At 42.7% G+C, this 115000-nt stretch overlaps 2 protein-coding genes across 2 annotated transcripts in view; one reads left to right on the top strand and one right to left on the bottom strand.

The window, feature by feature from the left end:
- Positions 1-12116, top strand: part of LOC145409542 (cell adhesion molecule Dscam2-like) — a 75695-nt gene extending 63579 nt beyond the window's left edge. Inside the window, exons 32-33 of the mRNA XM_080279933.1 lie at positions 7016-7196; positions 11798-12116. Of these exons, the coding sequence (XP_080136059.1) occupies positions 7016-7196; positions 11798-12116 (500 nt within the window). The remainder of the gene's footprint in view (positions 1-7015; positions 7197-11797) is intronic.
- A 14952-nt stretch (positions 12117-27068) lies between these two features.
- LOC145409524 (sulfotransferase 1C4-like) lies at positions 27069-112090 on the bottom strand. The gene is made up of 10 exons (XM_080279916.1): positions 111914-112090; positions 110492-110643; positions 109613-109814; positions 98982-99108; positions 42426-42592; positions 35188-35296; positions 34985-35096; positions 27801-28053; positions 27353-27519; positions 27069-27246 (listed from the first exon to the last, which is right to left on the bottom strand). Exons 1-10 carry the CDS (start codon positions 112088-112090, stop codon positions 27069-27071), a joined length of 1644 nt encoding a protein of 547 aa, XP_080136042.1.
- Between the last annotated feature and the right edge of the window lie 2910 nt (positions 112091-115000).

Below are 115000 nucleotides of genomic sequence, written 5' to 3'. Positions count from 1 at the left end.
TCCACAGGTATACCCACTAATGTTTAATAATATTCAGCTTAATCCTGCATCATCCTTGAACATGCTTGGGGTTTCATTTACTCGGGACTTAGCTTGGAAAGATCATATTACATCTCTTGTAAAATCTGCTTCCAAGAGATTGGGTGTGCTAAGCCGACTCCGCTCTTTCTTTACCCCTGCACAATTGTTGACTCTATACAGGGGTTTTATCCGCCCCTGTGTGGAGTACAACTCTCATGTGTGGGGAGGCTCCCCATATACAGCTCTTCTCAATAGGGAGGAGTCAAAGGCTTTTCGTCTCATTAACTCTCCTCCTCTTACTGACTCCCTTCAACCTCTGTCTCTTTGCCGCACTGTTGCATCTTTATCTCTTTTCTATCGCTACTTTAATGGTCACTGCTCCTCTGAACTGTCTGCTTGCATTCCTCCACCTCTACGACGGGCGTGTAGCACCCGTCTGGCAGCAAACTCTCATCCTTTTTCTGTCCAACTCTCTAATGCAAGAGTTAACCGTTACTCCCAGTCTTTCATTTATGCAACAGGTCAGCTCTGGAACTGTCTCCCTCTGTCTGTATTTCCTGCTGCCTATGATCTCCAGTCTTTCAAACACAGTGTATCCAGGCATCTCAAAATGATCGGATCTTGAATTTGGCTCTATATTGTATTTTGTTTTTCTCTTTGAGGGAACTGTTACTGCGGGCTCATGGCCTTTGGTTCCTTCTTCCTCGCATAAAAAAAATATATATATATATATATATATATTTATATATATATTATAACATTACATATATATATATATGTATATATATATGTATATATATATATATATATATATATATATATAGCCAATACCCTCTTCAGGAACAAAATGATCCACAGGTATACATAGGGAGTGATGAGAAGGGTGGGTGGTGAACTGAATGAAAGGAAAGCAATGATTGATTATGTGTGTGTGGATGAAAGGATGCGAAGATGTGTTATGGATGCAAGAGCTTATAGAGGTTGGGGAAGTGGACTTTCTGACCACTACTTGGTGGTGGCCAGAATCAAGATGCAATTAAGATGGAGAAATAGAAGAAGAGAAGGACGGGAAGAAGGAGTATTTGTAAGGAGAGTGGAAAGGTTACAAGAGGATGAGAAAAAGGCAGAGTATAAGAGAGAAGTGGAGGAACGATTGGGGAAATATGAGTTGGAGCAGATGGGGGACGTGGAAGGTGTGTGTAGGATATTTACAGAAGAAATATGTGCAGCATGTGATGTGGTGTGTGGGATGAAGAGAAGACGGAGGGGGGTGCAAGGAACTTCGTGGTGGAATGAAGAGGTGAGACAGGCTGTGGCACAAAAGAAGAAAGCATACAATGAATGGATGAGAAATAGGGGTGTAGAAGAAGTTGAGAGACGGAAGAGAGTTATATGTAGAAAGAAAGAGAGAGGTGAAGAGATTAGTAAGAGAGAGTGAGAAGAGGGCAGATGAGAAATTTGGAAGGAATTTGAGTGTAAAGTGGAGGGACTGTAAGAAAATGTTGTGGAAAGAGGTGAAAAGAGTAAGACGGGGTAGAAGTGAAGTTAGCAGGGGAGTGAAAGATAAATATGGTAGATTACTAGTGGAGAAGGGAGAAAAAGTGAGCAGATGGAGAGAACACTTTAAGGAATTGTTGAACATAGAGGATGGAAGTAATGCGAGTATAAGTGGCTGGGGAATGGCTGGGAGAAGGAGGGAGGTGAGAAGACAGGAAGAAATCAGTAGGATAGAGATTGTGGAAGCAATGAAGAAAGTTAAAATGGGGAAAGCCCCAGGAATTGATGGAGTGTGTGGCGAAATGCTGAAGCATGTGAGAGAGATAGTAATAGAATGGATGTGGAAAATTTGCAGATTGGCCTGGGAGGAAGGTAGAGTCCCGGAGGATTGGAAGTCAGGTATAATTATTCCCTTGTACAAAGGAAAAGGGGAAAAAGAAGTGTGTGGTAATCATAGGGGCATTTGTCTTCTTAGTATAATAGGAAAAGTGTATGGTAGGATACTCATTGACAGAGTTAGGGAAAGAACAGAGGAATTAGTTGGAGAAGAATAGGGAGGCTTTAGGAAGGAAAGAGGTTTTGTAGATCAGATAATCATTCTTAGATCTTTAGTTGAAAAGTTTCTAGAGAAGGGAAAGAAGTTGTATGCAGCTTTCATGGATTTGGAGAAAGCATATGACAGGGTGGATAGACAAGGATTGTGGAAAGTATTAAGAATAAATGGAGTAGATGGGAAGTTGTTGAATGCTGTGAAGAGTATGTATGATGATGCTAAGGCTCCAGTGCGTGTGGATGGTGAACTGAGTGAATTTTTCTCTTTGAAGGTTGGGTTGAAACAGTGATGTCATGTCTCCATGGTTGTTCAATCTGTACATGGATGGGGTAATAAAAGAGGTACAAGGTAGGGTAGTGGATGTTGGAGAGGCCCTGGTGAGAGAGGGTAGTGTTTGGAAACTCCCTGTACTGTTGTTTGCAGATGATACTGTGTTGTTGAGTGAAGACCAAGGAGAGCTGCAAGGCTTGGTGGATGAGTTTGGGAGAGTGTGTAAGAAACGGAATCTAAAGGTGAATGTAGGGAAGAGTAAAGTGATGGTCTTTGAGAGAGGTGAAGTCAGTGAATGTACAGCGAGGTTGGATGGTGAGGAATTGGAAAATGTGAGTACGTTTAAGTACTTGGGTAGTGTGATGATTAAGGATGGAGGTTTGGAGGGCGAAGTCCTTGAAAGGGTGCAGAAGGGAAGAAAGGTTGCTGATTCCTTGAAAGCAGTGATAAGAAGCAGGGAAGTGAGCATGGAAGTGAAAAGGTTACTACATGACAGTGTTGCGATACCAACTCTAACGTATGGAAGTGAAGCTTGGACGTTGCTGGAAGGACACAAGTCAAGAGTGAGAGCAGTGGAAATGAGTTATTTAAGAGGAGCCTGTGGAGTCACATGGAGAGACAGGCTGACGAATGAGGATATAAAGGAGCGTTGTGGTGTGGATGTGGATGTGATAGGAAGCGTCAGGAGGAAGACACTGAGGTGGTTTGGCCATGTGGAGAGGATGGAGGGTGAAGGACTGACGAAGAGAGTGCATGTGAGTGAGGTGGAGGAGGGAAAAGGGAGGGAGAGGCAGAGGATGAGATGGAGGGATGGGGTGGAGAGGTATATGAGAGAGAGGGGTGTGAGTTGGGAGCTGGGCAGTAAAATGGCTGGGGACAGGGCGACGTGGAGGCGATTTATTTGTTGCCACCCCGAGGGGGATTGAGGCTTCTAGCAATATATATATATATATATATATATATATATATATATATATATATATATATATATATATATATATATATATATATATATAAATATAAATATATATATATATATTGTGCCAGAGCAACAGCCCAAAAGTCATTAGCATATAACTCTTACTTAAAATCAAAAACATCTGAATCACTCTCCCAATTTAAAATTGCTAGAAATCATGCAAAAGCTGTATTAAATCTATCTAAATCAAACTTTCTTCAAAAGCAAGCATGAAAACTACTTAATAACCCTAATGACAATAGAATATTCTGGTCAACTCTTAATTCTTTCAATAATAACTTTAACAAGTCATCTTCCATTCCTCCACTAAAATCTTCAGATGGCAATGTTACAAATGACCCACGTGGGAAAGCAGATGTCTTTGGTAGTACCTTTGCAAGAAACTCTACCATAGATGATACCAGCCTGAATGTCTCAGTACTGGAACTTGATTCTCCCGAAATTGCCCCACTTAAAATACAGACAAGATACGTGAAATCCATCCTAGACAATTTACCTACCAACAAAGCTCCAGGCCCAGATGGAATTCCGCCAATTGTTTTGAAAAAGTGTTCCCCTGAACTTGCCTCTGTCCTAGCTAAATTATTCAGACTATGCATACGTACTTCTTTATTCCCAAATTCATGGAAAGAAGCCAATATCCACCCAGTTCCGAAGAAAGGAAGTTCGTCTGACCCCTCCAATTACAGACCAATAGCTGTCACATCTTCTCTTGGTAAGGTATTTGAAACTTTAATTAATAAGCATATTGTTAAACATCTTGAATCCAACAACTTAATTAGTGATAGACAATACGGTTTTCGCCACGAAAGATCCACCATTGACATACTCAATCTCTTAACTCATACCATCCATCAATCAATTGATCTTTTTGGAGAAACTCATGCAGTAGCTCTTGATATCTCTAAAGCTTTCGACAGAGTATGGCACCGTTCCCTGCTGTCCAAACTCCCTTGCTATGGACTAACGTCTTTTGTTCCTTTGATTTCTTCTTATCTTAGTGACAGGAAAATAAGAGTAAAAGTAGATGATGTATATTCGAATTTCCACTCAATTAACGCCGGCGTGCCGCAGGGATCAGTTCTGGCGCCAACCCTATTTCTGGTTCATATTAATGATCTCTTATCTGTCACTCACAATCCCATTCACTCATATGCAGATGACTCAACACTACATAGTTCATTCACACTCAGATATCCATTTACAAAGTCTAATATCTCTACCTCTCAACTCAGTACAGCCATCTCCATAAATCAAGATCTATCTACAATCAGTGCATGGGGACAAAACAACCTTGTCTCTTTTAATGCTAGTAAAACTAAGTATAAACAGTTTACTAATAGACAGATATTGCCAGATTCGTCCGTTACCTTCAGTGCAACTAATATTCCCATCTCCAAAAGTATTGAAATTCTTGGTGTCTCACTTAATAGTGCCCTCAGCTGGACCTCTCATGTCAGATCACTTGCTAAAACCGCCTCAAAGAAACTTGGATTATTGTACAGAGTCCGTAACTTCTTCGCCGATGAGCAGTTAGCTATAATTTATAAGAGTCATGTGCGCTCTCAGCTTGAATATTGCTCACCCTTGTGGAATGGTTGTGGAGAGGTTGCATTAAGACAACTAGACAAAATTCAGAATAAAGCTGTTAGAATCATTAACAACCCTGCCATTACATATAAACTACCTCCCCTGCAAGTAAGAAGGAATGTTGCCTCCCTTGCATTATTTTACAGATATTTTTTTGGCAAATGCTCAGACGAAGTTGCGTCCATGGTGCCACCTCTCCATGCCTTCCCTCGTGCTACACGGGCATCTGGTAGCGCTCATGACTGGAATGTCACTCAGCCATATTGCAGAACTTCTTCCTATCAGAATTCTTTCATTCCCCGAACTGCATCTCTCTGGAACTCGCTTCCCCAGAGTTGTTTTCCTCCAAATTTCAACCCACAACTGTTCAAGTCTAACTGTTACAGATATTTTATGAACAGAGGACACCAGTAATCTGGTGAATGGATTATTTTTTTTTACCCATTTGTTTTTCCTTCCTCTGTTCTGTTATTTAAAAAAAAAAATATATATATATATATATATATATATATATATATATATATATATATATATATATATATATATATATATATATATATATATATATATATATATATATATATAATACAATCAAACCCCTGTCGTATTTATGATTTGCATCTGGAGGATGAACAAGAGCAATGAATGGATTTTGTACTTTCATTTCCATGTCCCTTCTGCTAAAACAGCTGTACTGAAATCTAGTTTAATTTTCCTGACGTCTGTAACATTTGTTTCTGCAGGAAAAACAAGAGACATAGCGACATATTGTGCTCCTTCTCCTTCATGCGAAAGGAAATCCCAGTCATGGTGTCATAAAAGACTTTGTGGTTCCTTTGTGGTTGAGTTATATATATATTAGACTTGTGGACGAGCGGTTATTATACTGGAGTAGCTTGTAGTAGATAATCTTCTTTCCCAATTGTCATGTAGTGACAGGAGAGGTAAAGAATAGTATGAGACTATTTTTATTTGTCTTGGAAATATTAACAGGTCTCTCACACAGAGCGAAGTATAGAGTCCAGTCCCGCTAGCTATCTCTCTGTCTCGCTCTCTCTGTCTCTCTCTCAAGTTACCAAGCCCTTCTCCCTGCGACCTGTCTCTTCTAAGGCCTCTCTCCTTCTGACCTCTCTTTCCTAAATTCAGGTGTAGCAGGGGTTGTATCACGTGTGTTCCTTGTGAGTGGAAAGTTCTAGAAGCCTGTGTGTGAGTATGTGTGTATGTGTGTGTATGGTCACCAGGGCTTTGTTCACGGGTGGATTGCTGACAACTAACTGCATCATCTCCTTACTGGCCACTGTCGTCAGCTTTCCTCATTGTAATTTGCAAGCTCATTTCCTATTCCCAGGCTCGCATAGAGCTGTCTATCTATCTATTTATCTATCTATCTATTATGATTTGTAATTATAATATGGAGTTCTGATATCTGCTCGGTCACGCGAAAATGGCGTACCATCGACAGTTAATAGTCCTAACATATTAATACATATTATATACACATTATAATGAACTTATAAGCTAATTAAGTGAAATATATAATATTGTAAAAGTAACATAATTGTATGAATATTGTATACATATAATATTCATAGTAAATAGTGATTATTCAGTAATATTACATTTTAAACAAGTTGTATACATATTTGAATAAATGCATTAAAGTAAATTATTTAACTGTAATACAGTATGTACTTGGGTTATTGTAGTGAAATGCATACATGCAAGAAAAAATAAATAGTTTAAAATTAAGATTATGGTAAGAGTTATTAATATTTCATTTAAAGATAATGGTACTGGTCTGCCATACATGGGTCATTCTTCTTTGTATTTATTTTATTTTTTTATTTATATAATTAGTACTATATACAAAATATATACACTTCATTCAGGGTGGTTAACTTTGATGTTAACTCTCCCCCCACTAAATAATGACTCCAAATTAGCAATTCTTGCATGCATTCTGTGCATTGCGAACAGGAGTACTGCAACTACAATGCAGACGATTATAAAGACAGTAGGTGCTGGGCTATACACATAATATGGGTTGAACATACTCAAACTCAAAATTTGTTTGTGATTCTGGATCCAAGCTTTCTTTGTTGCAGCGGACACTCCTGGAGGAGGGCAAGACTCCAGCACAGATAGTAACGACGCCACCTCCCCCCTGCAGCAGCCTCGCCACTACCATCAGCACCAACATCAACAACAAACAGTAGCGGTAGCAGCAGCAGCAGCAGCAGGAGGGCGTGTGGCGCCTCATCCACTGCCGCCTGTCCACCATGCCAGGTAGTCTCAGGTAGTGGAGGCTGAGTTATGTAGGTGGAGCCTGGCTGCCGCAGCACACCACTTCCTGCCACACACACCTTCCTATTAACCCTCTCCCCTTCCCACGCCCCCATCCACTCCCTCAGTATCACCCCAGTTGCCTTTCCTCTTCTATTTATCATTTTTTTCCACCTTTGGGTCGCGTCCATTCGAGAAGCGAGAGGGTGTGAATGGGCAGGGACCAGACAAGGCTGGCACTAATAACTTTTTTGGTCCAGTCATCATCCGCTGTATTATAATGGATATTCGTCATTATGCTCGGAATTTGATGCATCCTGCACAGAGGGTATGGTCGAAATGCCATTGGCTGCACCATTCAAAGTGAGAATAATTACCTGTCAGCTCTTATAATTTGCCCTCAAGTGGGCTTGTGTTCCCGTCCACACGCACTCACTGTCAGTGTGGCCTTTTTATGAGTTACAGTGATGCAAAACCTCCCACACGTACCTGCCCACACCTACACACTCACTTTGTGTTCATGGCCTTAAAGCAACCCTTAAGGAGTTCAGGCCTTCCTTAAGTTCCATCCCCAAGAGGTAACTGGGGGTCCTTCATTCATGTAACATTAACAGAGGAAGTAGACTGGGTTCATGTACTTCAACGGGGATTATACGGGACTGGGTATTAGTTTAATTTTATATGTTTGTGTGAAGCTACAGAATGTGGTTAAAGTTTTTTTGGCGTACCAGATAGAGCCAAGACCGTGTAGGCTTGAATGATGAGTGAATGGAAGCGCGGCCCATTGGGTTGGGCAAACTTGGGCTGTCTGGACGTTGCTACTCCTCACCCGGCCCTTGGGTGGGAAAGAAGGTCAAGGTGATGATGATTATGATGAAAATATTAGTAGTGGCCCTTTCCCCCAAGCTTGTTTATTTATTAGCTTTACAAGATGTCTTTATTTCTACAGTGACATTATTAGGTTTTATCATTTTTTAACTCAATGAAATCCAAACAGTAACAAAGAAACACCTTTTGCCCTGTAGTACATGTCTTTCACCCTCAGCACTTCTCTTTAGTAATGGTAAATATTGTTAGATGGAAACTTACAAGATTTTCCTGATTATAAAATTGAATCTAGACTTAATGGAAGGGAGATGATTAAGACTATCTTCAGCACTCACCACAGTTATAAAGCCATTAAGATATATTCCACTTTAACATACTTGGGTTTTCATTATCTCGGGACTTATCTTGGAAAGATCATATTACCTCTCATGTAAAATCTGCTTCCAAGAGATTAGGTGTGCTAAGCCGATTCTGTGCCTTCTTTTCCCCTCCAAAAATGTTGACCTTATTTAGGGGTTTAGTTCCACCCTTCCGCCCCTGTGTACTCGTAGAATACAGCTTTTCGTCTCATTAACTCTCCTCCTCTTACTGACTCCCTTCAACCTCTGTCTCTTCACCACACTGTTGCATCTTTATTTCTTTTCTGTCGCTACGTCAATGGTCACTGCTCTTCTGAACTGTCTCCTTGCATTCCTCCACCTCTACGACGGGCGCGTAGCACCCGTCTAGCAGCAAACTCTCATCCCATCTCTGTCCAACTCTCTAATGCAGGAATTAACTGTTTTACTCTCAGTACTTCATATATGCAACAGGTCAACTCTGGAACTGTCTCCCTCTGTCTGTATTTCCTACTGCCCATGACTTCCAGTCTTTTAAACGTAGTGCGTCCAGGCATCTCGAAATAAGCGGACCATGAATTTGGCTGTCTGTTATTTTGTTTATGTCTTTTCTTGGAGGGAACAGTCTCGCGGGTTCCTGGCCTTTGGTTCCTTCTTTCTTGCAAAAAAAAAAGCATCACCAATAGTATATACAGCTGTTTAACACCCATCTAGCATTCATCACAGTATACCCAACTATCTGAGGTAAGACACAGCAGCTTTAACTCCACACAGCTACGGTATCCAGCTAAAACACTAAATAAGGCTCTGTGTCACTCGAGGGGTGCTTCTTCCGCCTGGCAATGTCCATAACATAGTGTCCCTGTATCATTATCATTCATCCTTGACCCTTTCAGACCGGTGACTTATCCTCAGTTAATGTCCGGTGCTGATAGGCAATTATTGTTAATTTTAGAGAGGCTACTCGTGCTGAAGGGGTCATTGAAGGATTCAACTAACTCCTGTATGAAGAGTCCCCAGCGATAAGAGTTTGCAGGTAAAAGTAATGAAAATAATACAGATAATAACAATAATAAGAATGAAAATAATAATGATAATAATAATAATAATAATAATAATAATAATAATAATAAAATATGACATAATGAAAACTATAAACATGATAATAATAATAACGACAATAATGACGAAAAATAATAATGAAATAATGAAAATGATGAAAATAATAACGAAGATAATAGCAATAATAATAATAAGAATAATAATAAGAATAATAGTAATAATAGTAATAGTAATAATAATAATAATAACAATGATGATAATAATAATAATAATAATAATAATAATAATAATGAAAATAATGATAAAAATGATAATAATAATAATGATAATAATAATAATAATAATAATAATAATAAATAAAACAATAATAATAATGAAATAATGAAGATAATAAAAATAATAATGATAATAATAATAATAATAATAATAATAATAATAATAATAATTATGAAAAATAAATCACAGCAACACTATAATCACATTGCATATATCGGTAGTCCTTGGTTCGTATTCTCGCCGACTGAGGAAGTTCCCCAACACCTTCTTCCTTGTAGCCCAACACTGGCAGGTGGTTAGTGGCGTGGTAACACTGGCAGGTGTTAGTGGCGTGGTAACACTGGCAGGTGGTTAGTGGCGTGGTAACACTGGCAGGTGTTAGTGGCGTGGTAACACTGACAGGTGGTTAGTGGCGTGGTAACACTGACAGGTGGTTAGTGGCGTGGTAACACTGGCAGGTGGTTAGTGGCGTGGTAACACTGGCAGGTGGTTAGTGGCGTGGTAACACTGGCAGGTGGTTAGTGGCGTGGTAACACTGGCAGGTGGTTAGTGGCGTGGTAACACTGGCAGGTGGTTAGTGGCGTGGTAACACTGGCAGGTGGTTAGTGGCGTGGTAACACTGGCAGGTGGTTAGTGGCGTGGTAACACTGGCAGGTGGTTAGTGGCGTGGTAACACTGGCAGGTGGTTAGTGGCGTGGTAACACTGGCAGGTGGTTAGTGGCGTGGTAACACTGGCAGGTGGTTAGTGGCGTGGTAACACTGGCAGGTGGTTAGTGGCGTGGTAACACTGGCAGGTGGTTAGTGGCGTGGTAACACTGGCAGGTGGTTAGTGGCGTGGTAACACTGGCAGGTGGTTAGTGGCGTGGTAACACTGGCAGGTGGTTAGTGGCGTGGTAACACTGGCAGGTGTTAGTGGCGTGGTAACACTGGCAGGTGGTTAGTGGCGTGGTAACACTGGCAGGTGGTTAGTGGCGTGGTAACACTGGCAGGTGTTAGTGGCGTGGTAACACTGGCAGGTGGTTAGTGGCGTGGTAACACTGGCAGGTGGTTAGTGGCGTGGTAACACTGGCAGGTGTTAGTGGCGTGGTAACACTGACAGGTGGTTAGAAAGAGTATGAGAAAGGAGGAGGGTAAAAGAAAGTTGGAAAAAAGTAACAAAAAGGAGGAGGATTTAAAAGAGCATTAAAATGAGAAGAATAAAAAAGAGCATAAGAAAAGAGGAGAAGAAAAAAAAGTATTATAAAAGAGGAGACTTTAGCCATCATCCACTTCTGCCTTCCTTCCACCACACTACTTAGGTAACCTGTCACGCCTCTTGCTGGCCTCACAGAATTACATTTCTTTTCTTTTTTTAATAGAATTTCCATCTTGGACCTAAGAACCTTACAGAAAAAAATATAACTATGCCCCGTCGAGACGAGCGGCAATCCCCTGGCGGGCACTGCCAGCTGAGCGTATATCCCTCGCTTCTTTAGCAGTGTTACCAGATCCATCAGTTCCCGGCGAGCTGTGGCCACTACCGGGCACACCTGCTTTGTTGTCCACACGGCGGACCGGGCAGTGGTTGGGCAGTCGAAGTACGTCAAGAAATTATAATCTCTGTCTGTTAACCTGAAGCATTATTTAATCTTAATATCGAGGGGAAATATTAAATAATAATTAATAATAATAATAAATAATAATAATAATAATAAAATAATGATAACGATAATAATAATAATAATAATAATAATAATAATAATAATAAAAATAATAATAATAATAATAATAATAATAATAATTATAATAATAATAATAATTTCCCAGTCAGTGCCTTTTCTCCATAACTAGACCTAAAAATCTCATCCCTTGATTGTAAGTATTGGACTGTAACAAGAGATTAACACTAACTTGTAATCTAGTCACGAAGAAGTGCTAAGGAAAGTATGTGTAGCCGTAGCATTGTCCTTTTCACCCACTTAACTACGTGAAATAAGTTGCAAAAGAACGAAAAACTGGGCCAAGTTAGGGTGAAAGGAGCATAGCAGATGAAATATGGTGTTAAGTATTTAGGTGTGGTGGTGTTAAGGTGTGTTAAGGCAGGTATCTATCCATCCACAGAGCCCAGAGTGAGTCTTCCTCGAGTGATACTTCAACTCTCACTCCTCGACCCATCCACCTCCACCTAGCCTCGACCTTCCCAGATTCGCGGGAACTGAGTGAGGCAGAGTGCGACCGTGAGATGTTCAAGGGGGAGGACGGAAGGGCTCGAGGTCCTACTTCCTCGAGTAGTGGGGACGTGGAGGAGAGCATCAAGGCGGAGTTGGAGAAACTGCTTCACAGGTACGAGCACCAGCAGCAGCGGGGGGAGCTGAAGAAGCAGCAGCAGGAGGAGAAGCGACGACCCGCAGAGAAGAATCCTTACACTATCAACGTATAGCAATGATGAGAACACACGATATACTCTGTTCACTTTCACTTGGACTAAAATCGCCGTTTCTGTAGCTTGAGTGATGAGGTGCGACAGTAAAATAACACTATGTGTGCTAATCACGAAGAAGTGGTGTAGAACGAATGTACTGCATATGCACAACACTGTCATTTTCTGCCACTGGGCTCCGCCAAATGCGCTGCAAAAAAGATGAAAATCTGGGCCAAGTTTAGGTGAAGAAACTATGGTTCTCTTGATGCTCCCAGCCACTGCCAACACACACACACACACACACACACACACACACACACACACACACACACACACACACACACACACACCATATAAAACCATTGGACAGGATCGCTTTTGCCTCTTGCATCCGCTGGCGTGTTTATATGTTCCGTTCCTGACACCAACAGACAACGTTATCAAAGCCAGGAAGAAATTTTGATGGCGAAAGGGTTAATGAAGGCTACGCCAAATTTCTCTAATTGGAAAAGAAAGAAAGAAAACAGAACAATGAGAGAAGAAAAGGAAGAGGAGAAAAAGGAATAAGAAGAAAAGATGGTGAAGGAAAGAGAATAAGAGAGGCAAAAGAAAGTCGTGGGAATAAATGGCTCAAGAGTAACGCAGTGATTGGCTAGAGACGCTCACAGAATGGCAGACCCAGAGACATAAAATTAACCTTCTATTTCAGTGCGTCTGCGTCACACTTAGGGCATGTCCGTCACTGCCCTCCATCCCTGGCAAAGTAGCTAAGAGTAGCGTCCTAGGCCAGAGATACCGAGCCTCTCTCAGCTTAGAAATATTAGCTAGGAGAGGAAAGCGAGGTGAAGAGGTGAAATACTAGATGATTTGGTCCTTGAATGCATATAGGACTCACTGATGCCTCCAACAAGCTACTCAACATCCTTAACAACTCTGAATAAGCGACTCTTTTTTTTTTTATACACAATTCTATCTTCCACTCTTACACGATGCTTCTCTCGATATATTTCAAGGCTGTATTACCGACGTCATTTTTGTCACCGAAAACGAAAATACACAAGAACATTCGTTGTGACGTGTGACGTAAGTATGTGTATGTTTATACGAGTATGTCGTCATGGTTACTCAGTCAATGGATCTTGTTAAAAATTATATACGGTACATTGCACAATTTCAATAAATATTCCACCCATTTCAGACAATAAAGAGATTTCTGTTTTACCTCTATATACAATACTATCACGATCACTATATCCTTTCTACTCTAACTTGGCCAAAAATTACCATCTCCACCTTGAATGCTGAGTTGTAATAATAGCAGTAGAATATGATGCTAGTCAAGAAGAAGTGCTGTGGTAAGCATGTAGAGCTGTAGTGCTATCCTTTTCAGTCACCGTGCAATGTGAAGCTAATTGCTAAAAGATGACAAATTTGGGCCAAGTTAGAGTAAAAGTAGTGTACGTTCTTCACCCGCCTTGAGAAAAGGGAAGTGGAGGACAAGATTGGAGCTAGACCAGGGGAGGAGACATTGGTGACACACACACACACACACACACACACACACTACTGAACCACCACCATCCATTACCTTGCCCATACACCAACCCTATCTTCCACCTTCCTCTCGATAGCGGCGTAAAGAAATTGGTTATCATGATAGTACATATAAATCACAATATCTTGATGACAACAGTAAAGTTGGCTGGTGTTGAGAATATTATTGGTACTGTATTTTGGTTTATCATATAGAAGTGGTACACCAAGTTAAAATATTACCTGATGGTCCTTTGGTATATGGAAAGGTATATCTGTGAGGTGAGGTCAGGATTCCAGGGGCTTGAATGGTGAGTGAATGAGTGTGTGGCCCATTTCACCGGTTGAGCTGCTGTTTACATCTCCCATTATCATATTCCTTTCCTTTTCCTACTGTCTGGACCCTGCCTCACCCCACCTGCAAGTGGAAAAGAGGTTTGATGATAGTGATGATGGTGATGATGATGATGAGGAGGAGGATGAGGAGGAGGAGGAGGAGGAGGAGGAGAAAGAAGAGGACGAGGACGAGGAGAAGGCGAATCATTACAACGATGATGATGATGGTGATAATGCTAACTTGCTACAAACCAGGATCAAGCAGCACAAACACACTTACGAACCATTTCCTGTCGTAAGTAGGATTGTGAATTGCAGAAAGGGCAATGAGACTGTCCAATCTGCCTCTGTCTCCTGTACTAAAATATATCTGCCTCTGTCTCCTGTCCTAAAATATATCTGCCTCTGTCTCCTGTCCTAAAATATATCTGCCTCTGTCTCCTGTCCTAAAATATATCTTAGTTACGAAGCGACAATTACAATGGTTATCATTATTTCCTACAGGACGATCAGGGAAAGCAGTGAAAAAAAAATGTCTTCCCTTGTCTAGTTCTTCCTGTATAAAAAGATATCTTAGTTACGACAGGAATTCTATCGTAAGTATGTTTGAGAACCCCTGGTGAGGCTGCGATAACTCACTGGTAGCTGAGAGAGAGAGAGAGAGAGAGAGAGAGAGAGAGAGAGAGAGAGAGAGAGAGAGAGAGAAACAGAGACAGAGACAGAGACAGAGACAGACAGACAGACAGAAAAACAGAGAGAGAGAGAGAGAGAGAGAGAGGGAGAGACAGACAGACAGACAGACAGACAGAAAAACAGAGAGAGAGAGAGAGAGACAGACAGACAGACTGACAGACAGAGACAGAGACAGACTAACAGAGAGTGAGAGAGAGAGAGAGAGAGAGAGAGAGAGAGAGACGCAAGATTCTTAGAGATACAGTACTTACGAAAGCCTGTACATGTTCTAGTAAGGAAGCTCCGTAACACCTTTTCCTCAACGACTTATTCTTTCTCTCTTGCGTAAAAACTACCTCATGATTAAGAGAGCAAAATTGCCGTAGCTGTTACCTTAAGACATAATGTGGAGACGGAGATTGAGAGACTGACTAGGAGAGTGTATGTGAGTGAGGTGGAGGAAGGGAAGAAGAGGGGGAGGGGGAGACCAAGAATGAGATGGAAGAATGGGGTGGAAAGGTATTTGGTAGGGGAAGGAGGGGGTGAGTTGGAGAGAAGGCAGCCAGACAGCAGTGCCCAGTGTGACATGAAGGCCATTTGTTTGTGGCCAGCCCTTACGTGGTTAAGGCGTCTGGCGATAGATAGATAGATAGATAGATACACAGATAGATAGACACAACCTCATACCCACAGTAATCTTTCGTTCCTCTTTTGAGCGTAGGGTCCCGTGGTTAGCCTTCTTAATCCAGTGACCAGTCGTTCATCCCTGAGTGGCAATACTTGAAGATATTACCCCAGCAAACATTCAGTAAGAGCGCCTTAACCCGCTAGACCACAGGACGTTTTTGTAAGTGAAAAAAAATGGTTTAGTTAGTAATATATATCTTTCGTTTTCTACTAGTGCAGCAACAAAGAAAACGGGCGCAAGGGATGCCTAAATCATATTTCATTAAAACAGAGAGAGAGAGAGAGAGAGAGAGTTTCGGTATTATTGGGGACATTTAAGTGGAATGGGCAGAATAAATCGCAAGAGCAAAAGTGTTAAGAAATCTCAGAGCTACTTGAATGATAACCCTAAGGCTCCCAGTTTTCTTCTCTTCCGGGTCTCCAATCCTTCCCTCTCCTCCCCCTCCTTCCTCCTCTCTCTTTCTTCCTCCATTTCTCCTCCCCACCCCCCTGTCTACTCCCTTCTTCCTCGTCTACCTCTACCCTCTCTTCTCCTCCCTACCTTTCCTCCAGCCTCCCTACCTCCTTCATTTCTCTCCCTTCCTTCCCCCTCCCTCGTACCTGCACTCTCTCATCTCCCTCCTGTCCCTCTTCATTGCCCCCCTCCCTCCCCTCCTTCTTCCTCCCTCTTCTTCCTCCCTCTCCCTCCCTTCCATCTTACCTTCCTTCCTCTCGTCTTCCCCTCCTCCTCCCTTCATCACTGATCAGAACGGAAGCAACGTCTTGCAGTGAGCCAAATATTGCAAATCTCTCTCTCTCTCTCTCTCTCTCTCTCTCTCTCTCTCTCTCTCTCTCTTTCCCCATCACTATCTCTATTTCCTCCCGCCACACCTCTGTTCCTCCTCTCTCCTCCCCCCTCCTCCCTCCCCTGCAGTCTTTCTCCCCCCTCCACCACCCGTCACCACAGCAACACCACCATGCAGTCTTGCCAGCGTTGCACAGCTGCATGTAGGTTGCAGATTGTTGCATGGGTTAGGTATCAGTGGTGGCAACAAGAATCAATGCACAGGACCAGGGTTGTGATAGTGTGTGTGTGTGTGTGTGTGTGTGTGTGTGTGTGTAAAAGTGAGAGAGAGAGAGGGACTTCGAGACAGAAATGTGATTATAGTGCCAACTCCAGGTCGGATCCACCTCCATGCTCTCTCTCTCTCTCTCTCTCTCTCTCTCTCGGATGTACACACAGCAAAAAAACTATCGTTACAGGGGGTCCGATGTGTTTCATACTGAACAACCTGGCTGTCTCGCTAGGGTTGGTAAGCCTGACAGTGGGTGAGTTGCCAAATAGGACGAGGTAGAAATATGCATGGGAGAAGCAATGGATATAGCTTATAATAAATATGCATTCTGTAATAATGGACCCAAGCCCTACGTTGCCTTACCATTAGGGCAATAGTTTGACATGGTCTTACCGAGTTTACCTATGTTTTACGTAACCTCCTATGCTCGGTGGAGGCATCTGAGGCGTATCATTCCATTATTCAGTGGAATTGGCTCAGATGTCCGAATCCTGAGTTACTGATCATTTCAGAGCCTTTGAGTGTTTCGTGATTCTATAGGAGTTGAAATGGACACAACACCTGGCGTGGTAGTCTCATACACCATGGAAACCTCTCAGCCTACCCGTGGAGCTATTCTTGCCATGCACAGGGAGGGCATCAGTATCGCTGATATAGCTCGGCGGACAGGCGTTTCAAGACCGAGTGTGTATCGGTGGATTCGGCGAAATGATGAGACTGGCACTTTAGACGACATGCCACGAAGCGGTCGCCCACGCTGCACGACTGTCGAGGAGGACATGGTGATGGAGTTATCCTACTGTTATAGGGTGATGTTTGCTGAACTTACTACTGTGTAATATATGTAAATCACAATAATTATGCAATATGACATACGTTTCCAATCTCTTAACCAGAGCATTGCAGCTGCCGTTGCTAACGACCCCTTCAAACCTGCAGTCAGCATTCGCAGTGACCTTAATCTACAGTACAGTGCACTTCACAAACTATTCGCAATAGGCATGACTCCAATGCACTGCGTGCTCGTAAACCAGCAACAAAGCCAGAGCTAACTGACTTGCATAAGGAGGCGAGAATGGAGTATGTACTGACGTATGCTGACAAACCAGACAGTTTTTGGGACCGTGTAGTCTTCTGTGACGAGAAGACATTTTGCAGTGACGGGCCAGCATACTCAAAACTCCTTTGGCGAGAGATAAATACGAGGTTAGTCTCTCTCTCTCTCTCTCTCTCTTACTGTGTGTGTGTGCGTGGGCCTGTGCGCGTGCGTGCGTGCGTGCGTGCGTGTGCGTGCGCGTGCGTGTGTGTGTGTGTGTGTGTGTGTGTGTGTGTGTGTGTGTGTCCACAAGCCCTTTGCACTCAATCAACTGTCATCATTGTGTTTTTAGATACGACGAGGATCACGTGATTGCTAGCAGAAGGAGCGGCAGTCAGTGTGGGCTTATTCGGGTGGATGCATGCAGGTGGTGTTGGGGAGCTGGCTGCTGTTGGTCCAGGACGGTTTACCGGGCTCAAGTATGTGGAATTACTGGAGGAGGTTCTGCTTCCTTCAGTAAGGAGTCTGCTATTCCCAGAGCCAGAACACTTTTACCTAGTTCAAGACAACAGTCCGATCCACACATGTAGAGCAGTCCAAGAGTGGTTTAGGCAGCATCCAGAGATTACTCTGCTCCCACACCCACCCAGATCCCCTGACTTAAACCCAGTTGAACACCTGTGGGTTGCTATGACATCACGCATGGCAGAAATGGACCTTCCTCGATGCAGTGCAGCTGTTACTACAGCTGCATTGCAAACCTGGGAACAGTTGCGAAGCTCCGCAGGAAGCAACCTGACGTCTTCGCTGATGGCAAGCATGCCTCGTCGTCTGAATGAGGTTATAGCTGCAGGGGGTGGTTATACCAGATACTGATATAATAAAAAAGGCATGCATTTGTTGTTTTTCTAACCACGTGTAATAGTATATTATGCAAACATATATGTCTAATAATAACGCAAGAAGTCTTTCATGTTCTATGTGGACGATGTGCACTATTCACCTAGCCCAGAGGTTCTTCTGTTATCAGTTAGCGGTAACTGATAGTGTGATTATATAATGTTTAGTATTATGATAAACATTCACAAAGGTTGAGTGAAAACAATGCGTCGAACAGTATCACTAAGCACTTATGTCTGTATACAGGGGTGTTATTTACTCAATGGTGAAACACAAAACCTGTATGTGAGAAGCAAAAGCATTATTTCATCAACCATAACACGGTAATATTAGAGCGTTAAAATACTTATCTAATTACTTGTTCGACTAGGATTCCACCTATGTCCGATAGAGAGTTCCTGTGGGCAGGTCAACTCCTACTGCCTCATTTCAGAGTGTTGATCACTTGATTCGAGCAGATGCAACAAACACACGCAGGGATACCAATGGAGGAGCCTGTTATCAAGAACCTTCATTCGTAGTGTCATTTCATATCGCGCAGAAGGTGTAACGATAGTTTTTTTGTTGTGTGTACAATTTTCAGTATGGCCATAGTGAATAAGTATTCAGTGAATTAAGTATGTATGTACTATGTATGTATGTATGTACTTATCTATGTAGTGTAGCGGCCGGTTTGTACACGCCTGTCATGGGCGGGCAATTTGTATAGAGAGAGAGAGAGAGAGAGAGAATAGGCGAGTGTGGGTGGGAGTGCGACTTTGACATAACGTGTGTGTATGTGTGTGTGTGTGTGTGTGCGTGTGCGTTTTAACCCGAAGAAGGAATCAAAGGCTAAAGGTGGCGTTACTAATCATCCATTTCTCTTCACATATCACCTGTTTTTAATTTTACATCATACCTCACACACACAGGCTTCCATCACAACACACTAAGTCACATATGCACTTCACACATCCTCCTTCACCGCTGAAACATAATTTCATGATAGAACATAGAGCACAGCAAAGAGGAATTGAAGACTCTATTACCAGGGAGAAAAGGAGATATAAACCATTCTTCCATATTTCTAAAAGTATATGTAACAAAAGTCAAAGAATCGAGCTATATTCCCAGTTATGTCTGAAGAAACTTGACAACTGGTGAAATACAGTGAGAACCCCACCTCTTCTTGTGGGCGTTTTCAGATGGTTAGACTTTTCCGCTGTGTGTTCGTTCATCTTTGTGAAGATGCTTATGTGTGTGTATAATTGCCCTGACGATAAATTACGATATGGTAACACGTGTGGCTGGTGGTTGTAAAGGCGAAGAGATCATAGACAGATCTGGGAGAGAGAGAGAGAGAGAGAGAGAGAGAGAGAGGGGGGGGGGGAAGAGAGAGATTTGCCCTCACCTTTACCTGCCCTTCATGGGATAACATCACAATTATAAGAAGGAATCCACCTGTAGATTTCAGAATACCAACCCAGGTGAGTTGAATTCTAAGTGGCATAGCAGGCTTCGTAGCACCTCTTCCTTGGCGATTTATTTTTGCCTACATCTTCATGTTTCTTTCCATATTTTTTCCGTGGTTTTAATTTGGTAAATATAAGGTTTGCATCAGTAATATACAGAAGGATACTGACGTGTGATGTACAGAATAATTCGGTAAGGAGGATGTGTTACGAAAGTAATCCTTAGCTGAAAGAAGGTCCAGGTTACTCCTTATTGAATTACGGCGTCTGGGGATAGATAGAGAGGTAGAATGATGGACAGGTAGATATAGATAGCGTCACGATCGCTACACCTGCCTAGCAACATTACAAGATAATCCACACAGCGGGCGTGATAAGTTAAGTATGGACACCAAACGGAGTACTCAAATTGTTCCTATTATGCCTGCCGAAAGAGGTATCCATAATAAAGGGGAAAGAAACATCAGCAAGAAAATGGGAAGGAAACACCAAACAATCAGGTTCATTACAGGACTTTTGTGCAAAGTGAACAATCCAATAATAGTTAAATGATAACCAATTACTCAGTATATACTAATGCAAGATACACAGTTAATTAAGAAATAAGCGTAAATAACAATAAATTACATTTAAACCTTAATCATCCCTCATCCCATCATAAGATGCAGATATATATACTTTTACCACACTCCAACACTTCTACACAATATTTGTTACATTATATTACACTATATAGGCACGCACTACTAGGTCGAGTCCCTTAGGTTGTTGTAGTAAATATAAATGTACTCAGCCCATAGAAAGAAACGACAGGGAACCGGTAGTCAGAGGATGTCTAAAAGTACCCCACACAAACTCTTGTCCTTCCTCTTCCAGCTGGAATTCAACACTGACAAACACAAATAACCCTCATATCACTTCCCACAGCCAAGCACAAACACTCCACACCACACGTTGGGTCGATCAGCTGCAGGCAGGGCCATGACGCCAGAGAAGGAGAAAATGGGTGAGAAATCTTGTTTAACTGTAGTAGTTGGGCCGATAGTTTGCCTGGTTGAGAGGCAGAGGCAGGTCGACTATGGAAGCAGTGAGACAGACCACGAACGGACCCATGAGTCTACTCGACACCAACAGGTAGGCTCGGTCGACATCGCTGGTGATAGCATTACAATAGATAGTTAATCATAGACAGATAGACAGATAATGACCCTCCTCCACCCCAGGGTAAGGATATAAACAGAAACTACTGATCACATTCTAAGTGGCATTGGAGATTTCGTATCCCTTTTTCCCAAGCGATTCATTCTGTATACTACACGTGAGTACCCTCTTGTATGTTACGTATGCAAACCACGTAGATATTAGTACGATATTAATATATTACAAAAGAATAGTAAGGTGTAGTATGCAAAACAAATCGCTAAAGAAAAAGTGCTACCAAGCCTCCTGTGCCACCGCGTATACGGCCCCTAGATGGAAATTTTTAACATCTGTCTTATATACAGTAAAGTGAAGTGTGTGTGTGTGTGTGTGTGTGTGTGTGTGTGTGTGTGTGTGTGTGTGTGTGTGTGCGTGCTCAGTATTATGTCATAGTTTTTTTTTTTTAACAGAGAAAAACAAAATTTTGGCCAAAGGTAAACCTTCACCCCGATTAGGTTTTAGGCAGGATAGAACCACGGAGACTGACGTTTCCTATTTACACCTTGACGGGGTGGAGGGTGGGGTGGGGCTACACCCTCCTCTCCCGGAATCGAAACTTAATATTAAATGGCAGGGGTTACTAGAGTGGCTGGTGTAAGTGGGTGGGTGGTGTAGGTGTGTGGAGGGTGTATGTGGGTGGGTGGTGAAGGTGTGTGGGTGATGTAGGTCTGTTGGGTGGTGTAAGTGGGTGGGTGGTGTAGGTGGGTGGAGGGTGTAGGTGGGTGGGTGGTGAAGGTGTTTGGGTTTGGTATAGGATGGTTGGGTGGTGTAGGTGGGTGGAGGGTGTATGTGGGTGGGTGGTAGAAGTGGGTTGGTGGTGTGTGTTGGTGGCTGGTGTAGGTGAGTGAGTGGTGCAGGTGGGTGGGTGGTGTAAGTGAGTGGGTGGTGTATGTGGGTGGATGGTGTATGTGGGAGGGTGATGTAGGTGGGAGAATGGTGTAGGAAGGTGGGTGGTGTAGGTGGGAGGGTGATGTAGGTGGAAGGGTGATATACAGGAGGTGGGAGGGTGATGTAAGTGGGAGAGTCATGTAGGTGGGTGGGTGGTGTAAGTGGGAGGGTGGTGTAGGTGGGTGGGTGGTGTAGGTGGGTGGTGTGAGTGGGAGGGTGGTGTAGGTGGGTGGGTGGTGTAGGTGGGTGGTGTATGTGGGAGGGTGGTGTAGGTGGGTGGGTGATATAGGTGGCTGGGTGGTGTATGTGGGAGGGTGGTGTAGGTGAGTGGGTGATATAGGCGGGTGGGTGGTGTAGGTGGGTGGGTGATATAGGTGGGTGGGTGGTGTAGGTGGGAGGGTGGTGTAGGTGGGTGGGTGATGTAGGTGGGGGTGGTGTAGGTGGATGGATGATGTAGGTGGGTGGGTGGTGTAGGGTGTTGTAGGTGGGTGGGTGCTGTAGGTGGGTGGGTGGTGTTGGTGGGTGGATGGTGTAGCCTGGTGGGTGGTGTGAATGGGAGGGTGATGTAGGTGGGTGGGTGATGTAGGTGGGTGGGTGGTGTTGGTGGGTGGATGGTGTAGCCTGGTGGGTGGTGTGAATGGGAGGGTGATGTAGGTGGGTGGGTGATGTAGGTGGGTGGGTTGTGTAGGTGGGTGGGTGGGTGGTATGTGTGGGTGGGTGATGTAGGTGGGTGGATGGTGTAAGTTGGGGGGTGGTGTAGGTGGGTGGATGGCATGAGTGGGTGGGTAATGTAGGTGGGTGGATGGTGTAGGTTGGTGGGTGGTGTAGGTGGGTGGTGTGGTGTGGGTGGGAGGGTGGTGTACAGGAGGTGGGAGGGCGGTGTAGAGGAGGTGGGTGGGAGGTGTGTCTCATTTCAGCCGAAGTGAATGAAAGGGACATTATAAGAGAACTGATAAGAAATGATAAGAAGTTAATAGAAAAAGGAAGGAAAGACAAGGAATGTAGTGTTGATGAAGGTGGTGGTGGTGATAGTGGCAATGATGATAGTGGGAGAAGATGAGGGATGCAGTGATGATAGTGGCAGTGATAATAATAGTAGTGGTGATAGTGGTTGTGATGATACTGAGGAAGATGAATGTAGTGATGACAGTGGTAGTGATGATAGCAGTAGTGGTGATAGTAGTACTGGTGATAGTGTGGAGAGGATGAGCAGTATGGGGATGATGATAGTGATAATGGTAGTGATAATAGTAGTAGTGCTGATAGTGGTAGTTATGATAGTGTGGAGAAGTGAGGACTGTAGTGATTATAGTGGTAGTGGTAATAATAGTTGTGGTGATAGTGGTAGTGATAGTGATAATAGTGGGGAATGTAGTGACGATATTAATCTGTCAAGAAGGGGCAAACATGTCTTGGAGCATAACCTCACTCACCCTCCGACTCCACCCACGTGGGTCCCTCAGTGCGACCCTCCAGGCAGCGACTCTTCCCCCTTTACGTATCTTCCGACAGGAGTGATAGACCTGCTCCAGCCATGAGTTATGTGGCCTTCCCCTTGTCCTCCTCCACCCTGGGTTAAATCGTTCAGAGATCACCCTGTGAGTAAGATCAGCCTCAGGGCCACATGCCCATACAGCTGGAGTTGAAGATGATGTATTATGTGGGTAATAGGCCTCGATTCAATCTCACAGAGTAGTTGCTTGTTACTCACCTTGGTTGAACCAGGGATATCCCATGATCCTGTGACACATTTAGTATCAAAGGAGTCAATTTGCTGCTTCAAGTCACTGTTTAGTGTCCATGTCTCACAGCCATAAAGTATGACAGAGAGCACAAGCGCCCTGAAGATGTGAACTTTTGTCCTTCTACACAAATAGCAACAGTACCAAATACCCAAATTGAGTAAATCCATAACCCCGTAAGCCAGACCAATGCGACGAGAGATCTCACTGTCTGATCTACCATTGGTGCGGACCACACTACCAAGATAAGTGAATCTTTCCAAGACTTCTATATCCTCACCACATGCTTGAACAGACTGAACTGCTTCAACCAGCAAGCCACCAAATGCCTGGACCTTGGTCTTGGCCCAGAAAACCTCTAATCCCAGTGGCTTCACATTCTCATGAAATTCCTCGAGGGCACTCAGTTGTATCTCCAGTGACTCCGCTAGGATAACTGCACCATCAACAAAGTCAAGGTCAGTAACCCTGAAATTGCCAATTGATACCCCACAGCGACTTCAACTCACAGCCCGGTCCAGTACCCAATCCATACATGTGTTGAAAAGTGTGGGGACAAGGACACATCCCTGTCTTACACCAGAACTTACTGGGAAGAAGTCGGATGTTCCCCTTCCACACTTGGCAGCACTCTCAGTGTTTGAGTACGAGCCAGCAATCAGTCAGATTATCCCTGTGGGGATACCATGAAGTCACAAAAGTTCCCATGTAATGCAGGAAAATTTAGTCACCAGTGTAATGCAAGAAATTTTAGTCATCAATAAATGACCCCAGCGTAATAAAGGAGATAATAGAAAACCATCAGTGCAATGCTGGGAAATTTTAGAGATTATGGAAAATGGGTAGTGTGATCTTATTAGAGGGTTTATGGGAAATGTGGTAGTGTGAAACTTTTGGAGAGTTTATGGGGAATGTGGTAGCATGATCTTATCTGAGAGGGCGTGAATAGTTAGATATTAGCACACCTTGCGGGCCACTCATTATTACCACTCCTTAAGGATAGCAAAACTCGAACGCGAAATTACCTAATCTAAGATTTACTAAGCATTAAGAACTGAGACACATTACTCTTCACTGTGAATAAACCCAAACGAGATAATAATAAGGATCTACATCACTGGAGATTTTAATCTTTACAAGCTAATATTGAAAGACTACAGATACACATATTAATCCCGTGGCCACAGTTGGACTCGCGGGAAGAATCGAAGAATACTAAGACACTCTCTTAAGATTAAACTCGTATAACTTCAGAATTATATACAGTAAAGTCACGAATATTATAGGAACAGTGATCAAATAAACTGTAATCAAAATGGACTGTAAACAAAATGGACCAGCCGATATATTTGTTATTTAGGCTCCATGAACTAGTTAAAAAAGGGGAGGGGGTGTGAGTGTGTGAGGTGTTTTGGCAGTAGCTTGAAACGGACGATCTGCAATGACGGAGAGAAGCGCCGGTCTCATTTAATCAGTACAAGAGGGATCAGGGGAAAATATGACTTATTTAACTTTCGAATATGAAGACTCATTACACGAGGGAGAAAAAAGGAGAGGGGGAGGATGAGAGTTCGACACTAACCTGCAATGATGGAGAGAAGCACCGGTCTCATTGCTTGGCGCCGTTCGTTCGTTCGTTCAAAGATTCCCTGAACCTATAGTGCAGGCCGGGCCATATATTAGCCCGGTCAGTGGGCTATGGGCTGGTTAAAAAACAGTAAGAGGGGAGGACAGGACCTGGGGATTGCCCAGCACACACGTCCTGTCTCCTGGCTGGCTTTGTTGTGTGTGTGTGCTTGGCGCCTTTTGTTTGTTTGTAGATATTCGCCCCGCACTTGTTGGGGCACGGGCAAACAGAGAGCCCGTCAGGGAAAAAGCAGGAACAAGCTCTCCAATTAGAGCATAGCGGGGACAGCAAACTGGCGAACGAGGGAAAGGCAGCAGAGGCAGGGGAAGGTGCGATGGTTGGTGGTGAGATCGGCTGCCCGATGATCGACGAGTATGGGCGGGGCTTAGCGGTGGATGGTGAGGCCGGTGTAGCGATCACCCGGCAGTACGATGGTCTAAACGAGGGCAGGGCGGGAATAGAGCCGGGTAGACAGCGCGGCGCCAATGGAGGAGGCGCCGACGAGCTCAGGTGGAAAAGCGCTGTTCGTTCGTTCGTTCAAAGATTCCCTGCACCTATAGTGCAGGCCGGGCCATACATTAGCCCGGGCAGTGGTGTATGGGCTAGTTAAAAAATAGTAAGTGGGGAGGACAGGACCTGGGGATTGCCCAGCACACAGGTCTTGTCTCCTGACTCCCTCGCCTTTTATAAGCATTACAGACAGTATTCGGAAATCGGCTAAAACTTTAACTGATTATACTATTATTGACTCTCTAGGATCTTCAACGAATACAAAAGATAAGTTTGCAATTAACATATGTAGATTAATGACTTACGATGTTTAAAATGTTTGTAATAAGCGTACAGATCTTTAATCATAATGAAGCCAAATCAATTAGGAATCAGAACAGTTTTTTTACCCGTGCGAGCTTCCTATGCCTACGTGGCTGTAAACACGACTCAATAACATGAATTTCGTGCTTCGCTAATGATTACCTTCAACAGTTTTACTTCAGACACTCTCAATTCACCACTGCATAGTTCAAAAGGGGGCTATTATTAACTTCAGCATATAAATCTCTAGATTTGAATACAAAGAAAGACATTTGCTATTTTTAATTTCTACTAAACTTTCGCGGTTATACTTCTTTGTTAATAATGGTTGGTTCACTATGTATAAACAATTAATCATATTCATACCAATGCTTAATTTAGTACTATCAATATCAGAATAATGTCACATTATGAATATCAGTTAAAACTAGACTTAAATACAGAACTTAACGGTTAAATTATGAATTGTACAGACTATGTTTATAATAATTTATTACCTAAGATTACACTTACAATACTAGCTTATTCTAACATTTAAAATTATGGCACTGCACCCATAGTACTTTCCAATCTACAGAGTCAAACGCCTTCTTGAGATCCAAACATGCTGCTTGCAGACCTTGTCGTAAATCAAGACAGCATTCCACAAGCACTCGAAGAGCTAGGATATGGTCAACAGTATTGTAGACTCTTGAACGTGAATCCAGATTGCTCAGGCTCTGGAACTTTAGCAGATGGTCCCAGATATGCATCACGAGAATGTGAGCAAGAATTTTACCTGGCACACTGAGCATTGTAGTATCCCGGTAGTTATTACAGCCATGCTGGTCTCCTTTTCCTTTCCAGGTAGGGGTGACCAAACCCTTTGTCCAGTCAGAAGGAATGATATCAGTCAGCCAAATGGCTTCCATGACTGCATGTAACCCCTTGATCATGGCTTCACCCCTAGCTTTGATCAATTCTGCTGGGATGTCACAAACACCTGATGCTCTACCACATTTCAACCTAGCCACGGCCTTCTTGATTTCATCTAGAGAAGGTACAGCTTCGTCAGTTGGTGGGACAGCATCAGTAGTTGTACATCAGCCAACAGAAGCTCTCCACTGAGACGTTCGGCCATGTACACCTGCTCAAAGTACTCAGCCCAACGAGCCCTATACTCGTTTGTCCTCGACATGAGCCATCCCTCTGCTGTCTGAACAGTTAGTCTGAGAGGTGGGTCATGAGTGGAGCTTCTTCAGGGCTCTGTAGGCGGATCGAAGGTTATTTACATGAAATCAGCTTTCCACCTCCTCAGTGATTTTCTTGACATACCTCTCCTTGTCCCTTTTCAGTAAAACTCGTGCCCATTGAGACAGAAGTCTGCTGTTCCTGATCCTCAGCCAGTCTGGCAGCACGATGCTCCTCAGTTGTGGCCAGCATGCCCCATGAGATGAATCCCCTCCTTGATCTTGGGCAGTCTCCAGTACACTCATTAGCTGCTGCCAGGGTAGCACAGTTAAAGGTATCCCATCATTTAACAGGATGCTCAACAGCGCTGAACACTTCAAATCGATTTGAGACTGCCACTGCATACTCATATGCACACTCCTCATCACTGGTTTTCTCAAGATGGAACCTTTTTAGGTGGCATCTTGAGAATCTCTGTTTTTTATTTGCAGCCTTAAAGTACTGTAGCAGCAACAAGTCTGTGATCACTAGCAAAGAACTCTGCACTCCTGATAACCCTGCAATTCTGAAGGATCCTCCTCCAAGTACTAACAAGAATGGGATCAATCTCCTCAGCAACCCCTCCAGTATTGGGATAACAAATCCAGTGGTAAAGATTTGGCCGCTGGAACCAGGATCCAGCAAATCTTAACTTATGGGATTTTGCAACATCCAGAAGGTAAGTACTATTGGAGTTTCTGATTTCTGGGCCATGGGGACCTACATAATCCCCGAAGCCCTCCCTGTCAGTGCCAGTAACTGCATTAAACCCGCCCAGGACCAGGAGTGTATCTCTTGCGGGGGCACTGTTCCACAACAGAGTCAAGTTTGGTGTAGAATAGCTCTTTCTCTTCAAGGTCACTCATCTCAGTGAGCATACACTGCAATAAGAGAGATGAAGCCCAAGGAGTGCTTCAGTTTCACCAACATTATATGCTCATCAATAGGAGTAACCCTGTTGACACAAGAGACAAAGTGAGCTGCAGCTGCCACAGCAACACCCCTAAGATGGGTACCATCATCACAGCCTGACCAGTAGTATGTGTAACCATCACTATTGATCTCACCATGCCTGGTTTGCCTCACTTCAGAGAGTGCAGCTATGCCGACCCCCCCAGTCGCCCCAATTCTCATGGCAACAAAGACAGTCGATCATCCTTTGAAAGGCTTAGAACGTTCCAAGCCCCCCCCCGCAGTACCTTCCGAAGATTAAACTCGTGCTTGGAGCCTAGGGCTTGTGCGTCCTTTGTACCACCATGACGCGAATCAAAAGGAGGGTTGGGGCTACGGGGTTCCCCCCCATCATTCGGTCACTGGGGTCTGTAGGCTTCACCCAGCAACCATCATGATGGGCGCCAGCATGACAGGACCCAAAAAATCCTACCAGGCCGGCGCCCGAGGGAGGACCTCCCAGCAAAACTGGGTCAGGGTCGGGCAATAAGCACTGACCCCTGTCCCTCTTCATTTTCTTATTTCGCACGGGGTTGTTTTTTGCAGGGAGGGCATTCAAACCCTACCCAACCTCCCAAGTCAGGAGAGGGCTCACCACTAGCCTATGGACAGGGGTGTGGAATCCCTGACTATGGCTATCCAGGTTTTACCTCAGAGTTTTCGTTCTCCCAGGTGGATTGCCAACCAAGGCTAACCAGCTCCACCCACCCTACTAGATGGTCGTTGGCATAAATTGGTCATCCGCCTTTTGACATGTCTTGTTTTTCATCCTGTAGGGTGTCTAGTCACCCTCCCCACTGGTCTAGACCAGTGGGGGTGCCTGTCTAGTAGCCGACGATCCGACCATGGAACAGGTAGTACTGGATTACATGGTACACCCGGCAACAGTTCCGCCTGGGCCCCCCAGTAGCGAAATATAGTAGATGTGGCAGAAGTGTGTGTGTTTGTTCGTCTGTACATGCTCGAAAAATGTTCGGATCGTCAACTCTCTCACTCCATTGTGAACGTGATTCGGCCTTTGAGTTCACTCCACAGATGGCGGTGTGTGGTTATAGGGGAGAGACGGGAGGTCAGGACGGTAGGTGGGTCGGAGTTGGGGGGGACGAACAGCTAGGTTGTTTGTATTGGACATGATAATAGTTTTCCCAGTCATTATTGTGGATCGTTTCAGGTTACTGACACTTTGTATTCCTAACAACAATAAAAAAAATGAAATATTGTTGCATTGCTACCCGTTACAATATATTCCACGATGATTGGATATCCTCCATAACTTATTCCCCCCCCTCCTCTCTCTCTCTCTCTCTCTCTCTCTCTCTCTCTCTCTCTCAGGTCATTAAGCTTATCAGCACAGATTAAAGAGGATTTGTCTTTTAATTAAAACTGCTGACAAAGGCCGATTCACGTTCACAATGGAGTGAGAGAGTTGACGATCCGAACATTTTTCGAACATGTACAAACGAACAAACACACACATTGGTGCCACATCTACTATATCTCGCTACTGGGGGGCCCAGGCGGAACTGTTGCCGGGTGTACCAGTAGCAAAACAGTGTCTGACCTGACAATAGTGATGACAGTGGTGGTGATAATAGTAGTAGTGGTGACAGTGGCAGTGATAATAGTGGGGGAAAATGAGGAATGTAGTGATGATAGTTGTAGTGATAATAGTAGCAGTGGTGACAGTGGGAGTGATAATAGTGAGGGAAGATGAGAAATGTAGTGATGACACTGTAAGTGATAATAGTATTACCGGTGTGGTAGTGGTGATAGTGGGGAATGGTGAATGTAGTGATGATAGTCGTTGTGGCAATAGTATTAGTGGTGATAGTGATAATGATGACAGTGAGGGGATAATGAGGAACGTAGTGATGATAGTGGTAGTGATGATAGTAGTAGTGATGATAGTTGTAATGATAATAGTAGTACCGGTAGTGGTGATAGTGGTAGTGATGAAAGTGGGGGGAAGATGAGGAATGTAGTGATAATACTGGTAGCAATAATGGTAGTAGTGTTGATAGTGGTAGTGATGATAGTGAGGGGATGATGAGGAATGTAGTGGTGACAGTGGTAGTGATAATAGCAGTACCAGTAGTGGTGATACTGGTAGTGATGATAGTGGGAGGAAGATGAGGAATGTAATGATGATAGTGGGGGGGAAGATGAGGAATGCAGTGACGATAGTGGTAGCTATAATAGTGGATGTGATGATAGTGGTAGGAATTATGTTGGCCGTGATGATAGTGGTGGTATGATAGATTTTTAGCAAGGAAAACAACACTGCAAAGTGGTATAACTCCGCCTGAATCAGGTTTTAGGCAGGGCATGACCCCCGTGGGCTGCCCATGCAAAGGGGGTGTACTCTGCGGGTCTGGGGGTCCGTTGGTATGCATAACTATATACCTGGGCAACGCCGGGTACCCCTGCTAGTGCCAGAATTAAAGCATCGGTATAATGGTAATGATAATAATAAAACTTCAGTGTTGAGACTATACTGGTATTTGTATTTACATGTTACACAGTATAGTGATCTATATACAGAGTGCATTGTGCATCAGATGAACATTACAGTATTTACATGTTACACAGTATAGTGATCTATATTGATCTATATACAGAGTGCATTGTGCATCAGATGAACAGTACAGTGCCACAGTGTGTGACATCCGTATATAATATAGTCATAGCTTAAATGTCTGCATGCTATAGTTGGTCTGTGTTCACCTGATGGGCCAGGTGTAATCAGATTGGAGGATAAATTTGACTAGTAACCAAGGAGGCTTATTCCCGCCTCATAACTAAAGCTCATCTGATATCTCATAACCATGATTTAATATTCAAGCTGTGGAAGTGGCCGTTTGTGTCAGATGAAAACATACAGACGGTATTAGGCCGACGTTGTTGTTATTGTTGTGGCCCAGGACTCAGCTGGACGTGAACCCTGTGGACTGCAGGCTGAAATTATTCTCTGCACTCCATCATCCTTCTTTCAGGGGATAGAGAAGGAGCTGAGGAACTTTTACATAACCGGCCAGTGGAGCCACTTGATTAAACCAGTGCCACCACGTGAAGGCTTCCCCTCCAGAGACTTTTGGTTGATATGACTTCGGGATAGCAATCAGTATATCTAAAGTTCTTTGTCTTTTAACTTACACCATAACACTGCTTACAAATTTGGCAGCCATGGCCAATATAGGGATAATGTCGAAGCAAAGCAGTCCAGAATTATATAAGAAAAAAAAAAGGAGTAAAGCCTAGCTTAATGCATACATTGTTATCATAGAACTACAACTAAATCATCATCATTATCATCAAGACTTTTTTTTTCCCCACGTAGGAGGTGAAGCGAAGCAGTGTGTAGTGAGAAAAAAAACGTTGGACATGTTGTTGGCTGGCACCTAACTCGTTCTCTCTCTCGTTCGTTTTTAAAGGCTCCAACATGCTTGCATGTGTCGGCCTTGGTCACCTAATGGCGGCTCTCCACGCTGCACGATCCATTGCAGCCTCCCTGTTCAGTCCCTTAACCCTGAGGTCACACTTAATGACCTCGTCCCATGTCTTTCTCGTTCTACCTCTCATAACCCCACCCCCAATATTAACACTTCTCAACTTCCTCACCCAATTATCATCCCCCATCCTCTCCACATGTCCAAACCACCTCAATCTACCTCTCCTCATCACAACACCAATACACTCCAGTCCCATCCTACCTCTCAACTCTTCCATTGTAAACCCAGATCCTCCAGGCCTTGGACGCAGGGATGCACTGCACATCCACCTAATCATTGTCATTTCTGTACGTCTGAGCCGGCGAATATCTTCCTCTTTCACTGCCCAGGTCTCACTGCCATACAGCATTACACTCCTAACACATGCTGCATACAAAGACCCCTTAGCACGTAGGGAGAGCCCTCTCAATGTCAGGAGAGGCAAGAGCTCCCTGAACTTCTTCCAACCACTTCTCACCCTAGCCACAGAGCTAGCTCCAGCCCCACCTCCACCACACAACATGTCTCCCAAATAACAAAACTCTTCCACACACTCAAGAGATTCACCAACTAGAGAGGAGAAGGAAAAAACTCTACAAGGATATCAGCGCGTGTGGTTTGGCATCTTAAGTCTTCACCAACCCCTCATCAATTTATTCTTGCCAGCTTCAGACAATTTCATTAGGCCTAGAAGAGTGTACAAGTTGTATCCATATTTTTGCATTCATATATAATTATTAACTATATTTTTCATTACCTGTTATTTTATCTACCTGCAGTGTATATGTATATATATCATAACTTACGTCAGACTTACTTTTAGCATATCTCAAGATTCACATAGCAACATAGCATCACATAACTTGCCTCACAGGCATCAGCATCGAACATTCGATACACTGTCACCTTTTTTCCCACGCCCCACTGTGAGCTTAGAGCCGGCAGTAATAGCCAGGGAGTGGGGATAGTAAGACGTACTCATATAGCACTCAGACTTAATACTGTGTAACCCTTTGTACCTAACTGTATAATAGTGTTTGAATAGTTAAAGATTATTTTGTTAAACCAGACTTTATTTAACCTCCAAGCTATTCATTGATACACAGTTTGTGAAGGTATACCAATATACAAGTGTGCTGTGAGTGATTAAGGGAGGAGAGGGAAATGAGGGAAATACCAGCAAGCGACACAGAATGATCATCGTCAAGCCAGCTACCCCAAACATCGAGAGGACGCACATCGCAGTTATCTCCTACAAATGTGCCAGGCCTGACCTTTGGAAGTGGAGGGGTTGGATACAGCTTCATTAACCTCCTCACTGCTACGGTGCTCTCCTAGCTGAATAAAATCGTCTTTTTTTTTTTTTTTTAATGCGAGGAAGAAGGAACCAAAGGCCATGAGCCCGCAGTAACAGTTCCCTCCAAGAGAAAAACAAAATACAATATAGAGCCAAATTCAAGATCCGATCATTTTGAGATGCCTGGACACACTGCGTTTGAAAGACTGGAGATCATAGGCAGCAGGAAATACAGACTGAGGGAGACAGTTCCAGAGCTGACCTGTTGCATAAATGAAAGACTGGGAGTAACGGTTAACTCTTGCATTAGAGAGTTGGACAGAAAAAGGATGAGAGTTTGCTGCCAGACGGGTGCTACGCGCCCGTCGTAGAGGTGGAGGAATGCAAGCAGACAGTTCAGAGGAGCAGTGACCATTAAAGTAGCGATAGAAAAGAGATAAAGATGCAACAGTGCGGCGAAGAGACAGAGGTTGAAGGGAGTCAGTAAGAGGAGGAGAGTTAATGAGACGAAAAGCCTTTGACTCCACCCTATTGAGAAGAGCTGTATGTGGGGAGCCTCCCCACGCATGAGAGTTGTACTCCACACAGGGGCGGATAAAACCCCTGTATAGAGTCAACAATTGTGCAGGGGTAAAGAAAGAGCGGAGTCGGCTTAGCACACCCAATCTCTTGGAAGCAGATTTTACAAGAGATGTAATATGATCTTTCCAAGATAAGTCCTGAGTAAATGAAACCCCAAGCATGTTCAAGGATGATGCAGGATTAAGCTGAATATTATTAAACATTAGTGGGTATACCTGTGGAAGATTTTGTCGGGTTGATAGGTGTAAGACCTGAGTCTTAGATGCATTAAAGACAACCATATTATTTTTACCCCAGTCAGAGATACAAGCCAAATCAGACATTAGGTGTGCCACAGCCTCATCCCTTGCTTGTTGAAGTAACTGTTGAGATGGGCGTTGCGGGAACCGAATGGAAAGGTGAAGGGTGGAGTCGTCAGCGTATGAGTGGATAGGGTTAGATGTACAGCTTAGAAGATCATTGATGAATAAAAGGAAGAGAGTTGGTGATAGGACAGAGCCCTGAGGAACACCACTGTTGATAAATCTAGGAGAAGAACGATGGCCGTCTACAACAGCGGCTATAGAACGACCAGAAAGGAAGCTAGCGATGAAGGCACAGATAGAAGGATAGAAACCGAAGGAGGGCAGTTTGGAAATTAAAGATTTATGCCAGACTCGATCGAAAGCCTTTGAGATGTCAAGTGCAATGGCAAAGCTTTCGCCAAAGTCCCGAAAGGAGGATGACCAGGAGTCTGAAAGGTAGGTGAGAAGATCGCCAGTGGAGCGTCCCTGACGGAACCCATACTGACGATCGGAAAGAAGGTTGTGATAGGAAAGATGCCTTAAAATTTTTCTATTAAGAATTGACTCGAAAACTTTTGAAATACAGGACGTTAAAGCAATTGGACGATAGTTGGAGGGTTGGGAATGGTCACCCTTCTTTGGGACTGGCTGAATGAGAGCAAACTTCCAGCAAGAAGGAAAGGTACAAGTTGACAGACAAAGGCGAAAGAGTTTGCCTAGGCAGGGTGTAAGCACAGAAGCACAGTTCTTGAGAACAACAGGAGGGACCCCATCAGGCCCATATGCCTTGTTAGTACTGAGGCCAGTGATGGCAGAAAATACATCACCTGAAGAAATTTTAATGTCAGCCATGAGGAAGTCAGAGGTAGTAAGATTACACTAAAACTTGTATCTTAGTGAGGCCCATATCTTATGTGGCAAAGGAGGCTTGGTAGCACCTCTTCCTTAGCGATGTATTTTGCATATCAAACCTTATATTGCCTTGTTTGTTATTTATTTCACCTTAATATTGACAAAGTTTGCATCAGTTATACAGAGGAGGACAATGAATTAAACTGTGCAGACTAAACAGGTAAGGAATGGGTGTTACCAAAGCTCAGTAGTCACTTAATACACCTCTATGCAATTAGCTCACTAATCTCCAAACTTGAAATTAAGGCCAGTGTCCTTCACGTTGTCCCTGATCCATTGGTCCATCTCTTGGTTCAGTTCTGGAGAGAAGTGGTTCTTCCAGTCGCCCTTTATCCCTAGAATAAAGAAAAAAAGTGTTCATACTTCTCTCTCTCTCTCTCTCTCTCTCTCTCTCTCTCTCTCTCTCTCTCTCTCTCTCTCTCTCACCTTTCCTAAACATGCCACCCTGCTTCTTCCACACATCCTCGTTGTAGAACGCTTTGTCAATCGGTTCCCCTCGGGTTTCCATAGACGAGAAGCTGGTGAACTCGGCAATCTGCAGAATGCAGAAGGAAGTCAATAATAATAATAATAATAATAATAATAATAATAATAATAATAATAATAATAAAAGTAATAAGCAGAAGAATGGTAATATTAACGATAATGTTAAAAATAATAATAATAATAATAATAATAATAATCTATCTATCTACCTATCTATAGCCCGACGCCCTAATCCCGCAAAGGGTGGCCACAGACAAAACTCCTCCAAGTCGCTCTGTCATCCACCATTTGACTACCTTCCCCCCTACTCACTCCCCCCCTCCCTCATATACCTCTCAACTCCATCCCTCCACCTCATCCTCGGTCTTCCCCTCCCTCTCCCTCCCTCCATCTCACCTAAATACACCCTCTTAGTCAGTCTTTCATTCTCCATTCTCTCCACATGTCCAAACCACCTCAGTGTATTTCTCTTTATCTTCTCAACCACATCCACATCCACCCCACAGCGTTCCTTCACTTCTTCATTCGTCAACCTGTCCCTCCACGTCACTCCACATGTTCCTCTCAAGTAACTCATTTCCACTGCTCTCACTCTTCACTTGTTCCCTTCTTGCAAGGTCCACGCCTCGCTTCCATACGTCAGGGTAGGGATCACAATACTATCATGCAGTGACTTTAACTTCCATACTCACCTCCCTATTTCTCATCACTGCTTTCAGTGAACCAACAACCTTCCTTCCCTGCTGTACCCTTTCATGCACTTCATCCTCCAAAGTTCCATCCCTACTCATCACACTACCCAAGTACTCGAATGCACTCACATTCTCCATATTCTCGCCATCAAACCACACCGTGCATTCTGTGACTTCATTCCTCTCAAACACCATAACATTACTTTTGTTTACATTAACTTTCAGATTCCTCCTCCTGCACACTGTCCCAAATTCATTCACCAAACCTTGCAACTCCCATTCATCTTCACTCAACAATACTGTATCATCAACAAACAACAGCACCAGAATCTTCCAAATCTCACCCTCATTCAGTAGAGCCAGCCCCACATCCACTGCCCTACCTTGCACCTTCTTTACAACCCCATCCACGTATACATTAAACAGCCATGGAGACATCATACAACCCTGTTTCAGTCCCACACTGAGATCAAAGAACTCACTCAGCACACCATCCACTTGCACCGTAGTCCTAGTTCCTTCGTACATACTCTTCACAGCACTCAACAATTTCCCCTCCACTCCATATATTCTTAATACCTTCCACATACCTTGTCTATCTATTCTGTCATAAGCTTTCTCCAAGTCCATGAAGGCAGCATACACTTTCTTTCCCTTCTCTAGATACTTCTCCACTAAACATCTTATAACAAATATCTGATCTACACACCCTTTTCCCTTCCTAAATCCCCCTTGTTCTTCTCCAACTAGCTCCTCTGTCATATGCCTAACCCTATCAATGAGTATTCTACCATATATTTTACCAGTCACACTAAGAAGGCAAATACCCCTATGGTTACCACATACTTCTCTCTCCCCTTTTCCTTTGTATAAAGGAATAATTATACCTGATTTCCAGTCCTCTGGAACCCTTCCCTCTTCCCAAGCCAATCTACACAACTTCCATATCCACTCCACTACAATCTCACCCCCATACCTAAGCATTTCACCACACACTCCATCAATTCCTGGGACCTTTCCCATCTTGATCTTCTTCATTGCTTCCACTATTTCCGTCCTACTAATCTCTTCCTCTTCTCATCTCTCCTTCTCCCAGCCATTCCCCAACCACTTCTACTCTCACTGCTCTCACTCTCTACATTCAACAAATCCTCAAAGTGCTCCTTCCATCTCCTCAATTTCACTCTCTTCTTCACCAACAATCTATTATTCCTATCTTTCACTCCCCTACTATTTCCCCTTTCACACTGCCTTACTTTCTTTACCTCCTTCCAAAACAATATCTTACTCTCCCTCCATTTCACACTTAGATTCCTTCCAAACTCCTCATCCACTTTCTTCATACTCTCCTTCACCAATCTCTTCACATCCCTTCTCCTGCTCACATATACCTCTCTCTTCTTTCTCTCATCTTCTCCCCTACCTCTACTCGCTAACCATTCACTATATGCCTTCTTCTTTTGTTCCACAGCTCGTTCCACCTCATCATTCCACCATGCTGTCCATTGCACACCCCTGCATCTCCTCCTCACTCCACAAACTACCTCACACGCTGCGCCTATCTCTTCCGTGAATATCTTACATACGTCTTCCACCCCTTCCATCTGCTGTAACTCATACCTTCCCAATCTTTCTTCCACTATGCTCTTATACTCTGCCATTTTCTCACTGTCTTGCAATTTCTCCACTATTCTCACAGGAGCTGTTTCCTCCTGTCTTCCCCTTCGTCTCCTCAACCATGACCTGTGGATCATCTTATGCTGCAAGTAGGTGTTGGCTATTGCTAACCCCTTACCAGCACAGATGTCCACCAAAGCACTACCATTCCCATCTACGTCAGCTGGCACACCCCACTGACCAACCACTCCATCCACTCGTACATTCCCAACTTTGCCATTCATGTCTCGAATCAAAAACACTCTCTCACTCCTCTCAGACTTGTCCATACATGCTTCTACACTCGCCCAAAACTCATCTTTCACTCTTGCCACTCGGTCCTCTGTCAGCTCATATACACACACAAACGCCCATGCTTGTATACCTACTTTCATCCTCACCCATACAATCCTTGCACCTTCTGTTCCATACTCTCTTATATTCTCCTTCAACTTCTTACTTACCATCAGACATACTCCCTCTCTTGCCCTCTCCTGCACATATTCCTAAACCATATTCCCATTCTTTGACCCTTTCACCTTTCCATTTAGTTTCAGTCAATCCACATATATCCACTCTTGCATCCTCAAGCACCTGCACAATCTCTCTCACACTTCGTCATTCACTCCTCTTACATTCCATGTCCCCACCCTCAGAATGTCCTTTGTCCATTCTTTAGTCGTCAATGTATGGTCCGTCCGGGTCCGAGGCACTTTATTCGCTTGTTTTGTTAGTTATTTTTATGGAGTGGGGCACTAACCCACCACCAGCCCTTTTAGTCGCCTCATACGACAAGCAGGGATACTGGGGGAGTATTCTTGAAACCCCCCTACCCACCCAAGGGCAGGGTGAGGAGTAGCAATGTCCAGACAGCCCAAATTTGCCCAATCTAATGGGCCACGCTTCCATTCACTCATCATTCAAGCCCCCGGAATCCTGGCTCTATCAAATACGCCAAAAACATTCATTACATTCTGTAGCTTCACATAAACATATCCGATTGAGTCAATCCGGACACCACCACGTTAAAAAGGGGTGCCAAAAATCCCTGATCATGCACTTCCCCTCACAACATTCATCCAGCTAGTTCGATCTCTTGTCAGTTCCCTAGCCTCACCGACTTCCAAACCTCTCTTCCTCACACACTCATCCACTGTATCTCTCCACCTTCTCCTTGGCCTGCCTTGCCTCCTCTCTCCTTCAAATTCGCTTAGATATACCTTTTTCACCACTCTATTATTATCCATTCTCTCCACATGACCATACCATCTCAGTACACTCTCTTCGATTCTGGTGTCCACAGACTTCCTCACTCCACACCTTTCACGAATCACATTATTTCATATCCTATCCACCCTCTGTACTCCACATACATTCCTCAGCAGTCCCATCTCCACTGCTCTTACTCTTGACTTTTCATTTTCATGCCACACCATAGTCTCACACCCACATGTTAAAGTTGACACTAACACCCTTATGTAAGCCTTGTGCAGCTGCAACACTCAGGCCTCTGTTTCTTATCAAGGCCTTCATTGCACCTGCTACCTTTCTTCCTTGTGTCACTCTACTTTCAACTTCTTTTGCTCATTTTCCTTTTTTCTATCACTGTACCCGGGTATTTGAACTCTCTCACCAATTCCAGTCTCTCTCCATTCACTGTAACATGCCATTGGGAGTCACCTTCTCTCTCAGTAACCATTACTTTATCCTTCCCTACATTTACTCTCAAGGCACGACGCTCACAGACATCAGTAAAACACTGCACTTGCCTGCCAAGTTCTTGTCCGGTACTTGTCAACATTACTACATAATCAGCATACAACAAATTTGACATATTCAATTCATCACCATTCATTACCAACGCCATCCCTCTCTCCATTACTCGTGTTATTACTTCTCTCATCACCCCATCCATATATATATTGAACAACAACAATGGGGACATCACACAACCTTGTCGCACACCCATACTGATCATGAACCATTCTCTTAGATGTCCATTAACCCTTACATATGCTTCGCTACCATCATAAAAACTCTTGACAGCACTTAGCAGCTTACCATTTACACCATACATGCGCAAAACTTTCCACAATCCCTCTGTCTACTTTGTCGTATGCTTTTTCCAGATCTATGTTTGTCATAAACATCTTATGGTCCTTCTCACAAGCCTTCTCTGCTATCTGTCTCAATCCAAATACTTGATCCACACATTCTCTGCCACTCCTAAAGCCACCCTGTTCATCACTCACTAGGACTTCTGATATCGCTCTTACTTTATAAAAATTCTTCCATATGCCTTCCCTACCACACTCAATAAACTTATGCCATGATAATTCTTGCGTTCACTTCGCTCACCTTTATTTTTGTACAGGGGTACAATCACAACTTTTTTTCACTCTGCAGGCACAGTTTCACTTATCCATGCCTTCTTACGTATCTCCAACAAGCACTTCATTCCACTCTCTCCACTTCACTTATACACCTCATCAACCCCAACTGCTCTCCCATTTTGCAGCTGCCTCACAGCACTCTTCACCTGTGGGAGTGTCACGTCTCCTGGCACTCCATTCCTTCTCCGCACCCCCCCCCCCCCAACCAATCATATTTATAGCCGCTCTGCTCTCTCTATTCCCATTCTTCAGGCTTTCAAAATATTCTGTCCATCTGGTCCTTACTTCATCTCCATGGGTTAATAATCTACCACCTGCATCCTTCACACCACCACATTTCTTTCCGCTTTCACTTCTACATTTCCGCACCTCGTTCCAGAATAACTTCCTCTTTTCAGAGTAATTTGCATTCATTTTTCTTCCCAGATCATCATTTACCTCCTTTTTCCTCTTCACTAGTCTCTTTACGTGCTTCTTGCTCTCAATATACTCAGTTCTTATTTCAACTGAACCCCTATCCTGTAACCACTTTAGCCACTTCTTCTTTTCCTCCACTGCTCTCTTAACCTCCTCATCCCACCATGCTGTACCTTTCTTCTTTGTTGTTACTCTTGCCACACCACACACCACTTTAGGATTCCTAACCAAGCAATCCCTACGTGCATTCCACCAGCTGTCCAGATTCATTTCATTCCACTGATTTTAACTCCTCCTCTACTTTGGTCCATTAATCATCTGCCATTTCTTTGATCCTCGGCTTCTCAACTTTCAGTCTTTCTCCCTGACTGCTCCTCTCCCTCCTGATCCACATCACTCCTCTCAGCTTGATCTTGCATACCACAATCATATGATCTGACAGACCTCCACATCGTCCTCTCACAGCCCTCGTATCAGCAACCATTCCCATCATCGACCTCTCTACGAGCACGTAATCAATTAGGCTTCTTTCAACACGATCCCTGTTTCCTCTATACCATGTATATTTATGTGCATCTTTGTGTTTGAAATACGAGTTACAAATGCACAACCTCCTCTCCTGACACATATCCTTTAGTCACTTCCTATTATCGTTTCCTCCTGGTACTCCATAACAAACCATTATGTCATCCTCAGGACCATTCATATCCCCCATTATGATCACCTTGTAGCTCCTGGGCATTTCTCTCACTGCTTCATCCAGCTCATCCCATAATCTTTCTCTCTCTCACTCCTGTCCTCACACGGTGCATATGCTACAATCATATAATAATAATAATAATAATAATAATAATGACTTTAAACATAACGATGATGATGGTGATGATATCATCATCATGGTCATCATCATCATCACCAATACCATCATCACCCCTATCCTCCTCCTCTTCCTCATCATCATCACCATATATCATTATCATAGTCTTCATTTTTTTTTTCCCCGGTCCAGTGATCGGTTGAGTCAGGATCCAGAGACATTGAGAAAGAAATTACGTAGATGGGAGAAGTATCAAGGTTCGTAGCACTTATTCCTCAGCTATTTATCTGGACGATTATGGTTTAAGATTCTTGTGTATGTTTTCCGTATCTGTTAATATCGTTGACATCAGTAGGTTGTAAGATGATGTTGAGGTGTTGTGTTCTGAATACATCTCGAAGGAAGGTGTGTTACCAAGTGTACAGAACCAGTTACAACGCCATCCAGAATGATTCCGTTGACTCTCATGTGAAGAGAGAGAGAGAGAGAGAGAGAGAGAGAGAGAGAGAGAGAGAGAGAGAGAGAGAGAGAGAGAGAGAGAATGTCCATCCATCCATCCATTGCCAGACGCCATGTATCCCAAATGGGGTGGCCAATGGCTTAGAGTTAATTGTTTTTACAGGGAGGGGCACTAATCCTCCACCAACCCCACTTGACGTAGGGATGCCAACGGCATCTGGTGTTCCCAGGCGGTCACCCATCCAAGTACTAACCAGACCCAACGTTACTGGTAAATCTTTGAGATTTACGTATCCTTGCTGACTGCACTGTATAATGTGGGATGCAGGCTAATCCCACCTAACAACTACACGTGTTCCATCAGTGACCGTCAGTCATAAGTGGCTTCCTTACACCTTGGCGGACTCAGTTTTTAGTAACAGGGGTCGGTATTCTCGTCAGGTAAGGAGGCGTCTTGCCACCTCTTCCTTAACGATTTATTTTTTAAACTATCCATTCATACCCTCTTTTTTTGCTTCTTGTATCATTTTAACGTCGACCTAGATTACATGAATAATACACAAGAATATAGTAAAGGAGCAGACTCAGGAATAAACTTGTAAGGAAGAGGTGTTGAGTAAGCTTCCTAACCATACGAGTTTCTCCTATTCACCTAGAATACAGTAACGGAGCAGACTCAAGAATAAACCGGTAAGGAAGTGATGTTGAGGTAGCCTCCTAGCCGCACGAGTGTCTCCTACTCACCTTCTTGAGTTGTTCCTCCGACAAGTTTTTGCCGAGGAATTTGTTAATGTTCCGCAGCTGCCCCATGATGTCGTCCTTCATGTCCTCGTAGGTGGTGAAGTAAAGGTTGGGGTTGTCTCTCTGCCTCCAGGCTTGTAGCACGTGCGGCCAGTACGGGCAGAATAGGACTAGTACCACCAGGACAGAAAATAAAGGAACAGGAAAGTTAATATTATAAGTAGATGCATAAATACACACATACAAACGTGCAGTCTCCAGCAAAAGTCAAGTGACCGGCTCGACGAGCAGGTTGGTATATGTGGCACCGCCGCACCCCCAGTTTCACCCCCCCCCCCGACCCTTTCTCGTTCCCATTCATTCATCTGCCCTCCACCCTCCCCACATTCAAGGGCAACAGAGTAACGCCTGCTTGCGTTGTCTCAACCACTCTTCCGTCATTCATTTGTCTTGGGAAATAATGGTTTTGTTATGATAACGAATAAAAACACATTACATAGTGTTTTACTCCATAGTAATTTATACAGCACGATCTGAACGCAGGGTGATATGAAATAGTCGTATGATAGTGAGCTCTGTAATCATACAATTTATCATTTTGACGGTTGTATCCAGTCAGTGTGTAACATTAAACAGTCGGAAGCTATAAGCAGATGTTTGTAGTGGTCGGTGGTGTGTTCCTTCCCTTACTCGATGTATGTAATCATTGTTACTTTACAAACTGTATTATGGTCATTACCATTAATTACTACGAATACCCCATGTGTGATAATAGCAAAGTGTTGCTGATATGTAAAACACATGATCAGTAATATGTTGGTTACTGATGTCTTAATACATGATATCGGATAACGTTGGGCAACAGGGACTGGATGACAGTTCGTCTGGTGGTTAAACCGCCTAAGCTGGTCAAGCCGAGGCCATGACATTGTTGCTGGCATTACCAAAGGTTAGTCAATATTTAGACGCCATTCATTGCTGCTGACAGTATTGTAAGTATGAAGGTCAATTTCATACACAGGACAGCCAACAGTACAGTGAGCCGCCTGGTGTGCTGACCCCGGGCGCACCATACAACCAGGGCCGGATTACCAGGTATAGGCAAATTGGGCAACTGCCTACCAGGCCACGGCCTGTCACAGGCCATCCAGACTTCCAGAGCGGAATAAATATACGCTTTGGGCGTCCAAATAACGGCCATCACCCATCAGGCCATAAAAAAAGGCCATTATAGGTCATGCCAACAGTTCACCAGAGATAACGGAAAAAATAGATCTATATGTTGCAGGCCAACCGTCTGCGTTGCCTACCAGGGCACAGCATGGTTAATCCGGCGCTGCATACAACCAACCCCCTCCACCCCTTGCCTCAGCCACTTATCGCCACTCACTCCAGCAAGAGACCCGCCACCACCTGATAACAATATCAGGAATATAACCTTGCCTTATATAGTTATAATTGCAATAGGGTGTAATTTGCGATTCACACGTTTATAACACGACAAATTTTTCGAAAAAGGTAACCAATAACTAAACTGGCCAAATGGATGAACTGCATAGTAACCAAACAAACTTGTATCGATTGCAGCTTACGCTAATCAACATTATCGTGCCATACAACAGATAATTCAGTTTATTCGTTTTCAGCGAGAACGTTTTCAACAAAGGTTTGACGGGTCACAGTTGACACTGGTCAGTGTTACTTATAGCAACGTAACAGACGTAGCGGTCAGGTTAACCTTATGATTATTTGCTCTTCAACTTGTGTCCCATGTCTGTTACTACTTTCCTCTATCTCTGTGTGGCCATGGTTTTTCCCATTAACTGTCGTCAGCCGAAACGTCAATTGCCACAGAGAGGGAAGGATGTTAAAATGGACAAACGGTTTTGGTTACGCAAATATTTAATAAGGAAGACTAACTGACTACCGGTATATTTAAGAACGCATTTTAAAACGATATGAAACAATGGGGTCAGACATTGGCTTTATATGATACTGGAATGTTGTGGGTAACTGAGGGAGTGATAAGGTAACCCTGTCAACACCGAGTAGGGCCACCCACCATCTTTGCTATCGCCCTGTTCCAGTTGCCCTACAATAACTTGTGGTATGGTGACAACAGTGAATGTTTTACTAGAGACCTGGTGTTTTAGCCTGACATACCCTGCAGAGTTAAAGGCTACATTCAAACTAATGTATTATAATCCACTATTGCACTGCATATCTGACTGACTAACATGTAGAAAATAAGGTCTTACTGTGTACTGATCATTAAATGGTTATTTGCCATATTATTACACTATAAATATCACTATTATATGGCGCAGTGGACAATATTGTAATGCACACTTCATGGTGATAATAAAGACGTGTTTATGAGCACTGGTGGAAAACACACACACACACACACACACACACACACACACACACACACACACATTCACACACTATCCACCCCGGGCAGAGCCGTCGACCCAAGGCCCATTTCCCTCTCCCCATGACCCATTTCCCTCTCCCCATGACCCATTTCCCTCTCCCCATGGCCCATTTCCCTCTCCCCATGCCCCCATCACAACGTGTGACGGTCAGCTACCCCCGCACACACCATCGACCACTACACACATCTACTTATAGCTTCCGGCTGTTTCATGTTACACATTGGGTGGATACAACCATCAGAATTATAAATTGTATGATTACAGACCTCACTGTCATACGAATATATTACTATTTCATCCTGCGTTCAGATCGTGGTGTATAAATATGCAATGGAACACTGTGTAATGTGTTTTTATTCGTTATCATAACAAAACCATTATCTCCCAAGACAAATGGATGACGGAAGAGTGGTTGAGACAATGCGACAAGGCCTTACTCTCTTGCCCTTCAATGTGGAGAGGGTGGAGGGTAGACGAATGAATGGGAACGAGGGATGGGGGGGGGGAACTGGGGGTACGGCGGTGTCACATAATACCAACCAGCTCGTCGAGCCGGTCGCTCGACTTTTGCTGGAGACTGTACATGCATACAAACATGTACTCGTACATATCCATACAGTAAATTAATACGAACAGTATAACACCAGTTCCACGAAGACAGAAAATAAATGAAAGCATACCCCATGATCTAAGTAGGGGAGATCAGCCAGACAGCGGGGAATCCCCGCCTGCATGACGTCACACGCACCCCACTGCCTTCCCAATCCTTGCTCTCAAGGCTGGCTGGCTGGCGTCGGCATGGACGCGCTATCTGAGATTCGACCACACTGCTTCATTCATAGCTTCATCTCTCCTACAGTATGTTTTGTCTTTATAACCATTTACCATAACCATAGTTAATACGCCAATAATTTACATTATCGTCCGCCTGTAACATTCCACAGCAGGACTTAATTTATGCTTCTCCTATCTGTCTATCTATATTTTTTGTTTTATACTTAATCGCACCTTCCCACCACGGTGGGGTACCGATACGACTAAGGAACAAAAATAACAAAATAATAAAAACCTCCACACACATATACACATTCCATCACTTTCACACTCATCTATCTATCTATCAACCTATATTATATATATATATATATATATATATATATATATATATATATATATATATATATATATATATATAATGCGAGCAACGTTTATGATGGCTCTTAGATGTATAAATGAATAGATCAATGTAATTTCCATCATTGATTAGTGTGAAAAAATACAGCCATCATTATTGGTGTATATAATATTCATTCTCTCTCTCTCTCTCTCTCTCTCAGGGCTTGGTGCTGTGGTGTAGATCATGGTGTCCCCATTCATTCGTTCATGCACGGAATGGGACAAGCTGAACCCGCTCGCCAGAGGGCTGATGTACCGTCACGCGGGCTTACGCGGCACACTGTCTGGCTGACCTCCCTTACTTGGATCATGGCATACCCGGTACATACATTCGTACCCATACATACAAACAAACTCATACATACATACATACATACATACATACATGAAATAAATGCAAATACATTATTGGTGAAACCATGGTCATAATTTTTTAAACATCACGAAAATCGTCTTTGATATTAAAAGTCCAAACCCTCCGTGATATACAACCATGACCAAGAGTTCGCCGACACTGCTCTGCTTGATGTGTCAGTGGAGGCTGATAAATGAAGTATTATGACTGGACCGTAATAAGATGCACGTAATGAATGCGTATGAAGAGAAGGGATACTGTCTGCCGTTTGGGGAGGAAGAAGAAATATGGAAGGCAAGACAGAATATTCTTGACGAACTTTTTTCTCACGGCTGTACCGAGATCGTCACACCAGGGGAGGGATAGGGGAGGGGGAGGGAGGAGAGAAGGGGGGAGGGAGGAAGGAGGGTGGCCAAGTTCTATTCTGGGGAGGGCGGTGTTCAGTGTTTAAAATTTGTGTTGACTCTAAGCTGTATGTCACAACTGTACTAAAAGCTCTGTGTACTCTTAACCCTATTCGATGCATCCTTTGGCAATTAACTACACTCATGACCCTAGTGTGGTAAAAAAAAAAAATAATTTTGAGTAATGTTGCTGGTATGACAAAGTCAGACGAACGCATTCAAACCCGTCGGCGCACTAGCAGGCAAGCGACGCCGAACATATCATACTGCACACACACACGCACACACACACTAGCAGAACATCGTATTACAGACTGCCAACTCATGCAACCACCGGACACTTCTAACTGTGTTACATGCAGGGCAGTACTCCCGAGGTGGATGGAAAGTTGATGACAGGGAGTGCTGGAGCTCCCGTTTCATCAGCCCTCTGGACTAGGTCCCGACCATCCCCCTTTGCTGAACTTTTTCAGTGTCTCAGTTACACAGAGGCTAGGCCAGCATGCTCTCCAGTACAAATTTCTCTATCTACACCAAACTACATGCACAGTACACACTACAGTACACTTCCTTTTCCAAAAGTCAAAAATTATGGCGTCTCATCATCAAGCCTCGGAGTCCCCAGAGGGGGGGGGACCATAAATGCCCCCACCATCCGCCCCTCTCCTGGTGACGACTCGAGGTGCCTGGAACCACTGTCTGACTCTCTTCTTCTTCATTTCTGCAACATTCGCAGCCTTTCCTCTAACTTTCGCTCTGCTGAGCACCACCTCTCCTCCTCTAAACCTCACACCTTCTATTTCTAACTGAGACTCAGCTGTCTGAGGCAACTGACAGCAAACCCTTTTCTGTGTCCTCCTACTTTTTCTATACTCATTTCAAAGCCAAAGGTGGCTGTTGTGTATATATACGCAACGACTTATCTTGCTCTCGTGTTCCTGAACTCGATTCTTCTGAATTCTCTACACTCTGGCTTCGGCTTTCCTGTCATTCTCTGACTAAATATATCTGTGCTGTTTACTTATCCCCTAATTCTACTATCAAAAATTCTTCGACTATCTTACTTCTACGATGGAACACATTCTATCCATTTCTCCTTTCTCTGAAATCTCCATTCTAGGAGATTTCAATGTTCACCACCACCTTTGGCTCTCCTCTCCTTTCACTGATCCACCTGGTGAACAAGCCTACATCTTTTCTATCCTTAATGACCTAGAGCAGCTTGTACAGCACCCTACCCGTATCCCTGACCGCCTTGGAGAGAGCTCCAACATACATGACCTCTTCCTCACAACTAATCCTTCTGCTTACTCTGTTAATCTTTTCTCTCCGTTGGGCTCCTCCGGTCACAACCTTATCACCTTAACCTGTCGTATCACTCCGTTACGGCCTGTGGACCATCCAGGGAAACGTCGTCTGTGGCATTTTGGAGCTGCAGACTGGGAGGCCCTCAGGCAATACTTCTTTGATTTTCCCTGGAATGATTATTGCTTCCATGGCCGTGAGCCATCTGAGTGTGCCTTGTGCATTACGGAGGTTATTCTCTCGGGCATGGAAGCATACATTCCTTTCTCATATCCTTTGCCTAATGCAAGAAAGCTTTGGTTTAATCACGCTTGTTCTAATGCTATCTGCAACAAGGAGAGGGCCTACAAAAGGTACCGGAGCCAACCCACCCCTGAATCACATCATCTTTACGTTTCTGCCCGGAATCGTGCTAAGTCTGTTCTTTGCTCTACTAAAAATAATTTCATCCATACTAAATGCTCTCAACTCTCCAACTCGAATTCTTCCCGCTCCTTCTGGCACCTTGCCAAAAATCTTTCTAACGACTTTACCTCATCATCCTTCCCTCCTCTTTTCTACTCTGATGGTTCTGTAGCTATTTCTTCTACAGATAAAGCAGATCTCTTCGCACAGACTTTCTCCTCCAATTCCACCTTAGACGATTCCGGTGCTGTTCCTCCATCACTTCCCCCCTCTGACTTCCTCATGGCTGACATTAAAATTTCTTCAGCTGATGTATTTTCTGCCATCACTGGCCTCAGTACTAACAAGGCATATGGGCCTGATGGGGTCCCTCCTGTTGTTCTCAAGAACTGTGCTTCTGTGCTTACACCCTGCCTAGGCAAACTCTTTCGCCTTTGTCTGTCAACTTGTACCTTTTCTTCTTGCTGGAAGTTTGCTCTCATTCAGCCAGTCCCAAAGAAGGGTGACCACTCCCAACCCTCCAACTATTGTCCAATTGCTTTAACGTCCTGTATTTCAAAAGTTTTCGAGTCAATTCTCAATAGAAAAATTTTAAGGCATCTTTCCTATCACAACCTTCTTTCCGTTCATCAGTACGGGTTCCGTCAGGGACGCTCCACTGGCGATCTTCTCACCTACCTTTCAGACTCCTGGTCATCCTCCTTTCGGGACTTTGGCGAAAGCTTTGCCATTGCACTTGACATCTCAAAGGCTTTCGATCGAGTCTGGCATAAATCTTTAATTTCCAAACTGCCCTCCTACGGTTTCTATCCTTCTATCTGTGCCTTCATTGCTAGCTTCCTTTCTGGTCGTTCTATATCCGCTGTTGTAGACGGACATCGTTCTTCTCCTAGATTTATCAACAGTGGTGTTCCTCAGGACTCTGTTCTATCACCAACTCTCTTCCTTTTATTCATCAATGATCTTCTAAGCTGTACATCTAACCCTATCCACTCATACGCTGATGACTCCACCCTTCACCTTTCCATTCGGTTCCCGCAACGCCCATCTCAACAGTTACTTCAACAAACAAGGGATGAGGCTATGGCACACCTAATGTCTGACTTGGCTCATATCTCTGACTGGGGTAAAAATAATATGGTTGTTTTTAATGCATCTAAGACTCAGTTCTTACACCTATCAACCCGACAAAATCCTCCACAGGTATACTCACTAATGTTTAATAATATTCAGCTTAATCCTGCATCATCCTTGAACATGATTGGGGTTTCATTTACTCGGGACTTATCTTGGAAAGATCATATTACATCTCTTGTAAAATCTGCTTCCAAGAGATTGGGTGTGATAGGCCGACTCCGTTCTTTCTTTACCCCTGCACAATTGTTGACTCTATACAGGAGTTTTATCCGCCCCTGTGTGGAGTACAACTCTCATGTGTGGGGAGGCTCCCCACATACAGCTCTTCTCAATAGGGTGGAGTCAAAGGCTTTTCGTCTCATTAACTCTCCTCCTCTTACTGACTCCCTTCAACCTCTGTCTCTTCGCCGCACTGTTGCATCTTTATCTCTTTTCTATCGCTACTTCAATGGTCACTGCTCCTCCGAACTGTCTGCTTGCATTCCTCCACCTCTACGACGGGCGCGTAGCACCCGTCTGGCAGCAAACTCTCATCCCTTTTCTGTCCAACTCTCTAATGCAAGAGTTAACCGTTACTCCCAGTCTTTCATTTATGCAACAGGTCAACTCTGGAACTGTCTCCCTCAGTCCGTATTTCCTGCTGCCTATGATCTCCAGTCTTTCAAACGCAGTGTGTCCAGGCATCTCAAAATGATGGGATCTTGAATTAGGCTCTCTATTGTATTTTGTTTCTCTCTTGGAGGGAACTGTTACTGCGGGTTCATGGCCTTTGGTTCCTTCTTCCTCACATAAAAAAAAAAAATCATACCCCTTGCCCACCCATCCTCAGCCAGCATGGATTAGGACCTCCTGGACAGTGGCGTATATAGGGGAAGGGTCACTCGGCCGTGCCCCCCCCCCTTTGTCCCAGTAGGCCTACATATCTGCAGATCTAAATACATATACAAGTAATCAATGAATTCAGCCGTAAAAATAGGCTGCTTGATTCAAATGATCAACTTTCACACGACTTTAGTATGCTCTCTCTCTCTCTCTCTCTCTCTCTCTCTCTCTCTCTCTCTCTCAACTTCATTCATGCGAGTTATAGTTTAATTTGCTCAATGTTTCATATACAGTACTCTCTCTCTCTAAGTCATTAATGCGAGTTTTAGTTTAATCTTTTAAATGTTTCATATAAAAATGAACATTGCAGCTTCCAGGAATGTAGGAATCGACAATTGCATATGATCTACCACTTATTTTTTTCATACATACCGGGTACTGTAGAATTCCCTATTTAAATATTTTTCAAACAGCTCATTTTTGTTTCAGCCACGATACTTAAACTTCTTTATATTGTTTTGCCACTGAATATCAAATAAGTGCAATGTATCCCTCCTGAGGCCTCAAAATGCCCCTAACAGTGCTTGATTTCCAAAAAATTTCCTGGGGCGGCTTACAGTACACCGCCCCCCCAGACCCCCCAGCTGTAGAGGCTCGCTTCGCTCGCCCCCTTTAACAAAATTCTGGATTCACCCCTGTGCCCCCCCCCCCTTTCCACGGACATATATACGCCACTGCTCCTGGATAAAACGTTCCTAAGTGGAGAGTCCGGTCCTACAGTGGACTAAAAATGGACTTACATGATGACGATGATGATAATGCTACCATAAATTTGTTGCTAATGAATTATTATATTTGGCTAAGCGAGTGTCATCCACACCCAAAAAAGTGTGTTACCAGGCTACGGGACGTACGAAGACATGTAGGCTATCCCACCAACCCCTTCCCTCAACCTCTGCTCTTTAGATAGTGGCTATATTTATTTTTCAGATGTCATTATATAATAACAATGATTTCTATAAGTAAGAGATTATTCTTATTAATTAATTATACACTTGCTTGGTGAGAGGATTGTGTTGGTGTGTGAGGACTGTGCTGGTGTGAAAGGATTATGTTGGTGTGTAAGGACTGTGTTGGTGTGTAAGGACTACGTTGGTGTGTGAGGACTGTTGGTGTGTGAGGACTATGTTGGTGTGTGAGGACTGTTGATGTGTGAGGACTGTGTTGGTGTGTGAGGACTGGGTTGGTGTGTAAGGATTGTGTTGGTGTGTGAAACATAATCTATCTGTGAGAACAAACCAGATCCGACCTTCTCATGGACCCACTTCAGGTGTAAGGAGTGAGAAGCAGGTAAACCTTTATTATATAAATAGACGGCAAGTGAGGAAGGGGTGGGGAGAACAGGAGGTACAGCTGCCGACATATGAAACGAGGACACCTAACCCAGAAACGTGGTGGTAAGGTGCTCGCCGCACTTGGTAACAACGTCGTGCAGTCATGCATCTTTCTCAAGGTGCTCACTCGTCAGACGGATCAAAACAAATCTCTAGATTTGTCGTAATGAGAGTGCTTATATGCTTACTATGCCGTGTTACAAAACCAGTTGTGTATGCTTGCCTACTTAAATGCTATAAAGTGAATATATGTCATAATATGGTATGGAAAGGGTAACATGAAATTACAAATGCCTGGTATGTCTTTCAGTTGTTGATTCTATTCGTACTGTAAAAAGTAGTACTATTCAGGAGTGCATTGTTGACATGCTGCACATGGCAGTCAGACATTATTTGCCACAGGATTTTATTAATGGCTTTCTAGCACCTATTTTTATTGTTGATAATGTTATGCCGTTGATAGTTGATTTATTACAGAGAGAGAGAGAAAAAAAAACAGAGAGAGAGAGAGAGAGCTGGGGGAGGTGAAAAGACGAGCACTACAACCCAGAATCGTGTTGGCACGACAATGGATTACACTCATGATGAATGTTATTTACAATTTGAGAATGCAGTTCAATACGGTATTAGTTTATTGTTAAATGCAGTCAAAACCTTGGCCATTGAAAGCGTGTGCAGTGACAGTTTAGCCATGTTTACAGGACATGAGAACATTTGTGGTTAATCATTAACTGGCAGCTGGAGGAAGAGGGTGGGGGAGTTGGGGGCCGAAGGTGGGGTAGACTTGATCCTGATCCCCCCTTCCCTCTCTCCAGAGTAGAGAGGGGGAGGTACGAGTAACCCCTTAGTACAGATTAGTACGCGTGTGTTCATATTTGCTTTTAAATGGACCTATATGTTAATGTGCATTTCAGTTTTGTTCAGTTATACATTATCTGTATTACACTGCGAGGATACGCATACACCATGTGATAAGAAGTTCTCATTAAACAACCCCTTTAAATATTAACAAATACATTGTTGTAAACAATGCATGTGTAGCAAGGCACTCCAAAAACTCTCCTTCTTCAAATACACTCACACAATACTAAATGTAATTTATATTAAATGTAACAAGGAATATATGTAAAGAATCTTTACATTTATTGGACAACATTACAAACAAAATGTGGTTAATCTTTACAGTGTATACAAAAGTTTTCCATGAATTAGAGGCCACAAGCCTAAATCCAATCTGTGTATCAGTAACCACTCCAACCCCCTGCAGTGTCGATAACAGCCTGCAGTCGTTCAGACTACATCCCTGTTCTCCCCACCTTAAAAAAATCCATGGCTGCTGCTATACTGGGAATCAGTGCGGTGGTTTCTCGGGTGACCACCACCGGCAGGGCAGGGTCGTTTGCACAGGGCCCTCCCGGTCGTCATCAAGCGACTGTGCCACCTCCAGTGTTGCGGCGCCTTAAATCTGCTCGTCAGTGCAGTAAAATTTTCTTTTGCAATATTAGGGGACTTCACTCCAACATCAACTCTGTTCAAAATTTCCTCCAGTATGAATCCCCTGATCTGCTATTTTTGACAGAGACACAAGTAAGCTCCACCTCTGATTTAGCCAGATTTAATTTTCTTGGTTATATCTTGATGGTGAGGATATGGAGAATGTGAGTGCATTCAAGTACTTGGGTAGTGTGATGAGTAAGGATGGAACTTTGGGGGATGAAGTACGTGAAAGGGTACAGCAGGGAAGGAAGGTTGTTGGCACACTGAAAGCAGTGATGAGAAATAGGGAGGTGAGTATGGAAGTTAAGAAGTCACTGCATGATAGTATTGTGATCCCTACCCTGACGTATGGAAGCGAGGCGTGGACCTTGCAAGAGGGGAACAAGTCAAGAGTGAGAGCAGTGGAAATGAGTTACTTGAGAGGAGCATGTGGAGTGACATGGAGGGACAGGTTGACGAATGAAGAAGTGAAGGAACGTTGTGGGGTAGATGTGGATGTGGCTGAAAAGATTAGGAGAAATACACTGAGGTGGTTTGGACATGTGGAGAGGATGGAGAATGAAAGACTGACTAAGAGGGTGTATGTAGGTGAGGTGGAGGGAGGGAGAGGGAGGGGTAGACCGAGGATGAGGTGGAGGGATGGAGTTGAGAGGTATATGAGGGAGGGGGGGGTGAGTTGGGGGGAGGGGAGTCAAATGGTGGGTGACAGAGTGACTTGGAGGCGTTTTGTCTGCGGCCACCCTTTGCGGGATTAGGGCGTCGGGCTATAGATAGATAGAATAGATATCTTGATTCAAAATTTCAGACCCAAGGGAGGCGTATGTTGCCTTGCTAAGTCAGAAATTGCCCTGGAGGAGATTACTAAATGTAATTGTCCTTATTTCAACTATTCCATATACAAATTACCTTCTTTTTGTAAAATTAAATATTTCTGTTGTGTTTATCGTTCCCCTGATGCCCCTTCAGAGCCGAGTTTATTTGACTCTCTGTCTTCACAACTAAGTGTCCTCAACATTAATACTGCATCAGAAATGACTATTCTGGGTGATTTTAATGTCCATAATGTCGAATGGCTCACTTATTCACCCAGAACTGATGACTCTGGTCTTGAATGTGAGCTATTTGCAGACTCATTTAATCTCACCCAGTTAGTCAGTCAACCCACCCGTGTACCAGACAACCCCGATCAAAATCCCCACCTATTGCACTTGTTTCTAACAACCAATTCAGATAATTATAATGTCGAAGTGAAGTCCCCCCTCGGATCCTCGGATCATTGTCTGATTCAAGCTACCAGTTTCACACCTACCACACCCTCCTGCTCTGAACCTGTCGTGAGGACTAAATGGCACTACGACAGGGCAGACTGGGAGGGACTTCAAAATTTTCTCATGGATGTTCCTTGGACCTCCTTTTTCTCCCAAGATGCAAATTCCACATTGGGCCACATACAGGATTTCATTACAGTCGTCATGGAAACATTCATTCCCCATCATAGTTACAGAAAAAGATGTAATTCTCCTAAATGGTTTGACCACAATTGTGCTAGAGTAACAGAACATAAAACAATAGCCTATAACACTTATACAAGGACCAAAACCAAAGAAGTCTTTAACTATTATGGAAATATCAGAAACCATGCCAAAACTATCATCAGTCTTTCTAAATCAAACTTTCTGCATAGACAGGCTAACAAACTACTAAACAACCCAAATGATAACAAAATATTCTGGTCAACCCTTAATTCATTCAAAACTAACTTCACTGCCTCCTCTTCCATTCCACCGTTACAGTCCCCCAATGGAAATCTAGCAAGTGACCCACGCAGAAAAGCCAAACTTCTTGTTGACATTTTTTCAACAAACTCAACCCTAAATACAGAAAATCACAATATTCCTGTACTTGATTTTGATTCCCCTCAAATACCTCCTTTCATGATTCACACCAGATACGTACAAGCTGTATTACAGAATCTCGCAGCAGACAAAGCCACTGGTCCAAATGAAATTCCTTCAATAGTACTTAAAAATTGCTCCTCAGTGTTGGCTCCTGTATTGGCAAAATTTTTCCGCTTATGCATCCGTACCTCAAGTTTTCCAGCCTCTTGGAAAGAAGCAAATATCCATCCTGTTCCTAAAAAGGGGGCAACTTCTGATCCATCAAACTACAGACCAATTGCAATAACTTCCATTTCTGGCAAAGTTTTTGAGACGTTTATTAACAAACACATAGTCAAGCATATAGAAATCAATAAATTAATCAATGATCGGCAGTATGGATTTAGAAAAGAACGTTCAACTGTAGACATTCTTTGCCTTCTTACCCATCAGATTAACAAAACAATAGACCAGCATGGTGAAACACACAATAGCACTAGATATATCAAAAGCATTTGACAGAGTATGGCACCAGGCCTAATTGTCAAAGATGTCACACTATGGCCTTGCATCACTGGTTCCTCTAATTTTTTCTTACCCTCATAATAGAAAAATACGGGTCATGGTAGATGGAATTTATTCTCAGTTTCATTCCATAAATGCTGGCATACCTCAGGGATCAGTTTTGGCGCCAACCCTCTTTCTCATACATATAAATGACCTCCTATCTGTCACTCACAACCCAATACACTCTAATGCTGATGACTCGACCCTTCATAGTTCTTTCACATTTAGTACCTCCTTTACACAATTTGATATTATAAATTCCCAAATAAACATGGCAATTTCTCTGAACCAGGTTCTTTCTAATATTAATCAATGGGGACAAACAAATCTGGTCTCATTTAATGCTCAGAAAACTAAATACAAAAATTTCTCCAACAGAAAGAATCCCTCAGACTCTCACATAATTTTAAATGATGTCAATATTCCCATATCCACTACAATTGATATCCTAGGTGTTACTCTAAACCCCAACCTAAGCTGGACAGCTTATGTTAAATCCCTTGCTAAAAATGCTTCCAAAAAATTGGGACTTATGTACAGAGTTCGTGAGTTCTTCACTGACGAGCAGATGGCCACAATATACAAAAGTCATGTGCGTTCTCAGATCGAATACTGTTCACCACTGTGGAGTGGATGTGGAGCGGTTGCATTGAGGCAGTTGGACAAAATTCAAAATAAAGCCATTAGATTAATCAATAATCCTGCCATCACGCAAGACCTTCCTCCATTATCAGTACGTAGAGATGTTGCTTCTTTAGCATTATTTTATCGATATTTTTACCGTAAGTGTTCAGACGAACTGGCTTCAATTGTTCCTCCCCTTCACATTTTCTCCCGAAATACTCGGGCAGCTGGGAGCGCCCATAAATTCACATTCTCTCCCCCACAATGCAGAACCTCTGCTTATCAAATTTCATTTATCCCAAGAACTACTACTCTCTGGAATTCACTTCCTGGGAGTTGTTTCCCACAAACATTTGATCCACTTCAATTCAAATCCAGTTGTTATAAATATTTTATGAATGGAGGATGCCTTTAGGCACATGGATTTATTTTTTTTTCCTTTATTTTTCATTCCTCCATTCATTAGCTATTAAAAAATATATATATATATTTGCTACATATCTGTACACTAAGCGGAGATTGCACTGAAACAAGCGCCACTGTTCCATGGTGTGTTGCGCCAGTTGTTCGGACATCCTCCTGTCCTGGCTCCCAGGAGTTCACCATATTAGCCCATAGGTTTTCAGTTGGATTTACGTCACAGCCCTTACTAGGCCATTGCAGCAACTCCAGGTTGGGCTGGTTCGCATCCACTGCTGGACGACACGGGCTGTATGTATTGGACAAAGAGAATGGGACCAGTAAAAAGATAGTTCATTTCTTGGAGGGATGGCAGAAAGTGTTCCTCTAATATTTCAATGTATTTTGCTGCGATGAACTCGTCTGAAGGATAGAAAGAAATCTCGAGATTTGTGGAGAGAAGAGTGCTCATATGTTTTCTGTACTGTGTTACCAAACTTTCCAAGTCGATGCGATGTCCGAGGTGCGCTTTCAGGTACAGGTATAGTCACCCCCACGAGTCACCATGAACAGGCAACGAGAACGTACAGGTCTCCGAGGAAGAATTGGAAGATTACGGGAAGGTGGATCATCCACACGAGCTATAGCTCACCAACTGGGGATATCTAAATCAACAGTGGAAAGATGGCTACAAAGGTGTCGTCCATCAGTGGTTTGCGAACCAGCCCAACCTGGAGTTGCTGCAATGGCCCAGTAAGGGCTGTGACGTAAATCCAACTGAAAACCTATGGGCTAATATGGTGAACTCCTGGGAGCCAGGACAGGAAAGGATGTCCGAACAATTGGTGCAACACACCATGGAACAGTGGCGCTTGTTTCAGTGCAATCCCCGCTTAGTGTACAGACATGTAGCAAATATGTCTGAACGATTGCAGGCTGTTATCGACACTGCAGGGGGTTGGAGTGGTTACTGATACACAGATTGGATTTAGGCTTGTGGCCTCTAATTAACGGAAAACTTTTTTATACACTGTAAAGATTAACCACATTTTGTTTGTATATTATGTTATCCAATAAATGTAAAGATTCTTTACATATGTTCCTTGTTAATAAATTACATTTAGTATTGTGTGGGTGTATTTGAAGAAGGAGGCTTTTTGGAGTGCCTTGCTGCACATGCATTATTTACAACATTGTATTTGTTAATATTTAAAGGGGTTGTTGAGAACTTCTCATCACATGGTGTATGCGTATCCTCGCAGTGTAATACAGATAATGTATAACTGAACAAAACTGAACTGCACATTAACATATAGGTCCATTTAAAAGCAAATATGAACTCAAGCGTACTAATCTGTACTAAGGGGTTACTCCTACCTCCCCCTCTCTACTCTGGAGAGAGGGAAGGGGGGATCAGGATCAAGTCTACCCATAGAGGTAGGAATAGGGTAGAGTCGGCGTGAGAAGGCTCCAGTGAAGACAGAGAACTGGCAAACGGCCATATTGGTCAAGTCAAGAGGTCACGGCAACACCTACCTGACTTGAAGAAGATTGCTGTGCACTCCTACCTCTATGGCTGTGTCCATAGAGGTAAGAGTCCTAATCCTACCTCCGTGGGTGTGGCCATGAGATTATTAAGCCTTTAATACCTCCAGCTGTGTGTCCACCTGGTATTCATCAGGGAGAATGCCAGAAACAAAGTAGACTTCGTTCTACCTCTGGTTTTAGTTGTAGTTCAGCTGTGGGTGTGAGACGTTCTGTCCTAAGTTGTAACTCACCATCAAATAACCTAAGTCTCCAAAAATGCCCACCACCTGTGCCGCATTTGGATGTATGAAAGAGGAGATAAGAAATCTGACCCATCCATTACATTTCACTGGTGAGTATCTTTAGAGTGAATTATAGTTTGTAGGTTGGTATGCAAAAATAGATGAATACATAACTAAAGATAAAACATATTTTCTTCTGTTTGCAACTAAGAAAACACTCCCGCCTGGTCAGCGGAACCAAGTCAGACAGCTGTCAAAGAGGTCACCACCATGTTGGTCGAGTCAGGTCTGTCGGCCTCACTCTGACCTACCCTTGGTTAATCCCATATGCCGCCTCTACCTACTCCTACCTCTATGGGTCTACCCCACCTTCGGCCCCCAACTCCCCCACCCTCTTCCTCCAGCTGCCAGTTAATGATTAACCACAAATGTTCTCATGTCCTGTAAACATGGCTAAACTGTCACTGCACACGCTTTCAATGGCCAAGGTTTTGACTGCATTTAACAATAAACTAATACCGTATTGAACTGCATTCTCAAATTGTAAATAACATTCATCATGAGTGTAATCCATTGTCGTGCACAACACGATTCTGGGTTGTAGTGCTCGTCTTTTCGCCTCCCCCAGCTCTCTCTCTCTCTCTCTCTCTCTGTTTCTCTCTCTCTCTCTCTCTCTGTAATAAATCAACTATCAACGGCATAACATCATCAACAATAAAAATAGGTTCTAGAAAGCCATTAATAAAATCCTGTGGCAAATAATGTCTGACTGCCATGTGCAGCATGTCAACAATGCACTCCTGAATAGTACTACTTTTTACAGTATGAATAGAATCAACAACTGAAAGACATACCAGGCATTTGTAATTTCATGTTACCCTTTCCATACCATATTATGACACATATTCACTTTATAGCATTTAAGTAGGCAAGCATACACAACTGGTTTTGTAACACGGCATAGTAAGCATATAAGCACTCTCATTACGACAAATCTAGAGATTTGTTTTGATCCGTCTGACGAGTGAGCACCTTGATAAAGATGCATGTCTGCACGACGTTGTTACCAAGAGCGGCGAGCACCTTATCACCACGTTTCTGGGTTAGGTGTCCTCGTTTCATATGTCGGCAGCTGTACATAAAACACAAGGCGGTAGATGCACAGTAGAAAAATGCTTGAAGAGGCAGATGTATTGCATAACAGTTGCAATATTTCACATCTACAGCTTTGTGCATTACCTACCTCCTGTTCTGCCTGCCCCTCAGTTGTATAATAAAGGTTTACCTGCTTCTCACTCCTTACTTACATCTAAAGAGGGTCCTTGAGAAGGCCAAATCTGTTGTTCTCACAAATACATTATGCAGGTATTTCTAAATTTGAGTACTGTAAATTTAAACTAAAGAGCACACATAAATATTCAGTTATATCGAATTAGCCAGCATGGTAGCCCTATCTGCTCATGCTACGCCCCAAGGAGTATCCAGAGCAATGCAATAAAAAATATTCAATTATGTATAGTTATATCCAAAATATAAGCAATAAAATAAATTAATGGTTATTCAGTACAGCAATCAACCTCTAAATACCTACACATTTGTCGGCAGACTGTCCTTTCGATGTCATTTTCTTAGTCATTTCCCACTGGTCAGTCACTGGCCTATCCCCATGACATTTATCGGTCTCTTTGAAATTTGGAAAATAACTGGACTGAAAGACGAAGCATCTCGTAGCGTTGTTTGACAGTTTATAATCTTGGCTGTGCTACGTAGTGCGGCTTTCGTAGCAGTTCACACATAACATGTGAAGGCCAAGCCTTTTTAGCAGGATCTCCAACAAAAGTTCTATACCGCCTCTCTATCACTGATCTCGATTGCCAAATACTTCTTGAAGGTGTAACAAAATATATACTTGCACTGAGATGTATATGTATGGCTAGAAGAGTAAGGATTCTGTTTGGCAGATCATTCCTAAGCATTTTATTTTATTTACTCTAAGGATAATTTGAGTCAGTGTGTAGAGCAATGTGATAGCAGTTGAAGGTAGCGGGGTAGGGGCGGCAGCCGTCTAGCAATGACACCGTAAAAAGGAAACTGCAGCCACCGCGCTCCGTTCACAAAGCAGTAGCATTCGTACTTTCCCTGTGGACGCCGCACGTGGTTACCCTCTGATGCCTGCATCACTGGTACTAAACAATAAACTCCTGAACATGATCACAGGCCATCAAAGCCCTCAAGGGACCTACAACCATAAAGGTGAGGTTACAGCAAGGATACCAGGCCCGATATCGATCAACAAACCCTGAAAGTAGTTTTTTATTTTTATTTATTTTTTTCATTAAAAATAATGTGTCAATAAAGTCATATAAACGTTAAAAAAGCTTATATTATTGGAAAAGTAGATATCCGCAATAAACATATACCCTACCGTAAGAAAATTGACGACGAAAATTTACACATACATTGCGTAAAATGTGTTATTATGAGCTAAGAGTAAAGCAGCAGAATTTTCAGTTATGCTTATAACTTGAGAATGATTTTGCTAATGCAAACAGAATAAAGAAAACATTATTATTTTTTTATCTACATGCTAGAACGATACCGGGATATAGATATCTAAATATACTTTGCAGGCTTAATGCCCTTGTCAGCCGCCAGGCAGAGAGACAGATATATATATATATATATATATATATATATATATATATATATATATATATATATATATATATATATTGCCAGACGCCTCAATCCCGTTTGGAGTGGCCACAAACAAATCGCCTCCACGTCGCCCTGTCCCCCGCCATTTCACTTCCCTGCTCCCAACTCACACACCCCTCTCTCACATACCTCTCAACCCCATCCCTCCATCTCATCCTCGGCCTCCCTCTCCCTCTTCCCCCCTCCACCTCACTCACATACACTCTCTTCGTCAGTCTTTCACCCTCCATCCTCTCCACATGGCCAAACCACCTCAGTGTGTTCCTCATAACGCTTCCTATCACATCCACATCCACACCACAACGCTCCTTTATATCCTCATTCGCCAGCCTGTCTCTCCATGTGACTCCACAGGCTCCTCTTAAATAACTCATTTCCACTGCTCTCACTCTTGACTTGTGTCCCTCCAACAACGTCCAAGCTTCACTTCCGCACGCTAGAGTTGGTATCACAATACTGTCATGTAGTAACTTTTTCACTTCCATGCTCACTTCCCTGTTTCCCATCATTGCTTTCAAGGAACCAGCAACCTTTCTTTCCTGCTGCACCCTTTCAAGCACTTCACCCTCCAAACCTCCACTCTTACTCATCACACTAGCCAAGTACTTAAACGTACTCACATTTTCCAATTCCTCACCATCCAACCTCGCTGTACATTCACTGACTTCACCTCTCTCAAAGACCATCACTTTACTCTTCCCTACATTCACCTTTAGATTCCGTTTCTTACACACTCTCCCAAACTCATCCACCAAGCCTTGAAGCTCCCCTTCGTCTTCACTCAACAACACAGTATCATCTGCAAACAACAGTACAGGGAGTTTCCAAACACTATCCTCTCTCACCAGGGCCACTCCAACATCCACTACCCTACCTTGTACCTCTTTTATTACCCCATCCATGTAAAGATTGAATAACCATGGAGACATGACACATCCCTGTTTCAACCCAACTTTCAAAGAGAAAAATTCACTTAGTTCACCATCCACACGCACTGCAGCCTTCACACCATCGTACATACTCTTCATAGCATTCAACAATTTCCCATCTACTCCATATATTCTTAACACTTTCCACAATCCTTGTCTATCCACCCTGCCATATGCTTTCTCCAAATCCATGAAAGCCACATACAACTTCTTTCCCTTCTCTAGAAACTTTTCCACTAAAGATCTAAGAATGAATATCTGATCTGCACAACCTCTTTCCTTCCCAAAGCCTCACTGTTCTTCTCCAACTAATTTCTCTGTTCTTTCTCTAACTCTGTCAATATGTATCCTACCATACACTTTTCCTATTATACTAAGAAGACAAATGCCCCTATGATTACCACACACTTCTTTTTCCCCTTTTCCTTTGTACAAGGGAATAATTATACCTGACTTCCAATCCTCCGGGACTCTACCTTCCTCCCAGGCCAATCTGCACATCTTCCACATCCATTCTACTACTATCTCTCCCCCATGCTTCAGCATTTCACCACACACTCCATCAATTCCTGGGGCTTTCCCCGATTTAACTTTCTTCATTGCTTCCACAACTTCTATCCTACTGATTTCTTCCTGTCTTCTCACCTCCCTCCTTCTCCCAGCCATTCCCCAGCCACTTATACTCGCATTACTTCCATCCTTTATGTTCAACAATTCCTTAAAGTGTTCTCTCCATCTGCTCACTTTTTCTCCCTTCTCCACTAGTGATCTACCATTTTTATCTTTCACTTCCCTTCTAACGTCACTTCCACCCTGTCTTACTCTTTTCACCTCTTTCCAGAACATTTTCTTACAGTCCCTCCACTTTACACTCAAATTCCTTCCAAATTCCTCATCCACTCCCTTCTTACTCTCTCTTACTAATCTTTTCACCTCTCTCTTTCTTTCTACATATAACTCTCTCTTCTGCCTCTCAACTTCTTCCACGCCCCTATTTCTCATTCATTCATTGTATGCTTTATTCTTTTGTGCCACAGTCTGTCTCACCTCTTCAGTCCACCACGCTGTTCCTTGCACCCCCCTCCGTCTTCACTTCCTTCCACACGCCACATCACATGCTGCACATATTTCTTCTGTAAATATCTTACACACACCTTCCACGTCTCCCATCTGCTCCAATTCATATTTGCCTAATCGTTCCTCCACTTCTCTCTTATACTCTGCGTTTTTCTCATCCTCTTGTAACCTTTCCACTCCCCTTGCAACTACTCCTTCCTCTCGTCTTTCCCTTCTTCTATTCCTCCATCTTACTTGAATTCTAATTCTGGCCACCACCAAGTAGTGGTCAGAAAGTCCACTCCCCCAACCTCTATGAGCTCTTGCATCCTTTACACATCTTGCATCCTTTCATCCACACACACATAATCAATCACTGCCTTCCTTTCATTCAGTTCACCACCCACCCTTCTCATCACTCGCCATGTATACCTGTGGATCATTTTATGCCTGAAGAGGGTAATGGCTATCACCAACCCCCTCCCAGCACAAATGTCCACTAACGCACTCCCATTCTCATCTCTCTCAGCAGGCACACTCCACTCGCCAACTATTCCATCCACCTTCACATTCCCAACTTTACCATTCATATCACCAATCAAAAACACTCTCTCATTCCCTCCAGACTTTTCCATGCACACTTCTACATTTGTCCAGAACTCTTCTCTCACTCTTCTAGCACGATCTTGCGTTGGCGCATACACACACACAATCGCCCACATTTGTATTCCAATTTTCAACTTTACCCACACAATCCTTGACCCAACTGATCCATACTGTCTTATGCTCTTCTTCCATCTTTTACTCACAACTATACATACTCCTTCCTTTGCCCTCTCATTCTCACCTACTCCTGCACATATACCCCAACCATACTCCCATTCTCTCACACTTTCTCCTCTCCATTTTGTTTCAGTTATTCCACATACACCCACTCTCGCACCCTCAAGCACCTGGACAATCTTTCTCTCTTTCACCTCATCATTCGCTCCCCTTACATTCCACGTTCCGATAACCATGTCCTTTGTCCGGTCCTTGGTCGTCATCGTTTGGTCATTCCTTGTCCGAGGCTTATTGTTTGTTTTTTTAGTTAGTTATTTTCCGGGGAGGGGCACTAACCCTCCGCCAACCCTTTTAGTCGCCTTTTACGACAAGCAGGGATACTGGGGGAGTATTCTTTAAAAAAAAAAACCCTACCCCCAGGGGTAGGGGGTTTTATATATATATATATATATATATATATATATATATATATATATATATATATATATATATATATATAAAACCAGGCCTATCTATACACAGATACGTGCAAGATAGATATAGATAGATAGATACAATTATATATATATATATATATATATATATATATATATATATATATATATATATATATATATATGAAGCCTCTGTGGTACAGTGGTAAAGTGTGCGTTTTCGTACACTGGAAAGCGAGCGTTCGTGCCCCGCCAGGGTAAAAAACTTTGGGAGCATTCTCCTGGCCACGTACTGCTTGGCGGACATCAGGGGTGCTGTGGTTGAACCAATGTCGCTCACTGCGAAAGTATGCTTGCACCCAGTCGGCTCGTGCGGGCCGATTACACTTGGTTCACAGACTACACACACATCCAAAGCCACTCCAACACAACAATTACACTTACAAGCACTTCTCACCCTACATACAGTCTCTACCAGACAGCCTAAGCCACTTGGTAGAGATACATTGGCTGTATCGTCCTCACTTCGGTTGGGATAGGCCGGTCCTGCAGTGGATACTCAAACGGCTGATGATATATATATATATATATATATATATATATATATATATATATATATATATATATATAGCCACGCCTCTCTATATACAGAAACGTGTCAAAATATATATGTTTATATCTATCATATAATGAAATTTTTAAACATAAAAATTATATTCGTAATAATGGAAACAGTCATAATCTATACGCATTCACAACGAGCATATTCATTCTCCGTCTTCAAAACAAGACTTTCAGACTGACATGCAACCATAGCATTTCACACATACTGTATTTAAATGCTGATCGCATGTGTGCTTATGACATATTTGACATTGTTTCGAGCACAATTTTACTTTAGGGCGATTCTGAGTGTCATGAACCATAGATCGACTCCAGGCATGACTGACAAAGTTTGCGCAGCTTGCCTGACCTATTCATGCTACTTCTGGGACGGTCTTCTCCACCTCTCCCTGTTCAAACATCAGATTCATCTTTGCTATCGTATTCCTGGTCAGACCACAAACTTGAAGTTACTTTCATTTTGAGGATTACACAATGCCTTCACTACCTGCCTGCTATATGTGACGGGAGAATTTTTCTTGGGTACTGATTGTTATATAACGAATAAACTGTGAATTTACTCTAGCAGCGTCGAGGATGTAGCCCAGAGCATTCATTGTCCATCTTCGAGATTTAGTGTGTATTGTAGGAAAACATCCTCTGATCCATAATGTCAGCGCCTCCTTCAGTGAAATAATACAACTCCTTTTTTTTTTTTTTTTTATTTATCATCCTTGGCAATACCCAATATAGGGGACTATACTCAGAAGTAACGGATTTTTCTTACCTTTGCTTTTGGTGGGTGCTACATAGTTCAGTTTCATTTCCTCCCCCTGTTTATTCTAGAAAACTTGATATTTCCAATCCTCCCATTCAGTGACTGCCATTATTTCTGGCAGTAAGCTATTTCTGGTAGAATTTATAATACCTAAGGCATTGATACCTTGTGTTTGAAGCCACCCAAATAACTCTATACTGGCATACAATCTTTCCAGACTACTAATCCTACCTCAAATATCGACAGAGGCTTGTGCATGACTTGCTAGACCTTTCATTGTTGGGACTGTATTCGTCTGTAGTGTGGTCCTGGCTCCCCAGAAGGTTTACATGAATATACAACTGTCCTAAAAGTAAATGGATATCTAATAGCATAATAGATTTATATAAGAGGCCGTAGCGTACGGGTTTGATCTTGTTGTACTGTCTGAACTCTAATTATTCTACACCCATACAACGTTTCATAAGTGGTCGAGGAGTCATCTGGCTCTAACTCTGAGCAACAAGTACTGAACTGTTCAAAAGCTGCCTGAATGCTGCAAACCGATCATGTACCCATCTCAGGTGTCTTGTATCAATGTTGTCGAAAGTTATGTTGGCACGTGAGAAATCAAATCGTTTTACTGACATGACAGCTCCAAATACTGGGTTACCAAACCATTCCATGAAGAGACGTTTATAGCAATATTTCCCTACAAGCTTCTTGCACAGAGCAGGCCAAAAAAAAAAAAAAAAGCTTTTTAATTTTATGGAATCAGTCACCCTGACATATGTTGGTATTTCATCATTGTCTGTATTATAAGTTTCGGTATTTCTACTCTGAATCTTATTATGGGTTACAAAATCTTCAGTCATATTACAGTAGTTGTTATAAACAACCCCCATGTCATTATTTCTGTATTAGCTGACCTTGCCTCTCCTAACAAACGTCTTTGACTAGGCAATACATTCTCAACAGGCCTACCTTCTGTATGATTGGTTCTTAATGCCAGTATATTCCCTGAACTCATCTGGCAGAGCAAATTCGTCATAACTATGTTTGTTCAAGCAACTGTCCAAAAAATTGATTTATCTATTTTTCACCAATGGTTTCCTGTGTGTAACTGGTACTCATTCTTCTTCATTCAATATATCATCATGCTGGTCCTCCTCCTCCTCCTTGGCCTCAGCAACTCTCCCTAAAACCAGGTCAACAACAACACCAATTACCTCTGCCAAGTAATCTTCATCCGGGTCGTCAACATAATCGAAGTAAAAAAAATCCATGACTACGAGTCAGTCAGCATGTCTACCCCATCCCCTTGTCCTGGATTTCGGGTTTGAATTTCCCGCCCACGACAGCACATATCTTTGTAAATAAATTCTCGTGTTATATATTTTGGATAAGATATTATTTATCACTAGAGATAAAAATGGTCATGGCAAAAAAACAACACATTTAGTTATACATTCATTAATGATGCGTTTAATTTAATTTACTCCGAACACGAAGTTGCTCAAAGAAGTTCAGTTCTCTCCCTGCCACCAGACAGTTAACACACATGAATCGAAGCTTCTCCCGCGATCAGCTTCAGTCATCATTCTGCCACTTCAGTATACCATCAATACCACAGCTAAGTACTCATTGTATTTATTAAGCCTTAAAATATTTATACTGAGTACTGATCAAAACGCCATTTCCACATATATAATGGTGAGTTGTTATTCCGCTTTATGTTAGTATTAAGACCTCTTGCAGTGATAATTAACATAAATTGGTGCCATGACCAGGATGGATATAGCTAGTGGTAATTAATAGGGGATTATTGCGAGTGTAAGAGCGGGAACATTGTTTGTTGCTGTACCAGTGATCAACCATATGCTGCGTGGGGCACCTGGAGAGATTGCGCGTGGTTGGGGGGGTGTCGGGGTAGGGTCTGAACCCTCCCCAGTAGATTATCCGTCCCCTTTAAAGAAAGTAGCCTTCTTTGGCCATTCATATGTCCAGATATTCCCACTAGGTCGTCCGGTGCAGTATCCAGATGATGGTCCAGCCTTTTATGTCTGCAAGTTTGGCATGCCTGGTGCCAAGGTCAACACAATAAGAAATAGTAAAGAGTACCAGGACCTCATAACATATAGGCCAGACTTGACTATCCTGATCGTCAGGGGGAACAAATTGTCCCAAGATGTGGCCTTGAATCAGTTGGCCCTCGATATAGAATCCATGGCTATGGAAATAAAGAATAAGACGGGGGGGCACTGTTTCATTCTCGGCCTCGAGAAAAGGACAGACCCCCAAGGCATGACCTATGAAGAGTATAACCGGGCCAGAAACGGAGTTAACCTGCGTCTGAAGAGAAATTTTCCCTTCCCAAAGGCTCGGTTTAGCTTTATTGGGATGAAAGAGTCTGACATGTCATGGGATGGGATACACCTGGATGCGCCAGGCAGCAAAAGGGTGATGGATGTTCTTTTGGATAGAGCATGTTGCTTTCTTAGCCAACAAGCTGCTCGTGAGGGGGTTATGGCTTGATCTCCAGGACTGCCCAACATACTACCCTCACGGAAGCTTAACAAAATTATTTGTCAAAATTTTAATTTAGAATTTCGGCCTAGTTTTATTTCATTTTATTATATTTGGATTTTGCCCAGGAAAGACTACATTTAACTTAAAATTTTGCAATTGCTGTCATCTCCTGTCATTTAATTGGCCTATTGTTAAAAATGGATAAAATAAAAACTTTAAGGAGTCTTAGAGCAGCCAAAAAAGGAGCTATCACTAAACTGACCACTAACTTGACAGAATTTATAGAACATGCGGTAACCGTTCATAACGTCAAAGGTATGAAAGTGACGGTTGAGAAGATCCTCGCTGACACTGAGTCTTACAATCAGGAATTATATGAATTATATCCTGATGAAGACCTAGAAGATGTGGTCAGTGACATGGAGTGTGTTAATAAGGTCAACAGATACTTGATCGAATTAGAAAGTGCTGCAGAATTGCCCGCCAAGGACTCTGTAGTGCAAGAGAAAGAAAAGAGTCAGAAAGCAACGGGATTTTTTTTTTTTAATAACAGAACAGAGGAAGGAAAAACAAATGAATAAAAATAACTAATCCATACACCAGATTACTGGTGTCCTCTGTTCATTAAATGTCTGTAACAGTTAGACTTGAACAGCTGTGGGTTGAAGTTTGAAGGGAAACAACTCTGGGGGAGCGAGTTCCAGAGATGCAATTCTGGGAATGAAAGAATTCTGATAGGCAGAAGTTCTACACTATGGCTGAGTGACAGTCCAGTCATGAGCGCTACCAGATGCCCGTGTAGCACGAGGGAAGGCATGGAGAGGTGGCACCATGGACGTAACTTCGTCTGAGCATTTGCCATAAAAATATCTGTAAAACAATGCAAGGGACGCAAAATTCCTTCTTACTTGTAGGGGAGGCAGTTTATTTGTAATGGCAGGGTTGTTAATATTTCTAACAGCTTTGTTCTGAATTTTGTCTAGTTGTTTTAACCCCTTATGTGCGGGCATGTTTTTGCGCTCATTGTGCATCCCACGAGGATATTCACACTCCGACTGACTTTTTAAAAATATTTGCCAAAAATCAGTTATTAGCCCAAGAATATTATAATTATATGTGCCTATGGCACATACCTTCAGCTTTCTCCTTGGGTGTTTGCAAAGCCTTCGTCGAGTACCGTAGGACTTGTGGAGACTTCTGAAGTTGGGTAACGAATTCTCCACTTTACACTTCCTGACACCCTGTAATATGATTACCACAGCCTGATATCACTAGAAACACTATTCTATGATTTTCAAGTAGTTTGGAATCCATACACCAAAAAAAAAAAAAACACTGTGAAAGCAATGAAAATTACGAACGCGTACGAGCTTCCCACTTGCGCTCGTTCCCTGCTGGTGTTCTGTCATTTATTATTCATAAACACACTCACACTTTATATTACTATTACTTTATTACACTTATATATATATATATACAGTATTTATCCATAAGTTTCCCTCAGTAATAGTAGTTTATTTTCACTCCAGGCATTAACTTTCTCGTTCAGTAAACTAGCGTAGAGAGCAAAGCTTTGACTGTCATTACTCCAAGTATTTGTACTCATATTCTTATATTAGTAATTATTTACATTTCTATTTTTTTACACTATGTTATACACTGTCACTTCCAGTAAATAAGGGCTCCTTTCCCTTGGAGCCAGGATGAACTTGGGACACTGAAACACTCGTAGTTTATCACCATTTCCTCCACTGGCTCATCACACGATTCACCAGAAAGATTTAGTCACTGTCCATCATTATCATGGATAAATTAGCCAGTTCACGCTCCACAGCAGAGTCATTTAGTCCTTTACCCCTTCCCACACAAGGTTTAGTAGGGTAGGGGTCACAGAGCCCTCTAGAAGCGGCGGAAATGGAGGGGCGCGAATGCTACGTGCTTTCATCTTAAGAAACAACACTGAACTAAATGACGAGGCGGATATGGGGCCGCCAAGGGTTGACAACGTCAGCGAGGTGACAGCTGCTATTTTATATGCTGTGAAATTATTGGCAGGAAATTAGGTAGTTCCAGGTGAATGTTAATATCGCTTAGGCTTCTCCCTTCCTTTCTTATATATATTTTTATTACGAGAATAGATTATACGGCATATTACAAGGGGAAATTACCAGGGAAAATTAGCGAACAAGTGCACATGGGGTGTTGCCAGGTGATAATTAGCCAACTCCAGGTGCATGGCACTATCAGTTACCTTATTTTTTTTTTTTGGTATATATTATTTTGTATAAGAGTAGGGCATAGGGCTTATTTCAATGGGTGAAATCAGTGGAAAATTCCGGGGAAGATTTGCTTAGCTGGGCAGGCGAGAGGAGAGGGTAATGGAGGGGAGGTAGGGAGGGGAGTCAAGAACGGGGATAAATAGCTAAACTGTCAACAATGGATGGGAATACAGATGACATTAGCAGTGCTGACTATTGTTGGACACTGGCAGTGCTAATAGATGACACAAGCCACCACTTGAAAGCCCAGGAGAATTCAAAATAATGCAGAATCGCAAAAGTGACACCCCGAAGTATGTACCAATGCGCCCGAGCATCACGAAAGTGATGCCCCGCGGTTAAGGGGTTAATGCAACCTCTCCACATCCACTCCACAAGGGTGAGCAGTATTCAAGCTGACAGCACACATGACTCTTATAAATTATAGCTAACTGCTCGTCAGTGAAGAAGTTACAGACTCTGTACAATAATCCAAGTTTTTTTTTTAGGTGATTTTGGCAAGTGATCTAACATGAGAGGTCCAGCCAAGGGCACTGTTAAGTGAGACGCCAAGAATTCCAATACTTTTGGAGATGGGAATATTAGTAGCACTGAAGGTAATGTACAAATCTGGCAATATCTGTGTATTAGTAAATTGTATATATTTAGTTTTACTAGCATTAAAAGATACAAGGTTATTTTGTCCCCATTCACTGATTGTAGATAGGTCTTGATTTATGGAGATGGCTGTACTGAGTTGAGAGGTAGAGATATTAGACTTTGTAAATGGATGTCTGAGTGTGAATGAACTATGTAGTGTTGAGTCAACTGCATATGAGTGGATGGGATTGTGGGTGACAGATAAGAGATCATTAATATGAATCAGGAATAGGGTTGGTGCCAGGACTGATCCCTGCGGCACTCTGGCGTTAATTGAGTGAAAATTGAAATATACATCATGTACTTTTACTTTTATTTTCCTGTCTCTAAGATATGAAGAAATCAAAGGAACAAAAGATGTTAGTCCACAGCAAGGGAATTTGGACAGCAGGGAACGGTGCCATACTCTGTCAAAAGCTTTAGAAATATCAAGGGCTACTGCATGAGTTTCTCCATGTAGATCAATTGATTGATGGATGGTATGAGTTAGGAGATTGAGTATGTCAGTGGTGGATCTTTCGTGGCGAAAACCATATTGTCTATCTCTAATTAAGTTGTTGGATTCAGGATGTTTAACAATGTGCTTATTAATTAAAGTTTCAAATACCTTACCAAGAGAAGATGTGACAGCTATTGGTCTGAAATCAGAGGGGTCAGAGGAACTTCCTTTCTTCGGAACTGGGTGGATATTGGCTTCTTTCCATGAATTTGGGAATAAAGAAGTACGTATGCATAGTCTGAATAATTTAGCTAGAACAGAGGCAAGTTCAGGGGAACACTTTTTCAAAACAATTGGTGGAATTCCATCTGGGCCTGGAGCTTTGTTGGTAGGTAAATTGTCTAGGATGGATTTTATGTATCTTGTCTGTAATTTAAGTGGGGCAATTTCGGGAGAGTCAAGTTCTAGTACTGGGACATACTGGCTGGTATCATCTATGGTAGAATTTCTGGCAAATGCACTGGCAAAAATATCATCTTACCCACGCGGGTCATTTGTAATGTTGCTATCTGAAGATTTTAGTGGGGGAATGGATGATGACGTGTTAAAGTTATTATTAAAAGAATTAAAAGTTGACCAGAATATTCTATTGTCATTAGGGTTGTTAAGTAGTTTTGATGCTTAATTTTGAAAAAAGTTTAATTTAGCTAGATCTATTACAACTTTTGCATGCTTTCTAGCAATTTTAAAATGAGAGAGTGATTCAGATGTTTTTTATTTTAAGTAAGAGTTATATGCTAATGACTTTTGGGCTGTTGCTCTGGCACAGTTGCCATCAAACCATTTTGGAGTGTTCGATCTTTTAGTGAACTGTTGACTAGGTATGAATAAATCCATACCAGCTAGTATTAAGACGCAAATGTGGGACTTGGTAGAATTGGGATCACTAGAGAAGAAAGATTGCCATGGAATGTCAGCAAGATAATTTCTAAATCTATCTCAGTTTGCCCTATCAAAGTGCCATCGGGTCACCCTGACAGGTTCAGAAAGGGGAGGTTCTGGGGGGGTTAACTAATGAGGTTTTGATGAGACTGTGGTCAGAGGATCCAAATGGTGACAGTACCTCTCTCCTGTATTGATCTGGATTATTAAATTGCCTTCTCTGAAATTGCCAATATTTGATGGTGATCTGCTTTAGTGGCTGGGGTTTTGGGAGCTATCTGACTGTAGTGTGCACTCCCGAACAGATCTGACAGACATCCAGGAATTTACATATCTAAAGGGACAATTAAGGTGTGAAGCACTCGTAATTATTAGTGGATTCAGTTTTGTAGCAGCTAGTTATGAATCAGCAGTCACAGTTTTGAAGAATACTTACGGTCAAGAAGATCGCATTAAGGCTGCTCACATTGCAAAATTATGTAATTTACCTCCTCCAGCTCATGAGGTGAATGAACTAAAAGACTTTTCTGCATCCTTTGAATGTGCGTTAGAATCTCTACGTGCAATGGAAGTGACTGTGTGTGAAATTTGTGTGTTTTTTTTTTTTTTTTTTTTTATAATAAACTCCCTAGTACACTTTTGGAAGTGATGAAAAGTGAACTTAAAGAAAAGTGGTAGGATGTGGATGATTACGTTCGTGTGCTAAAGACGGAAGTGTGTAATACTGAAGGTAGACAGAATCCCTTGGAACATTTGGGTGTGACCACTACAGCAGCATATGCAGTAAAGCAAGTGAAACATGCTGAACCCAGGCAGAGGAATGGATGTAAATTGTGTTATAAACCAGGACATTTTTGGGCTAAGTGTGCAAAGTATTTTTTTTTTTTTATCCGAGGAAGAAGGAACCAAAGGCCATGAGCCCGCAGTAACAGTTCCCTCCAAGAGAAAAACAAAATACAATAGAGAGCCAAATTCAAGATCCGATCATTTTGAGATGCCTGGGCACACTGCGTTTGAAAGACTGGAGATCATAGGCAGCAGGAAATACAGACAGAGGGAGACAGTTCCAGAGTTGACCTGTTGCATAAATGAAAGACTGGGAGTAACGGTTAACTCTTGCATTAGAGAGTTGGACAGAAAAGGGATGAGAGTTTGCTGCCAGACGGGTGCTACGCGCCTGTCGTAGAGGTGGAGGAATGCAAGCAGACAGTTCAGAGGAGCAGTGACCATTAAAGTAGCGATAGAAAAGAGATAAAGATGCAACAGTGCGGCGAAGAGACAGAGGTTGAAGGGAGTCAGTAAGAGGAGGAGAGTTAATGACACAAAAAGCCTTTGACTCCACCCTATTGAGAAGAGCTGTATGTGGGGAGCCTCCCCACACATGAGAGTTGTACTCCACACAGGGGCGGATAAAACCCCTGTATAGAGTCAACAATTGTGCAGGGGTAAAGAAAGAGTGCAGTCGGCTTAGCACACCCAATCTCTTGGAAGCAGATTTTACAAGAGATGTAATATGATCTTTCCAAGATAAGTCCCGAGTAAATGAAACCCCAAGCATGTTCAAGGATGATGCAGGATTAAGCTGAATATTATTAAACATTAGTGGGTATACCTGTGGAAGATTTTGTCGGGTTGATAGGTGTAAGAACTGAGTCTTAGATGCATCAAAGACAACCATATTATTTTTACCCCAGTCAGAGATACGAGCCAAGTCAGACATTAGGTGTGTCATAGCCTCATCCCTTGTTTGTTGAAGTAACTGTTGAGATGGGCGTTGCGGGAACCGAATGGAAAGGTGAAGGGTGCAGTCATCAGCGTATGAGTGGATAGGGTTAGATGTACAGCTTAGAAGATCATTGATGAATAAAAGGAAGAGAGTCGGTGATAGGACAGAGCACTGAGGAACACCACTGTTGATAGATATAAAACAAAGAAGGCAAAATTAAAGAGAGCAAAGCAACTGAAGCTGTGTGTCGGATGTTTGTCGGCAGATCATGGTAGTCAGGGTTGTACAAATCCCAAAGTAAGGCCGTGCCGACATTGTCGGCAGAGACACTACAACTATTTGTGTCCGACTTCTCGTTCTGAACCCCATGAAGGAACAGTAACCCAAGAACCAACCGTGACAATGGCTGTGGCTTCAAGTCGTAATGCAGTGTTGTTGCCAATGATTCAGATTCCATTGGTTACTCAAAGGGCCAGCAGAACAAGGTTAGGGCTTTATTAGATCAATGTTCACAACGTATCTTTGTTCTAAGATCAAGTTTAGCGAACTTGAAGGTAAACAAGATGAGAAAGTAACGTTTACAACTGCAAGGATTTACTGGCTCTATGGATAGTGATGTGTATGAGGTAGTGGAGTTGTTGTACCGCCATCGTAGAAAAGTGCGCAAATTGAGGGCGGTGGTTGTAGACGATCTACCTAACTACAAACCCAGGAAGGGGCTGCAACATAATGTGCGGGATTTCGGGGCTACAAATTAGCAGATCCAAGTGTCACTAGCGGGGATATGGTCGAACTGCTGCCTGGGGCGGACTTTTATTATTACTTTGTACACGCTGGCTATATAAGGGAAGGAGGCATAATTTTGTTACCCACAATTTATGGTTATACACTGAGTGGCACTTATCGATCAGAAGAAGAAGGTACTCACGTAGAGCTGGTAACTGTTCTGAAACTCGCAGTAGATCCAATAATGGAGTTAGCAATTACTGATGGCAGGAATACTACAACAGAAATCAAGGATCTGACAGCTCTATGGGACTTAGGTCACATAGGTATTAGACCCAGTGAGACCGATCAGAAGGGAGAGAAGGTATTAGGTAACTTCTATGAAACGGTGTAATATTCCAAAGAACAGGGACAATATGTTGTGGAATTACAGTGGAAAGAAAACATTGATAAGTTACCTGATAATTTTAAGTTAGCCTTGGGCAGATTAAGAGGTTTGCAACGTAAATTCATAAAGGATCACAACTACTGCAAACGGTATAGTAAAGTCATCCAGGATCAGCTAGAAAGAGCATTCATAGAAAATGTGGAGGACAAGAGTCTGGTTGGTCATCCTGTACACTATCTAGCTCATCATAGTGTCACTAAAGATAGCTTAACAACACCAGTTAGAGTGGTGTTTGATTGTTCAGCTACAAAGCATGAGAGGGTATATAGTCTGAATGACTGCTGATACACAGGCCCATCTTTGGTCAATGATCTCACACAGATATTCTTGTGCTTTCGGTGTCATCGTTTTGCCTGGGTGAGTGACACTGAGAAGGCATTTCTTATGGTGGGGTTATATGAAAAAGATAGGGATGCCACTAGATTTCTTTAGCCTGTTGAACCTTTATATCTAAATAGCCCTTACTTGATATATAGGTTCAAGGCAGTGTTGTTTGGAGCCACTTGTTCCCAATTCCTCTTGAATGCCACCATACAAAAACATTTATCAGTGGTTCAGGAGGATAAAGTCTTGATTGATAAATTAAGGAAAGGGTTGTATATTGACATTTTACAAGGAACTGAAGAAGATGAGGATGTTTTACAACAACTGTGTTGGGATGCCCTGAGAGTATTTTCAAGTGACAATTTGTCTTTCAGAGAGTGGGAAACAAATAGTGTGAAATTGCGGGAGATACTCCCTCTAAAGGGATTGGCCTCTGAAGCTCAGGACAAGGTGAAGGTACATGGCATTAACTGGCTAACAGACAAGGACAGGTTGCAGGTGAAGGGACACGAAAGTAGACCCACAACAGTGACTAAACGCGAGGTGTTGAGCATAACTGCAGGTGTGTTTGACTCTCTGAGAGTATTATTGCCGGTGACCATCCGTGCAAGAAAATTTGTACAAGATCTAAGGCGTATTGAATGTGGGTGCGATCTTCCCTTACCGGAAGATTTTTTTTTTTTTTTTAATAACAGAACGGAGGAAGGAAAAACAAATGAGTAAAAAAAAAAAAATAATAATCCATACACCAGATTACTGGTGTCCTCTGTTCATAAAATATCTGTAACAGTTAGACTTGAACAGTTGTGGGTTGAAATTTGGAGGGAAACAACTCTGGGGAAGCGAGTTCCAGAGAGATGCAGTTCGGGGAATGAAAGAATTCTGTTAGGCAGAAGTTCTGCAATATAGCTGAGTGACATTCCAGTCATGAGCGATACCAGATGCCCGTGTAGCACGAGGGAAGGCATGGAGAGGTGGCACCATGGACGCAACTTCATCTGAGCATTTGCCAAAAAAATATCTGTAAAATAATCCAAGGGAGGTAAGATTCCTTCTTACTTGCTAGGGAGGTAGTTTATTTGTAATAGCAGGGTTGTTAATGATTCTAACAGCTTTGTTCTGAATTTTGTCTAGTAGTCTTAATGCAACCTCTCCACATCCATTCCACAAGGGTGAGCAGTATTCAAGCTGAGAGCGCACATGACTCTTATAAATTATAGTTAACTGCTCATCAGTGAAGAAGTTACGGACTCTGTACAATAATCCAAGTTTCTTTGAGGCGGTTTTAGCAAGTGATCTGACATGAGAGGTCCAGCTGAGGGCACTGTTAAGTGAGACGCCAAGAATTCCAATAATTTTGGAGATGAGAATATTAGTAGCACTGAAGGTAATGGACGAATCTGGCAATATCTGTCTATTAGAAAACTGTATATATTTAGTTTTACTAGCATTAAAAGAGACAAGGTTGTTTTGCCTCCATTCACTGATTGTAGATAGATCTTGATTTATGGAGATGGCTGTACTGAGTTGAGAGGTAGAGATATTAGACTTTGTAAATGGATGTCTGAGTGTGAATGAACTATGTAGTGTTGAGTCATCTGCATATGAGTGAATGGGATTGTGGGTGATAGATAAGAGATCATTAATATGAATCAGGAATAGGGTTGGTGCCAGGACTGATCCCTGCGGCACTCTGGCGTTAATTGAGTGAAAATTGAAATATACATCATGTACTTTTACTTTTATTTTCCTGTCTCTAAGATATGAAGAAATCAAAGGAACAAAAGATGTTAGTCCACAGCAAGGGAATTTGGACAGCAGGGAACGGTGCCATACTCTGTCGAAAGCTTTAGAAATATCAAGGGCTACTGCATGAGTTTCTCCATGTAGATCAATTGATTGATGGATGGTATGAGTTAGGAGATTGAGTATGTCAGTGGTGGATCTTTCGTGGCGAAAACCATATTGTCTATCTCTAATTAAGTTGTTGGATTCAGGATGTTTAACAATGTGCTTATTAAATAAAGTTTCAAATACCTTACCAAGAGAAGATGTGACAGCTATTGGTCTGAAATCAGAGGGGTCAGAGGAACTTCCTTTCTTCGGAACTGGGTGGATATTGGCTTCTTTCCATGAATTTGGGAATAAAGAAGTACGTATGCATAGTCTGAATAATTTAGCTAGAACAGAGGCAAGTTCAGGGGAACACTTTTTCAAAACAATTGGTGGAATTCCATCCGGGCCAGGAGATTTTTTGGTAGGTAAATTGTCTAGGATGGATTTTATGTATCTTGTCTGTAATTTAAGTGGGGCAATTTCGAGAGAGTCAAGTTCTAGTACTGGGACATACTGGCTGGTATCATCTATGGTAGAATTTCTGGCAAATGCACTGGCAAAAATATCATCTTTCCCACGCGGGTCATTTGTAATGTTGCCATCTGAAGATTTTAGTGGGGGAATGGATGATGACGTGTTAAAGTTATTATTGAAAGAATTAAAAGTTGACCAGAATATTCTATTGTCATTAGGGTTGTTAAGTAGTTTTGATGCTTAATTTTGAAAAAGTTTAATTTAGCTAGATTTATTACAACTTTTGCATGATTTCTAGCAATTTTAAAAATGAGAGAGTGATTCAGATGTTTTTTTATTTTAAGTAAGAGTTATATGCTAATGACTTTTGGGCTGTTGCTCTGGCACAGTTGCCATCAAACCATTTTGGAGTGTTCGATCTTTTAGTGAACTGTTGACTAGGTATGAATAAATCCATACCAGCTAGTATTAAGACGCAAATGTGGGACTGGGTAGAATTGGGATCACTAGAGAAGAAAGATTGCCATGGAATGTCAGCAAGATAATTTCTAAATCTATCTCAGTTTGCCCTATCAAAGTGCCATCGGGTCACCCTGACAGGTTCAGAAAGGGGAGGTTCTGGGGGGGTTAACTAATGAGGTTTTGATGAGACTGTGGTCAGAGGATCCAAATGGTGACAGTACCTCTCTCCTGTATTGATCTGGATTATTAAATTGCCTTCTCTGAAATTGCCAATATTTGATGGTGATCTGCTTTAGTGGCTGGGGTTTTGGGAGCTATCTGACTGTAGTGTGCACTCCCGAACAGATCTGACAGACATCCAGGAATTTACATATCTAAAGGGACAATTAAGGTGTGAAGCACTCGTAATTATTAGTGGATTCAGTTTTGTAGCAGCTAGTTATGAATCAGCAGTCACAGTTTTGAAGAATACTTACGGTCAAGAAGATCGCATTAAGGCTGCTCACATTGCAAAATTATGTAATTTACCTCCTCCAGCTCATGAGGTGAATGAACTAAAAGACTTTTCTGCATCCTTTGAATGTGCCTTAGAATCTCTACGTGCAATGAAAGTGACTGTATGTGAAATTTGTGTTTTTTTTTTTTTTTTCATAATAAACTCCCTAGTACACTTTTGGAAGTGATGAAACGTGAACTTAAAGAAAAGTGGTAGGATGTGGATGATTACGTTCGTGTGCTAAAGACGGAAGTGTGTAATTCTGAAAGTAGACAGAATCCCTTGGAACATTTGGGTGTGACCACTACAGCAACATATGCAGTAAAGCAAGTGAAACATGCTGAACCCAGGCAGAGGAATGGATGTAAATTGTGTTATAAACCAGGACATTTTTGGGCTAAGTGTGCAAAGTATTTTTTTTTTTTTAATGCGAGGAAGAAGGAACCAAAGGCCATGAGCCCGCAGTAACAGTTCCTTCCAAGAGAAAAACAAAATACAATATAGAGCCAAATTCAAGATCCAATCATTTTGAGATGCCTGGACACACTGCGTTTGAAAGACTGGAGATCATAGGCAGCAGGAAATACAGACAGAGGGAGACAGTTCCAGAGCTGACCTGTTGCATAAATGAAAGACTGGGAGTAACGGTTAACTCTTGCATTAGAGAGTTGGACAGAAAAGGGATGAGAGTTTGCTGCCAGACGGGTGCTACGCGCCTGTCGTAGAGGTGGAGGAATGCAAGCAGACAGTTCAGAGGAGCAGTGACCATTAAAGTAGCGATAGAAAAGAGATAAAGATGCAACAGTGCGGCGAAGAGACAGAGGTTGAAGGGAGTCAGTAAGAGGAGGAGAGTTAATGAGACGAAAAGCCTTTGACTCCACCCTATTGAGAAGAGCTGTATGTGGGGAGCCTCCCCACACATGAGAGTTGTACTCCACACAGGGGCGGATAAAACCCCTGTATAGAGTCAACAATTGTGCAGGGGTAAGAAAGAGCGCAGTCGGCTTAGCACACCCAATCTCTTGGAAGCAGATTTTACAAGAGATGTAATATGATCTTTCCAAGATAAGTCCCGAGTAAATGAAACCCCAAGCATGTTCAAGGATGATGCAGGATTAAGCTGAATATTATTAAACATTAGTGGGTATACCTGTGGAAGATTTTGTCGGGTTGATAGGTGTAAGAACTGAGTCTTAGATGCATTAAAGACAACCATATTATTTTTACCCCAGTCAGAGATACGAGCCAAGTCAGACATTAGGTGTGTCATAGCCTCATCCCTTGTTTGTTGAAGTAACTGTTGAGATGGGCGTTGCGGGAACCGAATGGAAAGGTGAAGGGTGGAGTCATCAGCGTATGAGTGGATAGGGTTAGATGTACAGCTTAGAAGATCATTGATGAATAAAAGGAAGAGAGTCGGTGATAGGACAGAGCCCTGAGGAACACCACTGTTGATAGATATAAAACAAGAAGGCAAAATTAAAGAGAGCAAAGCAACTGAAGCTGTGTGTCGGGTGTTTGTCGGCAGATCATGGTAGTCGGGGTTGTACAAATCCCAAAGTAAGGCCGTGCCGACATTGCCGGCAGAGACACTACAACTATTTGTGTCCGACTTCTCGTTCTGAACCCCATGAAGAAACAGTAACCCAAGAACCAACCGTGACAATGGCTGTGGCTTCAAGTCGTAATGCAGTGTTGTTGCCAATGATTCAGATTCCATTGGTTACTCAAAGGGCCAGCAGAACAAGGTTAGGGCTTTATTAGATCAATGTTCACAACGTATCTTTGTTCTAAGATCAAGTTTAGCGAACTTGAAGGTAAACAAGATGAGAAAGTAACGTTTACAACTGCAAGGATCTACTGGCTCTATGGATAGTGATGTGTATGAGGTAGTGGAGTTGTTGTACCGCCATCGTAGAAAAGTGCGCAAATTGAGGGCGGTGGTTGTAGACGATCTACCTAACTACAAACCCAGGAAGGGGCTGCAACATAATGTGCGGGATTTCGGGGCTACAAATTAGCAGATCCAAGTGTCACTAGCGGGGATATGGTCGAACTGCTGCCTGGGGCGGACTTTTATTATTACTTTGTACACGCTGGCTATATAAGGGAAGGAGGCATAATTTTGTTACCCACAATTTATGGTTATACACTGAGTGGCACTTATCGGTCAGAAGAAGAAGGTACTCACGTAGAGCTGGTAACTGTTCTGAAACTCGCAGTAGATCCAATAATGGAGTTAGCAATTACTGATGGCAGGAATACTACAACAGAAATCAAGGATCTGACAGCTCTATGGGACTTAGGTCACATAGGTATTAGACCCAGTGAGACCGATCAGAAGGGAGAGAAGGTATTAGGTAACTTCTATGAAACGGTGTAATATTCCAAAGAACAGGGACAATATGTTGTGGAATTACAGTGGAAAGAAAACATTGATAAGTTACCTGATAATTTTAAGTTAGCCTTGGGTAGATTAAGAGGTTTGCAACGTAAATTCATAAAGGATCACAACTACTGCAAACGGTATAGTAAAGTCATCCAGGATCAGCTAGAAAGAGCATTCATAGAAAATGTGGAGGACAAGAGTCTGGTTGGTCATCCTGTACACTATCTAGCTCATCATAGTGTCACTAAAGATAGCTTAACAACACCAGTTAGAGTGGTGTTTGATTGTTCAGCTACAAAGCATGAGAGGGTATATAGTCTGAATGACTGCTGATACACAGGCCCATCTTTGGTCAATGATCTCGCACAGATATTCTTGTGCTTTCGGTGTCATCGTTTTGCCTGGGTGAGTGACACTGAGAAGGCATTTCTTATGGTGGGGTTATATGAAAAAGATAGGGATGCCACTAGATTTCTTTGGCCTGTTGAACCTTTATATCTAAATAGCCCTTACTTGATATATAGGTTCAAGGCAGTGTTGTTTGGAGCCACTTGTTCCCAATTCCTCTTGAATGCCACCATACAGAAACATTTATCAGTAGTTCAGGAGGATAAAGCCTTGATTGATAAATTAAGGAAAGGGTTGTATATTGACATTTTACAAGGAACTGAAGAAGATGAGGATGTTTTACAACAACTGTGTTGGGATGCCCTGAGAGTATTTTCAAGTGACAATTTGTCTTTCAGAGAGTGGGAAACAAATAGTGTGAAATTGCGGGAGACACTCCCCCTAAAGGGATTGGCCTCTGAAGCTCAGGACAAGGTGAAGGTACATGGCATTAACTGGCTAACAGACAAGGACAGGTTGCAGGTGAAGGGACACGAAAGTAGACCCACAACAGTGACTAAACGCGAGGTGTTGAGCATAACTGCAGGTGTGTTTGACTCTCTGGGGGTATTATTGCCGGTGACCATCCGTGCAAGAAAATTTGTACAAGATCTAAGGCGTATTGAATGTGGGTGCGATCTTCCCTTACCGGAAGATTTTTTTTTTTTTTTTTTTTTAATAACAGAACGGAGGAAGGAAAAACAAATGAGTAAAAAAAAATAATAATAATCCATACACCAGATTACTGGTGTCCTCTGTTCATAAAATAACTGTAACAATTAGACTTGAACAGTTGTGGGTTGAAATTTGGAGGGAAACAACTCTGGGGAAGCGAGTTCCAGAGAGATGCAGTTCGGGGAATGAAAGAATTCTGTTAGGCAGAAGTTCTGCAATATGGCTGAGTGACATTCCAGTCATGAGCGATACCAGATGCCCGTGTAGCACGAGGGAAGGCATGGAGAGGTGGCACCATGGACGCAACTTCGTCCGAGCATTTGCCAAAAAAATATCTGTAAAATAATCCAAGGGAGGTAAGATTCCTTCTTACTTGCTAGGGAGGTAGTTTATTTGTAATAGCAGGGTTGTTAATGATTCTAACAGCTTTGTTCTGAATTTTGTCTAGTTGTCTTAATGCAACCTCTCCACAACCATTCCACAAGGGTGAGCAGTATTCAAGCTGAGAGCGCACATGACTCTTATAAATTATAGTTAACTGCTCATCAGTGAAGAAGTTACGGACTCTGTACAATAATCCAAGTTTCTTTGAGGCGGTTTTAGCAAGTGATCTGACATGAGAGGTCCAGCTGAGGGCACTGTTAAGTGAGACGCCAAGAATTCCAATAATTTTGGAGATGAGAATATTAGTAGCACTGAAGGTAATGGACGAATCTGGCAATATCTGTCTATTAGAAAACTGTATATATTTAGTTTTACTAGCATTAAAAGAGACAAGGTTGTTTTGCCTCCATTCACTGATTGTAGATAGATCTTGATTTATGGAGATGGCTGTACTGAGTTGAGAGGTAGAGATATTAGACTTTGTAAATGGATGTCTGAGTGTGAATGAACTATGTAGTGTTGAGTCATCTGCATATGAGTGAATGGGATTGTGGGTGATAGATAAGAGATCATTAATATGAACCAGAAGTAGGGTTGGCACCAGAACTGATCCCTGCGGCCCGCCGGCGTTAATTGAGTGGAAATTGGAATATACATCATCTACTTTTACTCTTATTTTCCTGTCACTAAGATATGAAGAAATCAAAGGAACAAAAGATGTTAGTCCATAGCAAGGGAATTTGGACAGCAGGGAACGGTGCCATATTCTGTCGAAAGCTTTAGAGATATCAAGAGCTACTGCATGAGTTTCTCCAAAAAGATCAACTGATTGATGGATGGTATGAATTAAGAGATTGAGTATGTCAATGGTGGATATTTCGTGGTGAAAACCATATTGCCTATCACTAATTAAGTTGTTGGATTCAGGATGTTTAACAATGTGCTTATTAATTAAAGTTTCAAATACCTTACCAAGAGAAGATGTGACAGCTATTGGTCTGTAACTGGAGGGGTCAGACGAACTTCCTTTCTTCGGAACTGGGTGGATATTGGCTTCTTTCCATGAATTTGGGATTAAATAAGTACGTATGCATAGTCTGAATAATTTAGCTAGAACAGAGGCAAGTTCAGGGGAACACTTTTTCAAAACAATTGGCGGAATTCCATCTGGGCCTGGAGCTTTGTTGGTAGGTAAATTGTCTAGGATGGATTTTACGTATCTAGTTTGTATTTTAAGTGGGGCAATTTCGGGAGAATGAAGTTCCAGTACTGGGACATTCTGGCTGGTATCGTCTATGGTAGAATTTCTGGCAAAGGTACTGGCAAAGATATCTGCTTTCCCACGCAGGTCATTTTAAATGTCGCCATCTGAAGATTTTAGTGGGGGAATGGATGATGACTTGTTAAAGTTATTATTGAAAGAATTAAAAGTTGACCAGAATATTCTATTGTCATTAGGGTTATTAAGTGGTTTTGATGCTTGCTTTTGAAAGTTTGATTTAGATAGATTTAATACAGCTTTTGCATGATTTCTAGCAATTTTAAATTGGGAGAGTGATTCAGATGTTTTTGATTTTAAGTAAGAGTTATATGCTAATGACTTTTGGGCTGTTGCTCTAGCACAGTTGCCATCAAACCATTTTGGAGAGTTCGATCTTTTAGTGAACTGTTGACTTGGTATGAATAAATCCATACCAGCTAGTATTAAGTCACAAATGTGGGACTGGGTAGATTTGGGATGACTAGAGAAGAAAGACTGCCATGGAACATCAGCAAGATAATTTCTAAATCCATCCCAGTCTGCCCTATCATAGTGCCATCGGGTCACCCTGACAGGTTCAGAACGAGGAGGTGTGGGAGGGTTAACTAATGAGGCTTTGATGAGATTGTGGTCAGAGGATCCAAGTGGTGACAGTACCTCTCTCCTGTATTGATCTGGATTATCTGTCAAGAATAAATCCAAGAGATGGGCATTATGGTCAGGATTATCAGGTATTCAGGTTGGTTGCTTTATCAACTGGGTGACATTCCGCAAACAGCTCGCACTTTAGACCAGCGTCGTCAGTCCGGGCAGAATGCAATAACCATTCAACATTGTGTATGTTAAAATCACCCAAAATGGTAATTTCGGTGCCAAGGGCAAGGTCAAGGTTACTCAACTGAGTGGATATGGAATCAAATACACTGGGTTCCGAAGAAGCATTGGGTGAACGATAAACTACACAAATATATTTGGTAATGTTTTGACAATTTAATTTATATAATGAGTAATCAAAACTGGATGAAGTGAAGTTTAAAATAGTGTCAACTGCATATTGGGATTTGATATAACAACAGGTGCCGCCCTTGTTACGGAAGTTTGTAAGATGGTAACCGGGAAAACAAAATGGATATATATAGGTAGAGGGTGAGATTTGTGGTTCTGTGAGGAAAAGGGCCAAAGGGGATATGGATTGAAGGAAAAAATGAACTGAGTTTAAATTTGCGGTAAGGCCGCGAATGTTGGTAAAGAATAAGGCTGCACAGTCACTTCTTCGCCGACGAGCATTCCCGGAAATAGCAACAGTTGCTGCCGGCACAGTCGCTTGATGGCGACCGGGAGGACCCTGTGCCGCCAGCCCTACCCTGACGGTGGTGGCAATCCAAGGTACCACCTCATTTGATGGTAAGATTGCAGTGGCCATTACTAAAGACGTGAATAGAAGGTGTGATATGTTATGCGCATGTAGTGTGGTGTAGACAGTTGAAGGTAGAGGTATTATGAGAGCATGCTGGCCTACTCTCTGTGTAAATGAATGCACTGAAAATGTTCAGCAAAGGGAGATGGTCAGGATCAAGTCCTGAGGGCTGGTGAAACGGGGCTCCAGCTCTCCCTATCACCAGCTTGCCATCAACCTCGGGAGTACTGCCCTGTTCGACTGATGCTACAGTCTACTCCACTCTACTGCTGAATGGATATATGAGGATATGATTAGCAGTATCAATATTGTATCTCTGCACCAAGTCACTGATAGTAAAAAGGTCATGCTGCATCTACTTAGTGACGCAAGCACCGCTGCTTATGGTGTAGCAGTCTACTTAGTCAGCGAGGGAAGTAGTAGCTATGGCAAAGGCCAAAGTAGCACCCATTAAACCCCTCACTATACCAAAATTAGAACTGACTGCTGTCATGCTAGCAGCTCATCTCGCCAAGTATATTTATGAGGCCTATGTGGACGAGTTAAGCATAGAAAACATATACCTCTGGACGGATAGCCAGATAACTCTATCCTGGTTACCTAGTGAAAAATTGTTGCCTGTATATGTTCAGAACAGAATTGATGAAATAAAGGCATTAGTCCCTGATGATGAATTTCGTTATGTGTCTACAAAAGAAAACCCCAGTGATATGGTTTCCAGAGGGAAGTCACATGCGTCCTTAATAGGTTCCTCTTTGTGGTGGGGAGGGCCCACATGGCTACCTCACCAAAATATGTGGCTGGAAAATGGTCCATTTGAGGAAGTTGGGGACGCCACTGCAGGTTGTCTCCTTGGAGACCCTGTCATAGCCAGTATCAGTAACCCTTCCTGCCATATTGAATTGGGACCGATATGGTTCTTATGTGAAGACAAGGCATGTGATGGCATGGGTATTGAGATTTATCAAGACACTGAAAGATAGGAGACAAAGAGCACATGAGGCAATGTCGGCTTATTTGACAGTGCCGGAATGAAGGACAACAGAATCAGTAATCATTAAGTTAGCTCATATGGAAGACTATCCTTATGATTACCATTATTTGTCCACTGGAAAGGGCACACAGTGTAATGTTGTGAAGCAGTTAGGCCTCTATATGGAAGGTGGGCTATTGCATTGTAAAGTTAGGTTACAGTTGTTGGACTTAAAGGATGAAGCAAAGTACCCTATCCTAATACCTAGTAAACATAAGTTAGCGGCTCTCCTTTCTGAGTACTGCCACAAGGTGTGTAGCCATAGTGGAGTAAGTTATGTTGTAAGTTAAGACAAAGATTTTGGATTCCTAGGATCAGACAAGTCGTAAAGAAGGTTTTAAGAAAATGTATAACTTGTAAAAGGTTACAAGGTGCCCCATATAGTGCTGTACAGGCTCCACCGTTACCGTACCTTAGGGTTCAGGAAGTTAATCCATTTTAAGTAACAGGAGTAGACTACACAGGTGTTCTACCCATTAAAGAAAAGGGTACCGTTGGAAAATTATAATTTATGTAGTCTTGTTTACCTGTGCAGTTTCTAGGGCTATACACATTGAGACGGTGTCGAACCTCTCCTGTGAGTCCTTCATTCATGCCTTCCGTTGGTTCTGTAGCAGGAGAGGCTTCCCTGAACTCATAATTAGCGATAATGCCACTTCATTTATAGGTGGAGCCAAAGTGTTGAGGGAGTTAAAAAACGATCCGAGGTTGCAGAATGAATTGGTAAAAGTAAACTGTGAGTGGCGGTTTATACCGGCCAGGTTGCCATGGTTCGGTACCATCTGGAAAAGAGTGATAGGCACCCTAAAGGCTGGCCTGAAAAAGGTATTGTGTTGAACTATAGTAAATTGTGAAGAGTTGGATACTGTATTACTGGAATTCGAGGCCACAGTCAATGACTGTCCATTTGGATATACATATGGTGACCTTGATGATCCACTCCCTATTAGTCCTTCACAACTTATTAGTGGGAGGCGTCTTAGACAGTTCCCGAAACAGGAAGTCAGGGATGACAATCTCATGGACGTCACCAGACTAATTCGGGAATAAACCGACATCTCCTATATGTGACAAAGATCTCACGAGATCTGTGGAGGAGATGGACCACTGACTACCTAGTATCGCTCAGGGAGCAGCATTGTCAATTGACATCCAAGAATGTGAAGGCAGCACCTCAAGCTGAGGACGTCATGCTGATACACGATGAAGGGCCTCGACTTCTCTGGCGACTAGGTCGGGTCATCAAATTGTTATGTAGTCCTGAATGAGAATGTAGGGTAGTGCAGCTAAGGACGAGCGCCAGTTTGACCACTAGACCGCTGGTTAAGCTGTATCCACTAAAAATTGATTTAGAAGTGAAAGAAGATGACAGCCAAACCAGCGCTGCCCAACACCCCCCTACACCAGTAAATAACCGATTTGATTCCCCTTTGAGGATATCACATTGGACCCCCCTTGGTTCCTCCCAACTATGGCGTGCCCTGATTGGGACAGGACAGTTGTAAATATTGTACACGTCTTGGGCGGGAGAGTATGTCATGGATTTTGGATTTGAATTTCCCGCCCACGACAGCACATTTCTTTGTAAATAAATTCTTGTGTTATATATTTTGGGTTAGATATTGTTTACCGGTAGAGATAAATAAGATCTTGGAAATAAAAATCATGTTTAGTTATACATTCATTAATGATTAGTTTAATTTAATTTACTTCACGCACGAAGTTGCTCAAAGCAGTTCAGTTCTCTACCTGCCACCAAACAGTTAACACACTTATCTCGAACCTTTTCCCACGATCAGCTTCAATCATCATTCTACCACTTCAGTATACCATCAACACCACAGCTAAGTACTCAGCATATTAATTAAGCCTTAAAATATTTGTATTGAGTACTGATCAAAACTCCTTTTCCACATATGTAATGGTGAGTTGTTATTCCACTTTATATTAGTTAGTAATTAAGACCTCCTACAGTGATAATAACTAACACCCCTAATAATGCCCTCTCCTGGTGACGGCTCGAGCTGCCTGGAACCACTGTCTGACTCACTTCTTCATTTCTGCAACATTCGTGACCTTTCCTCTAACTTTCGCTTTGTTGAGCACCACCTCTCCTCTAAACCTCACCTTCTTTTCCTAACTTAGACTCAGCTGTCTGAGGCAACTGACAACACACCCTTTTCTGTATCCTCCTACTTTCTCTATACTCATTTCAAAGCCAAAGGTGGCTGTTGTGTACATATATATATGCAACGACTTATCTTGCTGTCATGTTCCTGAACTCAGTTCTTCTGAATTCTCTACACACTTTCCTGTCATTCTCTGACTAAATATATCTGCACTAATTACTTATCCCTTAGTTCTACTGACTACCAAAAATTCTTCGACTGTCTTACTTCTACGATGGAACACATTCTATCCATTTCACCTTTCTCTGAAAGCTCCATTCTAAGAGATTTCAATGTTCACCACCACCATTGGCTCTCCTCTCCTTTCACTGATCCGCCTGGTGAACAAGCTTACATCGTTTCTATCCTTAATGACCTAGAGCAGCTTGCACAGCACTCTACCCATATCCCTGACCGCCTTGAAGTGAGCTCCAACATACCTGATCTCTTCCTTACAACGAATCCTTCTGCTAACACTGTTAATCTTTTCTCTCCTTTGGGCTCCTCCGATCACAAACTCATTACCTTAACCTGTCCTAATGCTCTGGTATTGCCTGTGGACTCTCCAAAGAAATGTCATCTGTGGCACTTTGGAGCTGTGGATTGGAGGCACTCAGGCAGTGCTTCTTTAATTTTCCCTGGAATGATTATTGCTTTCATGGCCGATAGCCATCCAAGTGTGCCTTGCACATTACGGAGGTTCATCTCTCGGGCATGGAAGCATACATTCCTTTCTCATATCCTTTGGCTAATGCAAGAAAGCCTTGGTTTAATCACGCTTGTTCTAATGCTGTCCGCAACAAGGAGAGGGCCTATAAAAGGTATTGGAGCCAATCCAAACCTGAATCACATCTTTTTTATGTTTCTGCCCCGAATCGTGATACGTTTGTTCTTCTCACTGCTAAAAATAATTTCATCCGTACTAAATGCTCTCAACTCTCCAACTCGAATTCTTCCCGCTCCATCTGGCACCTTGCCAAAAACCTTTCTAACAACTTTACCTCTTCATCCTTCCCTCCTCTTTTCTACTCTGATGGTTCTGTAGCTATTTCATTTACTGATAAAGCAGATCTCGTCACTCACATTTTCTCCTCCAGTTCCACCTTAGACGATTCCGGTGCTGCTCCTCCATCACTTCCCCCCTCTGACTTCCTCATGGCTGACATTAAAATTTCTTCAACTGATGAATTTTCTGCCATCACAGGCCTCGGTACTAACAAGGCATATAGGCCTTTTGGAGTTCCTCATGTTGTCCTCATTATTGTGTGTCAGTGCTTACACCCTGCCTAGGTAAACTCTTTCACCCTTTCCTTCTTGCTGGAAGTTTGCTCTCAGTCAACCAGTCCCAGAGAAGGGTGACCACTCCCAACCCTCTAACTATGGTCCAATTGCTTTAACATCCTGTATCTCAAGAGTTTTCGAGTCAATTCTTAATAGAAAAATTTTAAAGCATCTTTTATATCACAACCTTCTTTCTGATCGTCAGTATGGGTTCCATCAGGGACGTTCCACTGATGTTCTTCTCACCTACCTTTCAGACTCCCGGTCCTCCTCCTTTCGGGACTTTGACGAAAGCTTTGCCATTGTACTTGACATCTCAAAGGCTTTCGATCGAGTCTGGCATAAATCTTTAATTTACAAACTGCCTTCATATGGTCTCCATCTTTCTATCTGTGCCTTCATCTATAGCTTCCTTTCTGGCCGTTCTATAGCCGCTGTTGTAGATGGCCATTATTCTTTTCCTAGATCTATCAACAGTGGTGTTCCTCAGGGCTCTGTCCTATCACCAACTCTTCATTTTATTCATCAATGACCTAAGCTGTACATCTAACTCTATCCACTCATACGCTGATGACTCCACCCTTCACCTTTCCATTTGGTTCCTGCAATGTCCATCTCAGCAGTTACTTCAACAAACAAGGGATGAGGCTATGGCACACCTAATGTCTGACTTGCCTCGTATCTCTGAGTGGGGTAAAAATAATCTTGTTTTTTAATGCATCAAAGACTCATTTCTTACACCTATCAATCCAACAAAATCTTCCTCAGGTGTACCCACTAATGTTTAATAATATTCAAACTCAAGTCTGCATCATCCTTGAACATGCTTGGGGTTTCATTTACTCAGGACTTATCTTGGAAAGATCATATTACATCTCTTGTAAAATCTGCATCTAAGAGATTAGGTGTGCTAAGCCGACTCCGTTCCTTCTTTATCCCAGCACAATTATTGACTCTATACACGGGTTTTATGCACCCCTGTGTAGAGTACAACTCTCATGTGTGGGAAGGCTCCCTGCATACAGCTCTTCTCAATAGGGTGGAGTCAAAGGCTTTTCGTCTCATTAATTCTCCTCCTCTTACTGGGTCCCTTCAACCTCTGTCTCTTCACTGCAGTGTTGCATCTTTATATCTTTTCTATCGTTACTTCAATGGTCACTGCTCGTCTGAACTGTCTGCTTGCATTCCTCCACCTCTACGACGGGCATATAGCACCCGTCTAGCAGCAAACTCTCATCCCTTTTCTGTCCAACTCTCCAATGCAAGAGTTAACCGTTACTCCCAGTCCTTCATTTATGCAACAGGTCAACCCTGGAGCTGGCTCCCTCTGTCTGTATTTCCTGCTAGCTATGATCTCCAGTCTTTCAAATGCAGTTTGTCCAGGTATCTCGATTTGATCGGATCTTGAATCTGGCTCTCTCTTGTATTTTGTTTTTCTCTCAGAAGGAACGGTTATTGCAGGCTTGTGGCCTTTGGTTTCTTCTTCCTAGCATAAGAAAAAAAACTAATTTCCCCAGCACACCGGCTGCCCCATTAGCCACGATGTGTGTATGTGTTTGAGGTTGTGCACAATACAGTGTGTGTGTGTGTGTGTGTGTGTGTGTGTGTGTGTGTGTGTGTGTGTGTGAGAGAGAGAGAGAGAAAAAAAAAATAACCATTTCATTGGGTATGAGTCATAAAACCATGGAATAATACAGATACTATAATATTTTTAATTAATCTAGGAAACTGCATCGTTGAAGCTGTGTTGTTGTCATTTAGGCCTGCATAGACTAAGGTCCTAGACATTTCTCTCATCATCACGCATTTTCTCTTTGTTTAGTGATTTTCAAGAGAAAAAATCGTTAATATTAGAAAACGGGCCTATTTCAGCCCGGTTTTTTGGCTTAGAATCAACATTTTTGTTCCCAGTGTTTTAATAGGAAAATTTCTTAAAATCATGCATTACTTAAAAACTAGAGTTTATTGGTATAAACTAGCTAGGGCGCAACAAAAGTGTACTGGGGTACACCGAATAGGGTTAAGGTGAGTGCTTATAGTGAAAGTACTCGTTTGGTTGAACACAGACCTGAGAATTGAGAGCACAAAAGGCTGGTGTCACACTATGCGGCGGCGCCATTGGGGCCGAGCCGCAACGGCGCCGCCGCATGGCGATAACACACACAAACAAATGAGAGGTGTCACACTACTGCGGTGGCGCTGCATCTGCCATACAAAGCCACATCATGCTGCAGCGGTGCCGCAGTGCCACGACGCCGTATCACGCCGGTTGTGAGGACAAAACACACTCAGTTTAATGCACGTGGTCACACTATCCGGCCACGCCGCACAGTGCTCTGCTGCTACTACTCCTGTGTTGTGTTTACGCGATGTTTGACGTGGATAAATTTATTCAATGCATACAGGAAAGGCCAGCAATTTGGGAGAAGAGTGCAGCAGAGTACTCCAATAAAAACTGTAAAGAAAAATCATGGATTGAAGTAGGGGAATTGATGCACGAGAACTGGCTTGATTTAGAGTCAGCAGAAAGGAATGAGAAAGGTAAAATTTTTTTTTTCTTTGTATTTCCTATAAAAAGTAACATTATTTATTATGTACTTACGTTTAATACATACTGTGCTATTTAAAGTACTAAAATTATTTAGCAGACATATGCTTCCTAATATTCCAAATAAATTTCCATGCTAAATAAGTATCATAATTACTAATCTTTAATACTGAAATGCTAATACTTGATGTATGTATCTATATGCATATTTATACAACTGTGGTACATTAATCACCATCCACAAAACACATTATAGCCTAGTACATATATCTACGACGTGTTGGCTCTTTCAGTAACCCCTCTGCCTCTAGTGCACAAACAGTCAGTTTAGACAACATGATTAAACCTATCTACGCTGGCTGCTGGGGGTAAACTGTGCGGTTTGGCCGCACAGTGTGACGTGGTACAAGCCATGGGCGGTGCCGCATGCGGCCGCTCTGCAACGGCGCCACCATATAGTGTGACACCGGCCAAAGAGGTAGAGTCTGAGTCGCCCACAATTCGCTGATAATCTTGTGATCATATTATCAGCTCTTAAAACGAAATGCTTATCATATGAGATTAAAATGATAAGGCAATGTAGATGTATGAAGAGAATTTGCAGTGTTTCTTCTTTGCTTAAAAGAAGAACAATTACTCTTTTCCGTTGTACAGAATAATGTATTGCACTATACGTACTTATCATCACAGTACAGTACTCAAATGTAATACCTTTATTCTCTCCCCTGAAAGTTGGCGAGAAGTTATCATCCCTAGTAAGCTGACCACTGAGCTAAGTAACGAAGCAGGGATATGATTCTTGTGATTCTTGAATTCACGGTTGATTCCCTGTCTTAACTTGGAACACACACCACAAAGCCAGCCAGAAGACAGGGCGTGTGTGCTGGCAGTCCCCAGGCCTTGTCTTTCCCATTACTACTTTTTAAGTCAGCCCTCACCCTACTAACCGGGCCAATGTATGGCTCGTCCTGCATTAAAGGTGCAGGAAATCTTCAACGAACGAACTTAACTTAGAAATAACTTGGAAACTTGGAATTGTTTTTGAAAGAACTAGAGACTTGACACTGTATAAACCTCCTTACGTTCAATAACTTCCCTCGTAACCAAGAAATGTATCGTAACTATGTCTGAAAATCTGATCCCAGGCTACTACAAATTTCACATATTCCTATTTTATATATATATTGATAACTGGGTTCTTTGTAAGCTCCCACAAAGTAAATGGCACAGCGTTGCACATTAAATGATTAGAAAATTCATATGGGGGGCTAGTAGGGGCAGAGGGTCTGAGGGGGTGCAGGGGGGGAGACCTCCCAAACCCCATGGATAACACCTCTTCTAATCCATTCATCCAAGGAACGCCTTTAAAAATGTATTTCTTGTTATCACCTTATGATTTTATTTCAGGTTAAGAGAGATTCTTGGAACAGGACGAGTTATATGCAACCTAAACTAACGTCTTCAGTATGTGAGTCCTTTCTGAAGATAATTAATATCGTCCAACAGAAGCAAGAGTAAATTTTTTTTTTAATTAGAGGAAGAAGGAACCAAAGGCCATGAGCCCGCAGTAACAGTCCCTCAAAGAGAAAAACAAAATACAATAGAGAGCCAAATTCAAGATCCGATCCTTTTGAGATGCCTGGACACACTGCGTTTGAAAGACTGGAGATCATAGGCAGCAGGAAATACAGACAGAGGGAGACAGTTCCAGAGCTGACCTGTTGCATAAATGAAAGACTGGGAGTAACGGTTAACTCTTGCATTGGAGAGTTGGATAGAAAAGGGATGAGAGTTTGCTGCCAGACGGGTGCTACGCACCCGTCGTAGAGGTGGAGGAATGCAAGCAGACAGTTCAGAGGAGCAGTGACCATTGAAGTAGCGATAGAAAAGAGATAAAGATGCAACAGTATGGCGAAGAGACAGAGGGTGAAGGGAGTCAGTAAGAGGAGGAGAGTTAATGAGACGAAAAGCCTTTGACTCCACCCTATTGAGAAGGGCTGTATGTGGGGAGCCTCCCCACACATGAAAGTTGTACTCCACACAGGGGCGGATAAAACCCCTGTATAGAGTCAACAATTGTGCAGGGATAAAGAAAGAGCGGAGTCGGCTTAGCACACCCAATCTCTTGGAAGCAGATTTTACAAGAGATGTAATATGATCTTTCCAAGATAAGTCCCGAGTAAATGAAACCCCAAGCATGTTCAAGGATGATGCAGGATTAAGCTGAATATTATTAAACATTAATGGGTATACCTGTGGAAGATTTTGTCGGGTTGATAGGTGTAAGAACTGAGTCTTAGATGCATTAAAAACAACCAGATTATTTTTACCCCAGTCAGAGATACGAGCCAAGTCAGACATTAGGTGTGCCATAGCCTCATCCCTTGTTTGTTGAAGCAACTGTTGAGATGGGCGTTACGGGAACTGAATGGAAAGGTGAAGGGTGGAGTCATCAGCGTACAAGTGGATAGGGTTAGATGTACAGCTAAGAAGATCATTGATGAATAATAGGAAGAGAGTCGGTGATACGACAGAGCCCTGAGGAACACCACTGTTGATAAATCTAGGAGAAAAACGATGGCCGTCTACAACAGCTGCTATAGAACGACCAGAAAGGAAGCTAGCGATGAAGGCACAGATAGAAGGATAGAAACCATAGGAGGGCAGTTTGGAAATTAAAGATTTATGCCAGACTCGATCGAAAGCCTTTGAGATGTCAAGTGCAATGGCAAAGCTTTCGCCAAAGTCCCGAAAGGAGGATGACCAGGAGTCTGAAAGGTAGGTGAGAAGATCGCCAGTGGAGCGTCCCTGACGGAACCCGTACTGACGATCAGAAAGAAGGTTGTGATAGGAAAGATGCCTTAAAATTTTTCTATTGAGAATTGACTCGAAAACTTTTGAAATACAGGACGTTAAAGCAATTGGACGATAGTTGGAGAGTTGGGAGTGGTCACCCTTCTTTGGGACTGGCTGAATGAAAGCAAACTTCCAGCAAGAAGGAAAGGTACAAGTTGACAGACAAAGGCAAAAGAGTTTGCCTAGGCAGGGTGTAAGCACAGAAGCACAGTTCTTGAGAACGACAGGAGGGACCCCATCAGGCCCATATGCCTTGTTAGTACTGAGGCCAGTGATGGCAGAAAATACATCACCTGAAGAAATTTTAATGTCAGCCATGAGGAAGTCAGAGGGGGGAAGTGATGGAGGAACAGCACCGGAATCGTCTAAGGTGGAATTGGAGGAGAAAGTCTGTGCGAAGAGATTTGCTTTATCAGTAGAAGAAATAGCTACAGAATCATCAGAGTAGAAAAGAGGAGGGAAGGATGATGAGGTAAAGTTGTTAGAAAGATTTTTGGCAAGGTGCCAGAAGGAGTGGGAAGAATTCGAGTTGGAGAGTTGAGAGCATTTAGTATGGATGAAATTATTTTTAGTAGAGCGAAGAACAGACTTAGCACGATTCTGGGCAGAAACGTAAAGATGATGTGATTCAGGGGTGGGTTAGCTCTGGTACCTTTTGTAGGCCCTCTCCTTGTTGCGGACAGCATTAGAATAAGCGTGATTAAACCAAGGCTTTCTTGCATTAGTCAAAGGAATGTATGCTTCCATGCCCGAGAGAATAACCTCCGTAATGCAGAAGGCACACTCAGATGGCTCCCGGCCATGGAAGCAATAATCATTCCAGGGAAAATCAAAGAAGTACTGCCTGAGGGCCTCCCAGTCCGCGGCTCCAAAATGCCACAGACGACGTTTCCCTGGAGGGTCCACAGCCCGTACCGGAGTGATAGGACAGGTTAAGGTAATAAGGTTGTGATCGGAGGAGCCCAACGGAGAGAAAAGATTAACAGAGTAAGCAGAAGGATTAGTTGTGAGGAAGAGGTCAAGTATGTTGGAGCTCTCTCCAAGGCAGTCAGGGATACGGGTAGGGTGCTGTACAAGCAGCTCTAGGTCATTAAGGATAGAAAAGATGTAGGCTTGTTCACCAGGTGGATCCGTGAAAGGAGAGGAGAGCCAAAGGTGGTGGTGAACATTGAAATCTCCTAGAATGGAGATTTCAGAGAAAGGAGAAATGGATAGAATGTGTTCCATCGTAGAAGTAAGATAGTCAAAGAATTTTTGATAGTAGAATTAGGGGATAAGTAAACAGCACAGATATATTTAGTCAGAGAATGACAGGAGAGCCGAGGCCAGAGTGTAGAGAATTCAGAAGAATCGAGTTCAGGAACACGAGAGCAAGATAAGTCGTTGCGTATATATACACAACAGCCACCTTTGGCTTTGAAATGAGTATAGAGAAAGTAGGAGGATACAGAAAAGGGTTTGCTGTCAGTTGCCTCAGACAGCTGAGTCTCCGTTAGAAAAAGAAGGTGAGGTTTAGAGGAGGAGAGGTGGTGCTCAACAGAGCGAACGTTAGAGGAAAGGCCGCGAATGTTGCAGAAATGAAGAAGAAGAGAGTCAGATAGTGGTTCCAGGCATCTCGAGTCGTCATCGGGAGAGGGGCGGATGGTGGGGGCATTTATGGTCCCCCCCCCCCCGGGGACTCCGAGGCTGTGTGTTGTGACGCCATGATTTTTGATTTTTGGAAAAGGAAGTGTAGTGTGTACTGTGCATGTAGTTTGGTGTAGATAGAGAAATTTGTACTGGAGAGTATGCTGGCCTACTCTCTGTGTAACTGAGACACTGAAAAAGTTCAGCAAAGGGGGATGGTCAGGAACTAGTCCTGAGGGCTGATGAAACGGGAGCTCCAGCACTCCCTGTCATCAGCTTTCCATCCACCTCGGGAGTACTGCCCTGCTCGACTGGTGCTACAGTCTACAACTCATTTTCATTACAGTCAGTAGGTCACAAACAATAGCAACACACACTGCCTCACTTCATTAGAGCACGTCACTGTGATACAAGCATGGATAAATTAGAGAACACGTCACCCTGATAGAAACAGACACAAATTAGAGAGCACGTCACCCTGATAGAAGCAAAGGTAAATTAGAGAGCATGTCACCTTGATAGAAGAAAAGGTAAATTAGAGAGCATGTCACTTGGAGTTAAGGAGTACTATAATCTCTGTACTATAATGTGTACTTTATCTCTGTACTGTAATCTGTGTACTATAATCTCTGTACAATAATCACTGATGTAATTTATACTATAATCTCTGCACTAAATTCTCTGTACTAGATTCTTTGTACAGTAACCTCTCAAATAACGCGAGGGTTAGGTTCCTGGAGAGGTCACGTTAGTTAAAAACGCGTTTTTTAAACATAATTTTCCCATAAGAAACAATGGTAATATTGGGGGTTACGTTCCTGGACTCTGGGAAAGTCTACCCATTTGGGGAGTTATGCTACTCTAAACTTAAAAGCAGCAATATTAATTTGAAGGAAAATCCACGTAAAAAACAAAAACAGTATATTTGAGGAGAAATAAACAACATTTGAACCCTAGTTGGGCCGAAGTGTTGTTTACTTCTCCCGAATACATACTGTTTTCATTTTTTACGTGGATTCTCTTTCAATTCTGCATCATTCATGGCATTGTGAAAGTTCCTCAACATTATTAATGCATTAGTAGGTCTTAAAAACACTACAGTAAAAGTAACACTTTCATTACAGTCAGTAGGTCACAAACAATAACAACACACACTGCCTCACTTCATCTATGCATCACTCGTCGTCTGCTGCTGTCCCTCCTTACCCCTCTACCTACCTCCCGCCGCTCCTCACCCTGAATTTGTTGTCCCTCCTCGCTCTGCTCTCCTTCCTCTTCCTCTTCCTCTTCCTCTACTCCCGTGCTACTGGTGATGAAGATAACTCACTTAAGTTTTCTGTCTTCTTCATAAAGAACTGCTCTATCTTGGTCTGAGTGGTTTTCTTCTTTCTGTTCTGCACATCCTTGTAACAATTTAGATCTACCATCACTTTCCTGGCCAAATTTTGTCCGAGAATGAGACAAATTGCTCAGAATGGGGCCAAACTTCATTTTCGAATATTATAGTTCTAATAAAACCAGTTTAAGCAACAGACAAATAAAAAATTGTATTTATGCATAAACTGCCACACACGGTCTATCAGCTCGGGACTGTCCAAGGCGCGCGCGGCTAATTTGAAACCATCACGTCCGTGTAAAGTCGCGTTAAATCGATAAACCCTTGTTAGTTAAACATATCTCCTTAAATATTTGCTCGTGTTAAAACGAAAACGCGTTTTTAAACGCGTGTTAGTTGAGAGGTAACTGTACTATATTCTCTACTTACAGTTGCCTTTCATTATATCCCTGGCAAACTTCTCGAGTGATCCTTGATAGTTTGCACCCCTGGTCACACGTATGTAGTGGCAGAAGGATACCATCATGTCCTTGGGGTTCCTGGCAACGTACACTACCTGTAAGATCATCACCATCATCATCATCAATTATCATCATCTTCATCTTCATCATCATGATCATCATCATCATCATCACTTATCATCTTCATCAATAATCACAATTATCATCATCATCAGTCATCATCAATCCATTATTATCATCATCGTCTTCGTCCTTCTATTCCCTTTCTTGTTCTCCACGTCATTGTTATTAAAAAAAAACTTTCCACATCCCTGTGTTAAATTTTCTTACTTTTGTCAATATTGTTAAAAAGCGAGATCTGCGAGTTAGGTAGCCGAGATTATTATCGACGTTTCCTCATATTTACAGTAGTTGCGGTACGAGTCAGTTGCCAGTTTGCCTGTTGTTTGTGAGTGTAGTTATTTCGTAAGTTGTACATTAATTTTTGTGCTCTTTTTCTCGGTAATGTTTTATTTAAGTGATTGCTTGTTAAATTATGTGCTTTAAGTTCGTATGGTAAATGATTTAGAGTGTTATGTAACGTAAGAAAACTCTGGTATGTTTTGATATCTCTGAGTCGGCAACTGTTGTTCTTTTATAATGTAGAAGTTTCTCAAATAATGCAAGCTTATATGAAGATGGGGTAGAGACTATCTCGAGATCAGTCGGTTTTGGTTCATGGAGTGTAGTGCAGTGTCAGTGCAGTTTCAGTGAAGATTGTATATTTTTGGTACTTGTGAAAACAGTGGCAAATAGTAAAGTGTTATTGAAGTTTGTACATCATCGGTACTTGTGAAAAAAATGTGAAGTGTTGTCAAGCATTAAGTGTAATTGCAATTAGTAAAGTGTGTATAGCTCCAGTGTTTGTGAGAAAAGTGAGGTTGGAAAGCATTAAGTGTAACCATTTGGAAAATACAGTGAACTTAAGAAGCCAGTGTTTATTTTCGCCTCAGCTGATCTTTTGTGCTGTACACCTGAAGGCTGACCATAGGAAGAACAACTCACTGGGCAACGTCCTTCCTACTGTATACTGTACTACTGCTGTTGGAGCCTGTGGCAGTGTGGGGTGGGGACGTAACTCTGGTGTCAGGAGTGGGATTATTCAGTGCTGCAGTGAGTCTAACTTTCGACATGGAAGCAGGAGGTGTGCGAACAAGGTCTCGAGCTGGGCAGGAGGAGGAAATTTCCCTGACGACAACTAAAGAACTCAAAGAACTATTACAGGCACGAGGTGTACTGTTGAAGGCAAATAGGGAACTACTTGAGGCACAACGTGAAGAACAAAAAGAAAGATACAAGCAACTTCAAGAGGCATCAGAGGAGCATAGAGGGAATTACAACTGAGGATGCAAAAACTGCTGTATTCTTTCATGGAGGAAATGAAGGAAGAACAGCAACAGCTTGAGAAAGTAGATGCCAAGCTAGAGCAGCAGAAGTCTGAGGTACGGTAAGCAATAACGTGATAGTGTAAACAGCATGTAGACGAACAGTTGAAGATACAGTATTTAGTGAGGAAATAGTGACGAAGTGCAAACAGCATGTGGACAACCAGCTGAAGATTTGCGAGGGAATAGTGATGGAGTGCAGACAGCATGTAGATAACCAGTTGAAGCATGTAGTTGGCCATGTGAATATAATTAGTGAGAAAATTGAGGCTGTTGAGAAATATTGCACTGCTGCGCCTCAGGTTAGTGCACAGGGGGCACATGAAAGGAGAGGACAGTGTATGGTGAATCTTGATGGATCCCAGGCATCTAAAGGTAGCATTAAAAGGTTGATTAATCAGAATACAGACGTTATAAGTCCTGGCCTTAATGATGATGCCCCAGTTCTTAGGACCCAGACCAGTGAAGTGCATGGCTATAATGGGGGTAAATTGATGGTAGAGTATCTCGGGAAGCTTTCCGTGCACGGTATGAGTTACTTGCGGATCAGAATGGTTGGGATGATAAGAAGAAGGCTGCAGAAGACCCACCACTGAAGAAATGCAGGAGAACCTTGATGAATAGTGTGCGAGAAGACGGAACAGATGGCAAGGAGTGTAGTAGGAATGGGAATCATAGGAAGAAATGCCACCATACTGTTGTGACAGGGCAAGCATCACATGAAGAAGACCTGAAGAAGATGCAGATGGAGGATGCAAATTTACAACCAGTGCTAAAGTGGCTGCAGCAGAGTACAGTGCGACCATCTTGGGAAGAAGTTTCCAGGTTAAGTCCTGCAACCAAGAGCTACTGGAGTCAGTGGGATCTTCTTTGTTTGAACAATGGACTACTGGAGCGTCAGTGGGAGACACTTGATGGACCCAGCAAGAATTGGCAACTGGTGGTTCCGAAGAAGATGAGGTCTAAGATCTTGGATTTGTCCCATAACCAGATCGCTAGTGGGCACCTGGGAGTGAAGAAAACTCTAAGCCAGCTGCAACAGAGGTTCTACTGGATTGGCATGCATCAGAATGTTGAAGAGTGGTATCGGGCCTGTGGTGTATACTGTGCCAAAAAGAGACCCAAGACACGTGATTTGCCCCTCTCCAGCTGTACCAGGTGGGTGCACCAATGGAAAGAGTCACGGTGGACATTGCTGGACCTTTGCCACTCACTGAGAGAGGAAATCGGTATATATATGTCTCCATGGACTACTTCACAAAGTGGCCAGAAGTCTATGCTATCCGTGATCAAGAGGCTGTGACTTGCTCAGCTGTTGGTTGACCAGTTCTTCCATCATTTTGGGATGCCAGCAGAGCTACATTCAGACCAGGATAGAAACTTCGAGTCTGCTGTGTTCCGTGAGTGCTGAAAGTTACTGGGGATCAAAAAGACCAGGACGATCCCGCTAAGGCCACAGTCGGATGGGATGGTGGAGAAATTCAATTGGATCCTGGGACAAGAACTGCATAGATGGAAAAACAGAATGGGACCAGAAATTACATGCTTTGGCTGATGGCACGTTAATCTGTATCCCATGAGTCTACTGGCTACACTCCTGCAAAACTGGTGTTGGGCCAGAGTTTCATTTACCTGTTGACTTGTTAACTGGAAGATCACCTGGTGAAGAGCTGCCTACAGACACCACCAGCTATGCGAAGCATTTTCAGTACAGGCTGTCTGAGATACATCATCAAGTGCGAGCAGCCATCAAGTTTTCAGGGGAGTTGATGATGTACAGTATGATGCCAAGGCAAGTGAGGTGAGCTTGTAGGATGGTTTAGTTTGGTTATACAATCCTCAGTGAAAGAAAGGACAGTCATCGAAGCTTCAGAGCCCATGGGACAGGCCTTACACTGTGTTGGATCGCCTATCAGAGGTAATGTACTGGATTTAGGGAGGCAGGAAATCTCGCCCAAAGATGATACATGTGAACCGTCTGTGGCAGTATCGTGGGCCAGGACAGTATATCTGGGACGTCTCCGAGGAATTGTACTCACTCACAGCCGAAGATGTTAAGGAGGACCAAGGAGCTGAAGTGCAAGAGGATGGTGACAGTTCCTCAAGAGAAGAAGTGAATCAAGGAGAGGATCAAGACCTTCCTGGAGGAGTGGACTGTGTGGAGCAGCAAGGACACCGTCAGACGCGGCATAAAAGAAGACCTGATAAGTTGAAGGATTACTTTCTGTATAGTTATATGTTCCATTAAGATTAAGGTTTGTGTTTGTGTGTACTGTGTAGTTTTGTCGGGACAACAAAGACCTAGGAAGGGGGTAGTGTTTATAGTGTTAACTTCTGGGTTGCGAGCCACAGCTCAGGCTGGGTAGCATCGCATTGCGAGCCACAGCTCAGGCTGTGGTAGCCGTGCATCACCGTAAACACTCCACCACTACTCAAACTTACGCATGGCGCAGCTCAAAGATGGAGAGAGAGAGAGATTTTTTTATTTTCACCAGATGATCCCCTGGATGTTTATCTTCAAGTTTATAATAAACAAAACAAAAAAAAATCGATTTTTTCCATTTTTTCACTACTCCCGTACGTAAACTTGCGCATGGCCCTACGCAAAGACGGAGAGAGAGAGAGAGAGAGATTTTTCCTTTTCACCAGATAATGCCCTGGATGTTTATTTTCAAGTTTATAATAAACAAAAACAAAAAAACCTTTTTTTCCTTCTTTTTTTGAGCACCACGGGGTGGGATAAAAAAGGGTAATTGCGCAATCCACTGGTTAAGAAGAGAGATTTGCCAGTTAGGTAGCCGAGATTTTTATCGACGTTTCCTCATACTTACGGCAGTTAGTTCCTTTACGAGTCAGTCGTCAGTTTGCCTGCTGTTTGTGAGTGTAGTTATTTCGTACGTTGTACATTAATTTTTGTGCTCTTTTTCTCTAATGTTTCATTTAAGTGAATGCTTGTTAAATTATGTACTTTAAGTTCGTAAGGTAAATGATTTAGAGTGTTATGTAATGTAAGAAAACTCTGGCATGTTTTGATATCTCTGAACTGGCAACTGTTGTTCTCGTAGAATGTAGAAGTTTCTCGAATAATGCCAGCTTATATAAAGATGAGGTAGAGACTATTTCTAGTTCAGTTGGTTTTGGTTCAGTTTGAGCGTAGTGCAGTGTCAGTGCAGTGTCAATGAAGACTGCATATTGTTGGCACTTGTATAAACAGTGGCAAACAGTAACGTGTTACTGAAGTTTGTTCATCATTGGTACTTGTGAAAAACTAGTGTTATCAAGCATTAAGTGTAACCGCAATTAGTAAAGTGTGTACAGCTCCAGTGCTTGTGAGAATAGTGAAGTGAAGTTGGAAAATATTAAGTGTAACCATTTGGAAAACAAAGACAGTGATCTTAAGAAGCCAGTGTTTATTTTCGCCTCAGCTGATCTTGTGTGCTGTACACCTGAAGGCTGACTGTAGGAAGAACAACTCACTGGGCAACGTCCTTCCTATACTGTACTACTGCTGTTGGAGCCTGTGGCAGTGTGGGATGGGGACGTAACAATATTATTATTATTCTAGGGAAGATCTAAGTCACTGCCATTCACGTACCCTTTGAGCTACAGCCTTCATTTTTTCCCCATATTATAGTACTGTCTGGCCGCTTCGTGTTATCATATATCATCCTGATCCTTCCAGAGGAATCTGTATAAGATCAGAAAAAAAGTGAACCTAAAACTCAAGAACCACTTAAGTTAAGGGGCTGAAATTTTTAATGGCATATACATGGGACACGCAGTGCTTAATATTCTCCAGATTGGATCATTATTCTGTGAGATCACCTATGGTCCAAAATGTTGACTACCATGGGAGACAGAGAAATTACCTGATTTTACATGAAAATGAAGCTACAACCACCAAACTTGGTGGACTTATAGATCTGGTTGACCTAAAGTGATCTGCACTTCATCAGTGACCTTGACCTCAAGATCCCTTTAAAGCACGGCTTCTTGTAGACAATGTCTGAGGGAAGTTTTTCTTTTATGAAAATTGTCTTTGGACAACTTTACGGTGTTCTAGTTGTTCTAGTTGTTGTTGTTGTTGTTGTTGTTGTTGTTGTTGCTGCTGCTGCTGCTGCTGCTGCTGCTGCTGTTATTCATCTTGGTTTCATCATCATCACTTTCATCATCACTGTTTTCATTACACCCCTACGATCGAGCATATTTTATTGCTCGGTGTGTGTGTGTGTGTGTGTGTGTGTGTGTGTGTGTGTGTGTGTGTGTGTGTGTGTGTGTGTGTGTGTGTGTGTGAACAGAATAACTCTATCAGTTTTTATTTTATCTGAACATAATTTAGTGCAATGGTTGAGGATAAGCAGTGGTGTTGACCTGTTGCTTTGTAGAACAGTAGTGCAAAGGCCAAGGACAAAGAGCAAGGTCAAGTTATAAGTTTCAGTCCAGTGAAGCTAATGTTGTTGGAAGGACTAAGAGGTTGTTTTAAGAACAATAAAGTTAGTCACAGAGTAAAGTCATATAAACTAACCTAACCTGACTTACAGTAATCCACCCCATCCCGTCGACGTATGGGTACGTTGCAACGATTTGTATTTGCCAGTCCTGGCGACGTACCGGTACGTCGTGCAATTGCAAAGTGCATAATTTCGACAATTTTCAAATTTCGCGCTTGATTTGCGGTACGTATCCTCTCATGACCTTCCCCTACCTGCCACCAGGCGGGGACACTCGGCGACCCTGCATGACCCACGCTAACCTGCCGCTCGTCAACTCACCTGGTAGCAACGGTCCTGCTCAGACATGGCTAAGAGAGGTCTCTCAGAGGGCGAAATTCAAGCCGCCCTGGACTTCTTTACAGGCGACAGTGATTCCCCACTGGATGACGAGGTTGTGGATAAAGATTATGTGCAGCCAGAGGAGGAGGAAACCACCAGCAGTGATGAAGAAGTCCCGTCCCCCAGGAAGCGGCAGTACATGACTTACTGTGCTGCTAGAGAGGGGCAGCCGGCCAAGAAACCACGTGCAACATCCTATGCCCAGCCCCAACGTGATGTGGAACCAGATTTCGATGACGAGGATGAGGACGAGGACAAGGACGGAGTCGTGGGACGTGCTGCCACGTGGTATGGACGTGAGGTAATAACTAATCGTGGCCTAGAGCGCACACCACGTCGGATGAGCAGGTATGGGCCTAGTATTTTGTTTGGGGAGTTAGGAAGTGCCGTGGAGGGAGTGGGGAGTGAAAGGGAAAGTGCAGGGAGGAGTATGGAAAGTGAGAGTGACGTGAGTGAGTCATTGCTCTCCCTAGGTAGTGTGAGGCAGCGGAGTGTATCACGTGGGCGAGTGCGGGTGCGTTCTGTATCACGTGGGGTTGTGATAGAGGGGGAAGGTGGGGAGGAATCACTCCTAAGCATGTCTTATGCTCCCCAATATCCCCTAACACGTGATCGAGCTAGGGTGCGTGACAAATCACGTGGTGCTGTCATGGAGGGGGAAGGTGGGGAGGAACCACTCCCCAGCATGTCTTATGCCCCCCAATATTCCCCTACTTCATCCCCACAGCCCCCTAATGTTCAAGGCCGTAAGGGTAAGGGAAAGGGAAAGGGTAAAGGCAGAGGGAAGAGGAGTGACAGTGGGGAAGCCCTCCGCACTCCTTCTCCCCAACCTCCCCCACCAGGATCTCCTCCCCACCCAGACGAAGGCGGTGATGGGGATGATGGGGACGAGGGATTTGTGGGATGGAATTGGGAGGATGGGAGTGATTTTTCTCCCCTCATTCACCCCTTCACTGAGCAGGGGCGCTCTGGCTGCATTGCTCCCGGAATTCACCATAATTCCACCAGGTTGGATTTCTTCCACCTGTTTTTTAGTGAGGCATTCGTGGAGCAGATTGTTTACCAAACCAACCTTTTTGCAAGCACCCAGCGCCTTGAGAGTGAAAGATTGGGAACAAGGAGTAGGCATTCTATCATATATGATTACCCTGTCTCCCTTTCAGAAATGTTCCTATTTTTTGCCCTGGTCCTTTTGATGGGTATTGTATGAAAGAACAGAATTCCGGCTTACTGGACAAGGGACCCTGTTATGTTTACCTCAATATTTGGGCAAGTGATGAGCCGTAATCGGTTTCAACAAATTCTAAGTCGCCTCCATTTCTATGATGCTCATGATCCTGCAAATGCGAACGACACAGATAAGATGAGGCGAATTAGGTTGGTCTTTGATCACCTGAGGCAAACCTTTCGTTCGTCATTTTATCCCTATAGAGACCTCGTCATAGACGATAGTCTCTTGTTGTGGAGAGGTAATATTTCATTTAGGCAGTATTTACCCAGCAAAAGGCACCGTTTTGGGTTCAAGATCTTTATGTGCGACTGTAGGACTGGATACGTGCAAGACATAGTCTTGTACACCGGTGCACAGACAGACATAATAGAAGATCGGAGTATTGGACTGTCGGGAGCAGTGGTAAAGACAATGATAGAAGACTACCTTCATCGTGGTCACGCCCTCTACCTGGACAACTGGTACACTAGCCCTCTTCTCGCTCATTATCTTCATACGCATGAAACGGGAGTCTGTGGAACCGTGAAGGTGAACCGGCGTCACATGGCCAAGGTAGGGCGGAAACTTGCCAGGAATGAGGTTGTCTTCTTCAAAGCCAACAACATCCTTGCTACTGTGTGGAACCATAATAGAGAAGTAAGCCTCTTGTCAACGGTTCACCGCCCCTTGATGCACCGTACTGATTCCGTTGATTACCGTAGCGAGAACAGGCGTCACATTTGGAAACCTGAGTGTGTCATGGAATATAACATAAACCTGCGCCTGGTGGACCAGTCAGACTCCATGATATCGACGGTAGAGTGTGTCAGGACCACGATGAAGTGGTATAAGAAACTGTTCTTTCATTTGCTAGATATCACTGCTCTGAATTGCCACCACCTTCACGCCATGACAACAGGAGTTCAGGAAACATTTGAAGGGTTTGTGAGGGAGCTCACAAGAGAGATGTTTGCACGGTATGCTGTTGAAAAGTCCCAACATCGCACCCGCACTGCCCCTATTGCCCAAACTCCCCTGAGAATATCCGGCCGCCATTTCCCTACTCTTATCCCTCCCCTTCCAAATAGACCTAGGCCCCAACGCAGGTGTCACGTGTGTAGCAATTCCTGGGTGAGACTCACCACACAGAGGAAGGACACCCGCTATGAGTGCGTGCAGTGTGACGTGGGTCTCTGTATTCACCCATGTTTCAGCGAATATCACACGTTGATGCAATTCTGATATGGTGTGAATGCGATAGGGCGCTGAAACTATGAAGTAAATGCGACAAACAGACGCTCAGTGAAATTATCAGTCATGTTGATCTGCAAATATTAGTATAAAGTGCATACGGGTATAAGTGCAAAAATTGTATGTAAGTGTATAAATATGCTGTAAGTGGAAACATACATAGCGAGGGTTTTATGATGCGATATTCTGTCGCTCAGTGCAATAAATAAGGCCCGTAAATATGTAATTATTATTATTGGAAATGCTAACGGGTATAAGTTCAAATTATTGTAAGTGCTGAAACATATTCTAAGTCAAAATATTCCTAGCGTGTGTATAGAGATGCGATATCCTGACGCTCAGTGGAATGAATAAGGCCAGTAATAATGAAAATAGAAGTCAACAAGTGGGAAAGTGTGTAATATATGTGAAGAATTAGTATATAAGTGTTTGAGTATTATGTTGGTCGAAACATTCATTGCGAGGGTATTTTCTTTCGATATTCTGACGCTCACTTGAATAAATAATGCCAGTAAGTATGTACAGTGCAGTATAGGGGTGTAAACGTGTGTAATGTAAGTGGGAAAGTATAATTGGAGTGAATAAATAAAGTAGAAGATGAAACACGAGTGTTTGAGATTGTGCTTGCTACGTGAATATGTGCTAGCATAGCGATAAATGCCCTCGTAATGAATGTAAATAATTGAAAACATTTACAGTGGTGGAGGAAAGGTTCTATGTAAAGGGAAAAATAATAGGAAAGTGATAAAACAATTAGGTATGTTGAAATACGAGTCATAGCGAGTGCACTTAGTAAGGCGATGTGCGCTAAACTTATGCTGCATGTCATCATAATGAATGAAAACATCTGAAAACACTTACAAACAGTTGTAATTGGTAAAATGTCATTGAAACAGAAGTATACAAGTAGAAAAAATGATATGTTGACTGATAAAAGAAACTTAGCATATAGCATGTTACGACTCGGACCAAACTCGCTATGCTCGCGCGATGGTACAATGCTTATTTTATATATATATATATATGTGTCTGAAATCCATTATATTGTTACTGTTATTGTTTATTAGTTCAAATTCAATAAATATAGAGGTGTTGTGTGTTGTTTCTCCTAGTATTCCCTACCATAGAAAACGTGAGCGCCTGACACGTCAATGATAGAATACGATACCTGGCGCGGGGGACCTCACCTGTTCCGACCACTTATAGACCATGGTAAGCCCTTTCTTGGTGATTTTCCTTCGTTTCTCAACCAAAGCGGAAGTTTTAGCCAAAAAAAAAAAAAAAAAAATCCAAAAAGGCTCGGGACTGGGGGATGTCGGAGGTGCGGAAAACCTCGGGACGTGACGGGTTAATTTAACCCGGCTTTATTACTCAGATATTATATTCAATTTCTGCCGAACTTGGTGGAATGATTAAGGGTCAGCCAAGAATGAAATGATTCGATTTTGAGAACAACAGGCCATAGGGAAAGGACAGAGGGGAAGGTCAACACAGACAGGTTAGATAAGACTTGGCGAGAAGGTTGAGGGTTAGGGAAAAAAAAGACTTGTTCGATTTTCAAGAATAATCAGGCATCGCTCAGGGTCATAAGGCACGGTCAGAATTTTGGACTGAAGGGTGCAGGTGAGTTTATTGTGTGTATGCTCTTCGTAACACCTCTCCCTTGGCGACTTATTTTGCATATTACACCTTCACGTTCTCTTGAAGGTTATTTGTATTGTTCATAGTTCCACACAACTTGCGTCATTAGTGTAGATGACAGTGAGGTGTAATGTGAAGTATACAAATGGTTAACATTGAAAACCTTTCACTTATTTGCATCTCTCTCTCTCTCTCTCTCTCTCTCTCTCTCTCTCTCTCTCTCTCTCTCTCTCTTCCCAACCTTGCATTTCTTGAGCAGATCCTTGTTGTGCAGCTCCAGAGGGAAGTGCGATTTCATCACTCTTGGCGAAGGCTGACTCTCCGCTATCTGAATGGCCATACCGTCCTCCTCTTTCATCCCGGGACAGACTCTGCTGAATTTCTCTGCGATCGACTTCATGTCCGTTTTGGCTAGTTTGTCGTTATCGAAGTGCATATCAAAACTGGAATTGCAAAGGTGTAGGTTAGAGGGAGGACAGCCTGATGGTGAAGTGCAGGGATTAGGGCATCTGACTATAGATAGTGCGATGGACATGTTAGCGCTCGGGTTCCTATGACTCACTTCCTTGAGAAAATACTTTTAACACAATATCAAGTGCTTGCTGAATGATGTACTTTTTTCTTTTTTAATGCGAGGAAGAAGGAAACAAAGGTCAAAAGCCCATAAGATTGTTCTCTCTCTCTCTCTCTCTCTCTCTCTCTCTCTCTCTCTCTCTCTCTCTCTCTCTCTCTCTCTCTCTCTCTCTCTCTCTCTCTCTCTCACACACACACACACACACACACACACACACACACAATCAGACCGATAAAGAGAAAGATATAACCGGAATATTCACACACACACACACACACACACACACACACACACACACACACAGAGGCAGCTCTATAGGCAGCTCTATCAGTCCGATACAGAGAAAGATATAGACTGAATATTCACACACACACACACACACACACACACACACACACACACACACACACACACACACACACACACAGAGGCAGCTCTATATCAGTCCGATACAGAGAAAGATGTTGCCTGAATATTCACACACACACACACACACACACACACACACACACACACACACACACACACACATCGCTAGATAATTACCTAACATCCACTGAGCGGACCCACAGTTTCTCCTTCATCTCCCCGTTATTGGGGTCCAGATCTGGGTTCCTTAACATGACCCAAAGAATTTCCTGCATCCACGTTGTGCCGCTTTTGGGGAACGTAATGATAAGCACGTCGTCTGGCCGGAGCTGGAAAAGCATCATCATCATCATCAGCATCAGCATCATTAATAATATAAGCTTTACTGTCATCATCATCATCAACATCAACATCATCATCATCATCATCATCATCATCATCATCATCATCAATAATAATATAAACTTTACCGTCATCATCATCATCATTATCTTCATCATTAATAATATAAATTTTACTCTCCCATCATCATCATCATCATCATCATCAACATCATCATCATAATCATTATTAATAATATAAACTTTACTGTCATCATCATCAGCATCATCATCATCATCATTATTAATAATATAATCTTAACTGTCATCATCATCATCATCATCATTCATAATAAAAACTTTACTGTCATCATCATCATCATCATCATCATCATCATCATCATTATTAATAATATAAACTTTACTGTCATCATCATCATCATCATCATCATCATCATCATTATTAATAATATAAACTTTACTGTCATCATCATCATCATTATTAATAATATAAACTTTACTGTCATCATCATCATCATTATTAATAATATAAACTTTACTGTCATCATCATCATCATCATCATCATCATTAATAATATGAACTTTATTACCGTCGCCACCATCATCATCTCTGTCATCATAGTCATCGTCATAACTAATAATATAACCTTCACTATCATCATCATCATTACCATCATCCTCATCATTATCATCATCATTATCATCATTATCATCATCATCATCATCATCATTATCATCATCATTATCATCATCATTATCATCATCATCATCATTATCATCATCATTATCATCATTATCATCCTCATCCTCATCATTATCATCATCATCATCATCATCCTCATCATTATCATCCTCATCCTCATCATTATCATCATTATCATCATTATCATCATCATTATCATCATCATTATCATCATCATCATCATTACCATCATCATCATCATTATCATCATTATCATCAGCAATTTTTTCATTTTCTTCAGTTTATTATTACTGTTACCACTGCCATCATCGTCATTAGTTATTCATCGTCCTTCACATTATTCTCAGCTGCAATAATCCTCCTCATCAATATTCGTATCAGTATTATCGTTGTGTAAGGGCAGCTGGATCATGGAAAACAAATCGCTAAAGAAGATACGTTACGGAATCTCCAAGGCAGCACATATGTCCACCTTGCATCTTGGGATATGACAACCCCTATAACACTGAGCTGTGATGTGGGAAATAAATGGCTAAGGAAAATGTGTTAGGGTACCTCCATGTTGTAAAGTCGGTCCAGATATCGTGTGGTAATGGCCGGGTACAACCAGCCGTCGGGCAGGATTCGGACCATACCACTTTTGTACTTCAGCAGGTCTTCGCTGATCTTCCGTAACTCTTCAATGGTCGGCAGTTCGGTCTCATGGCCAGATAGAAGGCGTGGCTTGTTCATCCTTAGTGGTCTTGTTTTCGCACAGGCTGCAAAATGAACAGAAAGGTTAGGTTAGGTTAGGTTAGGTTGTTAGTGAGGTTAGGTCAGGTTAGGTTAGGTTGCGTTAGTGAGGTTAGGTCAGATTATGTTGCTTTAGTGAGTTAGGTGATGTTAGATTAGGTTAGGTTAGGTCAGGTTAGGTTAGATTGTGTTAGTGAGGTTAGGTCAAGCTAGGTGAGGTTAAATTAGGTTAGGTTAGGTGAGGTTAGGTTAGGTTGCGTTAATGAGGTTAGGTATGATAATAATAACACAACTACTAGCTACTACTACTACTACTCCTGCTACTACTACTACTACTACTACTACTACTACAAGGTGGAGGAGGAGGGGGTAATAATAATAATAATAATGATAATAACAACAACAACAACAACAACAACAGGTGGGAGCGCTCACCATCCACTCATTCAGTGTAGTGCTGCTCTCGGGTGACTACCCTTTCCTCTCTTCTTTCTTTCCTTCCTTCCTCTGTCTTTCTTTCCTCCTTTGTTTCCTCTTCCTTCTGTCTACAGGTGACTCTATACTGAGTGACAAGCCATATGGTTTCCTGTACACCAGAAAACCATTTACTACGCTGGATGGTAACCATATAACCAAATTATGGCGTCTGGTGGATAGTGGGTAATTAAGGCCCTCCAGTTGAATTGAGTCGCCGCAGGTTTGTATCGACGGAGTGGTTGGGGTTTATTGCTCATGTAATGCCACTCAGGGATGAGTGAGGCTGGTCACCCTCATCTTAAATGTGAGGACCAACTTGCCTAGCCCCGGGCTCTTAATTTTTTCATGGGGCAACACAGAATTAGATAATGATGATGATGGTGATAATAATAATAATAATAATAATAATAATGCTAAGAGCAGTCATAGAGTTCAGCATTCGCGTCCACCAACTGATTTGACGGAATATTTGACTTTGCGCCGTGACCCTGACCTTCGACAGATTACTCTCAATATCAGTTTACTTCATTCTCTCCTAACTTTTTAATCATTCCACTAACGTTCGTTCAGATAAGATCAGTAATGTTGGAACTGACTTTTGCCAGTGATCTTGAAATTTAATCTTTCCCTGCTATCTTCACTTTTCATTACTCACAAAAATAAATTTCTCTTTTACTCTTTTTGTTTTTACCTGAAGACTTCCATAAAGTTTAGCTGATATCAGACAGAATCTGTTTAAGCTGATCTTGTCGTGGGACTTTATTCTTCCCGCTCCTTCTGGCACCTTGCCAAAAACCTTTCTAACAACTTTACCTCATCATCCTTCCCTCCTCTTTTCTACTCTGATGGCTCTGTAGCTATTTCTTCTACTGATAAAGCAGATCTCTTTGCTTAGACTTTCTCCTCCAATTCCACCCTAGACGATTCCGGTGCTGTTCCTCCATCACTTCCCCCCTCTGACTTCCTCATGGCTGACATTAAAATTTCTTCAGCTGATGTATTTTCTGCCATCACAGGCCTCAATACTAATAAGGCATATGGCCTGATGGAGTCCCTTCTGTTGTTCTCAAGAACTGTGCTTCTGTGCTTACACCCTGCTTAGGCAAACTCTATTGCCTTTGTCTATCAACTTGTACCTTTCCTTCTTGCTGGAAGTTTGCTCTCATTCAGCCAGTCCCAAAGAAAGGTGACCACTCCCAACCTTCTAACTATCGTCCAATTGCTTTAACATCTTGTATCTCAAAAGTTTTCGAGTCTGTTCTTAGTAGAAAAATTTTAAAGCATCTTTCCTATCACAGCCTTCTTTCTGATCGTCAATATGGGTTCCGTCAGGGACGCTCCGCTGGCGATCTTCTCACCTACCTTTCAGACTCCTGGTCATCCTCCTTTCGGGACTTTGGCAAAAGCTTTGCCATTGCACTTGACATCTCAAAGGCTTTCGACCGAGTCTGGCATAAATCTTTAATTTCCAAACTGCCCTCTTACGGTTTCTATCCTTCTATCTCTGCCTTCATCTCTAGCTTCCTTTCTGGTCGTTCTATAGCCGCTGTTGTAGACGGCCATCGTTCTTCTAGATCTATTAACAGTGGTGTTCCTCAGGGCTCTGTCCTATCACCAACCCTCTTCTTTTTATTTATCAATGACCTTCTAAGCTGTACATCTAACCCTATCCACTCATGCGCTGATGACTCCACCCTTCACTTTTCCATTCGGTTCCCGCAACGTCCATCTCAACAGTTGCTTCAACAAACAAGGGATGAGGCTATGGCACACCTAATGTCTGACTTGGCTCATATCTCTGACTGGGGTAAAAATAATCTGGTTGCTTTTAATGCATCAAAGACTCAGTTTTTGCTCCTATCAACCCGACAAAATCTTCCACAGGTGTACCCACTGATGTTTAATAATATTCAGCTTAATCCTGCATCATCCTTGAACATGCTTGGGTTTCATTTACTCAGGACTTATCTTGGAAAGATCATATTACATCTCTTGTAAAATCTGCTTCCAAGAGATTGGGTGTGATAGGCCGACTCCGCTCTTTCTTTACCCCTGCACAATTGTTGACTCTATACCAGGGTTTTATCCGCCCCTGTGTGGAGTACAACTCTCATGTGTGGGGAGGCTCCCCACATACAGCTCTTCTCAATAGGGTGGAGTCAACCGTTTTTCGCCTCATTAACTCTCCTCCTCTTACTGACTCCCTTCCCTTCAACCTCTGTCTCTTTGCCGCATTGTTGCATCTTTATCTCTTTTTTTATCGCTGCTTCAATGGTCAGTGCTCCTCTGAGCTGTCTGCTGGCATCCCTCCACCTCTTCGTCGGGTGTGTAGCACAGGTCCAGCAGCAAACTCTCATCCCTTTTCTGTCCAACTCTCTAATGCAAGAGTTAACCGTTACTCCCAGTCCTTCATTTATGCAACAGGTCAACTCT

Source organism: Coenobita brevimanus, chromosome 9 (genome assembly GCF_032717465.1).
Source record: "Coenobita brevimanus isolate Jiangsu-jjx chromosome 9, ASM3271746v2, whole genome shotgun sequence".
Lineage (NCBI taxonomy): Eukaryota > Metazoa > Arthropoda > Malacostraca > Decapoda > Coenobitidae > Coenobita > Coenobita brevimanus.
This window is presented reverse-complemented; position numbering and strand designations above follow the sequence as displayed.

What these genes read in the sequence shown, in the direction of transcription:
- LOC145409524 (XM_080279916.1), bottom strand. Translation starts at nt 112,090, where the DNA reads ATGAACAAGCCACGCCTTCTATCTGGCCATGAGACCGAACTGCCGACC. An exon ending in GTCCGCTCAGTGGATGTTAG is followed by an intron (nt 109,815 to 110,491) that starts GTAATTATCTAG and finishes TTGCAATTCCAG; the next exon opens with TTTTGATATGCACTTCGATA. An exon ending in AATTTCAAGTTTGGAGATTA is followed by an intron (nt 28,054 to 34,984) that starts GTGAGCTAATTG and finishes GTTGTGGAACAG; the next exon opens with TGCCCCCGCAAGAGATACAC.